The sequence below is a fragment of the Felis catus genome, chromosome A1, assembly GCF_018350175.1.
Source record: "Felis catus isolate Fca126 chromosome A1, F.catus_Fca126_mat1.0, whole genome shotgun sequence".
Classification (NCBI taxonomy): domain Eukaryota; kingdom Metazoa; phylum Chordata; class Mammalia; order Carnivora; family Felidae; genus Felis; species Felis catus.
The window spans coordinates 186,125,075-186,269,253 of record NC_058368.1 but is presented as its reverse complement, the minus strand read 5'-3'; the positions used below and the strand labels follow the sequence as shown (position 1 = coordinate 186,269,253).

The window sequence follows — 144,179 nt, the reverse complement described above, 5'->3', positions numbered from 1 at the left end:
CATGTTTATATATGCTGTGAGGTAAGGATCCAATTTCAGTGTTTTGCATATGGGTATCTTGTTTTCCCAAAACCATATTGAAGAGACTATCTTTTCTCCACTGTGTGTCCTTGGCGTCCTTGTCAAAGATCAGCTCACTATATATGAAAAGGTTTATTTCTGGGCTTTCAATTCTCTTCCATTGACCTATCTATATGCTTGTTTTTATGCTATAACCGTACTGTTTTAATTACTGTAGCTCTGTAATAGGTTTTGAAACCAGGGAGTGTGATGCCTCTGACTTTGTTCTTGCTCAAAATTGCTTTAGCTATTCAAGGTCTTTTGTGGCTCTATATGAAATTTAGGACTTTTTTTTTCTATTTCTGTAAAAGAATTTTATTGGAATTTTGATAAGGAATGCACTGAGTCTACAAGTCACTTTGGGAAATAAGGAAATATAAAAAATATTAACTATTCAGTCAATGAACAAGGGATGTCCTTTTATTTATTTGTGTTTTTTAAAAATTTCTTTCATTAGTGTTTTTTAGTTTTCAATGCTCAGGTCTTTTCACCTTGGTTAAGTTTAGTCCTACATGTTTTATTCTTTTTAATGCTAATTAATGTAAATGGAATTGTTTCCTTGGTTTTCTTTTCACATTGATTGTTGCTAGTGTATAGAAACACGACTGACTTTTGTGTTAATTTTGTATCTTGCAACTTTACTGGCTCACTTACTAGTTCTAACCATTTTTTCTTTAATTTGTTTAAATGTTTGTTTTTTTTGTGTGGAGTCTTTAAGGAAAGAGAGAAGTAAAATGAGCTTTGTAGATGACCTATATACATTTGGAAAATACAGAAGAATATAAAAAATAACTAAAAGAGTTACCTATAATATTACTACTAAAGATAATGTTTTGTTTCCTTTATGCACATATGTTTGCCTCTATATTTGTACATTCCTATATGTATTTGTATACAGATGCATGAATACAACTATTAACAAACACATGCCACACTATGTCATGCTTTCTTCACTTATTCTTATAACTTGAAAAATTTCCCTTGTCAACTTAGGTTTTCCGAAGTTCAATTTTAAATGTTTTTATGCCATTTAATCATATTGTGAACTCAAATAACTGTTTATATATAAATATGTTATCTATCTATGTCTTTCCTGGCAGATACTGACATCTTCTGTTTCCTTGTTTAAGGGTCTGTGGTATAAAGCATAAGAAAGAAAAGTGGGTTGGGTTAATGCTTTTGTTCCTTTTATCCAGGGACTTGGCTTCTTTTAGAGAATGCCCAGGTGACAGAAAATAACAGACAGGTGACAAAGTCAGCCTGCCTTAAGCTGACTAGAAAATAGACTCTACCCTGCAAACTTCTTCCTTTAGAAGAGATACTATTTGAAGTTCTTCTTCATCATTTCATTGTGAATGAATTTTCAGGGGATAGATTTAGATGTCTGCCTGAGAAAGCAGAGCTGAAAGGACAAAAGAAAAAGTGAGGGGGTGCAATCCAAAGGTAACATGCAATGGGGGGCCCATTGAGAGACTATAAGGGGGTTGCAACTTTGGTCTTAACAAAGCAGAGTGATCCGATAATCTCTTGAGATATGTTTGATAATCTGGATTCCACATAAATGATTTATTGTCTACAGGGTTGTCATAAAGAAAAGAGGAGGAGAGAAGAAACAAAGACCTAGCACTGCTTAGTTTTATAGCGAGCAGGGAAACTGCTGATGCAATCACCTGGCGAAGTTATCTTGGCAACTCAGACTAATGGGATTTCTGCTTACTTGTATTATACAGATAGCATCATAATGGTCTGCTTTATTTTTCAAACAGGGATACTATCTTTGGAGCAATGTCAAGAAAAGAATATAGAATCACATACATTTTCTGTGGCTGGGTGCTATATAAGTTAATACAGAGACACATTATTTTATGCTGTATAGAGAGAGGGAGAGGAAAGTTGAAGCAAAAAGTTGTCAGTCCTTGATCTCATTTATAAGCCTTTGTCTTGAGCATATGTTCTATGGGCATAATCCCAGCTCTGCTTCTTCATCAGTTATGATTAGAAAGTACCTATTCTCAGGACACCTAGGTTGCTCAGTCAATTGATCATCAGACTCCTGATTTTGTCTCAGGTCATGATGCCATGATTTGTGAGCTGGGCTAGGTGCTGACAGTGTGGAGCTTGCTTGGAATTCTCCGTCTCTCTCTCTCTTGCAAAAACAAAAAACAAACAAACAAAAAAACCCTTAAAAAAATACCTGTTCTCTATTCCTACAATATTCCAGTGTAAAAATTGGGGATAGACACATGACTTATTGATTTTATATTTGTACAATGTGTGAGAATTTTAAGGGAAATATTTTTTTATTTTTAAATTATCTTTGAAATTATTTTTAAAGTCATTCATTTTTCACAAGCCACCGTAGCATCTTTACCACATGGCATTGTGTGCTACAACTTTGCCCCCACTGTTCCTTCTGTCTGGAACACTTCCTCAAACCACCATAAGACTTTCTCTTTCACTTCCTGCAAGCTGGTGCTCCGATATCATCTGCTCAGTGAGATCTTCTATGGTCATTCTATTTAAAATGTCACCTTCATGGGGGTGCCTGGGTGGCTCAGTCGGTTGAGCATCCAACTTCGGCTCAGGTCAGTATCTCACAGCTCATGAGTTTGAACCCTGCATCAGGTTCTGTGCTGACAGCTCGGAGCCTGGAGCCTGCTGCAGATTCTGTGCCTCCCTCTCTCTCTGCTCCAACCCACTCTCATTCTGTCTCTGTCTCTCTCAAAAATAAATAAATATTAATTTTTTTTTAAATGTCATCTTCATGTCTCCACTTCCTGTTCCCCTTTTGGCTTTATTTTTCTCTTTAATACCTTTTAACCAAGTATAGAATTTTTATGTTATTTATGTGATCTCCTTCCATTAGGATGAAAGTGCTTTCATCTGCTTTTTTGCTGATACTAACCAGCACCTAGAACACTGTCTTACTCATAATAGGAATATATGAAAATATGTTAAGTGAATGCTATAAGAAATTTTTATTTTATTTTATTTTTTAATTTTTTTTAATTTTTTTTATTTTTTATATATGAAATTTATTGACAAATTGGTTTCCATACAACACCCAGTGCTCATCCCAAAAGGTGCCCTCCTCAATACCCATTACCCACCCTCTCCTCCCTCCCACCCCCCATCAACCCTCAGTTTGTTCTCAGGTTTTAACAGTCTCTTATGCTTTGGCTCTCTCCTACTCTAACCTCTTTTTTTTTTTTTCCTTCCCCTCCCCCATGGGTTCCTGTTAAGTTTCTCAGGATCCACATAAGAGTGAAACCATATGGTATCTGTCTTTCTCTGTATGGCTTATTTCACTTAGCATCACACTCTCCAGTTCCATCCATGTTGCTACAAAAGGCCATATTTCATTTTTTCTCATTGCCACGTAATATTCCATTGTGTATATAAACCACAATTTTTTTATCCATTCATCAGTTGATGGACATTTAGGCTCTTTCCATAATTTGGCTATTGTTGAGAGTGCTGCTATGAACATTGGGGTACAAGTGGCCCTATGCATCAGTACTCCTGTATCCCTTGGATAAATTCCTAGCAGTGCTATTGCTGGGTCATAGGGTAGGTCTATTTTTAATTTTCTGAGGAACCTCCACACTGCTTTCCAGAGCGGCTGCACCAATTTGCATTCCCACCAGCAGTGCAAGAGGGTTCCCGTTTCTCCACATCCTCTCCAGCATCTAGAGTCTCCTGATTTGTTCATTTTGGCCACTCTGACTGGCGTGAGGTGATACCTGAGTGTGGTTTTGATTTGTATTTCCCTGATAAGGAGCGACGCTGAACATCTTTTCATGTGCCTGTTGGCCATCCGGATGTCTTCTTTAGAGAAGTGTCTATTCATGTTTTCTGCCCATTTCTTCACTGGGTTATTTGTTTTTCGGGTGTGGAGTTTGGTGAGCTCTTTATAGATTTTGGATACTAGCCCTTTGTCCGATATGTCATTTGCGAATATCTTTTCCCATTCCGTTGGTTGCCTTTTAGTTTTGTTGGTTGTTTCCTTTGCTGTGCAGAAGCTTTTTATCTTCATAAGGTCCCAGTAATTCACTTTTGCTTTTAATTCCCTTGCCTTTGGGGATGTGTCGAGTAAGAGATTGCTACGGCTGAGGTCAGAGAGGTCTTTTCCCTGCTTTCTCCTCTAAGGTTTTGATGGTTTCTATAAGAAATTTTTAATGGATGAATATAACTGCATGCTTACATTTATTTTAGTAAACTACACAGAAACAGAGACTTTAGTGGAAGAAACAACCAAGGAGACCTGCCTAAATACTTAGAATATGATAATTCCATATTTAGACAATTATTTAAAAATTAAGCAGGCCAAATCAATTTTAAACTGAATAATTTATCACTGATTTCGGTATCAGTTCCTGAAATCTTTTGAAGTTTCTGTTTTGCAAGATATATTTTAGCTTAGAGAATATTATTGCTTTCAAAATACTTTCCCAATAACAAAAGAGGAATTTTTTAAGTTACATTTTAGAAAGATACAAAAGAAATTATGAGTTTTACCTAGTTTCAGTCCTTAGCTCAAAACATCTGAAACAGAAAAGACAAAGATGAAAAACAAACAAAAATCACATCCTGAAAAATATAACAGTATTGTAGTTTCAGATTTCATGGCTATTTTTTTTTTCCACCTCCTCTCTCCTACCTCTATTTATCTGCCTGCATTCACTGGCAGAGGACCTAACTTTAATAGATCTGTTTTCCAAGAGTCATTAGTCATCAAACCTGATATATGTGTTTGTTTTCCACCTAAAGCCTAACTAGGAATTAATTGCTCAATAGAGGATAACACATTTAATTCCTCATTCATTTATTCATTTAGTATGTATGGAACATTGAACGAAACTTTCTATTATCTTCAAGGAGAGTAAAACACAGAGTCTTGGTCCTCAAGCAACATACAGTCTATGGAAGATAACAACTTGAGCACTTGGGGTGGAGAGACGGTGCTTCACAGTATTACTCTCTAATGATTCCTACAACTGTGAAGTGCATAAGTGGTCATAAGTATCCATTAAGTATTAGCCATCATGGAAACAATTTGTCAAATAAGGCAAGAGACTGTAAGTGCTATTAGAGAGGTGTAATCAGTGTGCTCTGTGATAGTTAATTCTGACTCAAAGACTGCAGAATGAGAAAAGGGGTGGCAGAAATTGCAAGTGGTGTTGGGAGATTTTTTCTAAAGTCCAGTAGACTACTTGGTTTAAGTAGAGTGTTAGAGTAACTGGACATGGAGGTTAGAAAAGATTTTATAGATCACTTCTATTTCAATATCTTTATTTTATTCATCAGGAAACGGAGGTTCAGAGAGAGGAAGTGATGAGCTCAAACTTATATAGTTGGTTTAATGTAAGTACAGAATTCTAACTTCATTTATTAACTGTTACTGATAAATATTTTTATTTCAGTCTGGAATTTTTCTTTTTACTGTTTTTAAATGAAAATCATTCTATCATTCTCTTTTTTTTCAATATATGAAGTTTATTGTCAAACTGGTTTGCATACAACACCCAGTGCTCATCCCAAAAGGTGCCCTCCTCAATACCCATCACCCACCCTCTCCTCCCTCCCACCCCCCATCAACCCTCAGTTTGTTCTCAGTTTTTAAGAGTCTCTTACGCTTTGGCTCTCTCTCCCACTCTAACCTCTTTTTTTTTTCCTTCCCCTCCCCCATGGGTTTCTGTTAAGTTTCTCAGGATCCACATAAGAGTGAAACCATATGGTATCTGTCTTTCTCTGTATGGCTTATTTCACTTAGCATCACACTCTCCAGTTCCATCCATGTTGCTACAAAGGGCCATATTTCATTCTTTCTCATTGCCACGTAGTACTCCATTGTGTATATAAACCACAATTTTTTTTTTATCCATTCATCAGTGGATGGACATTTAGGCTCTTTCCATAATTTGGCTATTGTTGAGAGTGCTGCTATAAACATTGGGGTACAAGTGGCCCTATGCATCAGTACTCCTGTATCCCTTGGGTAAATTCCTAGCAGTGCTATTGCTGGGTCATAGGGTAGGTCTATTTTTAATTTTTTGAGGAACTTCCGCACTGTTTTCCAGAGTGGCTGCACCAGTTTGCATTCCCACCAACAGTGCAAGAGGGTTTCCGTTTCTCCACATCTCGCCAGCATCTATAGTCTCCTGATTTGTTCATTTTGGCACCTCTGGCGTGAGGTGATATCTGAGTGTGGTTTTGATTTGTATTTCCCTGATGAGGAGCGACGTTGAGCATCTTTTCATGTGCCTGTTGGCCATCCGGATGTCTTCTTTAGAGAAGTGTCTATTCATGTTTTCTGCCCATTTCTTCACTGGGTTATTTGTTTTTCGGGTGTGGAGTTTGGTGAGCTCTTTATAGATTTTGGATACTAGCCCTTTGTCCGATATGTCATTTGCAAATATCTTTTCCCATTCCGTTGGTTGCCTTTTAGTTTTGTTGGTTGTTTCCTTTGCTGTGCAGAGCTTTTTATCTTCATAAGGTCCCAGTAGTTCATTTTTGCTTTTAAATCCCTTGTCTTTGGGGATGTGTCAAGTAAGAAATTGCTATGGCTGAGGTCAGAGAGGTCTTTTCCTACTTTCTCCTGTAGGGTTTTGATGGTTTCCTGTCTCACATTCAGGTCCTTTATCCATTTTGAGTTTATTTTTGTGAATGGTGTGAGAAAGTGGTCTAGTTTCAATCTTCTGCAAGTTGCTGTCCAGTTCTCCCGGCACCATTTGTTAAAGAGACTGTCTTTTTTCCATTGGATGTTCTTTCTGCTTTGTCAAAGATTAGTTGGCCATACGTTTGTAGGTCTAGTTCTGGGGTTTCTCTTCTATTCCATTGGTCTATATGTCTGTTTTTGTGCCAATACCATGCTGTCTTGATGATGACAGCTTTGTAGTAGAGGCTAAAGTCTGGAATTGTGATGCCTCCTGCTTTGGTCTTCTTCAAAATTACTTTGGCTATTCGGGGCCTTTTGTGGTTCCATATGAATTTTAGGATTGCTTGTTCTAGTTTCGAGAAGATTGCTGGTGCAATTTTGATTGGGATTGCATTGAATGTGTAGATAGCTTTGGGAAGTATTGACATTTTGACAATATTTATTCTTCCAATCCATAAGCACGGATATCAGTCTCTTGATTATTAAAGTGGTCTTGGATCAAGCATAAGGGAATTGCAATGTGCTATAATATAGCAAACTTTTAGATAAAATTTCCTGTTAAAAATTTGCTTCAGGGAAGGAAACTTAAAAAAAAAATCTTCAGGCAGTTTTCTTTCACTAAATGAATTTAAACTAATGAGTCTGTTTTTTTTTTTTTTTTTAGTTTCTTCTACTGCTTAAAAAAAATGTAACCATAGCAGAAATAGCATGTCATAGCAATACTGAAGGGGATTAATTTATTTAGAGATTGTGAGAAACTATTTCCAACAAAACTAGAAATTTCTTTAAATCTTTTAAGACTTTTGTAATGAAACGAATTAGAGCCAGGAGAGTCTTCATCAGAAGAGCAGAAGTTGGAAAGTGTCTCTCCTTGAGTTGGGTTCCATTTCTGACCTTATCCCCACTTTCCTCCCACACAGTGGCTCTATTAGGAAAAAGCTATGACATTGAAGTATTATTTACTTAAAACTGGAAACATACTCAGAAAATTAAAGACATTCAAATCACCTTTTCAATTCAATAGTCCAAACTCTGCAGCCTGCAGGTAAATAGCCATTGAATCTTGAGTTTACATTTACCTTTGTTACTAGGAGTTGAGGGTGCTCGTTTTCTACAGGCACATGTATTTTAGAGAAAAATTTCATCAGGTCAATGTAAGTGATATCCATCAATAATGCCAGCTTTTCTTTCCAGTCACTGAGAACATTTCAAACCTGACTCATTACTTCATTCAACAAATATTGTTGACTACCTACACTAAAGAGTAGGTGCAGAGTGTACAATAGAGTACATATAGGGGGCTCTTTACCATATACACCTGACATCCTTCTTTCATTTTCATCCATTTGTCTCTAAATCCAACATTGGCTCACTCCTTAAGTAACCATTCTTCATACTGCAAAATTACTTTTTCTGTCCCTCATTATTCTACACAGGGATACAGTGTGAAGTATAGTGCCACAGGCCCAGAAACCATGTGAATAATGACTCTTTAGAGATTATCACGGACTCCAGACAAGAAACTTCCTGTTTCTGATCTCAGAAACACATAGCATGTACTGCTGTAGATGAAGGGAACAGCAAGGTTTCTGTTTGGCTTATTTATTTTCACCAAATGTAAGCAATCTCATATTATTTCACTGCTGTGTGTGTGTGTGTGTGTGTGTGTAACTTATTTACAATATAATAGGCATACAAAAAAGGGCAATGTTCTCTACTTGATAATGTGTATCTTCCTTGGCAAGTAGTTAGAACTTATGTATTAAACTTAATTGAAACTTCCATTTGAAAAATATTGAATGGTATAGTGTTTACTAAGCAAATCGATTTACACACTTGAAAAAAGTTATGAATCTGGACTATAAATGATAGTAACTCAGTTTTTGAAAGAACCTAGTTCTGGTAAAGTATCCTTAAAATCCAGAAGCATCATGAAAGATTAATTAAATAAAACATTTTGTTAAATTGCTACCAGCTTCAAATGTAAATCCATCCAGTTTATGGGATATTGAATTAACTTTAGTGCCATATTGACACAGTGTTTACTCACTTGAATATGGATTTCCAGAAGTGTTCATTATTTTATGACATTAATGAAGAGGAAAAAATGATTAATTTCTATATGTGGGTATTTATTTTTCTATTGACAACAAAAGTTAAAGAGAATGAGAAATTAAATATTAATGGCAGACATACTTGAACAGTGAGATTATCATTATATTTTTTCCGTGTTCAATTACTAAACTTTTCAGTATGTTAGGTTTAGTATGTGTTGCATCTATTTGGAAAAACAACCGTAACTTAAAAACAGGCAAAACAACAGAACCTAAACAAGTGATTTTTGAGATGATTCCTTGGTAGATCTTTTTTCCCTTGTATGTAATTTAGAGCCAGATAGAAAATCTCTGAGGATACCTTGTAAAAGAAAAATACCACAAAATAATTAAAAACTTAAATTTAATGAAACATTTATTAAAGACAACAAATTTAGTGGCTTAATTGTACTAAAAATTGCCAACAGTCCATCATGCCTTTGAGGCTTATGGGACACTTAAGCACCACATTAACTTATTCCAACATTTGATGTCTTCACACTTTAATCTGGGCAAGATAGGAAACGTGAGCAATAATTCAGCAGATGGCACTCCTGTCCTTAGGGCTGGACTAAAGCAAAATTTAGATGTTTGTTTCACACTTCACTATAAAAATAGCACTTAGAAACCTGTAAAATTGGAGTACCTGGGTGGCTCAGATAGTTAAGCATCCAACTTCAGCTCAGGTCATGATATCATCACTCATGGGGTTTGAGCCCCAAATTGGGCTCTGTGCTGACACTCAGACCCTGGAGCCTGCTTCCGATCCTGTGTCTCCCTCTCTTTCTGCCCCTCTCCCACTTGTTCTCTCTCTCTCTCTCTCTCAAAAATAAATAAACATAAAAAAACAAACAAAATCAATAGTTAATATTTACACAAACCTTGATGATAAACTCTTTCCATGGACACATTTCCATGGAAATGCCCTATGGGTACAGAAAAAACATTAAAAATCCCAACACCTGAATGGTATTGGCATCAGTGCTGGAGAAATAAGGATAAAGGAATAGGGTGTCATCTAAGAACCTAAAAAAAAAAAAAAAGGATAAACCCAAATAGTCATTTGATATTCATTACAAAGCAATGCTAACATGAGCACCAGTGTATTTAGGGAAAGTGGGGTGGCATGGGCTGAACAAGATCATGTGATCCTTAACAAGTAGATGATATGGTTGAAATATAAATAACCTTGAGTATTACCACTTTCAAGAACAGCCATCCACTGACCTTTCTGCAAAGACAGTAGTTATCATTATTGGACAGACTACAGTCCATTGCGGTTTAAAACTTTTTAAAAGATCTTAACAGGGGTGGTTGGGTGGCTCAGTTATAGATTATTAGCCTATATCCCTCATCATCAATGAAAACATCACAAATGCAGAAGTATTAACTGTCTTGGTCCCTGCTTAATCCCCATTGTCTATAACAGTGCCTGAATGAACAAATGAATGAATCTGTGAATGCAAAATTGAATGAATGAGGCTAAGAGATTTGTAAGGAATTTATCCAAACACTCACAGCTGGTAAGTTGTACAACTGGAATCTTAACTGTAGATTTGAGTCCAAACCCTGTGGGTATCCCATTGTGCCAACTGTTTCCATCTTGTTTCCAACTTTTAATGTCATCAGGGCCATGAAGAGCAACATTGTGTAATATTGGTTTGAAGCATATGGATTTGCCTTTCAGAGTTGAGTGGGGTTTATCTAAACATAAAGTATATAAAGCAGCCACTCTGCTAATAGAGAAGATATCTTGTGCAAAAAAATTCATAAGTTCAAAAGCCCATATGTTAGGAAATAACATGGATATTCTACAAGCTGAAAAAATACCAGCATGGTTGGAAATCAGTGAGTGATTTACAAGGAGAGTGTTTGAGAAGTAGGTAAGGTCTAGATCCTACATGATGCTCTAGGTTATGTAAAGGAATTCACATTTTATTCCAAATGTGGTAGAAAGCCACTGAAAGTTTTAAGCCAGAAGAGTAAGATGATCTGATTTGAATTTTTGAAGTCACTCTAGCTGTTATGTGGAGAATGAACTAGGAATGGGCAAATATATACATGCATATATACCTTTACACCCTACATACTGCCTTTGGATTTAGGAGATGGGAGAAAGGATGATTTTGCATAGGACTAGGCACATGGTGACACTGAAGTTAATGATAGCATCCCAAGTCTCTGAACACCAAATGATACATCTCCTTCTTTCTCTGTCTGGCTCTCTGCCCTGTTCCATGAGCAAATTTTAATGGAATGAGACCCTACTGTACAGATGGCAACTCTAATGTGAATGGAACACTCTACTACATATAATTCCATATGTAAAATATTCAGTGTATGACAGTGACTTAATATATTTTCTATTGTTAAGATGCATTTTATTTCTGTATACTATACAATTGTTAAATATGATTTTTTAATTTTTTTCTAGGAACATGTGATTCTTCCACCTAATGTTCCTTATTAGCTCCCAATTTTTTTTTTATTTTGCAGGATAAAATGAAGACATTTAAAGTTCTTCATGATCTGGTCCCTAAATCCCTCTCCAATCTCACATTTACAAGCGGTCCTGCTCATCCATCTCACACACGCCCGTACTCTGTGCCAAAGCCATTCTGAATATATTCATTACATTCTATTATTTTCCTATGCTTCCATATCTTTGGGTGCTTTTGTTTTTCTGGTCTGATATAGTTCTATTCAATCTTAAAATCTTGGTTATTGTCCTCTTCCCCAGAAAGCCATTCCTGGTACTTCCTTAATTGGAGACAGTCATACTTTTCTGTACATTTTCTCTACCCCTTATTTATGAATATGTTAATAAATTTCTGTATTGGATTCTTACTCACTTGTTACCAAAATGTGTTTCCTGTTGAGGCATTACTTTTCATTTGTTTTATGTTTCATGTGTATAGTAGCACTGGGCTTGAGACAGTTTAGTCATTAGACAAGTATGTTCTAGGTTGCAATCTACTTTTCATATATGCAGATATTCTGAATTACTACTATTCATGTACAAATAAAGTAAATTTGCTATATGCAATAAGAGGAAAACCAGGATAATTATTATTAGTCATTTGTCAAATTCCAGTGGCAAAAAGTATTGCAGCTTAACAAAACAAAGGGAAGTAAAACATAGATCCTTAGTGAGATTGCCAACATTCTTAAGAATTTTTAATATTTTTTATGGTTTTGGAAGCCCATATTTATGATAGATATAGTACAGAATAAAGAATAAATTAAAGTCAATGAAAGTTTTACTGTTTAATAGAACTTGGAAGAAACGTGTCAATACATCGTAGATACTACCTTCTTTATTGTTTAGATATAAGCACTTTAAAAATAAGATTTCCACGGAGGGCCTCCACCACAATTTATAAAGATTTTTGGTCTTTACTATTTTATTCAAAATACTTCTGACCTTTGAAATGTAAGGAACTGGGAGCTGGAAGGGAAGAAATATAGTATTTGTTATTTGAGGAGGCAGTTCACTACCAGACTGCTTTCAGCCTTGAAAACAATATCATATTTGCTAAAGTCCTTGACAAAATTACAAAACAAAAAACAAAAACAAAAACCTCTATTCATAATTCTGGTAACAATAATGGAAATGACATACTTTCTAGATTCAAGATCCCAGAAATTAGGAAATAGAGTACATTTGCTGTAAAGTACAGGCTTTGGTGGATATACTTATTATCCTGTTGAATATTATAATTTTCTGCTCAGATTTCCTCACCTCCTTTCACAAGGCCACTGAAATGTCTAAAAATAGCATAAATGAAAATAATGTTGTAATGAAGTAAATACTTCAAAAAAGACATCACAGACCTCCATGGTTATGTGAATTCCACTAGAGTCTATATAGTCATTGGCAGAATCTTTGTTCCCTCTGTAAATCTTGCACCCAAAATACTGGGGCGAACAATGCAGAATCCCAATATTTGTTGACTCATAAATGATGCATTGAATACCCACCTTAAATTCAAGTGGAAATAATTACATTTTTTCTAATAGTCATGTACACTTTAATATCAGTATATATATACCAGATAATCCATTTGTTAAATTTTGCCACATTTGTTTGTCTCCCAATCTATATCTCTGTATATAAATATATAGCCATTATCCTTTATCTATTCCTGAAGTTTCAAGAATAAGATGTGGACATAGTGTCTCATCACTCCAAACAATACAATATTTCTGTTCACCAAACAAGCATACTTTCTCGAATATCATATAACCCTCTAAATCAGGAATTTAAAATTAGTATAATATGACCATTCAAGCCCAAGTTCTCATTCAAATTTTGTCAGTTGCCCCAAAAGTTAAAACTTTTCCATTCTGGTTCTGGTTCCTATCCAAGGTACCATATGGCATTTGATTGTTACGTCTCCTGATTCTTCCATCCTGTTTCAGTCCCTCAGTGTTTTCCTGTCTTTTGTGTCTGTGACAAGTTTAAAAGGAGGAGGCCTTGCATTCTATATAGCATGACCTGCAACCTGGGCCTGTGTGATGATTCTTCTTGTCTTGATCCAGCTCATGCACTTTTGGCAGGCATTCCACAAAAATTTTGTTGCATGCTTCTTGGTGGGTCACCTCAGGAGACATTTGCGGAACAATCCTTCATTTGGTGACTTTAACTGAATTAGCTGGTAATACTGGCCTTTACCAAATTTTTCCACTCTACAGTCACCATTTTCTCAGATTAATTGACTAGAGTCATGTAGGGAGATATTTCAGACTGATTCTACAAACCCATTCTTCATCAAACCACCACCAAATGACTTTAGTGTCTATTGATAACATCTACTTAATTAACCATGATCTCTGATAGTTGCCAAATGGCAACTGGTTTCTTTTAGTGAGGTCAGCATTTAGAAAAGCAGTGTCTTGGCACTCACCATACTTATTGTTACAGGAGTAGCATTGCCCTATCAATGGACAGAGCTTGGAAGTGCATGTATATAATGCATATACAACTGCAACTATTACACATATAGCTGTGTATGTATATTACAAAATCATGAGTCTATACTAAAATCTATAATTTTAGTCCCACACCTCATGTTTCCTTCCATCATTTTACCTTTCTTTGTTAACATCTTCTCTTGTTTCCAGAGGTTTCATATTATTCTCAACACATTTCCTTATTTGCTTACTGTAACTGAACTCTAGCCAGCCAGCCATCTCTTCTGTTATCTCTAACCTTCCTGTCGTTAATCCCATGTTGGTCATCACATATTCTAGTCTGCCCTGAATCCCTGAGCACCATCAACCCTGCCATTCCATACCTCTGTCCAGTTCCCCGACCCTCCCTCTCTACCTACCATTCCAGAACATTGCCCAATGTTCTCTTCTACCCAGTGAAGGAAAAGGAAAGAAAAATGATAAAGAATTTTTAACAGAATTTCTGTTCACTGAAGGGTACTTTGCAAATGATTCTTTAATGAATCCACTTATGCGGTCCTGGGTGGCTCAGTCAGTTAAGCATCCAACTTTGGCTCAGGTCATGATCTCACAGTTCGTGAGTTCCAGCCCCACATCAGGCTCTGTGCTGGCAGCTGAGAGCCTGGAGCCTGCTTTGGATTCTGTGTCTCCCTCTCTCTGTCTCTCTGCCCCTCACCCACTTGCTCTCTTTCTCTCTATCTCTTTCTCTCCCAAAAATAAATAAACATTAAAAAAAAGATAGTCCATCTTCTACCAACAAGGAAAAAGAAAGGAAGAGAAGAGGGAACGTACATAGCTCTTCCTGGTTGCTTTTGGGTTACATATTTAAATGTGAGTTATCTAAAGAAATGACTTTACACTTGTACCTAAGATGATCTCTTTGCAGTTCTACCCCCCAAAAATTTAAATTAAAGGTATTTATTGTAGAATTTAAGATATCTGCCATTTATAAAACCTAGTTGTACTGCAATAACAACCTAGTTATAAAACATGTTGTACTGCAATACTAATTATATAAACAGTTCTGTTTATTTCTAGAGAATAGTCAGATGAAATTTTATGACTTTTTGATCTACTAAAGCAACTATATGTATATTCTGCAAAGCACAATGCTTACATAAGAGCATATGTAGGTAGAGCATATTTACTGTCACCATTTAATGAAAAAGAATACTTAATCCAAAGGATCAAATAGTTTCCTAAGATCTTAGAAGTATCCAGTTCTTCCAACTTCACTGTATCATGCCATGGACTTTGGGATAACATGAAACGTACACCTAGAGAATATTTTGCTCTCCTCTTCCAAAAATACACAGTATTGTGATGATACCTTGATGAATTATTTTACCCATAGAGTATCCCATTAAAAAGAGATTAATTATTGGGTATATATATAACCTCACACAACAGGAAGTTTAGTGTCAATAAATGTGAATGGTCTGAGATTTTACTCTACCTGTGGCTAAAATAATTATCTTGTAATAGTTTCAGGAGTACATATGAACACAAGACTCTGGGTCAGATACAAACGCTTTATTACTCAAAACAGTAACAACAGCCAGAGTACCAGTTTTTGCACTAGTTCCATGAGACTCATTTCCGTATGGAAGTGAAAAGGACCAGGTGACACCTGCACATAAAGTTGGTTGCATTGTACAAGAGAAGAACTCTAAACTCAGGAAACCAGAATCTTTTTTTCATTTAATTGGTTGTAAGCTTGCCTACACTTTGTCTTGGAGGCAAACATTAACTTTATCATGCTGAAAACTAAACAAACTGCCTCTGTGTTACACAGGGAGACACTATCTCTATCTTCCAAGCTTCTTCATTATACAAACATCCTTGAAAATGTAGTCAGAGACAAAGGCAATCAGAACCGTTCCTTACAGTACAGATATGCAGGAATGCAAGAGACCCAAGGAAAATTTTCTCTCCGTGCTCAGCCAAAGGTTGAGTCCAGAATTGGTTTTGCAAGTCAGCATATCATCATGGACCAAGATGCTTGGTATATTAGTAATCTGTTATCCTTTGCAAGTTGGAAATGTTTTTACTTACGGTTGAGAGATATTTATAGCAGTTTTGTGTTATCATCTTGACATTTGGCCATATCTAGTGAAAAAAATAAATATTTCTACTCTTGCATCATTTTATTTGTTTGTTTGCCTGGGAAGCCACATTGAGAGGTTTACCTGTCTATCCCTTTGGTCAGGATTGGGTCATGCATTCACACCTAATCAATCACTACTAAGGAGTTGGAGACCTATGATAATTCTCCTCTATTTTTTTTCTGAACCATGTGAGAGTGAATATCCAAACAAATGGAGGTTCTGCTGCAAAGAATCAGCCACATTGGGCAACCAGCTGAGACTACCAGGCTCCTAGATTCCAGGAACATTTCTACTTCTCTGCTCTGTAAATGCTAAGCATTTCTTTTTGCAGCGCAGAGGTGGAAAATGGTCTTTCTTTTTCACACACAATAATGAAATATGAGCAATTACAAAGTCTTTACATTTTGGGAAAACCATAAATGTGAAGCTAAGTGGGACATAGAGCTTTATCTTATTATCTGAGTTTGTCTTCTTACTCAATTTGTAAGCTTGTAATTCAGAGGTTTCCCTCCTTTTTACCCTGAGGATTAGAGATGATGAATATCAGCATTACTATCCCTTTCAGGAACCCTTCTCAAGCTTCCATTTTAAAGTGTTTTCTACTTATTTGTAACTTGAACAAACTATAAGTAGGACTACTCTTAAAAATCAAATTTCCTTACGTTCCCTTGAGAGCTCATCACTATTTTCTTCATCAAGAAGTTATCTCTTGAATTACCAGAGAGCCAATTAGCATGATTGTGAGAGCAATTTATATTTGAATGGTCTTTAAATGTGTATTTTGTGGAAGAAAAATGAAAAATATCTATTTGATTAATTTAATTACTAAAGGTAAAACTCCACAAAAGAGAATGCTTCTCTTCCACTAGATTGGCTCTTCTTTTTCCCTGGTCTAAACTTTTATATCGAAGAGCTCTCAAACATGTATCCTGCTGGGATGTGATGGGATCTTACGAAACTGGGTTACTAAGTATTTCCAGAAACCTAAGAAAGTTTCTTTAATCTTTTAACTGATGGAACCACAACTGAATAAAATAAAAGCCTTTTTTTTTTATTATTTGAAATAAGGTGTTGTCAAGTCTCTTTTCCTTAAAAGAAGTAATTACATAAAATGCTCTACCTAGTTTTATAAATCCGATCTGAATTATGTCACATTTAGCTTCTAAAGCAAGGTATCTTTTAGTGTTTGATCTCAGACATTGGTTCAAATGTTGTTACATTAAGAGGTTTTGTTCGATTCTTAAAAATCAAGATTGTGTCATCTAACAAAAATTCAGAAAATAGATGTTGTAGAGGCACCTGGGTGGCTCAACCCGTTAAGCGTCTGCCTTTAGCCCAGGTCATGATCTCATGGTTCATGAGTTTGAGCCTTGTATCTGGCTTTCCACTCCCTGTGCAGAGCCTGCTTCGGATCCTCTGTCCCACTCTCTGTCTGGCCCTCCCCTGCTTGCGAGATCTCTCTCTCTCTCTCTCTCTCTGTCTGTCTCAAAACAAACAAACAAACAAACAAACAAACAAACAAACAAACAGTTTAATAAATGTGTCCTAAATTACAGGCACACCTATCTACTTTGTGAAAGGGATAAAAGTAGAGTCCTAGCCCAGGGCTTTCCCCCCAGAATACATTGCCTGGGAGCACACCATACAGTAATAATTTTGAAGTAGGTTTCAAAAAGCTCCAGTTAGCCCCGATTACTATGTGACATTGGAAAAGTTGCTTTCATGCTCTGGAATTTTTGTTTTCTTACTGTGACATACAAGCACTGGATTAAATGCTCTCTAAGAATCATCTTTCAAGAAACTGATCTCAGGATCTGTGAGATTTTGTGATTCCTACTAATTTTATAGGGCTGTAGTCAGGATGTTTCCTAGGCGTGAGGACATGCCTATAATTCTTGAAAAGGTTTGCTTTGTAAATATTTTAAAGGTTCACTACCATGATTTTTATCTCAGTGCTTTCTTCTCCATTTGTGAAAAACAAAGACTGAGCCACACATGGCTCTTTCTCTTTCCAATTCCCAAACTGTCTATTACTGCCTTTTCATCTCATTGAATATATTACTTTTCCAGAAATAAAAAAAATTGAATTTAATTTGAGTAAAAGAGAAAGTACTATGTGTAATAATGTCCTTTCGTTTCATATAAGGACATCAACAAAACTTAGAATAATTAATAAAACAGAGTATATACCAGTAGCCACTCCTAATTCTCTTTGGGAACTAGGTGGAGACCAAATAAAAATGAACAAAATATACTTTTATACTTTTCCATAAGTAGACTTTCATGTAATATACTTTTAAGTCATCTAATCATTGCTTTCTAATTAAAATATTCATCAAATAGAGTGGATATCCAACAAAATCACATATCCCCCTTGCCCCCCATTGTATACGCAGCCTCTGCCATTATCTGATGGGTAGTGATACCTTCTGCCAAAAATCCTTTTGAGTAGAGGTTCTTGGATACCTTTTCTTGATGAGGTGATATATTTCATGTTTGAAAGGAAAAATTTTCCTAAAGGAATAAAGTCTGAGGCAGCAGTCTTTGTAAAGAAATACAGATGGTGGGCAAAAGCAGCGTGGATGAACTTGAGTTCTAATTCTTCACACATTGACTGATTCTTCCCAGAAATCTAGTTAGCAGGGTGGAGGTGATGGGAGTTGTGGGTGGGATAGAAATGATAACAACACCACTATTACAATAAAGAAGATAATCTACTTCCAACTACCTCAAGAGGAAGATACTGATAAAAAAAATGGTAATCTAGGAATCTCATGTAGAAATATTTTACAGATCTTCCACAAAAGTTGCAAAGTAAACACTTGATACTTCAGAGGAGGGGTTGTTCAAAAGTTCAGAATCTCCTCAGAAGTTGGTGTGGTAGAAGGTTGTTACAAAAACTCTTGAGGTTGGGTATGCACTGTTGTAGCTGTTTTCATTTTAGGGATGATAAGGAATCCTAAAGTTGTAATGACCTCCCACAGAAAGGACTCTGAAATCAGGACTGTGCAGGTTTTTATTGAAGTTGCAGCCATTGGCTCTTTAGTATCAATGGTAGTAAATCAGTGAAGATGATACTGGCTTCAGTCACAATGTTCCAAGCAAGCGTAATGCTAAACACCACAGTGGGCTGTTTCTCAGCATCTTCTCAATTCCAGGAAAAGTGGGCCTTGTGAGAATGGAAATCTTCTTGATCACAGATATGAAGAGATGAGTAGACTCTGTACTCTTATCTTGGTATAGTGAGATGTCTACAAAGTGGCAAAGAAATCAAAACCATCTTCAGTATGCAGCTGAGTGTTAGTAGAATCAGAATAGATCAAAGAAGTATGTTCACTTTTGTGCTTAAAAAAAAAAGTGGTCCTTTAACAAATTGGAGAATGGGAAGTTGTTTTTTTTTTAAATTTTAATTCATGGAATAAGTTTCCTCAAATGTGGGCTTTCTATTGATGTAAGAGTCAGAATCTACTAAGATCTTTGGTAGATTCATGGAACTGGCATTGTTCCGTGAGTAAATATTGGTGGCCTTTCGCTAGTCAGTCAGAGAAGTGATTACTGAAATGATATGTGTCCTCTAGAATAGAGTCCAATTTGGCTTTCTCATATCTGGTTTCATGCCCCATCTTGCCAGCTTTCCACAATCAACCTCCCTTACCCATTCTTCACATTAATGCCAGAGAGGTCACTCAAGAACACAAAAATGATTTTGTTTCTCCTGGTCTAAAATTGCTTAATAGTGCCACATTGTCTAGAGTATAATACCTAAATGTCTTAGATTGGCATAAAAGCCTTGCGTAGTTTGGCCTTTGTCTACCTCTCCAAATGTGTAATTCTGTCACAGGACCACATAGCCACCCCAAACAGCAGCTCACTTCTATTCCTCAGCTGTTATAAAGGATGCTGGTGTTCTTGGGAAAACCTAATAATGCTATCTCTTTTCATTTATTACATTCCCTACAGGTCTTGTGTTTCCATTTCTTCTCTATTTAGAAAATTCCTATTCACCCCTCAAACCTTAACTGAGCTTCTTTTGAAAAGGCATCCATGACATACTCAATCATTCTGTCTTTTAGTTTCCCACACCCTCAGCATTTTGCACAGTGACCGGCACATGGTAATTTCTTAATAGTTGTTTTATTTATGAATGTATTATTTCTGACATTAATTTTCAAGGTCTTTAATGAGTAAATATGCCTGTAAACCTTTAAGAGAAATGTGCAATACACGGGGTGTATCAAGAATTGCACCTAATTGCTGGTAAGTAATAGAGATCTATCTGGTCACAATCATTTAAACCCAGTAGAGTTTGTATTTTCACGAAAACAGAGTTAAGATATAGATACACCAGGGCTGATGTGGCAGTGCCACAGAGTATATTTAAATTTCCTCTGCAGCTTTTTGTAGTGTAAATCTTGACAGTTGGCTGTTTTGTATGTGTGTGTGTGATGCAAGTGCCTGACTTAAGCTTTGATTGCTGAGACATCCATTTCAAAGGGGCATCCTCTTCAAAGATGGCTATCTCCAATATACACGTTGCCAGCCACAGGACTAGAGAAAGAGCCAGGACACCCTCTCCATATTCCTTTGTTTTACAGAGCTTTGTTGATTTCAATAACAGGCCATCTGGCTGCTTGTTTTTCTCTTTCCTTGTTTTGAATTCCCACTCTTATGTTTTAAATTCACCAAACCATTGGCCTCCATCTTCAACCCCAAATAAAACTGAGAAAGAAGAGACTTGGATACATTTTGCTAGAGGTTTTCCAAACAACGGAATCTTAATTTCATAAAATGTTGGCATTTTCAGAAACATGCATTCTTTGCAACAGTTTTGGAAACCCCTGTCTAGACAATCTGTTTCAGAATTTTTTTCCCCAGTCACAAGTTAGTGGTCACTAATTACCTAAGAAGTAAACTTCAGATCCCCTTAGATTGGTATTTTATTACTCTATTAGATCAAGACCTGCCTTTTTAGTTCAGATAATTTTTTTCTGTTCCTGTACCTCTGAATTTGTACATTTTTAAAGCATTTTCTCTAGGATGATAATAACCCTTTCTCTTTAGAGATATTTTCCAGAAGCTCATCATTTTTCTTCCAAAGGACCAAAGTCTAGAAGCACCTGGAATAAAACATGGGTCAGCTATATTCTCATGCTTGATGATCAATTTAGGCATTTTTTCCCATTTTAATATGTAGACATTGTACATCTGCTGTCTGCTATGGCATCCACTGGAAAAGGAAATGTTATGTGCTGTATTTCAACCTCTGTATAGAGCCAGACTTTTCAAACAATGCAGATAAAAACAACCAATCATTTTGTTCCATGACTAAACCTAACAATCTCTGGGATACTAAAATTCTGTATCAACTGATGACAAAGCTGCCTGCTTTATAAGGAAGGAACATCTTCAGCATAGAGATGCTACATTAGAATATAGGCTGTATATTCTGCAAAGTTCCAGGCTTTGGAGCAAGAGAGTTCCAAGGTTCAAATCCTAGCACAGGCGTAGGATAGCTCAAAAATCTCAGGAAAGAACTCTTACTCTCTGAGCCTGAATTTCCATGTCTGAAAGAAGTGCCAAAGCATTTTGCAGCTTCATATTGAAGTTTTTAAAAAAGTCTGTAAAGCATTGAGCATAATTCCTGGCACATGGCTGTCTCCATAATTTTCTGTTTTTCTTCTTGCCTTCTTCATTCTTCCCATATTTATATTGTTATTTTTAGTAGTAATACAAGTACTGTACTAGTGTTTTAATAGTAATAATAGTAGTTAGCTCTGTTCTCCAGAAGTTTCTAGGCAAAAGCTTTCTTTCTATTTTTTCAAATAAATCCAAACACCTGCCTTACACAGCACAAATGTATTCCTTATTTTCTGAATACTCATAGTACCAGTAAACTTTGAATATTTTTAAAAATAATGAAGAAATTGAACCAATATAACTTAACAATGGAAAAGAGCATCTATCTCATCTGAGTGCCTACCATAGTCTATAATTTCCAATATGGTCTGGCTTCTGCACAAATTGCTAAAATCATCCAATATCACTTTTCCTCTCTTTCATTACCCATGTTCCAGCAACACTGCTTTTATTTCTCCTGTTCAAGCTTTCTGTGTCTCTACTCATGCTGTATCTCTCTCTTTCTCCTTTTTCCCTCCTTACTCTCTTTCTCCCTCTCTTTTCCCCTATCCCCCTGGAATGTTCTTCCCCCAAAATTCTACATGACAGACTTTACACCAAATGTTGCCACTTCAGAAAGGCCTTCCTTGACCACTCTAATGAAAGAAGTTGTCCCTAATTACGTTATCCTTTTTACTTAGCTTTATTTATTTAAGACCATCTGAAATTTTAAAATGTATTTGTTTACCTACTTATATTTGTCTCTACTTATTAGTAGGCATGCAGCAAGAGAGAAGAGGAATTGTCAGTCATAGTCAGTACTGTATTCCTGGTGCCTTGACTAATACCTGCCCCATTGGAAGGTCCTCAATATATGAATAAATGAATTAATGTTAAGTGAACCTTTATTAAACACAAAGGAAGGGAATTGCAGGCCAGTGTTTGCTCATTCACCTTTCTAGATTTTCTTTATATGCTGCATCCTTTTGTTTTGCTATATTCTGTCAAGAACTATGAGGTGTCTAATGCTGCACCCTACTTGCAAGCTAACATTTTGCTGCAATTTCTTGGATGCAGGCAGAGGACATAAGACACCTGGGTCAAAGACAAAGGATTTTGTTATTCAAAGCACAACCAGCAGCGTAACGTTTGCATCAGTACCCCATACCCCAGTTTCCATAGGGCAACCTGAAGAGGGCCAGATGGCACCTGCATATGGAGCGCAGTGCATTACAGGAGAGGAACCCGGAATATAGGGAAACCACATCTCTCTCTTCTATTTTTTAAGATTTTATTTTATTTTATTTATTTTGGGTAGACTCCATGCCCACCGTGGGGTTTTAACTGATGACCTTGAGATTAAGAGTCACATACCCTACTACCTGAGCCAGTCAGGAGCCCCAGGAACCCACATCTCTTGTTATGAGAAACATGTATGCTGTCTCTACCTTACTACAGAAACATGCTTGAAAAAATAATCTGAAACAAAGCAATCATTTTCTCTGCTCATAACATGTGCAGAAATGCTAGAAAACAACAGAGAATCGCCTCCTACTAAGTCCCTCTAACTCTTACTCACAATTCACCCCAATGTCTATTTTGTTCTTCTAAATTCTACCTTATATATGACTTATTCAATCTATCTGTTTCCTCTGAATGTTCCTGGATCTCAGGGAGCCTACAATCTAATGTTAGTGAATAAGGAAATCCAGATTTTCCAGCTCCAAAACCAGCATTCCTTACCTATCTCACTCCCATGACCACGGCCTCATAAATAGTTGGAGTGGTTGACACTGTGTTTTGGAGCTATCTCCCTAACTATAGTAGACAGGAGGTAGTCAACTAATACTTTCCGCTAAGAATGAAGGGTTGGGTGTCCTCTGAAGCACTTAGCAGTATTAAACCCAGCAGGAGAAGTTCAAGCATGAGAACTCCTTCATGTGAATCACTATTATTAGAATATGTAATAACCAGAATATCCCTAATCAGCATGACTCCAATACTTTGGGGTTGGCAATGTGTCTGTCATAGCTTGGGATATATAATCAGTGTATATTTATAGGGTTGGGATTAAGGGAGGGAAGTTTTTAGTCCAGTAGAATCCTAGGCACCAATACCTGAGCTGTCAAGTTTTTGCAAATGTTCAGTAAAGTCTTTGTCTTATGCATAAGAGATATATGGGCTGATATGCAGGGTAACAATTTTCTTGCTTAATTATTGTGATAAGAGACATAAGCTTTAGTATTCAAAAAGAAACAGGGAAGGAGTGCCTGGTTGGCTCAGTCGGTTGAGCATCCAATCTTGGTTTTGGCTCAGGTCATGATCTCACAGTTCATGGTTTTGAGCCCCTCATTGGACTCTGGGCTGACAGTGCAGAACCTCCTTGGGATTCTCATTCTCTCTCTCTCTCTCTCTCTCTCTCTCTCTCTCTCTCTCTCTCTTTCTGTCTTTCTCAAAATAAATAAACAAACTTTAAATTTAAACAAAAGCAACAAAAATAAAGAGAGAAGAGGATGGGAGCATACACAATTTGCAAAATGCAACATGAAATATTGTTGTCTATGCATAGATTCATGGAGCCAAGGAGAAGTAATTGTGCATTCTGACTAATCTAACATCAGTGTTCCTATAACCTGAATCCTTTTAAAGCTTAAAGTATTTAAGCTTAAAGCTTAAAGTATTTAAGACAAGATTGTCTAAAGATAATAGTGACTGCTTATGCTAATATACATTGGCATCACTTTTTCTAGGAATCTTGAATTCATCCATTAAATCCTAAATTGTACACTGCATTCAGAGAGACATGTTTTCCCTGATGTGTGGCATTTACATGGCTATTTTGTAAATTCTCAAGTGATGGTGACCAAAATATTTCCTAAATAAAAGCATTATAATGGGGGTGCCTGGGTGGCTCAGTTGGTTAAATGTCCAACTTTGGCTCAGGTCATGATCTTGCAGTTTGTGAGTTCAAGCCCCATGTCCAGCTCTGTGCTGACAGCTCACAGCCTGGAGCTTGCTTCGGATTCTGTGTCTCCCTCTCTCTCTTCTGCTCATGCTCTGTCTCTCTCTCTCTCAAAAATAAACATTAAAAAAAATTTTTTTAATGTTATAATAAAGGGCCTGCTGGGTGGCTCAGTTGGTTGAAAGTCCGACCTTGGCTCAGGTCATGATCTCGCGGTTCGTGAGTTTCAGCCCTGCGTTGGGCTTTGTGCTGGCAGCACAGAGCCTGGAGCCTGCATTGGATTCTGTGTCACCCTCTCTCTCTCCCCCTCCCCTGCTTACTTGCTTTCTCTCTCTCTCTCTCTCTCTCAAAAATAAATAAACATTAAACAAAATTAAAAAAAAGCCACTTTATAATGTCATTGTCTCCAGTAATAGTATCGATAGTACAATTTCCTTTGGACCTCACTGTGAGGAAGAAATATGAATCACAATCCATTAATTTAGAAACTGAGCATCAGAAAGATTTTATTATAATAGTGATGATATAATATTAATGAGTAGAAATAATATCAGTAACATTAAAAAATGTTCATTGAGTATTTATCATGTGCCAAATGCTGTGCTAAGCACTTTATTTAAGTTATCTAATTTAGGTTTCTTAAGAAAAAAGTGGCTCTTTTCAGAAATACAAAAAAGTTAAGTAACTTGTCTCAGCTCAGTAATTAGCTGAGCCAGGACATGACCCGTGTTTCCCTGAAACTTCTCTGCTGTACATCTGCTTGGACCTCTATTTCATTGAGTTTGTGTTGAACAAAATGTCTCTGCCATCTTTATGTGCATCCAAGATGGGACATTTAGCCCCTACTTCCAATATCTACCCTCCTCTGATCTCAGGAGAAGAAAGGAAATCTTTTTACAACCAGTCTGGAGACTAATGCATACGACACTTCACTGACCCCATACTACATGGCTAGGTTTATCTTTGCATACATACTCATCTGAAATGCAAACCTATTTAAGCTAGGTGAGAGGTAAGAAATGCTAACCTCCTCCACCACAGCTTAATAGTAAACTGTAATGAGCAGAGTTTTAAATTTAAAAGCGTTTTAATAAAATTTCGCAGATATATTCAATGATTAAGCCTGATCTTTTCATCCTTTAGATAGAAAGTTATTTTCAACCCATGGGAAAATAGATGCCCAAAGCCCAATATTAATCATATATGGAAAAATTGTTTTCCTTTTTTCATACAAAGATGCAAAGAAGAGGTATACTTCTCTCTTGACCATGAGGTTAACTGTTTCTTCAGTGTTTTAAAAAAACACTAACTTATGATGGTACATTTTTTAGGAGTGAAAACAAATAAGTTTGAGTCATTTAAACTTTCTCTCTGTTTAAAACTTGGTCTTCTTGCTGAGGCTATGTGTGTGGGGGGCAGGGGGAGGCAGGAGAGAACCTTTCAAATGAGAGAAAAGAGCATGCTTGATAGGGATTTGGAGATGTTTACTTACACAACTGTTGTGCAAAACCACACAGCCAAGCTTACATATCTTCCAACATAAGGGATAGAAAGTGATTCATTTAACAACAGGATGATGAGAATTAAGTGACTGGTGAACAGTTCCAAGGTCTATAGGCAGAGAGTTAGGTGAAGAGCTCTAGTTCCCGTCAATGTGATGCTAACATACTTAAACATATGCTCCCTAGGTTATTAAGCAGGCACAAAATGAATTCTGCCTGAAACCAAAATAAATAAATAAATAAATAAATAAATAAATAAATAAATAAATAAAATAAAAAAAGAAGTGGCTGTAAGTCTCTGCACTGGTAACATTAAAAAAAAAAAAAAAAAAGGATCTGGGATTTATAGTATGTACCAGAGCTTCTTTCATACTCAACCGTGTCTGTTCAGTTGATTGACAGCCTTTATTTTTTGGCCATTTATTGTTGAGTTCACAGTAAACCTATAATTTCATTTGAAGCAGTGCCTAAGACTCTGAACGAAGTACCTTATTTCTCCAGGGAAGTTTTGCTCCTGGATCACTATATAATTAGAAAGATGAAGAAAGTGAGTATGACTTTCTAGCACTATGTTGCCACTTCATCTTCAACCTCTAAGATAAGTGAATGAAATCTCAGCAATTCTGAGAATCCAACTCTTCTGGGGTGATAATTATAATAACAAACCTCACTCTGTAAACCTAGAGTCAGACTTCTGGCTTTTTTTTTTCAGACTTCTGGGGTTTTAAATGAACTCTAGTGTCACTGCCTCATTTCTTCTGTATCCAGGAAGCTAAATCATATACTTTTCTTTTTGTTATTGTCTTATACAAGTTTTACAAAAGGTATACATACCCACACACAAAAAAATCGTACTACAGGGGCGCCTGTGTGGCTCAGTCAGTTAAGTGTCCGACTTCCGTTCAGGTCATGATCTCACAGTTCAGGAGTTTGAACCCCACATCGGGCTCTGTGCTGACAGCTTGGAGCCTGGAGCCTGCTTTGGATTCTGTGTCTCTCTCTTTCTCTGCCCCTCCCCTGCTCATGTGCTGTCTCTCTCTCTCCCTCTCTGAAATAAATAAACATTTTTTAAAAATCATGCTATGGAAAGGATAAAATGACAGCTCTATGTATCTAAACTGTGTACCATTTCAGGTCTATATTTTATCTTGCTATTAAATGTATTTGCAAAACAGTAATCATACTTCTTCATGTTTGCTTTTTTCGATGTAGCAATACACTGCAAGCATCATTTTATGTCAGTGGGTAAAAATTTACTTCATTTTTTTAAAGTACCACCTATAATTTCATGATATGGATATACCAAAGTTTATTCAATTCCTCCCCTGTCTGTGGACATTTAAGATGCCTCAAACTTTAGGGGCATTTACATTAATTAAGCTTCCACCTGCATCTGGGCCAGAACTATTTAAAATTTATTTACTATGGTTTCCTTATGTACATTTTTATATCTGGTCAAACAATCCCTATGCCTACTTTTGTTTCCCCAAAGTTTTGGTGATGATTTTGTTCATATTCGCTCCTCAGAAGAACATTTGAATTGACTTTTTAAACAGTTCTAAGAATAATCTGATTAGAGTATTTGGTGCATTTGTAAAGATTTTGTATGCAACACATTCTGGAAACTCTAAGCCAGTAATAACTATAGATAGGGATTCTGCAAATAGGTATGAGACAGTGAAAGTAGTTGGCCCGAGCAAGTGAGTCCTTGAATACAGTACGTTGTTAAATGAGGAAATCTCACATTTGGCTTTGGATTTGGAAACTAGATAAAAATAAGGATCTATACAAAGGATGGTTAGTGAGGCCTCTTTAAATAAAAATGGCATGATTAAAAAATATTTAATAGTGTCCAGGAGTCTTTTTATTAAGATTTTTATGTAAAATTTTATTTTTGCATGATATTTAATGTGCTGAACTCTGAAGATCATATTTCACTTTATGTTTTAATGTGCTTAGAAAGAGAAGGGAGTTAAGCAAATGTAAAGTTAGCATGATACTTCAAAAGGAAAGAATGATAAAATGTGGGCCTACAATTTCAAATGTTACCAATACTTCCTCTACCTGTACCCATAAATTATAGTAGAGGAACTACTACACAGTTTAAACAAAACTAGTCCTAAAATATTTTGGTTTTGTCTTAAATTTTTCTGGTGACTCACAAGCTCTTCTTAAGGAAAATATTAGCCCATCTTCTATTTCTGTTTTTTTTTTTTTTTAATTTTCTTTGGTTCTTATATATTGCTTAGAGTGAAATCATACATTCATTTTAAAAAGTGTGAGGAGAGGCCACAATTTATAATGGATTTCTTTCATTTTATTTATTTATTTTTTGGTGATTTATAGGGTCTTCCACAGGAGTCTAAATGGGAGATAGATGCTGTTCTGTCTGAGAACAGGACTTGTGTTTGTGCCTTCCTTAAGCCTTTGACAAAGGCTTCTGAACCTTGACTGACCTTCCCCAACCATGTTCTTCCAAAGCCACAAGGCAATTCTCCTGAATTCACTGACTTGCTTGGGAGCCTAACAAAAATTTCTCCAGGCACTGAAATCATGATTTAAACATATGGCTGTCAGACTAACTTAGAACAGTTCAATCCCTGAAATAGCTAGATTTCCTAGAGGTATCAAATCTCTCAAGGTCACCCAAAGAGTAACTATAATCTTTTAACATGGTTCACAGAACTAATAATGAAGGCTAAGAACAGAACATCAGTCTAGTGAAGCTGCTTTTCAAACACCATTTCCAAGTTCTGCCTTTATTCTACTTTGGCAGTTTAAATTTTTTTTTTTTAATGATTTATTTATTTCTGAGAGAGAGAGAGAGATGGGGAGGGGCAGAAAGAGAGGGAGACAGAGAATTTGAAACAGGCTCTGCAAGGTCAGAGTAGAGCCTGATGCTGGTCTTGAATTCACGAACCTTGAGATCATGACCTAAGCTGAAATCAAGAGTCTGATGCTTACCCTACAGAGCCACCCAGGTACCCCTACTTTGGTAGTTTAGAAAAGTACACTTTTAACTGAAATTAGCTTATAGAAAGAATTGTAAATCAGACAAAGCATTTGATTTACAATTCAATTGTAAATTGATTGAAGTATTGATTTACAATTCAATACTAATTGATATCTGTGTTTTATTTGAATTCTAAAACATTGATATTCGGGGCGCCTGGGTGGCACAGTCGGTTAAGCGTCCGACTTCAGCCAGGTCACCATCTCGCGGTCCGTGAGTTCGAGCCCCGCGTCAGGCTCTGGGCTGATGGCTCAGAGCCTGGAGCCTGTTTCCGATTCTGTGTCTCCTTCTCTCTCTGCCCCTCCCCCGTTCATGCTCTGTCTCTCTCTGTCCCAAAAATAAATAAAAGTTGAAAAAAAAATTAAAAAAAAAATAAAAAAATAAAACATTGATATTCAAATGGTCCATTATGGGATTAACTTCCCTGATAAAATAAAATGTTTCTACACAAATAAATAAAATCAAAATCATGGTATAAAAAAATAAATCTCTGCAAGAGTTTTTTCTGATCCTTTCTTGGTCTAGTAAAAGTTACTTTTCAATTTCAGAATTTGCTGAATCTGTAATAAATGACCCATTTTTCAATGCTCCCTACTGTAATTTTCTGAACTGCTTCCTTCTTCAGAGGTATCTGCTACAATTGTCAAAAAAAAAAAAAAAAAAGAATAAGAGTAGGTAATTTTTCTTCTTATTTACTCATTAATTTTCATTCATTGTTTTATTTTATCTCATTTTTTGTTTTATCCCATTTATTCCATTTTATCTGATTTTAATATTAAGCCATCCCATACTTTGACTAAATATATATCATCTTATTTGCAAAATAGTTGAGGAGAAGTTGGATAGAGGATTTTTCACCTCCTGTCGCGGGGTTATGGTTGAGTCTTGCTTCCGCCTTAAGCATTTTGTGTCTTATGTTCTACCACCTGCTGAGTCGAATTTCTCTGAAATAATGAATTCACTTTCCTTGTAAAAGCCAATGCTTTCTTGCTTCAGGCTATAACTCCATGATGAAAAAAAAAATCAAATGGTCAATCTGATATTTAATAAATTTTGGCTGAGTGAGTTGTTCCAACTGCAGAGCCTTAACTTAATTGGTTACCATATATAAAAACATAATTTCAATATTTGAAAAGCTAAGCAATCTTCTAGGGTATGTTGTATGTTATCGCAGATTGTTGCAGTGTAAAGATTGTGTAATAATAACCATAACTACCAGTTGTTGCACATATTTTAATGTATTACCTATTTTATAGGTATTATCTTATGAAAATTCCATGTAAAACAAAATTATTAATCCTCCATTACAAAAAAGGCAACAGAAATTCGGAGAAGTGGCTAAGCAGTAAGTGATGAAAAAAGAAAATGTCTGACTCCAAGTTCCACTTTCTTAAACATGTTATTCTGCTTCCCTCTAGTAAACATTTAAAAAATTTTTAATTCACGTAATTACATTTCTTCACAAATCACAAATTTGCTATCAGAAATACTTTCATCAGTCTGTCATGACAGTTCTACAGCCAGCCTCTGAGGAAGGAAGTTACCTTCACTTACCTTGTTATCATGAATTTTTGGAAGCCACAAAATCAATGTTTTCAGGTTCAAATCTGGGCTCTAATTTATGAGCCATGTGTGTCTGGGAATGCCCCCTATTCTTTTGAATCTAGGTTTTCTGTCTGTAAACGGCATTGTTTTGAAAATGCAATTGCAAAGATTATGTGGAGGAAAAACACCCAGTAGAGTGTCTGGTATACTTTAGCTACTAAATAGGAGATAATCTCTTTTATGGGGGGAGGGAGTGTCAATTTGGAGTCCATTCCCGAATCTCCTTAAGTGAAATTTAAGAATGGTCTTGTTTATGTTGAAATTCTTACATTGAAAGTGAATAGTGACAGTGAGCCCACTCCATTGCTTTCAGAATCACACTTCACATCTTTTAAAGGCAATTATGTGCTGTCATCTTTATAAGCAGATGAAGTATGGAACAAGTAAATATATCTTCAGTTGTCATCTTGATCCTTTATGTTAAGTTGGTATTGGACTATATGGTTTCTGATATTGTATCTCTTTGCCCATCCAGAGCAATGCTTTCTGAGCTAAATCTCCAGTTCTCATGGGGGACAATCTACATTCCTGAGATTTGCATCGGCTGATTGTTTCACAAATGAAATTACTCAAGAGTAATTATCACTCACATTTAAAACCCTTTTGTTCCTCCCTACCCCTGCCCAAGATCATAGGTACATTTAAAATGGAAGTTGTGAAATTTCTTCCAAGAAAAACCATGGTGAATGTTATTGTAAGTGAAATTGGAAATGGGTTAGTTGACATTGTTTCATTGTAAATTATAGTAAAAAAAAAAAAAATTCTAATTGGTTCTATGTTCTACATTTAACGCAAGGCCAGTAGATAATTTGGGATATATTTGTGAACAATCATAATAAAAAATGCATCCATATCTACCAACTCATTTTTATTTCACTGCACAGAACACAATTATTGTAAACATCAAGAATTGGGAGTTACTGAACAGATGGGGCATTAGGGTCTTAATTCTTGATCTGTGTTCTAGTAAATCCTTCCATTTCATATCCTTTCCACAAATCCTGTGGCAATTCAGGGCATGATGAGTGATTTTTTTTAAGGCTGCTTTAATGTTTATGTCACTTTTTGAGTTTTATGATTTCAAACAAATATGTGAATGCAACTGCCCAGCAGGGTAATGAAACCATATTAAAATCCTCAAATATTCTAAATTGGGTGTGTCCTTACCATGTCAGAAGATTTTGCATCAACTAAATGCAGTTTCTTGGTACCAACAAGCTTATTTATTTATTTATTTTTATTATTTCTCACAAGTAATCTTTCTAAATTGATTCCCCAACTCAGATCTTTATTTTTCCTTTCTGCATGCTAAACCCTTAATAAATGATATTGATTATCTATTCATTATGTTCACCTGAAAAAAGAAAAATAAGGAAAAATAAGCATTCCGATGGGTTAAAGGAGTTTACATGGAGATTATGTGTACGTATACACACTTTAAGCTGATTATGTGTACATATACACACCCTGAATACCTTAATTTTACCATAAAAGTAGAGAATGCGTGTTTCCTCCATCAAGTCATCTATTTTAAAATATCTAATCTAGGGGGCCTGGGTGGTGCAGACACTTGGTTTCAGACACTTGGTTTCAGCTCAGGTCATGATCTCACGATTTGTGAGTTTGAGCCCCAGGTTGAACTGTCAGTGCGGAGCCTGTTTGGGATTCTCTCTCTCCCTCTCTTTCTACCCTTTCCCTGTGCGTGTGTTCCCACTCTCTCTCCTCTCAAAAATAAATAAACTTAAAGAAAATAACAATAAAATATCTAATCTAGAATTGTGACAACACTTTAATAGACTGTGCTCATGTTCTTCCCCCCCCTCCTGAATTACATTGCAATCTTCATGTGGCTAATGGAATCTGCAGTCTTCAAAGTTTTGAAAGTTATTGATATTTATTTCATATTTGAAAATAAATGATTTCTTTTAACTATCAGCTTATTATCATTCCTCTGAACCCTGAATAAATCTGCATTTTTCCCACTTGGGTTGATGGGTTTGACATCTGTGAAAAGATTTTGAAAGAAAATGGGGGGATGAACCTGGGTTACACATGAGTTGCTGATAAACTGAAAACTGCCGCAAAAGAAGATTGGATACTGTCCTGCTTATAAGACTCTCCAAAAGAGTCTGGTTTTTGTATCTATATTTTATTCCTAAAAGGTATTTGTTGGGTTTTTCTTAAATCTTATGGGACAGTGTTGTAAAATGTACCTTTGAAGGGGTCTATGGCTTAGTGTAGAAACTGTGATTGGCTCTATCTTGGAGCAGACTCTTCAAATCCTCCTGGTTTAGAGTATATGTAAAATATACAATGCCTAAGTCAGGTGTAGTGAGACGCATTCTTTTTCTCAGAACACCCTAGAAATAAGAATATGGGCCTAAGATTTAGCCTGGTGTGCAAGCTAGCTAGTCTATTAACTGGGAATTTTATGTTTCCATTAAGTCTAACGTGTAATGTAGGCAATATAATCATTATTGTGAGTTATGTGAATATGGTATACAGAATGTATAACAAGGGTTGAAAAGTAATGAATCTGTATTGGGGTGAAAGAGAAGGAAAGTGGCATTCATTGGATACCTACTAGGTGTTATGCAAGAGGACTATGTGAGTCACTTTTGTTTTCCTATATAATGCCTCAATCAACTAGTGAGGTAACATTACCTCATTTTAAAACTTCAGAAAATGAGGTTCAGAAAATTTCAGCAATATACCAATGGTCACGTAGCTTTTAGATACCAGTGGCTTCAGGTATCTATCCATGCGTGAGCAGTCACTGCCATGCTAACCTAAGTTCTACTTCTATAAAGATCACAGGAAGAATTACATAGTCTTTGTGACCTGTCAAACTGGTCGGGGCAAACAATCTTTAAGTCCTTTTAGAGTGTTAAACAGTTGTGACTCAAATATGAGAAAATTTTTGTTTTGTTTTTATTATACGTACATTGTCTCTCACTGTGCGGAGATGTCAAACTAGCCTTCCAGCATGGGAGAAAGAATTTGTCTAAGTAACCCAGATGGTAAATGTATCTAGGTTAAGGTTCAAAAAGTGGTCTATTACTTAAATCACAGTTCTTCTTCCCACTGAGCTATTATTTCAATACCAATTATAAAAGAAGGTATAGTCCTCTAGGGGCTCCTGGGAGGATCAGTCCGTTAAGCACTGACTCTTGATTGCAGTTCAGGTCATGATCTCAAGTTTCGTGAGTTTGAGCCCTGCATCGGGCTCCACACCAACAGTGCAGAGCCTCCTTGGGATTTTATCTCTCCCCCTTCCTCTGCCCCTCCCCTGCTTTCTCTCCCTCTCTAAAAAATAAGTAGACTTAAAAAAAAAAAAAGTCATCTCTCTCTGAATGTGCTAGTATAGTTCATTAGCAAGATGGTCTGTATTATATACAGGGAAATTAGAAAAGGAGGACTAGCTTAGTGAGTGTAAAAATTCCATATAAATATCCGAGATTATATGCATAAATGCAGGTGTCATCATGTTTAACTGCAACCTGTACATTTACTGATACAGATTTATAACCATGCTTCATATATGTTACAACATACGTTCAGTGTACATGTCTAAACCATGCAAAGACATTTAAAAAGACCACTTTATTCTAGATTGCAGTTGAAACTTATTTGATATTTCATTATTTTCACTTGTCTCTTCTTCTCCCTCACCCCAAATTATTTTGTAAATGATAAAAAGCCACACTGAATTAATGAGAACACTCTTGCTATTTTTTTTTTCTCATTTGGTTCACATTTAGTTGGAGAAAGTAAAAACATTTCTGTTGAAAAGAATCAGTACCACTTCTTCAATTAGGTCAGGGCTTCCTGCCATTTAAAATTGACAGAAAAAGCAAAATGTACCAGACTGCTACACTGGAAATAGAGCTATCAGGCCTCCCCAGGATCTGTGGTCCTAGGTTTGACCTCAAATCCCTTCGTCCCAGAACCAGTGACTGTTTGCGGGTCCCTTAAGGGAATGGCCTTGTAAGACAGAAGGGAAATAGTAGGAACCTCTGAAACAGTAAAGTAGGCTTGACGCTGTGTTGTAGTTTGATGCACTAGACCAGCAAAAGGAAGAATCTTGCCATGAATAAATATTTTTTAAAGATTTATTTTTGAGAGAGAGCGTGTGTGCACACACGCAGGAGAGGCAGAGAGAGAGGCAGATAGAGGATCTGAAGTGGGCTCCGGGCTGACAGCAAAGAGCTTGATGTGGGGCTTGAACTCACATACTGTGAGATCATGACTTGAGCCCAAGTGGGATGCTTAGCTGACTGGGCCACCCAGGCGCACTGTGAATACATGTTTTTAAAAAATGTTCAAAGGAAGGGGGCGCCTGGGTGGCGCAGTCGGTTAAGTGTCCGACTTCAGCCAGGTCACGATCTCGCGGTCCGTGAGTTCCAGCCCCGCGTCAGGCTCTGGGCTGATGGCTCAGAGCCTGGAGCCTGTTTCCGGTTCTGTGTCTCCCTCTCTCTCTGCCCCTCCCCCGTTCATGCTATGTCTCTCTCTGTCCCAAAAATAAATAAAAACGTTGAAAAAAAAATTAAAAAAAAAAATGTTCAAAGGAAGGTTTTATGTAACCGATAAGAAGATGGTTAAACATAGAGTAAGATGAATACAACAGATTTTAACATGAGCTTACAACCAGAGTAACAAAGGACATAAAGTACTGTGGAAGTGTGGTTAAGAAACTAAGCTTTGGAGTCAGAAGAACTGAAATGCATGAACATTCTCTATCCACATGACCTTTGGCAAATCTCTCACTCTCTCTAATCTATCATTTATTGAATGATTTGTAAAACAGGTATATTAAAACTATCTCTCACAGACATGTTTTGGGAATAAGTTGTTAGGTTTATGCAAATTTGTTAGCACATTACTTGGCACCAAGTAAACCCTTTAAGAATATTAAATATCATTGTTATTACTATTTCAAGAATTTACTTCAATCAGGTGCATACACACTTTGAAGGGATTTATTCCCCTGGGTGGAAGAAAAAAAAAACAAGAGTGTCAACAATTATTTAAAATGTTCAAGGGGCACCTGGGGTGGCTCAGTTAGTTGAGTGTCCTGCTCTTAATTTTGGCTCAGGACATGATTCTAGGGTCTTGGGATCAAGCCCCCACAGGGGTGCTTCATGCTGAGCATAGAGCCTGCTTAAGATTCTCACTTTCCCTCTAACCCTCTCCCCTGCTCACACACTCTCCCTCTAGAATAAAAAAATAATAAATAAATAAAAGATCCAATATAACAGGACAATATAAAGTAAATTAATTCCTTACTATTAATTTCTTATATTCCTATATTTATTCCTTAGTTTTATGTTCATATGTTAATGATATCTTGATGGGAAATAATAAACACTGATAATCTAGAGTTGCAATTGCTGTTTTTGGAGTAGTCAAATTTTCAACACTTAAACGGCTACAATTTATTTATTAAAAACATATATGCCCAAAAGCAAGTTATACAAATATCATCTAGTAAAAACTGCCCTGTGAGTGTTGTATTAAAAAAAAATTAACATTTATTTATTATGGAGAGACAGAGAAACAGAGCATGGGCAGAGAGAGGGAAAGACACAGAATCTGAAGCAGGCTCCAGGCTCTGAGCTGTCAGCACAGAACCTGATGCCGAGCTCGAACTCACAAACTGCGAGATCATGACCTAAGCTGAAGTCAGACACTTAACTGACTGAGCCACCCAGGTGCCCCCACGTGAGTGTTGTATTTTAAATAGAAACTCATAGTATGGACATTTCCATTTCCATATGTGCACTGTAGTTTTAAGATAAACCCAATAATTATTTATAAATATTTATTTGTTTTAAAATGTATGGAAATGCTGCACAATTGTCACATAATACTTTCAGTCTGAAGAAAGATATCATTGGCATTGTTCTCAATGTGATTATTGTGCAAATGATAATGTTTCAGTAACTGTGCTTGGGAAAAAAAACCATAAGCAGTAGAGTGATTGGTTGTGTGGCATTAGATATAGGATAGAAAGTCATTCCCATTTGCAAAACAGTGTAGAAGAGTAGAAAGAGCTGTGACAATTTTACCAGGAGGGGAAAAAAAAAGATGAAAAGATTACATTTCTGGGACTATCAGTCTTTGCTGAATCAAAACATAACCATGGAATTGCATTATATATTGTCAGGTAAGAAAATAGTGTTTTCTAATTGTTAACCCAGGATTTCAAAATCTTAGTAAAGTGAGTTTTATTCTCACAACTGCTCAATCAATACATGATTAATGGATAAGCACATAAATAAATTTTAAAAAATTGAGTAATATCACATAGGGAAGCTATGATGAGCCTCAAAGGATATCTTTAAGAGTACGTTGACCTTTGTTGTGTCTGAACAGAGGAGGCAACATAAAATGATCTTCAAATTTCTCTTCCTTAAAGATTTATTTCTAAAATCATTTCCCAGTAACATTTCCCGTTCAAAACTCAAGATAACAAAGCCGGTTGCGGAAGGTGGTCTTCAATTTTATATTCCTGATCATCTCAATCACCTGTCTTAAGTTGTAACTATGTAAGCTGATTGTATTGCAGCACAGGGTCAAGGAACGTTTGTAGCATCATAAAGCCGTGAGTGGTATAGACTGACCATTTAGGTTTTTTATTTCACTTGGCCAAGCTCCGCCCCTATCCAAAACGTCTCCCCTGCTAGAAGTCTTCTTGGACAAAATGATTAGGCAGCTCATCAAAGTTCGGACCTTACTCACCAGAAGCATTACATGGAGGCACCCCACCATTTCAGCACCTCCTACCTAGTCGTGTGCAAGTGCTGAAGGGACAGCTCCCAGAGTTTCAGATCATTTCAGAAAGCACTCCCAGGAAGACAGTACCCATCTCCTCTCTGCTACAAACACCCATTCACAAAATCCGAAGAGAGAACTACAGTCGCCCCTAGTTCCTTGGAGATTTAGTTAGACTGATGTTGGAACACACCCTCCTTCCCTAAGTGTATAATTACTCGTGGGTGGAGAGCCATCAGGGAGGGTAATAGAAGAGGGCAGAGGGAAAAAATTAATTAATTTAAAAAAAAAGTAGAAGACGGTTTTGTCCTGACTTCTGAAAATCTTGTTAATTTTCTCTCCTCCCCCTCTCCCATTTTCCCAATCCGGAGAATGATGGAGTTCGAGGCAAGGCAATGATTCCGGAAATGGAGATATGACTCTCAAACCTAGAAATGATCTGGGTGATTTATTTAAAGTTAAATACTCCTCGCCCCGGGAACCCAGCACAATTCTTATTTAAAGGAGCTTGTGTTTTCTCCTACATAACGTAAACAGGCAAACAGTTGCCTCTAGAGGTTGAAAACCCGGTTCCGGAGCGCGTTTCTTGCTGTCTTCTAAGCTACAGACGAAGGTGGGGTGGACAGCGCTCACAACCTGTGAAAGTGCGAAAGCCTCGAGAAGCCCGGTGGCCAATTCCCTACTGGCCAGAACTCTTCCCCGCCATCCCTCATCATTCGTGACTCTGCAAGACACAGGGACTCAGACATGTGTGTGGGAGTGCGTGCGAGGGAGGCAGGCGAGAGGACAGCGGCTCTCCACATGTGCAACCCTGCAGCTAGCTCCCTGCACTCATTCATGTGCATGCAGTGGTTGAATCTTTGATCAAAGCTGGACTAGTTATACTTATCAGCTGTCTTTTTTTTTTTTTTTTTTTGATGGGCACACCTTAAAACAGTGTTACTGAATTGGAAGTGTGAAAAGGTACTGAGTGGAGTCCCTATGTCTCTCACCCTTGCTACCCTTTCCTCCCTCATCTCTACTCCCCACAAAAAAAGGGAAAGCTTGCAGCAGATTGTGGAAGGATTTGAGTCTGCAGCCAGAGAGAAGGGGATTAGGGCCAGAGCGATGCAAGTTAAATTGTGCTGCATATAAAAAATGGGCGGATTGGTCTCCAGATCCAGAGGCTGGTACCACCTTCCTTTCTAAAATAAAATCTCTCTGGCATGAAGTCACCGCCTATTTCACATCCGGTTTGCCCTGGGACGTATTACTACTGTCTTGGTAAAGAGAAATCTTTTGTTGTATAGCTGCAGATCGGATACCGGGAAGCAAATTTGGGTGTGAAATCTTCAGCAAAGGAGCACGCAGAGTCCATGATGGCTCAGACCGAGTGAGTGAGAGGCAGAGCGAGGACGCCCCTCCGCTCCCGGCGCGCCGGGACTCGCGGACTCGCGCTGGCTCCAGGTTCTCCGCGATTTTCTCTCGCACACTTTTCCCGGGTCTTGAGCGATCCTGTGCCCAGAGGGGGCCCGAGGTAAGTGCGGCTTCGGACCGCTACACGCACAGCCTTGAACGTGGATTTTCCTAGCTGGAGAGACGGGAATGCTAGAGAAAAAAAAGAGAAAGAGGGAACAGGACAAGAGCCTGATCCCATAGCAGGTAGAAACAACGAATGTTTTTCTTTCAGGGTGAAAACCGCAGCGATATAGAAGCATTATCCGCCCCCCCTCCCCGTACCTCTTCTTGTCTTTTCTTCTTTTCTTAGGCAGATATGAATTTATTCCGCGGGGTGGGTGGTGACATGTTGTTTTGATTTTTTTTTTTTTTTCAAGAGGGAGCTGGGATGAGGTGGGGAGGGGCTTTGGGGGGCATCGTTTAAAGTTAAGATGCTGGGACAGAAAACCTGTGTTAATGTTCCATCCTTGGGAAGGCACTTTCTCATTCTGGCTGCAAAAATGCCTCTTTTCTCCTTTCCAGTGGACGCTGCTAAAATGCCCTCTGGTGTAGGGGTCTCTCTGGTTCTGAACATAAAAAACTCAACTTATCATTTGATATGGGTGGTGCGGGATATAGGTGTTTGGAGGGTGTGTGTTTGGCAGGGGGGAGGTTGAAGGTGGAAAAGGGTAAGGAGGCAGCTTGCATTTCTTTTAAACTATTATGTTTGTATTTGCAAGAAACTTTCTTACTCAACAACTCAAGTGCCATGATAGGTTTGTTTTTCTCTTTAAAATGCCAGAGGAGGACAAAAAGCTATGGTACCATGCCTTGGGATTTGTTTTGTTTCATTTACCCCTTCGGGAATCACCTTTTTTATTTTTTATTTTTTATTTTATTTTACAAAGGCTAACAATTATTAATGGATAAGAGAAATTGTTTTTCCTTCATAACAAATGTTGAAGATTAATGCAAGAATGAATTATAACTGCAATTTAGATGCAATATTTTAACATAATGATATTTATCCAATAATTCTTGTCATCTGTGCCAAAATCAGTGACTAAATTAAGTAGAAACTATGAAGCTCACAGCTCTTATCTCTAGATCTAGACCATTTCACTCTAAACACATTAATTATGTTTCATTGCTTACATGCCTGTTTGTAATGGTTTTTACTGATATAAATGATCCCCAAGAGTGTGGAAAGCATTTGTGTAGATGTACTTAAAGGCATACCACATTAAACTATACAGTGCTTAATAAAAAAACAAGCTTTAAAAGACATGCAATCCATGAATCACTCACTGGTACTAAGGAGTATAGATTCAGGGAAGGGCTAATAAATACCTCTAACATTTCTCATGTTATAGCTGCCATTAATTGTAGCAAATTAAATAAAGTGTTGCCACATCTGCTCTTACCCAGGTAGTGCACTGATTTTTAAAAATCGTCTCCACAAATAGGTCCTAGTTTTTCAAAATTCTCTAAGCTTTCCATACTCCTCCTTTCCTCCAGCATCCCACTATCAAGTCTAAAATTCGACAATCAGATGGTGATTGATTGCACTTTACCTAAGAGGGAAAAAAAGATTCCCTTATTCATGCAAAGCAAAGCACTCTAGCTCCCATCTGTCTGAGATGAAACATTTTCTAGCAGCAACCTGGCAGAATTCAAGAGGGCTTAAAAGATATGTGTGGGCATGTTTGTATGCATTTATGTGAGTGTGGTTTGTGTGTATGAGAGAGATTAGCACATGGCTTGACTGTAAAGTGTGTCCTTTAGCCTCACAGAAGCATTAGTGAGCATATTTAACAAGGCAATCATAGGCAGAGAATATAAGCACGACTTCAGCATTCAACAGTGTGTTTCTTATGTTGTTGTTTTTTTTAAAGATAAATACAGTTGCTTCTGAAACCAAGGTAAATCCAGAATTCAAAGATGAAGTCAGTCATTGAAGCATATTAACCAACCCCATTTCAGCTCCTAAGCATGTTCTCCCCATTATAGACACCAGCTTACAAATTTCAATGCACAGTTCAGGCGTGGAAACTCAAATCAGAAAGGTCAATATTCTCAAATGATAAACAACAAGAAGAGAGTAATTCAAACTATATTAGAAATATAAAACCTGGAGGAAAAAAAAAAACTCACAGTTTTCATGTTGAGCAGTATTGTCACCTGAAAGGATTTCAACTTGTATTCTTTTACAGGAGAAATTAAGGCACTGATATATTTCTGAATGGAGAAATGGAAGGGAAAGTGGAGAATGGATGGTCCAGGTTTCCATTGCTTCCAATGAGGTGTCATATCCCAGTGAGGTCATTTCCTGACTTCAAAGCATTCATCTGAACTGCCTCAGTCAGCCCTAGTGGTTATAACCTGATGTTTCTTGCAAGAGACATTGATCTCTACTTGTTCTACTTTTCAGCTGCACAAGCCCGCGATGAAGAAAAGTCCGGGTCTCTCTGACTATCTTTGGGCCTGGACCCTCCTTCTGAGCACATTGACTGGAAGAAGGTGGGGGCACTTTATTTTAAATCTGCATGAGAATTTCTGTAACTTTTTGTTTATTCTTTCAGGGGGAAGAAAATTGTCCTTGGATGAATTCATGACTAAGGGAATCCAAAAAAACTTAACTGCAATAAAATTCCAACTAAGAATAAAGAAGAGCAGTATGAAAAAAATAATCATCTTATTTGCATGATAGTTAGAATACACTTAACACGCTTTTGTTAAAGGAATGTATTCATTCAACATTTAAATCTTAAATTGAACTTTTTACTGTTCAGTTGTAACTGAACAAAATAAGTTGTTTCCTAATTCATAGAAAAAGTTACTCCAATTAATGTCTGTGTACTATGTGAATTGATTTTCCAACAAGAAAATTTCTAGCCAGTTGTAAAGATCATAGAGTAACTTGTGACTATATGAAAGTGGGAAGTTTAAAATAATATTTGTAATTTGAAAGTCATACGTCTCTATAAATGCATGTGCATATTGTTTTGAAACCATTATTTGTGTAATCGATTGAGGTAGAATATGCCAAACAACTATTTGAGAACATTAAGTAAAATTGAACTTTCCCATTTAAGCGTAACTGCTATGGAGAGGAGTTATGATAAAAATTTAATAATGTGCTTAACCATATTCAAAATATTTACTAGTGATCAAATCAAGCATATAAACACATTATAGAAGCAATGATATAAATGACCAAAGAACCAAGAAGAACTAAAGATTTTTCTTTATCTGCTTTTATATTTCTTGCATAGTCTACTCCTATGGCCCATAAGAACGTTTTAGACGTATTATAAACACCTAAGGTTCTTCAAAATGTAATGGAAAGTGAACTCTCATGAATTAAGGCGGAGAGAAGCACTAGGCTGGAAAGATATGAATTTAGGAGGATTTTTTGAGTTGGGAAGTTGTCTGTTTTTATTTTCTGCTATTGTGTATGGTAAATAATGACTTACCAGATAATGAGGAGATTCACTATAACCAGATACTCTTAATCTGAGGAGTTAAATGTTATTCATTGCTTTTGAAAAATTATAAGAAGTGTTACTATTGTAATGACCTGTAGATGGAGTTAGTGCACAGCGTTTTATTATATAGTGGTTCATATGGAATCAAAATCAGGTACTGTAACTGACATTTCTTTTTGAATTATATTTTCAGTTTAGGAAACCTTACATTGGCATAAGTGTTTAAGAGCAATACATAATCTTGTTCTTTATCCTGGGGTTATTTTCTGACAATTACAACTGGACATGGTAAATTAGAAGTAGAGATAAAAGAATAACCTGATTAGAAAAATCCCATGAAATAAAGATTACTATTCCAGTTGGGATAGCAGAACTAGTTTTCTGGGAGGGAAGGAAAGTCTCTTTTGGCTTTTGTATGACAATGAATACAATTGCTGGAAATGGCATTTGTAAGATAAAACCAGAAATAAAAACATTTCCTGAATTTGATATAAGCTTAAACACAAAGAAAATGCAGTAAAAGGTAATAGACAACCGCATATTCTAGGAATCCTATCAACAATCTAATTGTGCTCTGTCACGTCACCCCATCTCATCTTTCCCCCTTCTTATTTCATGCTTTCTTCCTTAGACCCCTTGATCAGGCCTTCCTCACAACTTAAAGTGTACTAGCATTTCTTTTCCACCTTTATCAAGATGACCTTCCAATATCCTTGAAAGATGCATACATGGCAGTTCGTTTTGTGACGAGTTTTTATAAATAATTGCATTCAGACAACTATTTTTGCTTTATTGGTGTTATCTACTAATGAGACACCCTGGAAGACACAGAGCTCAGTAAAAATTTGATTTAAAAAACTAGTAATTTGTTTAATTTTGCCAAAGGAGTGTAAACTCTCAATCTATATGGTATAATGTTGAATTTAGGAGAATGAAAAATTGTTTCATAGAGGTATATTTCATATATTTAATATCATGAAGAGCTTTTAGTTTTAATAGCTTTATTAAATTCAAATTTTATCAGAAAAATGTCCATTGAATTTTGCCAATATAAAATTAATTACCTTTTAAAAAATAGTCTTTGTTTTTGAAATGTTACTTTGATTATATTTCTTGTTCTGGTCAAATAAGTGTATCCTGGTTTCAATTACTAATTTTTTACATTGAGCAGTAATATAAACACACAAGAGTGAAGCCGAAAGCATATTAAGTTGAAAGCTTGAAAGTGATATTTTTGTGGTGTTTCTTAGTTTACATTCTGAACTCGTTTTTCTTGTACTCAAGGTCAGAGCTATTATTGAAATATATCAGTGAGTGTGATCCACCCTAAGATAGAAAACTCTTCTCTCAAAGGCTTTTGGAGGTGTCATCCTAATCATTACATAGAATATGATTCAATGAGCAAAAATGATAATGTGATTAATATAAGAAATACACAACATTTGAACTGTGGTCACTATGTGGTTGAAACTCAAAGATTAATGGTAAGGGGTAGGAACTATACTTGCAAATGAAAAGATTTAAATAGAAAAAATTACTCCAGGATAGAAGAATAGAATTAAAGTTTTAGACTAAAAGTTGAAGAAAACTGAGTTCGAGTTTAAGCTCTGCTCACAAATAGCTGTGTTTTCTTAAACAAAATCTAATCCCACACTACAGTTTACTAAACCATAAATTAAGAATATTGGAACATATCTTTTTCAAGGTATCTTTTACTTTTAAGACAGAAATGATACAAATTCAATTAGAGTTTTAAATAGACACGTCACAAAAATTGGTTCATAAACCTTAGGGGAATGGATATTACACACTGCCTTGAAACTATAATTATCCTAAGAAACAAGTTTTAACTATTTGTCTCATCTAAATACCCTGAGAGAACATCAGAAGGACAAATATATATATATATATGTATATGTGTATATATATATTATATATATATACACATATATATAAAGTGGATTGAAGGAAGGTTATGTTGGTAGGTGAAATCTTAGACTAATGCTGCATGTTAATTAAATGAAAACAAAACTATTAATTTGATAGCTCATAAATACATTTTTTTTTAATTTTGGAAGAGGTTTGCCAGATTTTTTTTCTCTCCCTAGCATGCATTAACATTCTTGCTTGCCCAGAGAAAACATGCATTATAGCATTGTATATGTGCTGAAATTTATACATGTAAAGAGACAAAACACATTTACTGTTATTTTGCTTACATAGAAGAAATAGTAGAATAAAGAACTTACCATCTGTGAGAACAAATATGAGAAAATGGTAAAAATTAAAGTCTTACTTTTTTTTTTTTTTTTTTTACTTTACCAAAAAGAATTTTCAAATTAAGATTCAATAGAAAAGAAGGTAGGAATATCCAGGGAAAGGTTTACTCGGAAAAAGGTTTTAATAGAAATGTATAATTTAGATTAATACCTGCATTTATGCTTTTTTTTCAGCTATGGACAACCCTCATTACAAGATGAACTTAAAGACAATACTACAGTCTTCACCAGGATTTTGGACCGACTCCTCGATGGTTATGACAATCGTCTGCGACCAGGATTGGGAGGTGGGTCACATTATTGTGTTTTTATTTTAGAGAACAATATTAAATATTTACTAATGAAGACTTGCTTTCCTTCTAAATGATAGAGTAATAAGAATGGCAGTATGTAGTTTAATGGACTAATCCTATTTTTAATAGATGGCTCAGTGTTAACTCAATTTACTAAGGTAGTTCTGTGTACATACCTATATGTAGTAAAAGGCAGATACAAACTTCTCATAATTACATTAAAAATGTTACATTTGCTTGTCAATCATAATGTTTTCTGTGCAATGACTTGATTATCCAGGGGAAACATGAAGATAATTTTCTCCCTTCCAGCCCAAAGGCTACATCTACTTCATTTGGCATTGCTATGTTTGCATTGAATTCAAGTAGATTATCTCTGAGCCTAATGCTCTAACATTTATTTTGGAATATTACATATGGATCCACTATTTTGCATTAGATTAGCACCAACTCTAGGATAAAAGGTAAATGTGATAGATGGTAATTTTTTTAACCATGCATTTGAACTTAAATCTCAATTTTCTGTAGTAAAAATATATTTTTCTTTCTTTACCAATTAATTGGTTACACTAATGAGTTTCTACTTAGGAAGAAAATAGCACTTAATAATTCAATATTTATAAAAATAAGAGTAAATAGTGCTAGCTATTACACACTTATTTGAATAACCTTTGAATAAGATAATTAACCAATCTTATTTAAACAAAGACTAATGAAACAAAACAAAATATTGATCTAAGAGTAAAACAAGGGAAGCAAGGAAATAAATTATTGTTTAAAGTCACATAGGAAACGAAGGTGAGGATCTATGATTTCCAGCTATAGCTAATGCTACACTTTCTCTGAAGCATTTGCTAGCAACTATTTAACAGGAATATTTAAATTACAATTAAGTGGCAATATTAAGAAAGTCAGCTCTTCTTTACTTAGATAGCAAACATATACGAATAATAAGCTTAAGAATCCAAATTTTGATTTTAAAACTGAATGGTAGACTGCACTTAGAGTCTATTTTTTTTTAACATTTTGAATAGTGTAATCACATAGATGGGGATCATGGGTCTGTTTTGAGGCTGCCAAATGCCTTAGTGTCTCAGAGGTTTAAGAGGAACTGCTGTGTCAAAGACACAACTCAAATATATCTCAGAGGTCTTACCAGGTGTTTTTTCTTGTCAATTTCAAACGTTCATTCTTGCACATGCTGTACAAATCTTTCAGGTGTGAATTCCACCTAGTTTTCCTTTTCTACATTCTTAGAAAAAAAATCTTAAGGAACAAATGTATTGTTAAGAAAATGGAGTGCATAACCGTGTATGTGATGTATTGCAGTAATGTTTGTGTATATCTAAACATCTCAATTGGCTTCAGGAAAATTGTCCTTAAATCATAAAATTTGAAATAAATTACAAAGACTGCAGGTAGGGGATGAATGTACAAAAAGAAAAACAGGATAGTGATATAACTTTTAGAAAGAAAGACTTTCTAAAGTACTAATGGGCATGCATCTGATTCGTTTACTTCCTGCTCCATGACACCAGTCCTTACTAAATCAGCAGAATTTTATAATGCATCTAGAAAACGTTGTTTTCATTCTGGCTTAGGAAATCCCGTGTAATACTTCAACATATGAATATGAGTATCCTCTGTCAGCTTGGTGTGCATAATTTTCAGTTTGTGAAAGGATTTTTAAATATATACACACACACCTTTAATGATCAGCTGTGTGGCTGTATAATACACACACACACACACACACACACACACACACACACACCTTTAATGATCAGCTGTGTGGTTGTATTGTCGTTTGGAGTGTAAGTAATAGACCCTGACTGCTCATTGACATTTAATTATATATCTTAACTATTATAGACATGTGTATGTTAACTCTTTAATCAAATATAGTGTAAGCAGGAAGCATTTATCTACTTCTTATGTGCACACCTGGGTCTTGGAGAGACACAGAACTCGAAGACATATAAGGTAGACTAAGAATAAGTTGAAAAGCTAATTTTCAAGAACTGAGATAATGGTAGATTTGTTAACAGAAACAACTACATTGATTCACACTGCAACATTACTACTTTGTTAGAATTTACTTTTAATACTGATTTAATGCCTCCTAATAACAAAAATAGACATGTATTTAAAGAACAGAAATAGTAGTTAGCCAAATGTAGTCGAGGTATATTCTTTTTAGTTGAAATTGATAAAATGTGCTATGATAATAGAGAATTCAAGGACTCAAGAAAATTTAAAAGAATGGATGTGCTTTAATATTTACTAAAGATGACTTTTCTGATATTTATGATTCCTGGAAACAGTGATTTTAAGGATATGATAGACCAAACAATTTGAAAAGTAGCTCAAATTTTTGCTTCTGTTTCTATTTTATGTATCCTGGAATGTACTGTAATTAAATCTGATAAACTTGAGAGTTATGAGGAAACTTTAATACTGACTCACTTAATTTTTGTTAATTTTCTTGGAGTGCAGTTTTTAGCCATAAGGGATATACTGGTATGTGTTTATTACATGTATCTCCTGAGTCATCAATATTTTTAAGTACATTTTGAAAATGTCTCTCTGTCTTTAGAAAACTACACTTTAAAATATTAAACATAGTTTTTAGATATTTTCGAAGACACAATCAGCTACAGAATTAGAAAAACATTACCCCCATGATTTCTGGATGCTATAAGCTGAAATTATTGAATGCATTTTCTCTGTAGTTATTTTAATTTCATTTCTTTACCATAGATTTGTGCTAAGTATGACATAAATTCCAGTAGATCTCCATTGCAAAAGTGTACTTTTGTTGTTGTTATTGTCACATGATCCATTTGCTTCTTTATCTACCCATTTTCACTGATGAAAAGTCCGTGTAGACGAAATACTTGAAAGATTATCATTAGCTTCTAAGAGAGTAAAAGTCCTCTTAATAGCTTTGTGATCACAATGAGATAATCTCTAGCAAGAGAAATGGGCCCACTCTCTTCTCTATTAGGACAAAAGTCTGGTTTTATAAGAAGAGGAACATATGCAGAAGGCAGGAATATTTTATTCTGAGTATCTTCCAAAGGTATAGAAATGTAATAAATTGAGACTCGAGACAAATGTAAGAAACTCTTGTATGTGCAAATTCATCATGACCTGTTTTTCAGAAAAACACACTGCCATCCGAAGGTATAGCAATACTCTTTGGAGACACACACAGTGGATCTAATAACTAAGCAACAAAATATGTAGCTTGGTTCATCTAGATGATAGAAACCAGTTTGCAGATATTGTTACACTATTTAAAAAGTCTACCTTTTCAGAGCCCAGAGAGCAATCCTGGGAAAATGATAGGATCACATAAAGAAATATACCCTGGAAGGGATATTCATTCCTTCTTTCTTACTCTTTCTTTCTTTCTTTCTTTCTTTCTTTCTTTCTTTCTTTCTTTCTTTCTTTCTTTCTATCTTTTTGTAATAGAAGAAATAAAAAGGAATACAATGATACAATGTGTGGAATTCTAATGATAGGATGTACTTTAGTCAGGAGCAAAAGAGAACAATAAGTTGGCCATGTTTATATTTTATTTTTTAAACAAATTTTTAACGTTTATTTATTTTTTGAGAGACAGAGAGAGACACAGCATGAGCAAGGGAGGGGCAGAGACAGAGGGAGACACAGAATCTGAAGCAGGCTCCAGGCTTCGAGCTGTCAGCACACAGCCCGACATGGAGCTCCAACCTAGGAACTGTGAGATCATGACCTTAGCCAGAAGTCTGATGCTCATCCTACTGAGCCACCCAGACACCATTGGCCATGTTCATATTTTAAATACAAAGTTAATGAAGAAACCTTTAAATAGACTCAATTTGAAATAATCAGTAGCCAGAAAATACAAAACAAAACTGTCAGAAATTGTGGGATTCATTCTTATTTAAAAATCTCTTTTTTTGAGGGCAAGGTATAGAGAGCTGTTTCTTCTTTGAACTAGGGACTAAAGCATGTTTTGGAAAGGCTCTTGCCCAAAGCCTGGTCATTACAGAATACAATCGTTGGGGGAGGGGAGAAGGTAAAAGACAGAAAAAATGGCAAGATGAGAAACAAAAGGTTAGATAAGAAAGGTGAGCAAATTGGGCATTGAAAATAAGGAGAGGAGGGGAGCCTGGGTGGCTCAGTCAGTTAAGCATCCCACACTTGACTTCAGCTCAGGTCATGATCTCATGGTTGTGGGATGGAGCCCCACATAGGAGCTGAGCGTGGAGCCTACTTAAGATTTTCTTTCTTTCTCTCTCTCTCCTCTGCCCCTCCCTGCCTCTCATAAATAAATAAATAAATAAATAAGTAAATAAGTAAATAAGTAAATAAGTAAATAAGTAAATAAAATGAAAATAAGAAGAGGGAAGTGAGAGGGATAGAGAAGGTAAAGGAGAAGAACACAGAGAAGATGGTAAAAGAGAGGAATCTGTGTTATGAAGATTGGTAGGCTCACATGTTCCTTGATTAATCAAGATTCCTCTTCTCTCTTTAAATCAGGACCAAACCAAACACATTCTGAGTTCACCTTCTGAAGGTTTCTCCTTATTGACTATGATTAAAATATATTAATGAAACCTGAATTTTCTCCAGCTTCCTAAAGCGTTAAATGATGCAGCCCCTGAATTGCAACCGTCTGAGTTAAAATTTGGCCACTCTATCACATTGGTTCCCCCTGCACTCTTGGTGGGGGACAAAAACAACCCATAAACATAGATCCCAAACTCAATTCTGAAGGGAGGTTTCAGTGTTTAAGGATAGGTAATGCCCTTCCAGTGACATCCTTTCCTTTTGCGCAGCCTTCTATATAGGCTACATTTTATCAATAATAGGACAAAATCCCAGGGTGAACAGGGCTGATGTTTACAGTTTATTGTCTGCAACATAACACCAGGCTGAGGGGCTGCCCTTCTTCCTGTTCACAGGCTTCTTAAGCATCTTGCTTACAAAAGAACTTTTCTTCTATAAACAATTTTATTTCACTCCTTGGAAAACTGATTAAGGTAAAACCGTTTCTTAAAGTTTATTTATTTATTTTGAGAGAAAGAAAGCATGAGCGCAAGCAGAGGAAGGTCAGAGTGAGAGGGGGAGAGAGAGAATCTCAAGCATGCTCTGTGCCGTCAGTGCAGAGCCAAAGCTCGGGGCTCCATCCCAAGAACCGTGAGATCATGACCTGAACTAAATAAACTCCAGAGCAGGCCAGCTCAACTGCTCAACCGACTGAGCCACCCGGGTGCCCCAGGGTAAAACCATTTTTAATGGAACTCAAAAAAGATAGTGCCAAAGGAATGATATCTTTCTTGGTTGAAGCACATTTTGAAAGGATTACAGAACATTTTTGACTCTCTCCCTCCCTGTAACAGTAGTTTCTAGAAATAATATAATTTCTTAATTTTGCCTTAGGTTTAACCTCAATGAATAACATCTAGGGTGATGGATGCCTCTCAAAGACTTCATCATTAAGCCAAAAAGATGAAGATGGTAAAGGAAAGAGAGTGAATGCATACTCATCACGTGACAAACCTAGGTGGATGGGAGAAGTAGATAGCTAGATGAGTAGATAATGTACTTTACTTATCCCTTCTACACCCTTAAGCAATATTTAGTTAAGATTTTCTCCTTTTTCCGTAAGTCTTATAGATTTGGGGTTTTTATTTATTTACTTCTCTCATATTTTACTTGAATATATCATTTAGATGAATATTTGGAACTGGAATATAACTGGGGTTTTTCTCTCAAGGTAATCTTTTTTAAAAGCACTAACATAATATTTAACAAACAATCTTATGCTTCAAAGCAAACTTTCTCCTTAACTTCCTAATTTTCCCAATTTTGGATTTGTTATGCTATATAAGACCTTTTAGACTTCTTTTAGCCCAATTATTGCAAGAGATCTCAGCTTTAAGATGCAAACGTCTCCGACTAAGGAAGGTGACTGGCTTGGATATGTGCACAGCTGGCAAAATGGTGTTAACTCCTTGGAGAATTAGTTTAGGTTCTTTGGTTACGGTTCTTTCTACATCAAAATAAGTAAAGGTGGAAAACTAAGTGCTCCGGAAAAAAAGCAAATTGACTTTTGTGAAATTTTGTGTAACTTTGTAAAGTTTAGGTGATTAGGGGGTAGAGAAAGCAGTATGGTTTACCTCTTTGTCAAAATTCAACTTTGTATTATTTGTATTATTATTTGTATCCTGTGTGATGATGATATCAGAAGCAACCATTTTATTCATGTTCAACAGAAGCTAACACATACATTTTATATTTATATTAAACAGCCAGAATTGCAAAAATTAAGAGGCTGAGATATTAAGAGGACAATGCAGTGGCTTTTGACAGAATAGAAAGATTCTAAGTTACTGACAATATCCAAAACACTTTAAAAGGTTAGATTCATCCAGTACTTTTTGTTGGTGGTAGTGGTGTTATATTTACGTTGCCAGATAATGGTCTTTAGTATTGTCTTTTGAAATTGGACTCTGGGTTCCTTCTCTCTGAATTTGCTGTAGTTTTATCGGGTGCTTTTAATGTGAGGTATGAAACCGATGCTCAGACTTTGGCATAATGTAATCCATTTCCCCAGAAATACTGTATCCAGACATTCCATAGTTCAGTTGAATTTTTGAGAAAAAGCAGTTACCAAAAACCCGAGAGGAATTGTTAAAATGAACAGAGAACACCTTTTAACCTTTCCTGGCTGAGATCTCCAGTCAGTTCCTGAAGCCAGCTTGTCTAATGAATCCAACCTAGATACCCAAAGGAATGTTGTAGCATGTTTAGAAACTTTCTACTCTCATCTTTTCCTGTTGTATATAAATCATCTTCTGATCAGTGCCAAGAAGTTCCTGAGATAAAATGTAGCTACTGAGATTATGCTCAAGTTATAAAGATCAAGTTATTAGTGAACAGCTGCAGTTTATTTTTTGTGCAGTTACTTTTGAAATTTTTATAGTTTTTATTTCTCATCTTGATTCTACAACCAATGTAGAATATTTTAAAAAATGTTTTCTGTAGATGATTGTGCTTTTCTTCAGGTAGAATCTGAACTCGTTCTTTGAAAAATAATGTTGTAGTGTTTCTGAGATGAGAAACTCTGCCATTTTGGAAAATTTAAGAGAAAACAAAATCCTAAGTGGATGTCATATTCCTCCAAGAGTGCTATAGTTTAGTCTCATGTAACTAAAATACTATCATGCGAACAGGAAGTATGATGCCTCAAAGCTATTACAGGTTATACAGTCTTGTTCAAGACTTAATATAGACCAAAAGAAACCCATTTCTCCAGCACAACCATCATATTCTTCTCTAAAGGTTACCCTCTCCCAGTAAAAACTGCCTATAATATAAGGAAGAAAGGAGGGAAATTCTCAATGGAAATGAGATTAATCCCTGCCACAATAAAATTTATTTCTTTCTTTATTTATTTTTGTCCTGGAAGATGCCTGTATCATTTGAGTACTTTGAATCTGAAAACACGAAAGGATTAGGGATTGATTAGATATCTTGAAATGTGAGTTTCTACCCCATATCCAGATATAGTGGCTGTAGGCAGCCACAATTAAGTAGCTCTACATATCAGCTAGGGAAAGTTGCCAACTATTCTAAAGAATTTAGGGAATGAAAATGAAGGATAGGGAGCAAAAATGTTGCCCCAGGCATATTGGCAAGGAGTTGAAACATTGTCCATTCCAAGAGTACACACTGATGGTTATGTAGGGTGCCCAGAATATTTTCAATTTCCAAACAGGACTATTTCCAAGTGGGGTTTTAAGGTATACTTTATTATGATGACTAATGTTAGTCCATTTAGTATCCATATAGTGACTGCCTCTCTGAATTAATAGACAAAAAGTAACTTAAAGGAGGCAATAAACCTCCGTCATAAGTTATAAGTCCACAGAACAGGGCCTAGTGAATATTACTCTGAGTTCTTCAGCAGACAGCATTTCCAGGAAAAATATGGCCAGTACCATATTAAATAAATTATTGGGATAGGCATTCCTAATAAACCACCACCTGTAATTCTTCACTGTTGATTCCCTCTTCCATTTTCTTTATTACACTCTTATAATGCATTATTCACACAGCATCAGCTTTCTTCTTAAACTGCAAGTAACATCATTTCACCTCATTACCCAAAGGCTTCTTATTGCATTAGAATAAAGGTCAACTGCTTGGTAAAATGCACAAATCTCTTTAGGTGTGGCCCCACTTGCATCCAGAGTGTCATCTTTTACCATGACCATCAGCATCACCAGACTCCAGATATATTATTGGATTTTCTGTTTCTTAAACATCACACATTTATTCTCACCTTAGATCTTGTTCTTTCTGAAATCTCCTCCTTTAATTGTCTTTCCCTTTCTGCTCATCCTTGAATATTTCTCATTATTGAGGTCTCAGTTCAAAGTTATCTCTTCAAAAGTCATTCTTTCAGAGCATGTATAATGATCTGAAATTAATCAGTATAATTTGTGTATGTGTTTGTATATAACTACGATCTACCAATCTACATTTCTAATCTATCATCTATTTATCCCATCTATGTTTCTAATCTATATAAAATGTTTTCCCCAAGACTAAAAGATAAACTACAGAATAGGAACACTTACACTTTTTTTCATTATTACTATAACTTGGAACAGTGCCTGCCTGACATTTAGAAAATGCTCAATAAACATTTGCTGGTTAAATTAATGTACCAAACAAACGCATCTCAAAGTGTTTTTGGCATCAAATATTATTCCACCCTTACTCCAGTGTGATGTAGTCAACTGCACAGGTATTATTTCTTCACTGAAAAGGCAAGAAAACAGGCTCAGAGAGATTAAAGTATTGTACCTGCAATCACACAGCTTGTTCTCCAGGAGAATCAGAGTAAAAATCTGAGTGTTTTGACTTTTAATCCAATGTGCTTATTTCTTACTATACCACACTGCTTTTCTCATTTCTGCCTCAAGCACTAATCATCTTTTTGAATTATCACTTAAAAACATCTGTTATTTCAATACTTATCAGCAGGATATCAACATTGTAAGAAATCCCTGGTAAAAACAAATTTACTGCTGTCTAGCAGCTATAGAGTATATAATATAGTGTGTGTGTGTGTGTGTGTGTGTGTGTGTGTGTATGTATATATATATTTCTGTGTGTGTATATATATATATATATATATATAAAGCATATAAATGTATATAAATCATATATATAAAGCACATAAAATACTTATATATATGTATGTAAAGTGTATCTTTGAAGGTTATGCTTCTTTAAAGACTGATTTTGATTGGTTTACTTATCATTATAAATTTTATTTATATTGATATACTATTTTAAGATATCCCCAGGGCACCTGGGTGGCTCAGTTGATGAAGCATCTGACTCTTTTTTTTATTTTTACTTTTTTTTTAGTGTTTATTTATTTTTGAAAGAAAGAGACAGAATGTGAGCAGGGGTTGGGGGGAGGGGCAAAGAGATGGGGAGACACAGAACTTGAAGTGGGCTCTAGGCTCCATGCTGTCAGCACAGAGCCCAACGCGGGGCTTGATCTCAGGAACTGTAAGATCATGACCTGAGCCAAAGTTGGACACTTAACCGACTGAGCCACCCTGGTGCCCCACCACCTGACTCTTGATTTCAGCTCTTGATTTCATGATTTCACATTCATGGTATCGAGCCCCGTGTCATGATTTCTCATTCATGAGATCGAGCCCCATGTCAGGTTCTGCACTGACAGGGCTGAGCCTGCTTGGGATTCTCTCTCTCCCCCTCTCTCTGCCCCTCTCCTGCTCACAAGCACATGTTCTCTCTTTCTCTATCTTTCAAAATAAATAAACATTTAAAAAAAGGTATCCCCAACCACTGTATTCATCATCATCATCATCATCATCATCATCATCATCTCATTTTACATGATTCCACATTTATCCCTTTGACACTTGAACATACATATAAATTTACACAAATTTTAAAGACTGTTGATCTTTTTTTTTTTTACAGTGGACAGAGATAGATTATTGTGAAGAATATACTTTAAAAAATTTATTTGCTAATTAATCTGCTCTTTGAACGTTTCCTCCAGCTGAGTTATTTTAATTGATTTCCATTTTCAGACAATTTCCTAGTTACATAAGGGGTCCATTCATGTTTAACTTTGGCTAGCTGTAAAATCATTCCAGCTGAACTTTATTAGAAGTTCCTGACTCATGTTGTGTGCTCTTAAGTAGAATATTGGAAACATAAAAATATCTTCACTTTTCCTCATGAGATCCATAGAAAGGCCTTGAGTATTTTCTAGATGTTTCTAATAATACTTTAAGAGTCCAGTGCAATGTCTATCTATCTATCTATCTATAAAACATATATATTTATATATATATATATAAAACAGGCAAGTTAACCATGTCACTTTTTACGGTTTGGCTAAAGTACATTCATAACAGTCCTCTATCTTGAACCCTTGCACTCTGAATTATAAATCTTCTGTCTTAAAGAACAATGACTTCACTTATCACTAAGGAAATTGCTGGTGAGCTGGAGTGAAAGACATACTTTTGGTCAAAGGAACCTATTTCTTGTCACTGAAATTGTACTCAACTGAACGAGAATGTGGTTTGAGGGTAATCATTAGGTATGTATTTGAAAAGGAAAAACGAAGGAAAGGAATACATAAGATGTTAGCAGTGGATTTATGTGAATGGTAGTATTCTAGGGAGTTTAATTTTTTTTATGTTTTTTTTTGAAATTTCCAAACATACTATGAAGATTTAAAAAATTAAATAAACAACATGATGCATTCTATTGGCTTCATGTTTACCCAAAAGCTTTTGTAACACTTTAGAGCAGCATTCCTAGATAAGTTTGGGAAATACGGGGCTGAACAAGGTTGATCGCATTTATTTAAAACATGACATCTTAGAGACATTGGTACTCTAATATTCATGATGAATCTTCCAGAGGCATGCATAATAAACAGTGGAAACTGGACAATCACAAACAGCCAGTGAGAAATCAAAGAAAACTCTTTGGGTATGCGGTAAGGAAAATATTTTAGAGGGGAAAATACAGAAGGTGTTGTTTCCTTTCTCTAGTTAATCTTATCCCAAGGTCCAGATGTTTTCCTGGATTTCACTGCATTGTGCTTGGTGCCATCACCCACCTCTTCCATTCAGTAGTTGAGTGGTCCCTGCAGGCCCCTCCCCCACCCCCCAGGCAACTTCAGTTTGGGGACTTGGAAATTTTGCTACCTTAACCTTAGGGTTTGTGACTATGTTTGGAAGAGAAACAGGATGAACAGACAGCAAAAATCAGAAACTCTTTAAAGATATCTGTATGGTTAGAGTGCAGGGTGAGGTCGTTTGAGGGATGCATGAGGTAAGGGCTCTTGGTCAGAGTACATACCGGCGAATATTACAGTGGTGACTTTTGGGAAATATCAGAGGGAGGTAGCTAGTGGAAAATAAGATGAAGCACTTGAAGATGATGAACTGGTATGGTAAGTATACTTAGGGGTAGGGATAGATAAAAAATTAAAGAAATATACTTTCAAAGTGTGATTATAGCCATTTGTGTGAACTGCTTTGCATTTATGCCTAACCTCTATATGGCACACTAACAATTATGTGTGGCAATAAATGTATGTAAACTTAACCATGTTTTACATTCTATTTTATTGTTACAGTAATCTTTATAAATAGGCTGTTTGGTCTTTATAATTTGTTAGTTATATAGCATCATCATTTACTAACAATCTAAAACTGCAAGGGGAAATGGCCCATATATTTAGAAAGTGGGTATCTCACTTCTTTGCACTGCTTTATCATGCTAGATTAAACAGATTGGTTGCTCCTAAAACATCTGCTAAGTCAATTTTTGTAAAGCTACTAGCTACCTTGGGGAGTTACCTTGAAGTGCAGAAATTATGCCCTGCCTGCACCCAAGAAATAGATAATGGTGATAAAGGAGTTCAAATAACTACCCCACACTGCCAAGCAGTTGCAAGTGTGCAGACAGGGGTTCATATATATTTCCTAAATGAACATGCATTTAATAGTGGATCTCTGCCACAAAAATAAAAATGAAAGAATGGGTATCATTTTAATTCTGGAGATGTCTCTCAGATCTATAAGGTATTCACTGTAAGTCTTACAGTTTATAATCTGCAGAGAATCAAAACTCAGCCTTAGAAACAAAATTGGGTTGAGCCATACAGTTAGAAAAATAAATAAAATAACAGGATGATCCAACTATTTCAAGACTTATGTAGAAAGAAAATACAGACATTAATTTTTCTCTTATCACACAATTTGGAGTGCTTTTAATTGCAAGAAATTAATCTGTAAATAATAAAGAAAATTATTTCCTATAAGGAGCATACCTGGTATTCAAAGAATTAGGATGCAAATATGCCCAATTCTATATTATCTGTTGTCTTTCTTTTTGTATTGTTTTCATGACAGTAAGTGCATATTTTGTCATATCAAAGAAAGTCCAAGTGATGGTTCCTTTGCTTGAACTAGAAAGGAAAATGCTGAAAGAGAAAGGCCAAAAATGAGCTCAATTAATAAAATAAATTCTAGTTTTTGTGAATAGATAGCATACATTTTTCTTTTTATTATTGTTTTAATTCGAAGTCAGGCCATGACATCCTAATAAAGTATGAGCTCTAGATGGAGTCTTAAGAAATAGCAGATGTTTAGGCTAAGGAAAAGAATTAGTCTAGTAAAAAATACTTTTGGAGGGGCGCCTGAGTGGCTCAGTCGGTTAAGCGTCCGACTTCGGCTCCAGGTCATCATCTCATGGTTCCCGAGTCCAAGCCCTGTGTGGGGCTCTGGGCTGACAGCTCAGAGCCTGGAACCCGCTTCAGATTCTGTGTCTCCTTCTGTCTGCCCCTCCACTGCTTGCAGTCTGTCTCTCGCATTGTCTCAAAATAAATAAACGTTTAAAAAAATTAAGAAAAAAATACTTATGGAAAGAGAGTGCAATAAAAAGAAAGAGATGTGTGCACTGGGAAAATAACTGCAGAAGGGGAGAGGATGGGGGCAGGTAGAAGAGGCAAATGATTATTGCAGCTTAGACGTTGCTGATGGCTGTGAAGGAACAGTGAAGGACAAGTGAAACACTTGCTGTAGAATGTTAACACTGATGTTGGAAATAAGTTCTAAATACATAGCTCTATTTTCTTTGTCTCAAACTATGTCCTCCATTTTGAAGTTTTTAAAGGGTAAATCCCAGATAATTCTTACATCAAGGGGTTCATTTAAGCATTTTGGAGCCAATGAAATTGTTAGCCAAAAAAAAAAAAAAAAGCATAGAAAGGAAAAAAAAAGAAATATTGGATTGGTTGTTGAAGGGATTATCTGTACCTCCAACTTAGATTATAATTTGTGGTACACATTATGTGTAGTATATAATAAGACCTTCTTGAGAGAAATTTATACTGAAAGTATTTACTGTTTGCAAGTGACTTGCTCAAAGATAAAATTCTTGATTTTCAAAAGAATTCATTATTGCATATATCAGATCACCTTCTTAATGTCCTACCTTTGAGATACAAATGTCTTGATAAATAAAATGAGTAGCTTAAGATACTGGGCCATTAGTTCTCAGAGCTACAGTTGAAAATGACAAAGCCACCTTTTTCATTCTCACCTCAAACAAATTGTGTCCTTATATGAAAGCAACATTTTTCAATTTTTGGGGGGAGGGGGTACTATTTCCTTCAAAATGTCTGTGTTGAGTTGTCACCTAACTACAATAAATATGTTTTGTTGGTTGATATATATGCCTCAGAGATTAGTAAATTAAAACCACATTGAACTTGAAATGGAATCTATTAAAGGAACTTTTTCTGTGCCAATATATGTCCTTCTTATCCTCAAAATTGAAAATATTTGTATAGGTTGTCAGAGTTTTCCCAGGGAGTAATTTGGATAGTTCAGTTATGATTTAGTGCCAGCAAGCAGTCATTTGTAAAACATACCCTTGAGTCCTTAAAGAGTTAATAAAGCTTGCTGCAGTATACTATATACTTCCCAAGAGTATCCTAAATACCTGGAGGATCTGGTGAGCTCTGTAAGAATGTTTAAGCTGAAATCATACCCATATGCTAATGTTGTTATGACAATGTGAAATGGCTTGGTATCATTTAGGAAAGTGTGTCCATTATTGAAGAATTCATTAAGCAGCCGCTGACTCCTCCATGGAGTCTGCCTCCCAAAGTGGCATATTTGGGCTGCATTCTCCATTGAAAAATATTAACTGTGAAATTTCATGTGTAAGCAGCAAATTATCAGGACTACACAGTGGACCAATTTTAGAAATAGCTAATCAAAGCCAATAAATTTCCCATTTGGGTGTGAGTATGTGGTGGTGAGATCTAATAAGGACTATTGATGGACATTCACTGTCCTAATTTCCTGCTTCATCAGAGCGTGTAACTGAAGTGAAGACTGACATCTTCGTCACCAGTTTCGGCCCTGTTTCAGACCATGATATGGTAAGTGACACTACATTTTTGGTTTTCTTGGTGTATTTTCTGAATTTAACTTTGGAAAGAAAAGTACAGACCAAGTATGTCGAAAATAACTTCAAATAGCTTGGCTGTATCTTTGTGTCTTTCCATAAGTGTAATATGTAATATATACTTACATATAATGTATAATATTAGCATAATAAGAATATATTAGACAGAGAAATAGTTAAAATAAAACACACTGGAGGGAAATGTTTAGCTTCACTGCAAAAGACATTCATTAAATTGTTACCAAGAAGGAAAATAAAACTAATACATACCTGTTCTTTCTTTCCCAACCCAATAAATTAACATGGATATCTCTTCTGTCTGATGGGAATTGGTAAATCAGTAGAGCTCTCAGGATGTTATGTAATATTTGTGAACTATAGAAGCCAAAAAAATCATAAAGAAGTCATGAAGACATATTGTTATGAATTTTTCAAAGATCTATTTGTTGAATATCATTTTTGAAATGCCTTTTTGTTGACACCATCTTTACATAAAAGTCCTCTCATTTCAGAGTAGTTCAGATGATTCAGAATAAAAATTACAGAAAGTATCAATTTAGACCAGCATTTCCCAAAGTGTGGAAGCTCACAGTTTGGCAGGGTAAAAGCTCTGATAAATCCTGAGGTAAGGAAACCTGTTTAACTACATTTAAGCTAGTGTTTTTCCAATCATATTTGCCTAAAACCTTTTATATGATACCTGTTGACATTCTGTGGACCCAGTACTCTGTGAGTCAAACACTGGGGAGTGCTGGCTCAGGATAATTACATATGTTAGATCTTAACACAGGTTAAGAAATGTACCAACTATGGCAATTAGAGTCAGCAGAACATAAGAGAGACAGCAGAGTAGTAGATAAGAATACAGATTTCTGAACCAGAACGCTGCCTGGGTTTATAATTCCAGCTTCTGCACTTATATTTTATATTGTTGTATTCTTGGAAGTTCCTTAATATCTCTTTGCCTCAGTTTCTTTACATGTAAGATGGGAGTAATGATAATACCTCATGGGGTTATCACAAATATTAAATGAATTCATACATCACAAGCACTTAAAAAAATCTTGCCTATAGGAAGCACTCAACAAATGTCAGCCATTATTACTATGCAAGAAATAGAGATATAAAAGTATCCACAATTGTGGATTTATTCCTTTGGCAACTTATTACAGTGGTTGGTTTGTAGACTACTTTATTGAAATGTTGTGTTCTACAATAGTTTTTGCTAAACTGATCACTCTCTGAGAACGTCTTGTGATTCTCCCATGTTGGAATTCTGTCTTACAACACTATTCTCTTATGCTACTACTCTAATTAAGAACATTTAAAAGATCACAGTCAGATTTAAGGTCAGATTTAAACTTCTCTGCCTGTATTTCATACAGTCCATAGATGATGCCACTACTCATCCTCTCTTGTTCCTAATGTTGACTATTTTAGTTATTTGCTTACATACTACTTTCTGTGAGGCAACACCACTGGGGGGTGAGTGAACTTGCCTAGGATTCAGGCTGGCTGAATTCAAATCTTACCACTACCAATATAACCTTGGTAAGTGAGTAAGCCTCAAAGTACTAAAATGGGTATACTATTGTAATTGCCCATCCTTATAAGATAGTTAGGAATTTTAAATGACCTATATAAAGTGTTCATAGACAGTGCTCAATAAATAATAGTTACTATTTTTGCCTCTGAACTCCTTATCATGCCATGTACCCTTCATGGAAATTCCCTCTATTTTGTACCCATCTAAATCCTATGTTTCTATAAAGGCCCAAATCAAAACCTAAAAGATTAATGAAAACTTTTTTTTACCAATCCAATAATGGATTAAGTTTCCCTTTCTGCATTCTAGTCACATTTACTGATGGTAAAATAACAACTTAGCTCTTGGTCTCATTTATAACAATGCTTTGTAAAGTTATTTCTCTTATATAAATGTCTTATTTTCTTCAAGTGATGCCAAGAAATATAAAGACACATTTGTTTCATATCCCTCACAGTATCAGTGCATCGCTGGGCTGCAGTATGTGTTGACTTACTACTTATTTAGTGATAGGTTTAGGAGTCTATATTGTCTTTAAAAAAATACAGTCTTATGGGACTCAATAAATAATTCCCTCTTTCCTATGTGAGTTCTGAGCCTTTTTAGAAATAAGGTAATAGAGTAAGGGGTTTGGAAAACGAGAATATCATCTTTATTACTAATGATGGTGGTACTGCAGGAGTGGCTTATAACTGCAGAAAAGTAGGTTTGCAGAGAGTAAACATCAGAATCAGCCAGATTACCACCTAGTTAACAGGCAACACTTTGGCCTCCCTCTGTTAAGGCATAGACTGTCTATGTAAAACTTCTAGCATAGAGAAACAGCCGAATTTATGAGTCTTATGGACAGCGCAGAGCAGGAAGAGGCTGAGATAGACAAGATTGATTTCTCCTTCGAAATTTACCCATCAAATTAAATTATTCTTCCTCCTCCCCTCCCTAAATAGAAGGGTATGAGGGAATGGGGAGCATTCAGAAGATTTTGCACTGCTGAAGCTCTCTTCTCATCAGAAACATTGAGAGGGGATGAAGCATTACAAACATCACACACTAATAATGATATTATTCCTCCTCCTCCTCATTATTATCATTATCATCATCATAATGAAAAATGAATATTCTCTATCTCTGGCATCTTTCATAATGCCTCACATAGAGTAGATGCCCAAAAGGAGTTGTTAAGGGACAGTGTTCAAGTAAAGGTATATGCAATCAAAAACTTCTCTTGAAAATATTTGATATACATTTGAGTCATCGGTTTAGATTGTGATTTAAGGAACCACAGTTGTTTGTTTGTTTGTTTGTTTGTCTGTTTTTGTCTTGGACTAAAGGTGCATGCATTAACCCTATGATTATCATGAGTTACTTTTCATACATGGCCTTTGTCATATATCAGATAGGAAGAAGGAACAGAGTGTCTAAGCCAGTTATACTTCTTATTGCCTAAAATTCCAGAACCAGACGATGTTTGAATTGTTCTGTCAAAGGACCAAATTAGTCAGGTCTACATCTGATATGCTAAGTGGCTAGTGGAAATTATACCTGGCCAATTCATTTGGGAAGATTACTTATTTAAACCACATTATGGGAGGGGCGCCTTGGTGGCTCAGTCAGTTAAGCGTGACTCTTGACTCCGGCTCAGGTCATGATAAGACAGTTCGGTTCGTGGGATCGAGCCCTGAACTGGGCTCTGCACTGATAGTGCTGAGCCTACTTCGGATTCTCTCTCTCTCTCTTCTCTCTCTGCCCCTCTTTTGCTCTCTCTCTTTCTCTTTCAAAATAAGTAAACAAACAAACAAACAAACAAAACTTTAAACCACATTATGGGAGAATTATGCATAAAGAGCAGTAAAGTATGATTTAGAGGCTATTAAAGTTAGAAGGCCAAATGAAAAAGCTATTTTTCAAGACCAGAAAAACTTCATAGTTTTTAAAATAAGAATTACTAAAATGTGTAATTAATAATAAACACTATTGAATGTTTATAATATGTGAGGCACCATGCTAACAGTTTTATAGATCATATTTCATCTAGTAACTCATACTGTGTATTTTACCTACGTATTATTATTATTATCCACATTTTCCAGAGGAGGAAAGTGACCTATCTAGGTAGCAACTTGAACTCAGGCTCTGTGTCCCTAGAGACTCTGCTGCTCCCAAGGCATCTGACTTCATCTGGAATAGAAAACAAAATTAGGACAACTCCTTAGCTTTATTTTAAAAACCATTAATTGGCAATCAAACAGCACATTCCCAGGGCACTAGGTTCTGACAGAAATATCTAGGCAGCACAATCACAGAGCCCTGTTTTCCATGGTGCTTAAAATGTACGAAGTCAGAGCACACACAGATGGTAATAGCTGGTGCGAGTGGGAACACTTCCACACAATATTTATTTAGAAACATATCGGATGTTTTATCCCAGTCTTCAGAATAAGACTCAAATTCTACAGGGACCACTGTATTGAACAGGGTCACTTGGAGAGACTTCACTTGGATGGTGGGGGCTGGAACACCGGACCTTGAACAGATTCTTCACCAGAGCTTCCTCTTTGTTCAGACGGCCTTTCTAGAGTCTTTTCTTGTGCCTTCTGATTTTTCTTTGCTTAGTTATGACCACCTCACTTTCCTCAGGTTTCCTATCCTGCCACCTGTCCAAACAAATAGCACTTTTTCATTCCCAGTGACATTGAACTCTAGTCTAAATCTGTGTTGATTAGAAATAAACAAAAAAAAAAAAAATTGGGAGACAAATAACTTCTAATGCTTACTGAGAACTTCCTATGTTTCAGACATTCTTGCAAGCTATTCACTTGCATTAACTCGCTTCTCACAATAGGCCAGTGAAATCAGTACTGCCATGATCCCCACTTTCTAGGTCAAAAACTGGAGTTTAGAAAGCCAAGAAAATGACCTAAAGTCATATATCTGGAAGACAGACAATTCAGTTCTAATTAGCAAGTTTGGAACTTATATCCAAAACCATCATGCTATGTATGGGTCTATTTCCTCTCTCTTGTTCCAGCTTCCTGAAGAAAGCTCTGGCCCATCCTGGCCTAATGAACTCTGACCCTGAGGGTTAGGTCATGCCAAGAGCCACCTGCCGCTCCCATGGCAACATTGCAGGGCCTTTCATAGAAAATGAGAAACCAAATATTTACACTCTTGATTAGATGGGTTTTGATCATTATCAAGTACTTTTATTTCAGTTTTCATTTCTACTTCGAACTGAAGGGAACATGGGAATCAAAGCTTATCCAGTTAATTTTCTGTGTGTGTGTGCCTGTTTGTGCCACCAGTACGGTATTTGAAGGGAGAATTTCATAAATGAATTTGGGCATTTCAATGTCTGCCATTAGCACAGGTAAGTAAAGCTGGTTGTAAACATGATAACTACGTAAAAAAAGCAATTTGGCAAGTTTTGACATAATTTTTTGGAATCATTGACTTTGGGATAGAGCTTGTTAAAGATTTGATAATAAATACATTTTAAGGTTTTTAAAATATTTAACATTTCATTTTCAAAGATCTCCTTGGAGTGAGTAAACAAGCAAAGTTGTTGGATTCATGGGAATATGGTCAGTTTAGGCATCCTTGAAATCTTGATTTACAAGTGACTATTCCCTCTACTGTTTGACAGGGTAAAGTAGTTCAGTTGGACAGAAAATAGAGCTTATGTGGCTGATTCCTGAGTAATAGAAATATCATCATTATCATGTCCCTATCTCATAAGCCTGTCTGTTGTCCAGAGATGAGAACAAACACAGCTCAGGGTAAATCCTTCCATTTGCTTTCAGGGTAAGCACTGCTACTCTGTATCACTTCCCCACATAGCCCATAGACTCCCTCCCCATTTCTCTCCTCATGGAAAATGCCTTTCCAAGCCCATCGCACTACATGAGTTTCCCTTACAGCATCCAAATCTAAACAGCTTCTCCCTCTGCTAAATTAAAAGATGCTTAACAAATGTTTCTTGGTGAGTAAATTCCTATGTCATGTATCTCAGTGCTTTTTCACCTCACACTTCCGGACACAGGAAAACCTAAGCAAAAATCAAGGTATTTTCTCTTGCCCACAAAAATAAACTGGCATTATGTCACACTTCCTTGTTGCTGTCTCAATCAGCATTTAACACTATGCCTGACACACTGTAAACTATGCAGTAATAATTGTTAGCTACTTGATCAGTAAGAGCTCAGCAATGCCAAACATGTGGCTGAAGCATAAACCTTTATTCAGTCTTTACCCAATCTTACTTAAACCTTGAGAAAGAGACAGGTGGTTAAATTCATGCACAAAATGTCTATACACAGACATTATATATTCTGCATGCTTTAAGATTATATGTATAAGATTAAAAACAACAACAACAACAACAACAACAACAACAACAACAACAGCTTTCTGATGCATTGAGGTTTAGGGGATTAAGAAAATGTACCATGATGTTTTCAAGTTAGTCTTTCTTCCAGTTTGGAGCAAGCTAAGATTAATGGAGAATGTGGTAATCTTTATTTCAAACCATTAAGTTCGAAATTTAGTGTCAGTGTAGCAAGTGCTGCAAGGAAGATGGATATTACCCTTTTCAATTTTAGGAGCTGGTAAGTCACATTGCTTGTTTTCAGATTAGCAGATGTTTGTCTCTGGGTATTGCCATAAGGAATGCTGTGTTTATTCAAATAAATAGATTCCCTGGCTGTGAATGATGATGAGCTTCACACATTTCTCATGTGTCTTATACACACATAATCTCACAAACACACACTCACACTCACCCGCGTATTCTGTATTTTTTTTTTTTTTTTTTTGGCAAAGATCCCAATTAACAGTGAAACAGATTCTTTATCCTCATAATGTTCTTTGTTGTGGAGAATTGAAAGCCATAGAAGCCACAGTGGATGATTTGAGATTGACTGAGATTTTCAGAAACTATGGAAGCACTGTCCCCACCCCCCCACCCCCACCCCCGCTCCAAATACTATGCTGGGTCTTCATAACTGGAATTAACCTAATTTAAATATTTTCCTGTATGTAGTAAACTCTAACATGAATTTTATTTTTTATGTGTACTGTATTCTGGTTTTTTTGAGTGCTGGTGTGGTGGAGCTGTAGGGAGTAGGACATGATTTTCCTTTCACATATCTCAGGAAATAATCAGTGGAAATTTTCTGACCAAGAAATATTTCAGGCATTTTAGGTGTTTTAAAAAATGGTTATGCCAGCCAATGATTCACCTGCCACCAATATGTACAGGCTACCACAAGTTTACTTCTGGAAACATCACCTAGCTCATATTTTGCTTCTAAAGTTACAGAAATTATGCATGGTCTGTGTAAGCTATTTGCATTGCAAAATATAGCTCAGTGTACTCTTTGCCATTTTCCAAAATTACCTAGGAATATACAATAGATGTATTTTTCCGTCAAAGCTGGAAGGATGAAAGATTAAAATTTAAAGGACCCATGACAGTTCTCCGGTTAAATAACCTAATGGCAAGTAAGATCTGGACTCCAGATACCTTTTTTCACAATGGAAAGAAGTCAGTGGCACACAACATGACCATGCCCAACAAACTCCTGAGGATCACAGAGGATGGTACCTTGTTGTATACCATGAGGTAAGGATGACTGTGTTCTGTTTGGGTCTCTTTCTGAACTTCTTTCTCTTCCATATATATGTGATCATGAAGCCAGTGGGCCATGGTAGAGTGTCTCGTTTCCTGTCTGCCCTATTCTACAACTTTAATAATTACTCTGTTGTGAGAAATAAATTGACTGAAATATTATGCAAGTATTGAGGTGTTAAATAAAATGATTAGATAAAATGGGAAAAAAATTATAATGTATACTAAGTGATATATCTCTCCAACATACTCTAATTCAGTATAAGGAAATTCTTCCCCTGCTATTAATCCCATATATTCCTGCATCCCAGTAAAGTCTAGATTAAATTTCTAGAAGCTATCTCAAAGTATATATCTGAAAGTTTTTCTACTTAAAAAAAGAGGGGGGAAAGGGAATAAAAGGAAGGGGAAAAATTAGGACAGCAGAAGGGTCTTAAAAACTATAGATTCATGTGAAGGTATACATTTAGAAGAATTTACAATGATACTATTATATATATATATATATATATATATATATATATATATATATATATATGTATGTATTTCTGCTTTATAAACATTTCCCTCATTTTGAGATTACTGAAAATCCAGCAGCTGGATACCATTCATTCATTCATGATTGAATGAAGGAAACATGAATCAAAAAAGTTGTGAATATTTTTAAAGAAAAAATGTTTAGAATACTGCTAATTCATGAGAAATTAAAAATTGTCCAGAACTCATTCTTAAGGGAAGCAGTGATTTCATACCCAAGTGACTTGTTAGAATGTTGTTTTTATAGATCTGAACAGTACTTGGTAATTCAGACTGTCCAATTATTCCTTTGTCATGAAAAGGTAACGGAGGCAAAATCCTGGACTTGACGGAGTTTGTTTAGCATGGGAATAGAGTGATATTTTGCTTTTGAAGAAAGCTGCCAGAATTCCTACCTTTTTATACAAAAATATCCAAATGGAAAAGAAAGAAAAATAAAATGCTTCAAGAGCCATTTTAGATGTTGGATTCAACTAGTAAACGTATAATAGGACTTAAAGAATGAAAAAAAAAATCTCACAAAAAAAAAAGAAAAGAAAAGAAAGAAAGAAAATAGAAGATCAGTGGACAGATGTGTTGAGACCTTTCCAGATCATCCAATAGGATCTATTTATAATTGAAACTTGAAATATTCTCCCCTTGTAAAATATCTTGTTTTTGAGCCTAAGTTTAGTATTTATTCCTCCAAGTTGGCACTCTTTTAGGGCAGGACTTGCATATCTGATAAGTTTACCAATTAATGATTTCTGATATATTCAGTTTTCTTCATCAATAACTAGACTGTATCTCCCATCTCATAAATTTCTCACCACCTTTGCTAATATGTTATCACTTTCCTTAATAGTTTAATTTTAAAATGTGAGTTTAATCATTAATTTACCCATTTCATATTTGCTTCAGTCAGTATTATAATCACTTAATGAGTTTACTGGCTTTAAAGCCATTGTGACCACATTTCTTGAGCTACTTAATAATATGGGTAAATATATTTTATAAAAACCATAAATCCCTTCATAATTCCCACCAAACAAGATCAAACATATTTCAGTGAAATTTTTTCTTTACCCTTTTTCAAACATAAATAGAATTCATATTCTCTGAAGATAGGAACTAAAGAGAAGCACAGCAGAGTCCTGGCTTCCATTAGTCAGTAGATTTGTAAAGAAAATGAAATGGTTGGAATATAGTGAGATCACATGCAAAATCTCAAGGAGACTCTATGTTATTGTCAATCTCACAAAGCCTGCAGACATTTCCTCCTTTACCTACTCCTTTGTTGGTTTATGCATTTGGTGCTTTTTTGGGAAGGAGATGGAAGGAGATAGGGAGAGCTGCACTGAGGAGAGAAAGCATTCTCTTCTCTTCCTCACCACCCATGTCTTCTCCACCAAGTCTTATACCAGCATTTATTTGCTTACATTTAATTTTAGTCTCCAAATATTTGCTGGGTTTAATGGATGAGGTGATGATCCTTGTCTTGGGAAACAGTAACAATTCTTGCTCATCATACAAAATCTGGTGTCATCCAGTCATTGTTGTAAATAATTCCTTTTAGATCTTTTCATTAATAGCTCAGAATAGTGCTGCAGTTTGTGTGGGCCTCTCTTGCTTTGTTAATATATTTGCTATAGTTAGTAACACACCATTTGTACTTATCAGAAAGTATCTAATCTATAGGGCTCTTGTTTATTTCTGCTGTTTTCTTTAATTGATAAGGCTGACAGTGAGAGCTGAGTGTCCAATGCATTTAGAGGACTTCCCTATGGATGCCCATGCCTGCCCACTAAAATTTGGAAGCTGTGAGTAAATTTCTTTTAATTTTTATTTATTCTTATGAGAGACCTACATCTTTAGTAAAGAAAGCTGCAGTTAATAATGTCTGTTAGAAATGTAAAGAGCATGAAGAAAGTTTAAGTAGCTATTTGCTGCAAGTACTTTCTATAAGTAATAATCTTTTATTTCATTTTTAATGTTATTTCAGGAAGACATTATTCCCTATCTCCTCAATGAGAAAGAATGGATTTAATTAATTAGAAAAATTCTACTTTTGTTAAAGTTGTATTAATAGAAAAACAAGAGGAGTATGGATGTTTTTACCCCATATATAATATCTTCCTTCCAATAAATGGAGATCATTATGTTTATTTTGCATCATTGATGACATTTGTTTAACCTTAAGAATATTGCAAGTTGTGGGGCACCTGGGTGACTCAGTTCGTTAAGCATTCGACTTCAGCTTGGGTCATGATCTCACAGTTTGTGAGTTTGAGCCCTGCGTTGGGTTCTGTGCTGACAGTTCAGAGCCTGGAGACTGCTTTGGATTCTGTGTCTCTATGTCTCTGCCCCTCCCCTGCTCTCTCTCTCTCTCTCTCTCTCTCTCAAAAATAAACATTAAAAAATTTTTAAAAATAATATTGCACATTGTTTATCAGATAGAAATATTGGTAGGTGGCAGCAACAGATGGTACTTTTTTCTTAATAATGAAGCCTACACCAAAAAAAAAAAAATATATTGCCAGAAAAGAACTTACCCTAATCATAGTCTTTAGAAGACTTCTAGGTCTGTTTGGATATACCATGAAATCCATGTGTCTATTAATGCTTTTGGAGGTATCCTAGATACCTTTATGATAATTGTCTGGGCTTCTGCTATTTGAAAATATGCAGGCACACATCAGAGGAGCCAAGAGAACCTTGGCCAATGGAGTCAGGTTCTCTGGTCCTCCTTTATCCTTCTGCTTTGAATAGCACACACGCAGAAAGTGAGTGAGACCAGTGTATTCCTGGTTTCCTGCAGGAGAGTTACTTACAAATACTGAGTCAACTGCTGGACTACCTAACCAGCTTTCTGTTCCCACTAGACAGACAGTCTAAGCAACTATTTTGGTGAAGATATGATTCATAGAAAAAAAAATAGGGGTAGTGTAGGAAGACAGCAAGCAAAGAAAATAGCAAAGGGCCTTCAGGCTCCTAGCAGCACTCCTCATGGAGAGACAAGTGTCTCTATTTATAAATCTAATTCCCTACTGAAACCCAAGGACAAACTACTTAAAAAATTGTCAGCCAAATAGGCCTTTGGTGGTAACCCTCCCCTTCCCACTCTTTCCCCAATTTAATGTATATTCTATGTTATGGACTACTATGTTTTCTCTTGGTTACCACTTTCATTTTTAACAATAATATGATGTTTTATGTGTTACTTGTATGTCAGATAGTATATTAAACATTTGAATATGTATCAGTTCATCTAATCCACAAAATAATCTTATAGTTAGGAAAATCATTCATTATAGTTTTCCTGGGACTATACTTATTTTATGCCTAATATCATGGCATAACTACTAATAGTGCCCCCTTTTACCTTCAGAAATACCTTGTCTTGGACAATAAATTACTTGTTTAGTATATTAGTCAGGAATGTTTTCAAGCAGTTTGTATAGCTGAAAAAATAGTTTATATTTTTATATGAGATGAATTAAGGTAAGTGATTGTTGGTTGATTATTGGTTAGTCAGCATCTCAACAAGGATGATGTTTTTTTTTGTTTGTTTGTTTGTTTTTTTATTTTTTTTTTTTCAACGTTTATTTATTTTTGGGACAGAGAGAGACAGAGCATGAATGGGGGAGGGGCAGAGAGAGGGAGACACAGAATCGGAAACAGGCTCCAGGCTCCGAGCCATCAGCCCAGAGCCCGATGCGGGGCTCGAACTCACAGACTGCGAGATCGTGACCTGGCTGAAGTCGGACGCTTAACCGACTGTGCCACCCAGGCACCCCAAGGATGATGTTTTAAGATGCCCTTAGATGTTCTTCCTGATCACAAAATGGCTGCCGCAACTCTAGTCATTGCATCTGCTTTAAAAACAAAGAACAGTGGACAAAGAAGAAAGAACTAGCACCTGTATCAAAAAGATAAAAGCTTTCCCTAAAATCTTAGCAGGCATTTGCTTACATCTCATTAATCAAAGATGTGTCCCATTGCCCATGCTAACTGCAAATTAGGCTGGGAAGAAATATTCTTAAGTAGGCACATTGTCAGCCTACTTAAGAAGAAAATAGGAGGCATTTTAGGAAGGGAGAAATGGATAGTGAGTAGAAAACAAATAGTGTCTTGTGTAAGAAAAATAAAAATCTGTTTTCCACCTCAGAGCCTTTTTACATACTCTTTTCTCTATTTGGGTTACTCTTCCCTTGGTTCTTAATGGGACTGGCTTCTTTTATTTTTCCACTTCTCAGTATAAATGACATTTCCTAGGGCCTTCCCTAATGACCTTATCTAAATTTACATACAGTCCTGCCAGTCTTCTTGATTACAATACATATTTAATTTAGATGTATTACAGCAATAATTATTAGTTTTATTTATTGGTTGACATTTTTATTGTCTGGGGACTGTAAACTCCATTAGAGCACAGTCTATTTTTTTTTCAGCATTTCCTAGCACAGAGCCTGATATAATGGAGACATTCAGTAAATATTTATTGAATGGATAAAAATTATAACAATCAGGTTTAAAATGCCCCTTCAATGTTTAAGTCTCAGAAAAGATAGCCAATTTAAGGCCTGTGGGGAATTAAAGAAACAGAAAAGACTTGACACTGAAAGGTAAGCATTGGAGCTCAGTGGGAGAGCACCATGACTAATTACTGTTGCCTGCCATTGGCTTGAGAAGCCGCGGTGGTTGATTTATTGTATGGTTAGTTCTCTGACCTGGCCTAGTCAGCACACTTCTGAAATGAAGAAACTGAGGCAAAAGTGTGCTAAAATTGCTTTGACCCAGTTTTTGAAGCAAATGTCTTGCCAAAATGTCAGAGAAGAGAATAAGCAAGAGATAGGATAGAGGATTTGGTAATAATTTAGTAGAACACTAAGTAATCTATGTCTATGAAGCATCCAGGGCAACCTCATCCATATGTTGATAAGAACTAAGCTCAGAAAAGCAGATGTTTTTCCTTACCACTCTCCATTAGACCCTGATTGTCAGTGTTACGTCCCCTTTTTTGCTTATTGGGGATAGAGCCCTCTTCATAAGGCCAGATGACCAGAAGACAACATGCATGCTCCAGCTGACATCTTTTAACTGCATTTTGAGGAAAATATAAATGGGGCTTTGATACTAAAAGAAGAGACTCAGGGCTGGCTGGGTGGCTTAGTTGGTTGAGCTTCTGACTTCAGCTCAGATCATGATCTCATGGTTGATGAGCTCGAGCCCCACGTCAGGCTTTGCATTGTCAGCTCAGAGCCCAGTTTGGATCCTCTGCCCCCGCCCCCCCCCCCCCCGCCCTTCCACTGCTTGCACTCTCTCTGTCTCTCTCAAATATAAATAAACCTTTAAAAAATTAAAATAAGAGATTCAGGTTATATTCTGAAAAGAATATCTAAGCAAGTGCTAGATCTAGAAAGGACTTGATAAGTGATGGTTCCCTGACTATCAAGCACAGTGCTTTGTAAATAAGGACAGCGGGATAAGTAGGAATGTAAGTGAATTCTGAACAACAAATAACTTTAGAAATTATTCAGTGCACCTGCTTCATACAAATGGAGAGGTGAAGGCTCCTAAATGTAAAGTGATAGTGTCTATAAGTAGCTGCTCTTCTGATACCAAGTCTATGCTTCCAGTGCTGTAGCCCCAGAAAGTTCTTTCATAACCCCAACCAAAACTTTTTGTCTTATATTTTAAATTTTTCTTAGGTAATCTGCTCATTTATTTGAAATCTGAGCTTAACATTTTGACTAAATAGCTGAAGGTTCTCTTTAAGCTTCTTTTCTCTTTGCTGAATAGTCTCAAAGGAAGGAAGTTTTCATAGACCTACTTTCTACTAGATACTGAAATGAAGAAATAAGGTATATTACCTATTATGATGCCTTATGTATATCTGTCTTTTACATCTTAAAATGCCATTTTTAAAATTTTTATTAAATTCCAGTTAGTTAGCATACAGTGTAATGTATTCAGGTGTACAATATAGTCATTCCACACTTCCATAAAACACTCGGTGCTCCTCACAGTGGCCTCCTTAATCCCCATCATCCATTTCACCATGTGGATCTACTCTGCATTTTGGGAGATTTCCACTGAGAGACATGAACAATAAGTAATCTCCACTTTCACAACAATGTCATGTTTATTGTAGATTTTGTGCACAATGGAGTTTCTAAGAAGTTGCAAGAATCAGACATGGAATTATATGACATGAGAAGTCAATGGTAACAGATCTTTTCCTCTAAAATTATATTAGTAGCCCATTGGCAACACATGATGAGGTACAAAAAAATAGGGAGTCCAGGCACTGTTGCTAATGCTAGTGTAATACAGTAGCAATAGTTTTTTTTATTAGTTATGAAATGACAGAAAGTGTATAATTGGTTTCATCCCTAATTACTTGACCAACAAGTATCCTTACTTGGATTTTAAGCATCTAATATACAGTTTTTGCCTAGAATATCTTTATCAATAGCACTGGAGTAGAATGGATGTCATCCTATGCTCTTACTTCGGTTTTCCCACTATACAGCTATGCACCCTTAAACAAGTCATTCACAGTTTCTGTGCTTCGGTCTATCATCTATAAAATGAGATAAGCTATATCACCTCTAAAGTCCTTCCATATTAACAATCAATGATTCTTTGTTATCATAAACTTGATATGTCTTCTTAGATAAGGCCCATTAAAAAATTTTATCACGATCAGAAAAATATTTTACTGAATATAGGTACCTACAAATTGTAAGCAATATGGTTCTCAAACTAATGTGCTCTGCACTCTTTGAGGGATTTTATAAAAATAAATCATGTTTCAGATGCTATTAACAAATGCAATCCTCCTCTCTAACAAATGCAATGCTAAAATGATTCAAAACATTTTTAAGTCAATGAGATGTGTTAACTCAATGGTAGGAATTATTTCACAATGCATATGTATATCAAATCCTCATATTGTACACTTTAAATGTCTTACATTTTTGTCAATTATACCTTAATAAAGCTGTGAATAAATACACACACACATATATACGTACATATATACGTACATACATACAAGACTAGTGCCATGAAAAAAGTCAATGAGGACAGCCACAATTAAAAAAGAAAAATCAGTGAGAACAGATTCCAAAACTATTCATTTATCAGTCTTACATATTTATGAAAGAAGCAATAAACACTAAATTAATTTCTAGTATATTCTCTCAAACTCCTGGAAAATTTGATAAAAAATATACTTGAACTTGACTATCAATCTGTCCAGAAGTAATGCTGGAGCAGATGGGGTACCCATGTAAAATTAGGAGAATACTAATACTAATATTGACTGCACCTTCTGCAAAACTCATCCCAGAGACAGAACAAAGCTTTTGTTCAGAGAATGAGGGCACGGCTCGCATCTTTTTTATGGCAGCTTCACGTGTGTGTAAAAATGCAGTGATCACTTCATATCTCATAATATTTGAGTTTGGACAAATAAAGATTTGAAAAAAAACACACCCAAGTTTGGTTACCTTGGGATGGGAGGGGATGGGTAAGGCAGGGATGCATTATGACTTTTATGGGCTCTGGGCATGTTTGCCTTTTTTGAACAATTCCTCAAAAAATGTATATTAAAACTATACTTTGATTTATAATTTTATATTTTTAACTTTTATATTTGAAGGCTATATTTGTATAAAGATTAATAAAACCCAAATGGGATCACTTTTTTTCTGATTTTAAAAGAAATTAAAACATTATTTGTCCACCTGAAGGTATTGTGGACTCCGGGCATTTTGTCTACCGTGCCTAATGCAGAAATTGGGTAAGGGATAAAGCTTTTACAGTAAAGCCAACTTTTGCCAACATATCTGCCTCTCAATCACCCTGGAACCTTTGCTTTTGCTAATCTAATAGTCTTTTAATGTTTAATATCACTCTACATCTCAAGAGAGGAAAGTGTGTACTATCTTTCCACCCTATGTATAGTGGGTGTCTGTGACCACCAGAAAAACTATGGAATCTCTTCTTCTTCTCACTTATTCTGTACAATTCTTCCCCCCAACTTTCCTGAGTAATGAATCAGGATTTTGACCTAGCTTCTCATATAGAAGGATGACTAGGTTAAAACTGATATGGTAAATGAAAACAATTGAGAAGTGTAATGACCTAAATGGTGTCACTCATCAACATCATCATTGTCATAGTAAATATCTATTAAAAGGAGAATTAATGTAAAAAGAAGTAAAATCAGACTTCCTTTAGAAACAGATGTTCAGTAAAATTTCCAGTGTTACTTTTTACATTTATCATGACCTTCTGCTGGCCAGACATAATCTGGACCCAGGCTACTACCTCTAGCCTTATGTCATCTCATATGGACTTCAGCTCTGCCCATATTGGTATTCCTGTTCTTACTCAAATATATCATGCTTTTACCTGCACCAGAGGAAAAAAAAATGTTCATTTATCTATCAAACTCTTCCCCAAGACTTATATAGCCTACTCTCATTTCTGTCATGCATATAATTGTCATTTCCACAATGACCCTCTCTGAGTCTTTCACCTAAAATAAGTGCATTCTCTACCCTCTTACCTATTGTGAATGGTTTTATTGCATTTAACACTACTTGAAGTTATATGTTTACTAGCTTATCTGTTTTTGTCCCCATTACTGTCACAGCGGTAGGGAACCTTGTTAGTTATGTTCAGTAGCATATTTTCAGTAAGGCACTTTGTCTTTTGTAGATGCTTAATAACCATTTGTTGTAAGAGTGAACAGATGACTGAACAAATCAGGAAAATGTGTTTTAGTGTTCTAAACTAAGGGATATGGGCTCTCCTTTCCTGGCCTGCCCTCTGCAACCATGCAATAGAAAATATGAAACTGATAGGACTCACCAAATAATTAGGAGAATGAAAGTAGCATAACACATGGGCCATGTACCCTTCTTTCCTTTCAGATGCCTATACCAGAGCAGAAGTTGTTTATGAGTGGACCAGAGAGCCAGCACGCTCAGTGGTTGTAGCAGAAGATGGATCACGCCTAAATCAGTATGACCTTCTTGGGCAAACAGTAGATTCTGGAATTGTTCAATCTAGTACAGGTAAGTGCCATTTGATTATTCCAGATATTTCAGAAGAAATATAAGCAGTTTTTGTGAGAATGTGAGAATTCAGTAAGGTCTTCAATAACACATATAGAAACAAGAAATTCTGCTAAACCAGGACCAATTAAGCGAGTTTATAGTATACACTCTACAGAGTTTTGCCCTTGGATTCAGCATTTAACGTCTTTTGGCCTCTGTTTCTTTGTTGGCAAAATAAGGTACTGGTTCTATGTGATCAGGGTAGCAGAGTATTTAGGAATGTGAACTTCTGGGGAAGAATGTATGGATTAAATTCTTACTCCTACCTTACCTGATGATTGTGGAAGAAATAAATTAAATCCATAAAGAGTGCTTATGATATTTTCTGGCACATAAAAAATCTTTTTTTAAAATTTTTTTAATGTTTACTTATTTTTTGAGAGACAGAGAGAGACAGAGCATGAGTGGGGGAGGGGCAGAAAGAGAGGGAGACCCAGAATCTGAAGCAGGCTCCAGACCCTGAGCTGTCAGCACATAGCCCGATACGGGGCTCAAACTCACAAACCACAAGATCATGACCTGAGCTGACGTCAGACTCTTAACCAACTGAGCCACCCAGGTGCCCCATGAAAAAATTCTTAATAGGTGTTAGCTATTAATATCATCTACGCCCAATTTATTGCCATGATTCGATGAATCTTCGTGCATTTGTAGCAGTGACCTCTACACATATGATACCAAAAGTCAATTTCTTCAACATAAACCTATCCATTCATGTCTCCAGCGATGGATCTTCCACAGCTAAATTCCACAGAAACATAATTACATTACTGACCACTTCACTTTGGAATTAAAAGTAGGTGAGGTACCATTCTTCTTAGTATTGTAACTGCTTTACCAACAGAATACTGAGAACTAGATCAGATAACTATTAAGCAGCTGGACCCAAAACTTTAAACTTTTAAAGTTGCTTCAAGAAATTAAGAGTTTAGTTATATAAATATCCATTTTATGACTAAATGTAATGTGATCATCAGGCTGGAAAATTATAAAGTTTGGATTTTAACCCTCCCTCAATCCTAATACTTTTAGTTATGCTCAACTATTGAAGACTTAACAAGTTTATAGTTGTCTTTAAAATTTTAAATTAGTTCATTCACTTTGATTTGTAATTTCTAAAAAATGCAATTTGGTAATATGTAAGGGTAGAAGTGCTGATTTTCTAAGAAAAATTTCTTCCTTATGTTTCAGGCTTTATATTAGGACCCTGATAATTCTAACATGTTCATGTAATAGGTCAATATATCTTATTCTGGTTATTGGAAAATTCCTGCTTAATGGTATCTGCCTTTTGCTTACTTTATAGAAACCATGGCTAATCTGTAAATTCAAATGTTTATGTTTCTTGTTTTGAAAAATGGAGAAAATTGCTCCTCAGTTTTGCCAACATTAAAAATACATGTGGCATAGTATAAAGTTTTCAACTTTGCAGTGAGAAATAGGTAGACTCAAATCTTGGTCCTGCCACATAGAAGCCTGGTGACTTTGGGAAAGTCCTGTATCCAATTAGAAACTCTGGTGTCTTCTAAGAAGTGGTGATTCTATAATTTTGCATTAAAGATGAGATAATATAAAACATTAAACAGAGTGCTACATATAGTAAATACTCAAAATGGTATGTAGTAGTTATTGCTATAGTCTTGAAGATATTCCATAACATGGAAAATAGTGAAAATGTTTTTTTCTTCACAAGTGAGAAAACATACTAAAATGAGCAGTGTTTACTTTTAAAAATCGAATGCTATTTGGATATTGTGGCAGGCACTGGAGAGTCGATGACAGACAAGGCAGAGATCTTGCTGTCATGGAATGTGAAATCTAAAGGAAGACAAACATATAAACTATAATTATCAAAATGGGTGGTAAGTGCCGTGATTAACATTTTGTGAGGGCAGGGACCATATCTGTCTTCTGTATCCCTATTATTTACTATAGTAGCTAAAACAGAGGAGACACTAAATATTTTGAATTAATGAATAAAAAAAGAAATGTATCCAGCCTAGAATAATCAAGGAAGAGTAACTGCAGGGGTTGACTTTCATGTTGTTAATTTGTATTTATTGGAAACCAAATAATCAGTATTTTAAGCCCAGAACATTGAAAATAATAATCATAGGACTTTCCCTCTAGAAATTCTCCATCTAATATCAGTAGAATGGAGGCTGAGGGATGTGAATAAAACAATAATCCAAATTCAGTGGCATGCAGGTATTCAATAGTAAAAGTATACACAAGCCATGAGGATTACTCACGGGAAGGTGTATCTCCACTCTACTTCTAGTGCTAGTGACCTTGACATGTCTCTGCATCCCTCTTTATGACCAGTTTCCATGTCTTCAAAGTGAAAGGCTTAGTCTGATGAACTCGGAGACTTCTCTGGCCTCATCAGGCTTTAGCCTATATACGTTCTAGTTATTCAGAAATAATACACAGGCACAAATTGGGGCTAGGAGATGAGAGGAAGTGGCCTAATCTACCACCACCACGCTGGCTGGACCTCATAAGTTGAGTACATTAAAAGTACTCATCTGTGCTAGAACAGCAAGTTTATCTGTACAAATAAAAGTTTTTTCTTATCATTCCCGTAATGGATATTGTTTGGGGGATGGGAGAAAGGGAGGCGAGGAAAATAGTGAGCAAATTCTCCAATGTAGGAGCTCAGTTTGGTGTACATTTTCATCTCCACGATAAGTCACTGAACTATACTTCTTCTGGGTCCCCTTTAGCTCATCAAAAACCCACCCTGATAGATTTCTGTGGGGGAAGAAACAAAGATCTTTTCTAAGGTCTTCCATCCCGCATTTCAAATATCCTTGTGGAACCCTAAAAACAGTAAGTTAAAATGGCACTGAGTGCTGTTACCTCCCTGTTTCTGACAGAAGACTAGGAATGATAGCAAGAAAGAGCACACACATTGAGAATGATTAGATAAAAACCATCTTCTACCTTAAATTTCTCTGTGGGGAGAGAAGCAATATAGATCACCTCTTAGAAGGGGTTGCCCTACTTGCCTGAGCCAACTCACATGTGAACACCAGTGGTCTTTTTCAGTGGTCTTTTTCTGTGACCTAGGAGGGGGGAAATAAGAGGTTCAGTTCAATCCCTGGATTTTTAAATTCAGTACAAATCCACTAAAGCACAATCTTTTTCTGGAGTCTGCCATAAAATTTTGGAGAAGAAAGTAAGTTGGAGATTTAGTTTGAAGTACAGCTAGTCACCTGGCAGAGAAAAACCTTAAAGGCACACTAAATGATGAGACCAGTCAGCTCTCAAATCCAATACAATCCTATGTTATTAATTTATTTATTAACTAATTCCTTCAGCCATTTGCTCACTTACTGTGTTTGACATTGTAATTGGGCCTGGAAAAGATAGATGAAGGACACATAATTCCTGCCTTCAAGAAGCTCATAGTTGATTGATATAAGTAGCTAACCTGCACTTGCCATTGTTCAAATCATCACAACAATCCCAGGATATAGGTATTATTCTTACTATAACCATTATACAGATGGGACATAATTGAATCCAGGGAGATTTAACTATTCTTCTTAGGTCATACAGCAAGGCATTGGCAGAGCTGGGATTTGAACCTGGGTAGTCTAGCTGCAGAGTGCTCTCAACCACATGACTAGAAACAGGAAATGTAGACATGTGTGAAATCCTATAATGTGGTGCATCATGGATTTAAGAGTGTGGGCTCTGGAATTATGCTGTGAAGTTTTGAATGCTGGTTTTACCACTTATTAACTTCCTGACCTTTGGCAAGACATTTCTCTGTTCGTTTTTCTCTTGTGCTATTTGGAGATAATAAGAGGATCTACTTCATGAGCTACTGTGAGATTGAAATGAGAAAATGCACGTGACCTCCTTAGCAGAGCACCTGACATGTAAAAACTATGTAATAAATATTAGATATTACTATCAATAATAGTGATAGGGTTAGTGCAAGAGAGCCACATGGCAAGAAGAGGTCATTTCTGCTTGACATATCAGAGAAAGCAGTTTGGAACTAGACCACAGACATGGCCCCCATCTCATTCTACTATACCACATTATGTTTCCTAAATAATTCTTTAAGGAGAGCCCATGCAAAAGTCATAGTAGTCATTAAGAGGCATGGAAATATGACTTATACAGAAAGTATAATAATTAAATAAGTATAATAATTAGTCATTAGGTGTAATGAAAATATGGCCAGAAAACAATAACAAAATAATATGTAATGCATTTTTTAAGTACACAGTGATGACTAAAACCTTCATATTTACCTAAGTTACTAGATGGATTTGATCAGAGGAAATTTAGGTGAGCTTTGCTGAGTATGAATATTTCTTCTTTGTGAATGACTATCTTTTATCCTTAGAACATCAGACCAAAAGAAATTGTGACATCCTCAAAATCTTCTCTGGATGACTTTATTTAAGGACGACCCTGCAGGGTCAAAATGAATGAGGAAACAACCATTTTCCCAGACCGGAGGCAGCAGTTTTGTTAAACATTCATCCAAGGAGCCTCAAGTCTCCCATTTATGAAACATAGTACATGATCTCCAAGAAATCATTGTAGCCATAAAATGTAAAGCCTGGCAGTTGGGGATGGGGAGAAAAGACTCTATAGTCATCTGATCAACCTATCCTTATTTCAGATGAAGAGATGGGTCTAGAGAGGCTAAGTGGCCTAGAACTCTAACCATTTTTTTTTCTTATTTCTATTTCATAACCCTTTGAGCAGATATTAAAATACGAATTCTTCCCTCGATATTTTTCATTCCTCGTTCCCATTAAAAAGGTATCATAGAAACTTAGGAAACACATAACTTAGAAAACACAAATTTTAGAGTACTTGGAAGGAAAGGATCAACTTTATATGGACCTAATGTTCACTACAACTTTGTTGAAGTGAATGGTTGCTTTCTAGATATGGAAAGAATACCTTTCTATCCTTTTGTCTACACGCTATAAATATGCATGTGACTCAATTTTTTTAAATAACTTCCATATCTACCATTTCATTTTATCCTAACAGCATCCAAGGAAATAATTAAGTAAAGCACTATCATTTTAATTGAACAAATGAGGAAACTGAAGTCAAATAAACTTAAGCAAGGAATTTGCTCTTCAAGTAAATGGAAGCCAGTTCTAAACAAACCCTCAAAGCTGCTTTCTGACTTAGATCCCTGTTTCTTTTCCATCCTTCTCCTTAATTTTGTATGGTAATGTATCAGAAGTATTGTCACATCTAATTTACAAGCTTCCCTGAGGGTTACATGATATGCAAGGATATTTGAATTACAATTCTTCTAGATTATTGAATTAGAGGAAAAGAATTTGACATGCTTAGTGCATAAGCACTTGATGTCTAGAGATATTCTTTAGGAATATCTCTATTCAATTTAGGAGACTGATTTTTTTTTGTTGTGTTTTTCTTTTATTTTTAAACTATTACAACATGATTCTGATTTTGCTGCCTTTTCATTACTTAAATGTTTTGTGTCAAAGCTTCTTAGATTTTGTTTAATTTAAGAAAATGATTTCAGAAGATTTGAAATCCTCCTTTCTCTATTTTGTTAGTGGCAAATGGTTTATATAACAAATATGTTGAATAATAGTTCCTCCAAAATAATATTATTTTCAGAATCTTCCTAAAATGTTCATTGTGAACAACAAAAGATGATAATGGAATATGTATAGATATTCATCTTTCTGACATTCTGGAATTTTTTCTTTGGGCTGGTAAAATTTTGTAAACCTCAGTTGAATGAATGGTTAGAATAATAATGCGTACTCCTGAGAGGATAAAATGTAACATGGCCATGTCCATAAGATGACATTTTAGTAGCCCAGGGAAAATTGTTTTTTTGCATCTTTCTCAAATTTGAATCATTTAATTCTTTTGGGTGACCTTGGAGGTCACCTAATGTATCTATAGAAAATTAAAAGAAATTAGTAAGCATATTTCCCTCCCAAAGAGAGATTCTGATGGATGTTGATTTGAGTGAGTGCCCTTAAATCTCAGTGTGTCCCTTTTCACCATACACAGATATTTGAATACTTAAAATATGTAAAACCATGCTATATTCAAAGAACTATCCTTTTCCAATTAATTTTAAGTTTGATGAGAGGAATATAAGCATATAAATTAGATAAACTAAAAAGTATAAGATATTATTATAAATGTAAACAAGCTATAAATAAATTTGAAATTACTTACAAGGGATCAGTAAGTCATTACTGATAACAATTAAAATTACTGATAGCAATTAAAACAACTAACATTACTGATAACAATTAAAATTGTTATCATTCTTAACAATTATCAGTGAAAGCTTATTTGCACTTGTGAATTATTTCCTACTGTGAAGAATAAATGCATTTATTTTACTAATACTTTTACCAATTCTGATTGGAGGGAACAGATAAGAAAATGGGAAAAGGAACTAAAATTTATTTTAAAACACTTACACAACATGATCTTCAATAGACTCCCTATTCTTCATTCTCCCCACAGTATACTTCTCACTATTTTACAGATTAGGAAACAGAGGATCAGAGACTGAGTTGCCCAAGGCTAACAGTAAGAATATAAGATGTCTAAGTTTTGAGCTCAAATCCATTTGCTTCCAAAGCTAATAAGCTTTCCTTTACGGTACATTTCTTCCTATTCTGCTATGGATTCATCCCAACCCATAGGTGAACAAAATATTCGGCAGTAATAGATGTCATGTAGAGAATTTTGTATCAGTATCTCAATATACCGAGTTGTGAGAATGAGTGCTGAGCTATGAGACATAATGCTAAAATGCATCTTTAGAGCTGTGACAGAGTCTTAAATACAGCTTAGGGAGTTTGCTTGTCAGTATGTAACACTGGAGACAATGTTGATTGTGACACTGGGGAAGAGTGGAGTATTTGCTAGTGACATCTAGTGGGTACATGTCAGGCTGAATATACAGCAACATATAGGACAGCCCTCACAATAAATAATTATCTGGTCAGAAATGTCAATAGTGCTGAGGTTGAGAAACCTTAATGTAGACAATGGGAATCCATTAAGGTATTTTAAGATTTTACATACCCTTTTTTTATTATTATTTTAGAGAGAGAGAGAGAGAACAAGGAAGAGAGGAGGCAGAGGGAAAGAGAGAATCTTAAGCAGGCTCCATGTTCAGCGCAGAGCCTGACGCGGGGCTTGATGCCACAACTATGAGATTGTGACCTGAGCTGGAATCAAGAGTAGGATGCTCAAGTAACTGAGCCACCCAGGTGCACCTACATATGCTTTAAAAAGATCACTCTGCATCAAAGTTTAGGAAAAACTGGAGTGAGGGAGTGGCTAGAGATGAGCAAGACAATTAACGGATCTACAAAGGCAATAAGAGCAGTGACCACCAGATAAACTATAGATTGGGAGATACTGCACAGGAGAAATTAAAATTGTTATGCTCAACTTATTCCTTTCTTTCTCCCTCTGAAGCCCTACTTCACATCCATGGATCAATTCCAGGGTTTTAGCCTGAGTGAGTAGAAAGATGAAAGTACCATGAATTTAAAGATGGACTCTAAGTGGAAATTCAACACAGCTGTATGCTGGTCATTATTTTTTATGGGAAAGGTTAACTAATGTCTGTTTTTGAATGTATTTAGTTGGTGATGTCAATAGAAAATCAGAGTGTCTGAGATGTCTTGTAGACATTTGGGAATACAGGTTGATTTTAAAAACGATGTTACTTAGAGCTCTAGATTTGGCAGCCCTCTAGGTACAAATGACACTAGGGTCAGGGGTGAGAAAGGAAACCCTGGCTAGAGTCAAGAAAAAAAGGGGAAGAAAGCTGAAAGCCAAACTATACTCAGAACCTCTATAATTATTTTCCAGAAAGATGAAGTTTAGGATATTAAGAGATCATGAACAGTTTTAGCCTCATTAAGGGCTGAAGCTGGATGGCCACAGATTGAAACATATATAACAGGTTGCATAGGAGGAAGTTTGGAGTTGAAGGGAAGGAGAAAGATGGAGAAATGTGAATACCAAAGGAAGTGATAGTGTAAGAATACACCTGGTTCTCTTCTACCCACTGACAGATAGCTAAGTATATATATATTCAGAATGGATTCTAAAGGTTTATAATTGAGAAAATATAACATCAATTAAAAAAATAAACTCCTACAATTTGGTTTGTATGTCTATCACTTTTGACCTGTAAATGAAATCAGATTTTGATACATACCAAAACCATGAATTGTGCCTACCTAGTCTACTGTTTTCTAGCTTAGGCTAGGAATTGGGACAAGTTCAAAAGTTGTATTGGAATGGATTTTCCTGGGCCTGCCTGAAGAATGGTTTGTGGGGGCACCTGGGTGGCTCAGTCGGTAAGTGTCCGACTTTGGCTCAGGTTGTAATCTCACAGTTCATGGGTTTGAGCCCCACTTCGGGCTCTGTACTGACAGCTCAGAGCCCGGAGCCTACTTTGGATTCTGTGTTCCTCTCTCTCTGCTCCTTCCTGACTTGTGCTCTGTCTCTCTCTCTCTCTTTAAAAAATAAAAATTAAAAAAAAATTTTTTTTTAAAGAATGGTTTGTTTATCTAGGTAGGACCTGAAGAACTGAATGTCAAAACCTTTCCAGGTGATTCTGATGAATGTATTCCTCAAAATAAATTTTGAGAAACCCTGGGTATAGAACCCAGGGGATAGCTCACTCTCCTATTTCAAAGATCAGGCTTAAGCTAAATAACTTACTGAAGGTGACAGAGCTGCTGAAAGGAATTGTTGGTGTTGTGAGGAACTCCCCCAAGTTGGACATCAAAGCTTCTTCATTAGACAGCCTGAATGTCTTCCATAGTGGTAAACTGGGGATCTGATCTGTTCTAACCCATTAGTATGTGTCATCGGGGACTCACACATTGCCTTCATGGTCATTAAAGCCAATCTGTAAACAGATGCTCAGATATGTCTGAAATGGGTGATGTACCATGATAAGGTTCTGACAATATCTATGACATTTCTGGCACCTCAGTCTCATCCTCAGACCCGTCTTGGTGTGTTTTTGTAATATCTCTTTCCTTTCCTGGATAAAAGCTTTTCTCTTTGGGAACCAAATGTCACCTGGAGACAGGATAGGTCTAAAGAACAGGCTTTTGCTGCTGCTGGAAAAAATTTAAAGATAACTTCTTTTCAAGGTCAAATTGTTTCACCTTACTGTCTGTTTTACCCTCTAGGAGAATATGTTGTAATGACCACTCATTTCCACCTGAAGAGAAAGATTGGCTATTTCGTTATTCAAACATACCTGCCATGCATAATGACAGTTATTCTCTCCCAAGTCTCTTTCTGGCTCAACAGAGAGTCTGTACCAGCAAGGACTGTCTTTGGTGAGTGCCAATTAACATTTGCATGCCGATTAACATGGAGGGCAAGTTATATCATATTGGTGACGTTGCTGATGGAATGAAAAAGTAATTATACATTAAAATCTGAAGTTAGCACAATAGAAAGATTCAAAGAGTTACCATTCTCATTATGGTATGATTTTTAAAAACTTTTTCTCTAAATAGCAAAAGCTGTTTCTAGTGCATGTAGTTAGATGGAACTAACGAACATTTGATGTGATGTTTTGGGAGAGTTGAGGAATGAAGCAAACATAAAATACATGGTGATAGATGAAAAACAAAAATATTAATATTGAAATCATATATTTAGAGTGTATAATCATGTATCAGTGTATTTTTGGAGAATCTGAGAAAATATCAGCAGAATTACTTCCTTACGTATATGAAGGCAGGGATTCTTTAGGTAGGGAGAGCTCATGAATGACCATCATCAGTATAGAAATACCTCATTTTACCTCATGTGTATGCTTCTGAAGAGTTTCAAATACACTTTTGTTTTTTCCTATCAAGATGTTTTAAATGTTCTATATGTTATGAGTTAAGGAAATCTAATTGCAATATTGTTTAAATTGTAACAAACTTTTTACTTATTGGAAAAATCACCCCCTAACTTATAATTTTAGAAGCTTGTATTTCATATAAAGAGGGATTTCCTGCCTGTATTGTAGTACACTATATTAATTTTACTTTAAAGACTGATGAAAACAAAATATTCCATTACAAAAAATGAATTCATTGATTGATTCATACATTGATTCAGCGAACATTTCTTTGAAACCTACTGTGAGCTCCTACTATGTTGTAGGCATAGAATGCTACAGTGAATGAAACATAAACCGCTCCCCTTATGAAGATTATATTCTGGAGCTTAAAATTTGAGTCACATTGAAAATCATAGATAATATTTATTGAATGCTCTTATATCAGGTTATATTATATAAACCTATATTCTCTTATTTAATGCTAAAAAATTCTATGTACTGTTATTATCCCTGTGTTATAGAAGAGAAAGCTAAAGAATAAGAAATTGGGTAACCTGCCCAAGAATAGCACCTTCAGAAGCTATTAGGTGAAGGTGTCTGTAGTAAGACCCAGACTCTCCCTTCGCCGTGGAGTTGGTGCCTTAATGACCTTTCCAAACCAAAATCAATATGCTATATAGATGCAATGATGAGACATGAAATCAAGTGGTTGTGGGATTCATTTGGAAATAACAATCACATATTTATTGGTGAAATGTGAAATTATCAAAGTTTATTCTAAAACATCAACTAGGCACATGCTATATTTAAGCCTCTTCACCAGAGAATAAAAAGCCTTAAGAAGCTTATAATCTAAATTGAGGATTATTCATGTGCCTAGATCCCTATGGCATCAATCTTCAATAACAGGCAAGGCATGAAAAATCTGTTATCTCATGAAAAAAACAAGACTTTGCTATGAGTGCCCAGGAAAGAGTCTTTTCTTTTGAACCTAGCAAAGTGCTTCCAGGTTGGAAATGACCAAATCTTTGCTCTGAGTGTAGTCTAGGAACATAGCTATATTAAGGTCTGGGATGGGGGTGCCTGGGTGGTTCAGTTGGTTGAGCATCTGAGTCTTCGTTTCAGCTCAAGTCATAATCTTGAAGTTTGTGGGCTCGAGCCCGGAGCCCTCACGTCGGGCTCTGTGTTGACAGTGCAGAGCCTGCTTAGGGTTCTCTCTCTCCCCCTTTTGCCACCCACCCCCACATCTCTAAAAATAAATAAATAAACATTAAAAAAGATCCCAGATGATTCAAGCTGCAGAGCACAAGAGTAGCTCATTTCAAATTCTTTCTTTAATTACCATTTGTTAATATTAACTAGTGTTGAAGCCACTTACTAGAACTGAAGATTGAACTCTTGTCAAGGTGCTTACTTCTATATGTATATTTAATTTGAGCCCTTTATTCACTGGAAATTGAAAAAGAAAGGGAATAGAGAAAATATTTTAATATTTGTGTTTATTTTTGTAGAATGAACCCAGAAGTGCAGTGAAAAGTTATTTTTATTTATTTATTTATTTTAATGCTCACTCTCCCTCCTTCTCACCCTAATAAATTCTATCCTTCCTTTTTGGAAATTCTCTAAAGCATTTTGGAATCTTTTATAAGTCAAAACCCTTGCTCTTCACATTTCCAACAATGTGATATCTCAGCCAACTCATGCCCTTCTGGTGAACCTAACTACGTATTTGTAAACTCAGCTGTGGCAAGTATTTCTGTGTATCAAGTCATATATTTGTAACATTTTAAGTTCAATACAATCACTAGTACAATTTCTCTAGACCTTTAGCCTTTTAACATTTACTTAGTACACATGTTTCCATTGTTTTTAGTCTCAGTTCAGCACATTCCTCTGTGCTGTGTCAGATGCCTGACAGGGTCACGGATATTTAAAGAAAAAATATACAAAGGAAAAAGAAAAAAAAAAGTTGTTCTTTCTAACAGGTTAGTATAAGGTTGAAGAATGCAGCAAAGCCAAAGCCTGTTTTATGTCTTAAAACATCATTTTGATGGTCCATGCTGTCATTCAGAGGCAGTGTGGTCCTGTAATTTTGTTGCCACATAGGTCCAAGTTTTAGATCCAATCTTCATTTTTCAAAGATTCGGTTGCCTGTTAAATGAGAGAGCAATTAAAGTAAAATAGTGCTTTTTAAAATATTGAGAGAAATAAAATATATGCATTGTCAGATTGAGTTCTTGGAACTTTTAATAGGTGCTCAACACAGTTTTTTTTTCCTTTCTCTGCCCCTGTAGCAAGTGTTGGAAGACCACACACACACACGCACACATACACACACACCTCTGTTTATGCTACTCTTCACTCTTAATTTACCGATACATTTAAAGAACACCCATTCCCAAATTACTTCTGACAGTTGTCTACATGAACCAAAATTTAAAAAAAAATGAAATTCACTGCAGCAGAGATTTACTAACAAGGACCAAAGTTGTCAATAATAATAGCCATTGGGGCACCTGAGTGGCTCAGTCGGTTAAGGATCCGGCTTCAGCTCAAGTCATGATCTTGCGGCTCATGAGTTCAAGTCCCATGTCGGGCTCTGTGCTGACAGCTCAGAGCCTGGAGCCTGCCTCAGATTCTGTCTCCCTCTCTCTCTTTGCCCCTACCCCACTCATGCCCTGTCTCTGTCTCAAAAGTAAATAAAAACATAAAAAAACATTAAAAAAATAATAGTAGCCATTAGCTTTGTTCTTGGTATCAGGCTTAATACTAAACACTTTTTTTTACAGTATTTTATTTAATATTCATAATATCCCTCTGAGTTAGACTTATTAAAATTATTTTTAAAAGATATAATTTTCTTAATGTTTATTTATTATTTGTGAGAGAAAGAGAGAGCACGAGTGGGAGAGGGACCGAGGATCCCAAGCAGGCTTCATGATGACAGCAGCAAGCCCGATGTGGAGCTCAAATTCATAAGCTGTGAGATCACAACCTGAGCCGAAGTTGGATGCCCAACAGACTGAGCCACCCAGTGCCCCAAAAAGAGATAATTTTTAAAAAAGACAACAGGGATGCCTCAGTGGCTCAGTTGGTTAAATGTCTGACTTCAGCTCAGGTCATGATCCTGTGGTTCATTAGTTAGAGCCCTGTGTCAGACTCTGCTGACAGCTCAGAGCCTGGAACCTGCTTTGGATTCTGTGTCTCCCTCTCTTGGCCCTCCCTCTACTCATGCTCTCTGTCTCCCAAAAATAAATAAGCATTAAAATTAAAAAAAAAAAAAGTTCAGGATTGTGAGGCAGTTTTCCCAAGGTCATTCAGCAATTACAGAGTTGGGATTTGAACTGGGTTGTTCAGTTCCTCAAATACTGACATTTAATTACTTTGCTCTTAGCTCAAGTTAATACTGATATGTAAATTTAAGAACTGTTTACCGGCCAATATTTCTTAAACCATTTGTTGGTTATATAATACAGATAATTCCCCAGAACTTTCTGTAACACCTCCAAAATTTAGAGTAAGTCTGCTCCCTATATCTGTGACCATGTATCAAAAAAATATGATTTAATAAAAGTCTCAATGTTTCTTTTTAATCTTATCACTCCCTAACATAGTTACAAAGATCATCTACCTTAAAATTCATGGAAAACTAGGAAATATTGGATGGCTTAAAGCAGCTTAGAAAAATTAGTCACCTACCAGCTGTGTGACATTGCTGATTCTCTAAATATTAATCCAAAAGGGTAATCATAGGTATGAGTTTTAGACATGAGATGACAGTATCTTCCATGGAAATAATTTACCATCTTTAAAATTCTTTTACCTTTATTACATTTAATCCTCAAGTAATCTTGTGAAAAATTGTACAGAAGTTTCTCTGATAATTTTAACAATTATAGATAGTTGAGAGAATGAAATCTAAATCACCCCTTTTACAGATGTGGAGACTGAGGTCCCTACAAGTAAATTTGCCTACTTGAGGCCATAGAGCTAATAAGTGGTAAGGTTGGGACTAGTCACTGGAAGAGGTTGGAAGTCTTTCCATATCATGCAGCCTGAGCCACCCCTATGGGACTACTGTGAGTTTTTTAATACATTTTCAAATGGCTTAAGAGGTATGTTACAATGCTTCTGTTATAGGGTTTTGCATATAGTAGGTTGATTGTATCAATTTATTAAATGAACATTAATGGATATCATTCACATACCAACTCATAATTGTCTAAATAAGCTAAAAACAACTGGCTTGAAAACTGCTTTGAATATAGGTAACATTAATCACTAGGAATGGATTCACAGAATCGGGCAAATGAGGCAGCATTACCAAAAAAAGGGGAAAGATTGTGGACATTTGAATCAGACAAACTTGTGTTCGTATTTTTGTCTTGCCACTTCTGAGCTGTATAACCTCAAGCAAATGACATGCAACTTATTTCAGGAATTTCTTCAAAAGAGGAGCTGTTTTATTTTATTATATTAATGTTTATTTATTTATTTTTGAGAGAGTGAGTGGGGAAGGGGCAGAGAGAAAGGGAGACAGAGAATCCCAAGTAGACTCCACACTGTAAGCACAGAGCCCAATGCAGAGCTTGAAATCACGAACTGTTTGATCATGACCTGAACCAAAACCAAGAGTAGGAGGCTCAACCAACTGAGCTACCCAGGTGCCCCAAAGAGGAGCTATTTTAGAATTAGAGGGAAAATAGTATAAAAGCAGAAAAGTTAACAATGTAGCAAAATATTATCCTAAAATAATTCAATTATCTATCAATTATTGATTAACAAGAAGCTACTAGCTTCTTGGTTTATACATTTAGGATATGCAGATAGAATATTAAACAGAGATAAGGATAAACAATTTCTTGTGGATCAGAGACAATGAAGATCTATGCTTTCTGTTTGAAAGCGTTGGGGACAGTGAGACAGTATTGTTTCCTTCCCTGCCCAGGACACCTTGTTCAAGGTGCCCGTTTAAGGGAATTCATGATTTTATTAACAGCTTCTCAGTAGCAGAGCAGTTTATCTCTCCAAGAGATCCCCCTCAATACTGCCATACCATGAACTATACACTACACTGGGGTTGTATTTAAACTCATTCATCCCAAACCAACATGGGATGATTAAAAAACAACAACGACAACAACCCACTGTATCTATGGCACTGCTGGTTACCAAAAGTGCCACAAGTAGGTTGGCCTCCAGTGATCAAATTTTGCAGTATGAACCTACAAATTTACTTAATTTCTCTCTTTACAGGGGTAACAACTGTGCTCACCATGACAACTTTGAGTATCAGTGCCAGAAATTCCCTTCCGAAGGTGGCTTATGCAACTGCTATGGATTGGTTCATTGCAGTGTGCTATGCCTTTGTGTTCTCGGCTCTGATCGAGTTTGCCACAGTAAATTATTTCACCAAGAGAGGTTATGCATGGGATGGCAAAAGTGTGGTTCCAGAAAAGGTAAATGCTTTAAGATCCCCTGTAATGCATCACTGGTATGTCTTATTAGCCCTGTGAGATGGCATGTTCAGACTTTGGGAAATGGCTGAAGAATGCAGAGATGGGGTGATAAGGATTCTTTGTTTCTTATATCATCAATGACTATGTGCTATGGTAATTTTGGTAGTGCTAAAGAGAGGGGTTGTTTGAGTGGGCAAATGGGCAGAGTAGAGTAAGGAGATCATAGAGAGATGAAGGAGAACATTTCTACTCAAGTATGCTTTCCTGTGCCCTCCATCGATTTGAGAACAGCTTTAATCAACCTGACATTAGGAGCAAATAAAGCTATGCCATTATAATTTTTAGAATTTGAAAATCATAGCCTTTTGGTCGTTTTCTGAGCCTAATCACCTTGGTCATAAATATTATGACTATAATGCCTCAGTGGAATTGAGTTTGTGAGATGCATTATCTCCAATTTTCAGTAAAGCAAGGGGCAATAAATATATTTCTTTCCCCAAATTAGAGTTTTGCTTTAAGGATCATACACAGAAATCACAGAAAAATTCTTCTTTGTAGAAAATTATCAAGTACAGCTCATTACTGTTTTTCTAAATTAGAACCTATTCTAGAGTGTATTTTAAAGCACATGAAAGGAGGATATTTATACTTCTGTGGCTTGAAAGTAAAGTATGTCAAAATGCAGGTGAACCTTCAGATGGTAGAAAGAAGGTCAAAGTCAGAGACACAGAGATTGTAAGACATCTAGAAGTAATTTAGAAGAATTCACTCTATAGTAGTTTTCCCAAAATTCTTTTCCTCAGAGTACCAATCTCATGAGATAGTCCCTAAAAATAAAGTTGTGTGGTTGAATACACTTATATAATGGTGTATACTATATCACAGAGTCACAATATATTCGAGAATCTGAAAGGGTCTATAGTAAAGAAATTAGTTTAATGGTGTTTTCCTCATAGCTCTACAGATGTACTAGAAAAAGGAATGCTTTGTGGTGGAAACATCTACCGTATTTAAATGAATTTATAGTGTTACTGATTATAAGATGAGTCATTAATATATGCATATGAAAGAAAATATACTGCCAAGTAAAAGCCCTTTTAGATCTACCCCAGATGAATCAGCTGAACACCCCCATGCTCTCCTACACAGGTAAAAGCGAAGGAAGGCTCTGTGTAGAATGCACTGTGGCAGCCAACAGTACCCGAACCACACCCTCAAAATTTGCCTTCCCTTGAAACGTGCTTGGCAAGTATTAAAAACAAAATCTGAATTTTCAAACCAAGAACCTTGGCTCAGGGTCAGTAGAGAGAGGAGATAAGACAAAGGGATTGTGTTTACTAGTTGGAGAGAGGAATGAAAAGAGTGAAGACAGAGTAATTGTCAAATACTTACTTTAGCCACTGATGGCCTCCATTTGTCCTAGAAAAGAAGAGCAGCCCAAAGGAGAGAGAGCCAAACATAGAGATGGGTAGTCATAAGACACTACCAGTCGTAAGACATAGCCCAGAGTCATAGATGTGAACAATTTTTAAATGCACATCTTAGAATCACTGGAATAGTCTACTAAAGTTCTTCAGAATTAATGATATGCAAACGTGGGTGATATGCAACTGAAGTGATGTGCAAACATTGGAAAAAATTGCTTTTCTGTCTTAATACTTTGCTGCATGAGACCAGTGTCTTTCTGATTCTGGCTCATCAGTATTGGTTGTTAGTGATTTGTTACATGAATTTGGTCTGGAAAACATAGAATTTAGGTTGCAGCATTGGTTGAGCTCACAGGTAAGTTTATATTTATCTCTGTCTGATGCTGTATTAGGTTTCCAAGTCCTGTGTCTTAATGAAAATATTCTAATCTCTATCAGTCTATAGTCTATGTTATTCAGTATACAAATGTAGATATAGGTATAGTCATATCCTACCTATATATACACACACACATATATATTTATCAGCGAATCATCTATATCTATCATCCTAAGAAGAAAGGCAATATTTTCTGTAAATTATCTATGCCTCTGTAAAAATCTTCCCCAGGGATTTGACAGTTTGATTTGCTTATTACAGGGAGTGTGATCACAATGTGACCCAGGTCTCATTTTGACATTCAGAGAGGATGAATAAAATATTTTTTGTATGACCAGATGAGTGTATTCTATGATCAGGAGAGTTAAATTTCAGTCTCTAACATGATATAACTTGAAAATGAAAAGAAAATTTCCATAAGTCATCACATTATCAAGTCAACATTCAGTAGCCGGCTTAAGATCCATTCTCATATACTAAATTGCTGAAAGAAACACCAGCTTCTTACAGAATATGGGGAGCTTAACGTTCTTAAAAATTAAAAAAAAATGTTAAGTGCTCTTTCCTGATAAGCCAACCAGATATTTCTCAATATGTTATTCAACTTGATGTTGCAAATAAAAGCACTTAACTTGATAGATTTTAGTATTCTAGTGCTGGAGTACTATAATAATTTGGCACTGGGAGAAATGAAATCTATTAATAATATAAACTCTCCTCCAAGAATTATTCTTGTTGCTGATTACCCATTTCAGCTTATCTAATAAGGTGTCTGTCATTCAACAAGTTTTGGTTAGATTGGAACCCATTGCCTCTCTTCAACATCAGAGTACATATACATTTTATCTAAAGGACATGCATGCTTGTATTCTGTAATATTAGAATTCTTATTTTTTAAGAAATGGACTATTACAAGTTCAGTTTGGCTGTTTAACTGTGTTGAAACAAACCATATCTTTTTTTTATTCTAGTACGGTGACAAAAAATGTTACGTTACTTCAGGCCTACAACATAGTGATTCAGCAACTCTACACCTTAATGCTATGCTCACCACATGTGTAGCTACCATGTCACCATACAATGCCATTATCATACCATTCAGTATATTCCCTATGCTGTGCCTTTATTCTCATGACTCATTCCATAACTGGAAGCCTATATCTCCCACTCCCCTTTCCCCATTTTGCCTTCCCCCCTCTGTATTTGCCTACCCTACTCTGTATTTGTGGGTCTGTTTCTGCTTTGTGTTTATTTATTCATTTGTTTTGGTTTTTTGGATTCCACATATAAGTGAAATCATGTGGTGTTTGTCTTTCTCTGTGTAACTTACTAAACCATATCTATTTTTGACCTGTAGTCATTTTGACAGTGAAAGAGAGAATTACTTTTACTTGCCTCCGTTTTGTACAAATAATTATGGAACTTTCTGTCATTCTTCATAAAGCTTAACCAAATCTGTCTTCACTATAAAATAGGAGTACAGTTAGAGTGAGTGGCCTTACTTTTTATGATGTAATACTAGAAAAAAACAATTTCTGGGCTTTCTGTTGTTGTCCTAATGTAATGTTTACAGATTTGAAGGAGGGGAAAAGGTAACAGAGACATCACAGGGCTGGATAATAAAGAAATTAACCTGTTAAAATTAACTAGTATTTCTTGTGAAGAGCATCAGGTCTTTTGGTAGTAAAATTTTATTCTGATTCAATAATAAAAATGCGGATTATTCAGAGAACATTGAGTCTGGCTGACTAAGTTTAGCTGTTCATCAGGATTCTCTATACCTTTTTGGAACATCAGTAACCAGACTCCACTTCTGGTTTTCTGATTCAAAATATGAGATTGTGCCCAAGATATTTGCCCTTTAAAAATGTTTAACTAGTGATTTAGTGTGCACAAAAGAATGAGAACTACTCTTCTAAACTACTGCTATCCAACAGAAACATGTGAGCCACAAATGTGAATGATGTATATAATTTAAAATTTTCTATTAGCTTTTTTCAAAAGTACAAATCAGGGAAATTAATTTTTTTTGTTTTCTTTTTCAAGTTTTGATTTAATTTCCAGTTAGTTAACATATAGTGTAATATTAGTTTTAGGTGTAGAATTTAGTGATTTAGTAATATGCTTTTACCAATATATCCAAAATAGCATCTTTATAATGTGTAAACAATAAAAATCACTATTAAAGAGATATATTGCATTCTTTTCCTTTTTTTATACTAGGCCTTCAAAATCCTGTGCGCATTTTTATACTTACACACATCTCAGAGTAGCGATGTTTCAAGTGCTCAATAGTCACAAGTGGCTAATGACAGTATATCAGACCACATAGCTGTGAACAATGATCCACTTCATTTTTTGGAAATGTCTATATGATAGAAACCCCAAGAAATGCTGCAGTTGTGCAGATAACATTGACAAGCCGCTGACACTGAACAAGAAATTGGCTTCAAGATACCCTGAATAACTGTTTTATCATTTGCCCACTTGCAACCTGGGGAGAAGGAGCAAATAATTGTTGTCTCAGCAACTCATCGCTGCAAAACAAACCACTTCAAAACTTAGTGACCTACAGCAACCTCCAGGCATGTGGGGCTGGGAGCAACCTGGTGGTACTTCTATTAGGAGGATATGGGCTCACCAACATGGTTGCAGTAAACTGGAGACTCTATCAGGAGCAGAGGATCCACAATGGCCTCTCACTCGTCTGGGGCCTGACACTGGGACTGGGCTTCTCACTGTACATGGTCTCTGGTCACTCAGTTTTCTAGTCCAAGCTAATTCATGAGGCAGTAATGTTTTCAGAGGGTAAATGCTGAGGCTGCAAAGCTTCTTGAGGATAGGCTCCTAACATGGCATCACATCACTCTACCTCTTGATAGGGAAGCCTGGAAAATACTGTGTCTGCATTTTTCCCCCAGCTTTACTGAGATATGTGACACATGATATTGTGTAAGTTTGAGGTATACCATGTAGTTGATATGATTGATGATACATTCATATGTTATGAAGTCATTACTACCCTACCCTACCCTACTACTGTCTCCATCCCATCACAAAGTTACCATTTCTTTTTTGTGTGTGTGTGGTGAGAACATTTAAGACTTAGCCTTAGCAACATTCAAGTATATGATATGTATTTAGTATATCATAATATATGATATGTATAAGTATATGTATGTCTCTAGGTGTAATCACCATCCTGTATAGTAGATGCCCAAACTTGTCAATCTTATAACTGGGCATTTGTGTCTGCATTTTTAATTTGTCTCAATAAAGCAGGTATACATTCCATTTCTTACATGTTAATCAAAGTATAGATTTTGCTCAGCAACTTATAAACTTCCTTCCCACAGTTTACTGAACAAAATGCTTTTACTCTTTCCTTCGACAGCCAAAGAAAGTGAAGGATCCTCTCATTAAGAAAAACAACACTTATGCTCCAACAGCAACCAGCTATACCCCGAATTTGGCCAGGGGTGACCCCGGCTTAGCCACGATTGCTAAAAGTGCAACCATAGAACCCAAAGAAGTCAAGCCGGAAACAAAACCACCAGAACCCAAGAAAACCTTTAACAGTGTCAGCAAAATTGACCGACTGTCAAGAATAGCCTTCCCGCTGCTATTCGGAATCTTTAACTTGGTCTACTGGGCTACATATTTAAACAGAGAGCCTCAGCTGAAAGCCCCTACCCCACATCAATAAGTCCTTCTATTCACATTCCGTTGTTCAGTCTTCTGCACTGGGAATTGCTTTCTGTTCTCAACGCGGTGATTCCCATCTGCTTTCTTGCCTCTGTCTTAAAGAATTTGAAGGTTTCCTTATTTCCATAATTCATACGAGAACAACAGACCCCTGTCCAGCAGTCCAGAGCAAAGCAGAACATACAGCTGAGAGACAGGATTCTGAGAGAGGAAGCGAGAGAGAAAAATCACGACAGAAGGAGACAGAATGAAACAGAGAGGAAAGGTGGGGAAGGAGGTCCAAGCTATGAGGGAAAGTAGAAGGAAAATAAAACTTAAGTCTGTAACTCCAGGTCATTTGTAGATATTTATTTCCAAATATTCTAAAAAAAAAAGATACTGTATATGTCAAAAATATTTTTATGTGGAGGTGTTTCAAAGAATACATTATAAATGTTTAATGACAACAATTTTAAAAATCTATGTCTTTATTGCACAAACTACAGTGTGCTTACATTTAGTTTTGTTTTTTGAACGGATGTATAGCTTTAACACTTTGTTTCCAAAGCTAAAGATCCCAATTTTTTTCCTCCTTTTAAAAATGGCTAGTGCATTATATTGCTGTTAAATGCTATTTTAGAATCCATGGAGATTGCATAAGCAAACGTACAGTTCCTTAAGCATTTAATCCAAAAAAGAGAAATGCTTTAAATAGGCTACTTCATCATCATCTGAGCTTTTACCACTTGCTTCGATGAGAAGTCATTTTAACAGAGACATACACTCAATAAAAACTAAAAACTAAAAAAAAAATATTAATAAAAATGAAATAAAACAATTAAAAATATTCCCTTTGCCACCTTATCTATATCCAGATAGCACATGGGTCCAATAATCACTTGATACTCATTATGAAGATGTTTTTAGAGAGGCAAACCTATTTTGCAAGCTCTAGAATTGTTGAATGTATTATTTTATATAACAGTACATTAAAAGCTTTAGATTGAAATTTATGATTAGTAAACAAATATAGACTATATAAACAAATTATATATGTAAATATACAGCATGAGATTGTACATTTTTTACTTTTTTAAAGTTGTGTTCTTAAAATATTGTGTAGGACTCACCGCTCTTAGCTGTTAGAATGTTGTTAAGTGCTATATGGAAATACCTTTAGAGCCTGCATTAAAAACAGAACAGCCTGTGGGAATCAGATGGAATTTAAAATATAAAGTCTACTTATGTAGAGAAAGCTTGTAATTTCGAACTATTATCTGGGGTACAGTAGTAAATCAGCTGCTATCTGCTCAAGTCATGCCACATTTCCCTATTTTAGGCTCTTGTAAAATAGAAAGAAAATGGAAAAGCATTAGTTGGAGCTAGAAGATCAACTGTATATTATCGCTATATTTGCTGATACCAATTATTTCAATAAGTGTTGTACCATATGTAGCATTAAATATAAAAATACATGAAAGAATGTACAGGAAATAGCTTTTATTGAGTAACATAATTACATTTCATTTATACTGTAGCAATATATTTGTAGGTATACTATGTAAGGGCTTTAACTATAGGAGGTCCATTAATACTCCCTATAAAAATTCTGGTCTGTTTCATTACTTCCCAGAAGTTTTAGAGATGAATATTTATGCAGAAGGTATTTTTGAAGTCTCCTTTTGTCTAACAGAATTTCAGAGATGTTTAAAATTAGCATCCAGAATCCACAGGTCATAGTCTAACCACACTTAAAATGCTACGACATATAAACCTATCAGCATAATTGCCAAATAAGTCCATTGGGATCCATATCCAACTTTTGAGCAATGTTTCTTTCAAAAAGCTGCTATCCAATGATGTAGGAAAAAGCACAGTTTGTGTTTTCCTAAGCAAACTCTGGTTTTCTTTTTAAATGTGCTTTATTGTTTGATTTGGTCCTGCCTAAATTCAATGAGCTAGGCCAATAAAGACTGAACCAAGGACGTTTCATCCTCTGGTATCATGTGTAGATATCATGTATAGAAAATAAAAAAATATATATATATGGCTCTAACATCCGTGTTGCTGTTTATATCTGTTATTTTTCGGCGTTAACTTAATGTGTTGATTAAGAGCATTTTATCTTCCAGACTCCTCACGCCTAACATTTGGTCTGTATTTTACTCATTAGATGTGAATATTTCTTATTAGTCTGCTTTCTGCTATGCAATGATTGCATTTCTATCATTTCTTAGTTTGTTAGTGTGTGTGGATAGTATTCTATTGTATAAATTGACTGCACAATTTATCAAAGATAAATTATTCTATGTAGCTTTTCTACAGTGCTTTGCTAAACCATGTAATACTAGTTAAGTCTTCCTTGAAAATAAAGATACACTCTTATAGAGGACAGTTCCTGTTTATTCCCAGGAACATTTTTTAAAAGATGACGCTGAATGTTTATTGCACCTCAGTGCAGTGAAGTGGCAATAAAACCTAACATGAATCGAGGTTGTTTATGGCAGATGCATGTATTGCTTTACAGAGTTTAGCAAAAGCTCTTAATTTTATGTCATACTGTATTCTATTATAACAATAAAACTAACATTATTCAATAACAAAATGGAATGCTTGAGTCTCTTTTCATATTATCAATAGGACCTACCAACGACTCGTTTTAAACATTTTCACATAGGAGCACCTAAAAGTGCCAAGTGCTAGCAAGAATCTCGGGTACAGAGAAGAATTTTGAACATGTATAAATAGTATGACTCTAAACTGTGGTTTTAATTGAATCACTTTTACAAAGAGGAGTTATGAAACACCCGGTATCTGATGCTGCCAGTAGCACGTCAACTTAAAATTTATAAAACATAAATAGAACAGAATCAAAACGCTGAACTGATAATAGAGTATCGACTGTCAATACAGCACATTTGTTTTCTGATCTACTTCGTAGATACTGGTTTCATTTTTGGAGGGAGGAATCTGAGCACTGTATTTTTAAGTCTCCCCTGGAGCTATAACATTCCTCAATGTTTCTATAACCACAAAGTCAGATTAAAGTACAAAATACTTATAACTACTTGAAAGACAACAGAAAAATTATTTCAGTGTAAGGCATAAAACTGTACTTGGTTTCCACAGATAAGACTATGTGAGGCACAGTCTTTCTGTGTCAGATGGTGGCCAGGCAAAAACAAAATAAATTGTATTTTTACAAATAATCTTCCTAAAAAATGATTCAGGGTTTAGCAAAATTAATCATTTAAAAATCCTCCAAATTACTTATTCAATCCAAATATACTAGGAAAATTATTACATTCATTGATTTATTGGCTCTCACAAAAATGAATGTAGTGAATGATGATAATTTTGGCTATCAAAATATATGCATGTCAGGGCTCACCATAATAATTATCTAAGGTATCAAAATAAGAATGAACTTGGCATGGTAGTTGGCCCTCTGTTTGAATTTCATTATATCTGTTTGTTAATACCTTCTGTTGGAGTTTTCTAAAATCTATCCAACTCTGATGACCAACAAGAACAATCATCTGACTCATTACATTATAACAACATTTCAGTCAAATGAACTCCAGATGTTAATTTAATTACACTAAATTCTCTAACATTTGCTGCGTCTCTAACCTGTGTTAAGTATTGTGCTACATGATAGGATGGAGACATGAATATTTCATGGCCTTTTTCCTTTAGGAAATTGAAATTAGGGGAGGAAGAGAATCAGGTGAAAATAATATAAATACTGTAAGAAAAGTAGAGGAAGCTAAGAGACAAATGGCAGGGCTAATTTGGCACTCTTCATAAGGTACATAATTTTATCTAGAGGAACTAATAATATCCAAGATAAAACTTAAAATGTCAGAGGAATTGAAGTGGTCCTGGACAGTTTGTCAGTGGACTCGGGATATAATGCCAGCACTATGCGTTGTTAGCCATTTAACCACCATCTAACATTTGAGACCTCTTACAAACCTTCAGATACTGTGGTAGGTACTGAGATTACAGAAATGAAGATGACTGTGTGATCTTGGAAAGTTCATAATTCATAGAGAATCCAAGGGAACCCAAAGTTACAACACTTTAAACAAGATGTACATCTACCAATAAATGTACAAGGTATGGGGCATTTATACTCGGGAAATGGTATGAGGGAAGGCTTCAAATCAATGTGTTAGCTGAGCTAGTTTTTAAAAGATGATTCAGTATTTATCAGGTGCTCTGTTGCTGAGGATGGCCGATGGTGATGAGGGGCAGGCCTTTCATTCAAAGATGGTAGTAACACATTAAAACTTAACTCAGAGAGTTACAAAGTCTATTGCCAGGGAACTAACACATGTGAGTGAAGACCAAATATGACACTAAAGGAAGCACCAGGTACCGTGAGAAACAGACCCCATTCCCAGTGTATTTAGCCTCAGCCCCAGTTATTTTGTGCCATGTGGAGAAAGAGTCCATGTATTGTAACATTACTCCAATGTTACAAAAAAACATTCAGTACTGAAATTCTTTTTAACTCTAATTTTGAAACTACTACATTTATCAAATATATGAGCCAGTTGAATTTGACTAATTCAACTGATCAGTGATCTCTGTTTTTCAGAAAATCTATGCAGATCCATGCATTCATTTGGTGGTCATTAATTGAACAGCTTATACTATGTTTGGTGTGAGAATTATTTCACAGAGAAAGGGCAGGTGATCCTCCTCATTATTAGTGAGCAAGCTTTAAAACTGTATTTGAAAGAATACTAACTACCTACATCTTCTGAAGTCATATTATTTTTCAGCAAAATATTTGTGGTGTAAAGAGAAATCAATATCTGCATGGGGCTGAAAAACAGTAAGGTTCTTTTTGGTTTTCGTTGGTAATTTACCTTTCTCTATAACGTAGCAAATTTTATTATGGAAGGTATGATTTCTTCATTAATAGTCCATCAAAGTATAATCCTGGATATTATTTTCTTTGATTCTTACCATAAACAGTTTAGTTATAAAAAAAGAAATTCATACAGGTCTGTTGATTTGCCTAAAACACTGTGTAAGTAATATTGCCTTCATTATAAAGCTGATACTTTCAAAACTCATCTTTTAAAAACACATTTACACTGGATCTCCTTGACTACAGGTCTGTTTGAAAAATTAATATCTTAAAAAAAAAGAAAAATTAATATCTTATAATATATTACAAACACCATGAATAGTCATTTCATATCAAAAGGAAAGGTCATTTTAGGTAAGCTAGATATGATTAGGGTGGCTTATATTGGACACTTTGGAATCCATCATGGCATAAAGAGCCATTGAAATTAGAGACCTCACGTTAAAGATTGACATGGCCCATTGGGCAGTTCCTGCTGAGCCTTATTTATGCAAGAAACAAGAATAATAATAATTAATGTGAACATTGCTAGAATAGCTGAGGAAGGACCCAAGCAAATCAACTTTCCCAAGACAAATGAAACTTGCCAGGTTTTCTAAAACAATGATTTCAGAATTCTAGAAATCAACCAAAGTCATGCAACAAAGTAAGGAATATTTACTCAAGACATAAACAAAAGCATAATAGGGCTGCAACTTTTTTAAGAGCGTGTATAATGCCATGTTTTAACCCGGAATTATACTCATGATCTCTTTGTCTACATTTCTGCAATAATGCTACCAGAGAAGGACAAGCTGGGTTAATAAACACCTTCCCACCTGCAGAGGTTCTCACTTAATATAGGGCAAAGCATGCAAAAGTTCTAAACCCATGGATACTGTTAGAAACAGTAGCAATATTATAAGCAAATGGATAAGAAGACTAATACTGAAGGTAGCCAGAAGTTACAATCCTGGTTAGAGAAAACAAAAGACTGGCAGAAGAACCAGAAATGGAAATTTAATGGGAAGATGAGGATAATAAGGCATCCACATTGAGCTGACTTCAAAGCAATATAATCAGTGTATTTGAAGAATAAAAAGCTATGTTCATGTAATAAAATTGTTACGAAAATGATACATTACATAGAGAATCTCAATGAAGAGATAGAAATCATTAAAAAGGTAAATCTAAAAGGAAAATCTAGACTTGGAAATAGGAATAGCGAGAGTGGTACAGTTACCAAAGGAGCTCAAAAACAAATCTGAGCTATTATTTTATTATTTGCATGCGGTACCCATATTACAGCCTGTGTTTATGGGTTCATTGGTTTTAGTCCAGAAACTAAAGTACTAGACTAGTTTCTGTTACTCCAGAAACTAAAGTAACAATACCTGGGGGTAAGGATAGAGGAAACACTGAGCATTTAAACGATAAAGCATAGGTTTACCAGGGAAAGAATATACATTTTACCGTAAATGAGAAGGACTTCAAAATTTTATTGAAATAAATCTTAGAGATTTTTGTCTCATTAGGTGTAAAACTGCTAACTATAATAAATTCCACCTATGTATGGAAAAGTCAGTACAAGTAAAATGAAGAAATGAAATTCAATGAACCTGTTAAAATAAAGGGTTTTTTTTCTCAATAATAAAATTCAAGTATTTTTGAAAATTAAATTACTTTGTCCTTTAAAGAGAAAACTCAGTTTCAGACATTATAAATGAGACGATATTATCCTCTCTTCGTTGTAGTACAGCTGTTTGTAGATCATTCAGTAACATTTGCTTCTGCTGTTTGTAGCTGTCTCCACTTGCCCATTAGCTATAGTTTTCAACTGATGTAAGAGCAGAGAAATGTCTGTGGTTATTATAATTACTATAAATTTTTATAATCTTGAAAGATAAAGTATAATTTACCCTCAGAATGATCTAGTTTTAGAGGGTGGCAAATGTGCACACAATGACACACTGCCTAGATATTCCCAACACTCAAGTTTGTGAAACCACATTGTTGAATATAATTAGAATTTCTGGCATCACAATAATCTCAGGGTGAGGGGTTGAATGAGGATCTCTTCAAAATATTGTTGAGCACTTCTCTTTAAAAAAATTTATTCAAGTACTTGGGGCATGTGGGTGGCTCAGTTGGTTAAGCATCAAACTCTTGACTTCAGCTCAAGTCATGATCTCCCTGTTGGTGACATTGGGCCCTGAATCAGGCTCTGTGCTGACAGTGTGGAACCTGCTTAGGATTCTCTCCTTCTCTCCCTCTCTCTCTCTCTCTCTCTCTTTCTCTCTCTGTCCCTCCCCTGTTCTTTCTCTATCAAAATAGATAAATAAACATTAAAAAAAGTTACTCAAGTACTAAAAGGTTAAACATTTGAATTTGGTTTTATTAAAATTGGTCACTCTCTGTTCTTCAGCAGTCCTATTTCTGCACAGATTACCACTGGGAGTTGATGAGTTGACATGTGGAAACTGAATCCACATATTTGGAGGTCAGCTGTCCAAGTAAGTTCTGCTTCTTCCCTTCATAGCCACTGCAAAAATAGAAGAAACAGAAATAATATACCAAAACTGTTTTTAAATTCAAGCCTTAGGTAGTAGCCAGTAAAGCAGTACTCTCAGGAGCATGCTTTATTCAAAAACAATTTCCTTGAGTAAGGGGGATTATTTAAAGGTAAGATTAAAGTGCTATGTGGCCCAAAGAAGAGATACTTTCTTTTCAACAAGTTTTGGCCAGTGCCCCAAGAAAAAGTTAAATCTTGATGTTCGATCATATCTGTATATTCATCTTTGAGAGACAGAGAGAGAGAGAGAGAGTTTGAATGGGTAAAGGTCAGAGAGAGAGGGAGACACAGAATCTGAAGTAGGCTCCAGATTCTGAGCTGTCAGCACAGAGCCCAATGTGGGGCTCGAACCCATGAACTGTGAGATCATGACCTGAGCCGAAGTTGGATGCTCAACCAACTGAACCACCAAAGTGCCCCTACATTTCTTGAATTCTAATAAGAAAACAAAAATATAAACTTGTTCTTCTGTGTTGGACTTTCCACTGCACTACTGTCTTAATCTTTACCTATTATACTTTAAGAGAAGAGAGATATTTAACCGAAATCATACCAAAAGAATGTTTAGTCCAGTCAAGATTTTGAATGCTATGGGTATTCAGAGAAACTCATCATTAAGCAGATACGTGTCAGGAGTTGTTATGTGACAGGAACTGCTCTCTCTACACACTGGGTCACAAGTGTTCCCCCAGAACACTTCTGCTTTAACAGAAGTGCATGGCATGCACAGTAATAGAATAAAGAGGATTTTATATAAACATATATGAGGGGAACTGTAATGAGTTGAATGATGACCTCAAAAAAGATATAGCTACGTCCTAATCCCTGGAACCTGTGAGTATGACCTTATTTGGGAAAAGGATCTTTGCAAATGTAATTAAGTTAAGGATCTCAAGATGAGGTCATTCTGGATTATCTGGTCCTAGATTCAATTATTTATAGTCTTAATTTTTTTACTGTTTATTTTTGAGAGAGATAGAGAACGAGCAGGGAGGGACAGAGAGAGAGAGGGAGATACAGAATCTGAAGCAGGATCCAGGCTTGAGCTGTCAGTACAGAGCCTGATGTCGGTCTCAAACTCACAAACTGGGAGATCATGACCTGAGTCAGTCAGATGCTTAACCTATTGAGCCACCCAGGAGACCCAAAGCAACATCTTTTTAAATATTTAATTTTTTTTTTATTTTACATTCAAGTTAGTTAGCATATAGTGCAAAAATGATTTCAGGAGTAGATTCCTTAATGCCCCTTACCCATTTAGCCCATCCCCCCTTCCACAACTCCTCCTGTGACCCTCTGTTTGTTCTCCATATTTAAGAGTCCCTTATGTTTTTGTACCCCTCCCTGTTTTTATATTATTTTTGCTTCCCTTCCCTTATGTTCAACTGTTTTGTATCTTAAAGTCCTCATATGAGTGAAGTCATGATATTTATCTTTCTTTGACTGACTAAATTTGCTTAGCATAATTAACCCTCTAGTTCCATCCACATAGTTGCAAATGGCAAGATTTCATCCTTTTTGGATTGCCAGGTAATACTCCATTGTATATATATATATATATATCACATCTTCTTTATCTATTCATCCATTGATGGACATTTGGGCTCTTTCCATTCTTTGGCTATTGTTGATAGTGCTGCTATAAACATTGGGGTGCATGTGCCCCTTTGAAACAGCATACCTGTATCCCTTGGATAAATACCTAGTAGTGCAATTGCTGGATTGTAGGATAGATCTATTTTTAATTTTTTGAGGAACTTCCATACTGTTTCCCAGAGTGTCTGCAGCAGCTTGCATTTTTACTAGCAGTGCAAAAGAGATCCTCTTTCTTCCTTCTTGCTGATTTGGATGCATTTTATTTCTTTGTGTTGTCTGATTGCTGAGGCTAGGACTTCTAATACTGTGTTGAATAACAGTGGCAGGAATGGACATCTCTGTCATGTTTGTGACTTTAGGGGGAAAGCTCTCAGTTTTTCTCTCTTAAGGAAGATAATATCATTGGTTCTTTCATATATGGCTTTTATGATATCGAGGTATGATCCTTCTATTCCTACTTTCTTTTTTTAAAAATTTTAAAACATTTATTTATTTTTAAGAAGAGAGAGACAGAGCAGGGGGTGGGGGAGGAGAGAGAAAGAGGGAGACACAGAATCTGAAACAGACTCCAGGTTCTGAGCTGTCAGCACAGAGCCCGACGTGGGGCTCAAACTCATGGACCGTGAGATCAAGACCTGAGCCGAAGTCGGATGCTTAACCAACTGAGCCACCCAGGCGCCCCTATTCCTACTTTCTTGATTGAGGGTTTTTACCAAGAGAGGATGCTATATTTTGTCAAATGCTTTCTCTGCATCTGTTGAGAGGATCATCTGGTTCTTGTCTTTTCTTTTATTGATGTGATGAATCACATTAATTATTTGTGGGTATTGAACCAGGCCTGCATACCAGATATAAATCCCACTTGGTCGTGGTGAATAATTGTTTTAATGTATTATTGCATCTGTTTGGCTAACATCTTGTTGAGGATTTTTGCTTCCATGTTCATCAGGGAATTTGGTCTATAGTTCTTTTCAGTGGGGTCTTTGTCTGGTTTGGAATCAAGGTAATGCTGGCTTCATAGAGTTTGGAAGTTTTCCTTCCATTTCTATTTTTTGGAACAGCTTCAAGAGAATAGGTGTTAATTCTTCCTTAAATGTTTGGTAGAATTCCCCTGGAAAGCCATCTGGCCCTGGACTCTTGTTTTTTGAGAGATTTTCAATTCCTTTGATTTCTTTACTGGTTATGGGTGTGTTCAAATTTTCTGTTTCTTCCTGTTTCAGTTTTGGTAGTTTATATGTTTCTAGGAATTTGTCCATTTCTTCCAGATTGCAATTGGCATATAATTGCTCATAATATTCTCTTATTATTGTTTGTATTTCTGCTGTGTTGTTTGTGATCTCTCCTCTTTCTTGATTTTATTTATTTGTGTCCTTTCCTTTTTCTTTTTGATCAGACTTGCTAAAGGTTTATCAATTTTGTTAATTCTTTCAAAGAACTTTCATTGATCTGTTCTGTTTTGTTTTGTTTTGTTTTGGTTTTGATAGCATTGCTTTCTGCTCTAATCTTTATTATTTCCTGTCTTCTGCTGGTTTTAGGTTTTATTTGCTGCTCTTTTCCCAGATCTTAAAGGTGTAAGGTTAGGTTGTATATCTGAGACCTTTCTTCCTTCTATAGAAAGGCCTTGATTGCTATATACTTCCCTCTTATGACCACCTTTGCTCTGTCCCAGAGGTTATGGGCCATGGTGTTATCATTTTCGTTGGCTTCCATGTAGTTTTTAATTTCCTCTTTAACTTCTTGGTTAGACCATTCATTCTTTAGTAGGATGTTCTTTGGTCTCCAAGTATTTGTTACCTTTCCAAAATTTTTCTTGTGGTTGATTTTGAGTTTCATAGCATTCTGTTCTGAAAATATGCACGGTATGATCTCAATCTTTTTATACTTGTTGAGGGCTGATTTGTGTCCCACTGGAGAAGAATGTATATTCTGCTGCTTTAGGATGAAATGTTCTGAATATATCTGTTAAGTCCATCTGGTCCAGTGTCATTCAAAGCCATTGTTTCCCTATCGATTTTCTGTTTAGATGATCTGTCCATTGTTGTAAGTGGGGTGTTGAAGTCCCCTACTATATGGTATTATTATCAATGTGTCTCTTTATGTTTGTGATTAATTGATTTATATATTTGGGTGCTTTCACATTTACAGCATAAATGTTTACAATTGTTAGGTCTTCTTGGTGGATAGACCCCTTGATTATAATATAATGCCCTACTTCATCTCTTGGTTACAGTCTTTATTTTAAAGTCTAGATTGTCTGATGTAAGTATGGCTTCTCTGGCTTTCTTTTGTCGACCATTAGCATCATAGATGGTACTCCATCCTCTTACTTTCAATCCGAAGGTGTCTTTAGGTCTAAAGTGGGCTCCAGCATGTAGATGAATCTCGCTTTCTTATCCGTTCTGTTATCCTATGTTGTTTGATTGGAGCATTTAGTCCATTGAAGTTTAGAGTGAGTACTGAAAGATATGAGTTTATTACCATTATGTTTCTTGTAGAGTTGGGAGTTTCTGGTGGTATTCTCTGGTTCTTTCTAGTCTTTGTTGCCTTTGGTCTTTTTTTTTTTTTCTTTCATCTTTTCTTCCCTCAGAGAGTCCCCCTTAAAATTTCTTGCAGGGCTGGTTTAGTGGTCATGAACTCCTTTAATTTTTGTTTGTCTGGGAAACTTTCAATCTCTCCTTCTATTTTGAATGACAGCCTTGCTGGATAAAGAATTCTTGGCTGCATATTTTTTTGATTCAGCACATTGAATATATCCTGCCACTCCTTTCTGCCCTGCCAAGTTTCTGTGGATAGGTCTGCTGCAAACATGATCTGTCTTCCCTTGTAGGTTAAGGACTTTTTTTCCCTTGCTGGTTTCATGATTCTTTCCTTGCCTGAGTGTTTTGTGCATTTAACTATGATATGCCTTGTTGATGGTTGGTTTTTATTGAACCTTATGGGAATCCTCTGTCCTTCCTGGATTTTGATGTCTGTGTCTTTCCCCAGGTTAAGAAAGTTTTCTGCTATGATTTGCTCACATAACACTTTTACCCCTTTTTCTCTCTCTTCATCTTCTGGGACCCCTATGATACTGATGTTGTTCTTTTTTAATGAGTCACTGATTTCTCTAATTCTGAAGTTGTACTCTTTTGCCTTAGTCTCCCTCTTTTTTTCTCGCTTCATTATTCTCCATAAGTTTGTCCTCTCCATTGATTTGCTGCTCTGCCTCATCCATCCTTGTCACCATGGCATCCTTTTGAGATTGCTGCTCAGTTATAGCATTTTTAATTTCATCCTGACTAGCTTTTACTTCTTTTATCTCTGCAGAGAGGGATTCTAATCTATTTTTGACCCCAACTAGTGTTCTTATTATTGTGATTCTAAATTCTGGTTCAGACATCTTGCTTGTATCTGTGTTGATTAAGTCCCTGGCTGTCATTTTTTCCTGCTCTTTCTTTTGGGGTGAATTCCTTTGTTTCATCATTTCAAAAGAAGAAAAGGAATTAATGAGGTAAAAAAGTTAAAATTAAAAAATTAAAAACAACACACACACATACACACACACACACACACACACACACAAATCAAGCAAATGATGCTAGATCCTAGGTGTGTTTTGGTCTGGTTATTGAAATGAGCTTGATAGATTAGATTAAAAAAGAGGGGAAAAAAGGAAAAACAAGAAAAACAAGAGGGAAACATTTGAAAATTTGAGAAATTAAATACAATGAAATAGAAAAAATAAATGATGGAAGTAAAATAGTATTGGAAAAATGTACAAAAAAGTAAAAAATATAGTAGAAAAATAAAGAAAAATATTTTTAATAAAAATGGAAAATAAAAATAAATTTTTTTCACTTTCTGTATTCAAGAAAAAGACAAGAAATGAAAGAGAAAAAAAAGAAAATTGAATAGATGGACTAGTGAACAGACTGAAATATGACTGCAATTGCATTGTTTTCCCCTAGAAGTCAAACTATGAACCACTTTATAGTCCATAAACTAAGCAGGCAGGGAGATTTGCGGTGTTCCTGAAGAACAAAGTTGGCCCAGTTGGGTGGGGCATAGTGTAACAGCTCCGTTCTCCACTAGATGGCACTGCTTGGCCTACTGGGGTGGATTTTTGTGGCACTTGTAGATGTGTATGTGCATGTGTGGGAGAGGTGAAAATGGCATCACCCAGCTGCCCAGTCTCTAGTATTGGAACTCTGTGCTCTCTGTGACCAAGAACGGTGCACCCAACCTTTGTCTCTGGGGATTTGACACCGTCTGTGACCAAGGCATCAGGTTTCCAGGAAACACCTCCTTCCTGAGTTTTTTCTTAGATGTGGCTGTGTTTCCAGATCCCTCACTTCTGAGGGACTGTGGCTTTGACCTGCTCAAATCATCTGGGGGAGGATCTCACCAAGCAATTGCCGGCCACACCCAGGAACATTTGCCAGACAATGCTGCTGCTGCCAATGCCTAGAGGCTGCGGCTGGGTGCCAGCCCAACCCAGAAAAGGTTCATGTGATTGTGTAGCAGCAGTGTTTCAGGGATTATGGAAAATCACAACACACATCTGGCACTAGGCTTCACCCTTAACAACCTTGTTCCAGCACCAGCGAATATGGTTGTTTTCTGGGGTCTGCTGGGACCTGGTGGCTGCACAGCCTCTACCAAATGTCCTTCCCGCAGTGAAACCACTTCTGCCCATGTGGCCAAGGACCTTCTGGTCCCCACTCTGCTCCTGGGGATTCTCCCTTCCCACCAGAGCACCGCCAGGTATTGAGCTGCGGAGTTTCAGACTCTGTGCTCCCCCTGTTTATAGAGTCTTAATGGAATTTAAACCCTCTCCTTTCTCCTTTCTTCCTTTTTAGTTCAGCCCCTGTGGCTGTTTCCACTTTCCCACTTTCTCTCCAGCTGCTTTTGGTGGGGGTGCTTTCCCCATACTCTCCTCCTATCTTCATCCTCTTTCCACAAGGAAAAACAGCTCCCTGCCCTCCACAGCTTTTCTTTCCCTCAGTTCACCTCTCCACACCAGATAACTGCTGAGTTCTGTGGTTCAGGTTGTGTAGAATGTTGTGTTAATCCTAAAATCAGTTTTCTAGGTGTGCAGGATGGTTTAGTGTTGAGCTGGCTGTATCTAACAGACACGAGACACTAAGAACACTTCCATGCTGTTCCGCCATCTTGGCTCCTCCCACTAAGCAACATTTTTAAAAACAGATTTGTCATTAAGCTCCTTTTCATGTGTTGGTGACCTAAATAGTGAACAGACAGAGACCTTCCTTATATCAAGCAAGAGTCAATGCTTCCAATATAAGAAATTTTCCCAGTTATCTATGATACAAAGGAATGAATCTTTTTTTTTTAAGTTCATTTATTTTGAGAGAGAGCATGGTGGGAGGTGGGGAGAAGACAGAGAGAGAAAGGGAGAATCTTAAGGAAACATCTTGCAGACAGGGTAGAGCCTGACATGGGGCTTGAACTCACAAAACCATGAGACCATGACCTGAGTCTAAATTAAGAGTCAGATGCTCAGCCAACTGAGCTACCTATGAGCTGCAGGATGGAGTCTTGACATTTGACTACTGTTGACTATGACTCATAGCATATTTCTAAGATTTTATCACAGTAATATACAAGGGTTTAATGATCTATTTAATGGTGTATAGTAGCTCTTCCATATGCCACCATTTGAAGTCAAATAATTATTTCTCATATATCCAAAAGCACACAAGCAAGTATTATTTACCCCCACATCAGGCTTGCTGCTGTCAGCCTGTCAGTGCAGAGCCCACGTAGGATCCTCTGTCCCCTCTCTCTACCCCTCCCCTGCTTGTTCTCTCTCAAAAATAAATAAACATTTTAAAATTTCCAATATACAGAAGTACCATTAAGTTGTAAGAAAAAAATGAAGAAAAAAGCCCCAAAAGATCATAAATAAACTTGAATGGGTTATTTGTAAACACTGAAATACCAGAAATTAGATCCACTTACTTTAAGAATGAAAATTTAGTATGTGAAACTTGAAAGCTACATCCTGGCCAATAGCCTTATTTCATAGACAAAGTCACTAAAACATAGAGACATGAACTACCCAATTTGCACAGTTTATAGCAGGCATGGTATCAGAAATGTTAGTTCAACTCCCTAGCCAATACTATTTCCAAGATGCCCTATTTTCATGTTCCTATCTAAACAATTGCAGTATCAATGTTACTTAGACAACTGAAAGTTTATTGCAGGCATTGGTTTAGGGAGAATAAGTTAGAGAAGTGTCAACAAATTTCATTTAATTACAACAAAATTCACATGTGAATAGTGGCCCAAATTATATTTAGTAATCATGGATATCTGGAAATTATTTTGATGGGTTAGAAAATAATATGATGTCTTAATAAGCAGTATTTTCTAATAGATGGCATTAGGGTATTGCTAATTCGCTTACTGACCCATTGAAAGCACATAGAAGGGTTTCTAGTCAACACAGGTCTTATCTCCTAATGCCTACCAGGCTATTATGGGAGTATTTATTTGAACTACACATCCTTGTCAAGTCATATAGAGGTTTATGATTCTTTTATACATTCTGTCAAAAGTAAGTTACAATGCTAGCAATATCCTTAACATGAAAATAATTACTCAGACTATACTTGTAAGAACATAAATACTACATTCATTAGTAAAAACTACTATGCCATTTTACTTGTGAAAAGTCAGTCTACTAGAGCAGACGGCAGGATGGATCAAAAAAATAATTTATTTTCTTTTAGAAAAGGGGATGGTCTAGGTAAGCTTCTGAAACAGCCTTGCAAATAGTTAAGTTTTATGTAACCAAAACCAAACTTCCTCTTTTACAAACAAAACAAAACAAAACAAAACAAGCAAACAAAAAACCCTAACTGGAGATTTACACACAAAATAATGAAATCATTTATGGCATTGAGTGTGGAGATGATTTAACAGGTATATACTTAACTCCAAACTCATCAAGTTGTATACATTAAACATGCACAGCATTTTGTATGTCAATCATACCTTGATAAAGTGAAATCATTAAGATAATAAATACAATGAAGAACATAAACCTACAGAGATAACACCTTGGTTGATCTCTGTGAGAGGTCAACATATGTTCTGAGACATAAGTGACAAGAAGCCAGAAACTAATCATCTACCCAAGCCAAACAGAAAGCTGTATGGCTGGGACACACTGGTAAAAATTCTAGAGGATAAATAAAGTATACATGCTGAAGTGTTATGGGTAAGAGTTGTAGGAGATGTTGGACAGGTATGCAGGGACCATACCTTGGAGGGTATTGTAGACCATTAATAAGAGGCTGGAATTAATTTTAAGTTTATGAGAAGCTATTGTAGTTATTCAAATGATAGTGGTCAGTCTGCTTTGTCTGAATTAAAAATTCATGTGCTTTCAACTCTAACAATATTATACCTCCACATCTTTTTCTTAAGACTGCCAGAGAAAAAGCACACAGAGTTGATTAGATAGAGATAGCATATAGAGTTGATGTAGAGATCAGGTCAAAATCTCGTGGTTCCATGAGCTGGAGCCGTGCATCGGACTCTGCATTAACAGTGTGGAGCCCACTTTGGATCCTCTGTCTCCCTTTGTCTGCCCTTCCCCTGCTTGCATATGCATTCCCTTTCTTTGAAAAACAAATGCACATTAAAAAATTTAAAAAAAAAGAAAATAGATAAGAATTGCTTCAGGAAAAAAAAATGATTATCACACACCACATAGATTTTAGGGGAAAAAAGATAAAAAAGGAAAGAAAGAAAAGAAACCATGTTTCCCCAGATGAGAAGTTTAGAAAACCGAGCAATGAAATTATTAGGCCTTTATATTGTTTACAGATTTAAAGAGTATGTCTTCTGCTTGGGTATGTATTAATATGTGCATTTTATTTATGTTTTTATTGATCAGGTAAGAAAGGAAATATGAAAAATAGTAGGTACAGGTTGGAATTTGTTGTAAAGTTAGACATGTAAAGAAAGCCTGCTACTAGTAAATGAGAAAGGGCCAGTTGAATAATGAGCAGATGAAGCTGAGGTTTGGATGGGAGAATTAGACATCTACAATTATTTTTAAGAATTTAAAAAATTAGAGGGTGCCTGGGTGGCTCAGTTTGTTAAGTATCCAACTTTGGCTCAGGTCATGATCTCATGGTTTGTGAGTTCGAGCCTCACGTTGGACTCACTGCTGTCAGTGCAGAGCCTGCTTTGGATACTCTGCCCCCCTCTCTTTCCCCTTCTCCCACTTGTGCTCTCTCTCTCAAAAATAAACAAATATAAAATATAAAATAATTTAAAAATTTTTTTGTATATACATTTTTCCAGTTTTAAGGAGATATTAAAATCTGCCAATAGTAGACCTGCATCCTAAAAGGAAGCAATGAACTAAAGGTGTCTGTGCCCCTTCCAGATTGGGCATGGACCTTCCAGTTCTTTATAATCTCACCACCCTCTACTATACTGTGTCTAACCAGCATGCACACCTGACTTCGCTCATTGATATTATTCTCAATGTTGTAGGCATTTGGAGACTCCTAGTCTATAATATTGTGAAATCTCAGTGGAAAGTGAGCTGTCAGACTCTCTGATGCAGTACTTTCTTCATACACCTGGGTATTTCACTCTCTCCCTCTCTTTCTTATATTTGGGAAAAAAATAGTGTGTGTGTGTGTGTGTGTGTGTGTGTGTGTGTAATGTGTGTATCTGTTTGTACCTCTCTCTCAATAGATAGATAAATAAAGGAAAGGATCTAAAGATATACACACATATATACATACATAGTTGTTATCTCTTCACATATTTCCTCCTATTTGCAGAATCTGATATAAAGAATGTGTAATGAATAACACAGATGATGACCACATGTTTTTTTTTTTTTTTTTGGCCTAGAATTATAACAAGGTTTAAAACAACCTTCTCAAGAGCTAATGACTTCTTACAGTGCCAATGACACCTACATTTTTTAAAATAAAGAAAGGGCAAATTCTCTATATTGGCATCTCTGGCTTTCAGGTACCTGTTTGCTTTTGTTGTTGCCAAAGGTTATTGGGACAAAGCAGAAATGACAGATTGTCTGGAGACCATAAGGCTGGTAGCAGCCCACGGCAGTCCAGACAGCACCAGGGAGCAAACCTTCAACAGACTGCCAGGCCCTGTGCTCATTCTTTCATCAGGACTGCTGAAGGATGCAGGTGGCCTGGAGATCAGTACACCCTCATATAATGCAGGAGAAATAGTGGATATTTCCTTCCACCTGTTCCATTTGGCTCTTCTTCATTTGATACAAATATCCTCAGGAGCAAAGAGGACCTGCTTTTAAGGAGAGGTCAAATATCCTCCCTTTTTATCCATAAGAATAAAAAATAAATGCAAACCTATGGAAAAAAAAACTGTAACAATGAAAATAGCTTATTTGTCAGAAAAGGGCAGGGATAACCACAAGGTCAAAGATTTCTACTGATAGAATGTGTCATTTTAACCTTTCTCTGCCCTCAAGAGGAATATCTCCTGCATGGGCTTGGTCAATTTCCTGGACCAAAAATATAACCTCCCTGGGAATATTTGCCTTACAGTATATATCTCAACCCCTCCAAAGTCTTCTCCAACCTCTGTGGTGGAACTTTTGTTTTAGATCGATTTCTAAGTCTTATTTACTCCCATTGAATGGCAGGTTTTCCCTTCCTTATTCTCCTTATTCTCTTCACTGGCAACCCAGCCTCCATTTGACTTGCCCAGCACTCGCAGCCTCAGGCTCTGCTGACCCTGGGACTTACTGGCCAAGTGACCCTCAATGGAAGCATCCAACGTGTAAAGTCAGCATTTATCCAAAGGTGAAACTACCGTGCTGTTGAATCACCCACAAACTTAGCCCCGATTGACTCCAAAGCCTGTGCTCTTCGCTTCAGCAGAATTTCACTAAAACCACATGAAAAATAATGAATGAATGGGAGCAACAAAATGCACTGTGAGTTCGGAGGTGAGTGTATCAGTTTGAGTTCAGAAAATTAGGGAAGAATGTAACTTCAACCACCCCAAATGGATAGTGTCTGAATAAACAGACTGGAGGTAGGGGACATCACAAGAGGGGTAATACAAGACAAAGGTGTCAATCCAGCAACATCTGAGGCATAAGAGCAATGAGAAAACGAGCTGTTTAAGCCTTTTTCTTTTTCGTTTTTAAAATTTTATTTATTTATTTATTTTAGTTTTGAGAGAGAGAGAGTGAGACAGAGCGTGATGGGGGGAGGGCCAGTGAGAGGGAGACACAGAATCGGAAGCAGGTTCCAGGCTCTGAACTGTCAGCACAGAGCCCAATGCGGAGCTTGAACCATGAACCCTGACAACATGACCTGAGCTGAAGTCGGATGCCCAACCGACTAAGCCACCCAGGAGCCCCTAAGCTATTTTCTTTTTAAATGGGAGAACAATAATGGAAGCTTGTATTGTAAGACCATGTTCTCAAATCACGTGTCTTGATGTTTGATTTATTTTCATTCATGAAGGGATCTAATAAAGTGCAGTGCTTATGAGTATAGATTCTACTTTAGAAAGATCAAAATTCAAATTTCCTCTGGCACTATTTGTGTGAACAAGGGTAAATTCCATATCCTCTCCAGGCCTTATTTTTGTGATTTATAGTGAGAATAATATTATTTAGCTACCAGTTGTCTAGAAAAGTCAAATGAGATGATGCAAAGAAAAACTAAGTACAATGCCTAGCACATAGATTTTTTCAGGAATTATATTAATATATATTATATTAATAATACATATTATATTAATTATTCAATCATCCAATACCCTTTTTGAAGCATCTATTAGGCTCCATTTGCTGTACTGGGCACTAAGTGTAGAAGGATGAGTGAAATCGATTTTCTGTTCTCACTTTATTATCTATGGAAGAAGGTGGGAATTTAACCAATAGTTTCAATACCATAGCATACATAATGTGATTAAGTTAAGTACAAAACCCTGGGTCTCCTGCCGAGGAGTAAGCAGCCACTTGGTCTGATTCTTACCTGATTCACACTTGGGAGGTCAGGTAAGATTTCCAAGATTTAGAAGTGATGAGCTAATAAGATCCAGGAAGGATCTTCCAAGCTGAGGCAACAGCAGGTGCAGAGGCCTCACAGAGTTCAGAGAAGCCCCACCAAACAGTTCACCTGGAGCATACCCAGCCAGGACAGACGGGGTTGGAGGGTTTCCCAAGGATATGACTTTTTTTTTAATTAGAGAGAGAGAGAGATAGAGAGAGAGAGAGAGCACAAGCAGGGGAGAGGGGCAAAGGGAGAGAGAGAATTTTAAGCAGGCTCCATGCTCAGTGTGGATCCCAATGCGGGCTGGATCCCACAACCCTGAGGTCATGACCCGAGCTGAAATCGAGTTGGTCCCTCAATAGACTGAGCTACCCAGATGTCCCGCAAGGCTCTGCCTTTTATTCACACTAACGCAAGTGCAGATGGTGGAGGATGTTACCTCCTGCGTGAAAATCACAAAGAGAAAGAGGAGGGAGGTGAGTATTTCATTTAGTTTGCTATAACAGCTAAAGGCATGGACTTTAGAAATACTGAGGTTTTGGGGAGCCTGGGTGGCTCAGTCAGCTAAATGTCCAACTTCAGCTCAGGTCATGATCTCAGGTCTCCTGGATTCAAGCCCCTTGTCAGGCTCTGTGCTGACAGCTCAGAGCCTGGAGCCTGCTTCAAATTCTGTGTCTCCCTGTCTATCTCTATCCCTCCCCTACTTGTGTTCTGTCTCTCTCTCTGAAAAGTAAATAAACATTAAAAACAATAGAAATACTGAGGTTTTGTATTTTTGTACTTAGCTCTTACCGTTGTTAACTCTGGACACCTACTGCTGTAAACCTCATTTTCCTTATCCATAAGATGGGGACAATTCTCATAGAGTTACTATTGGTGATTAACTGAGGTATTGTGTGTAAGCAATTAGCTTAGGGGCTAGCATACAACAAAGACTCTGTGTTTGCTAGCTCTGCTGATCACTGATTATTTTATTAATGGTAATAACTTTGAGTTAAGAGTGTTGGGCACAGTTCCACAGCCGTGCCTGATGCTGTCACCACCTCTGCTTGTGTAAATAAAATATAATAATTCATAAAATTTATTTTGAAAAAAGAAGAACTTAACCTTGAAACTATAACACCAGATTGCAAAAGAGATGGAATTATAGACAACCTTGCTTAAAAGATCATGCATGAGTCTTTGGTTTCTCTTCCATGTTTCCTTCTTCTCTAGACCTCTATCACCCAGTTCTCCTCTCCACTTTCTTCCATGATCCATGTCCTGCCCACAATTCTCTAGACTGTCTTCATCCCTATACTGTATGAAGTAGAGGAAAAGGTCATATAAAGAAGTCACAATGATGGTGGGGAGCACTAGGTGGCTCAGTCTGTTAAACGTCTGACTCTTAATTTCAGCTCAGGTCATGATCTCACGGTTCCTGAGATTGAGCCCTGCATCAGTATCCATGCTGACAGCCTGGAGTCTGATTGAGATTCTCCCTCTCCCTCTCTCTCTCTCTCTCCCCCATTAGCTCACTCCTTCTGTCTCAAAATAAGTAAATAAACTTAAAAAAAGAAGTCACAATGGAATGGGTAGACCTTTATGGCAAGGCACCCTACTCCCTTAAACAGCTAATTTTATCAAAGCTTGAAAACTGACACAAAGTTTCTTTAAGAAATTTGGAAGTTGAGTCATTTAAATGTTATGTTTGAACTAAAATATCACAATAGAAATATCAGATCACACTTAATTTCTTACTATGGGACAAGTATTGGCTAACAACTTTGCATACAGCATGATGTGATTCAACCATTAACTCCATTTTACTTAAAAATGGAGGCACTAAAGTAAATTGGGGAACTCATCACAACTAATAAATTACTTTTATTAATCCGGAGTCTTTGATAACAAACAACTCTTAAATTCAATTATGTAAACTGAAAGCTCCAAACCAGAAAATAGAAAAAAATAAGTTTTTTGCTAATCAGTGGGTAGGCATTCTTGGGCAAGCCCTCTTCTCTCTACCCATTAACTTCCAAATCTGTAATGTGAATATATACATTTGAGACATCTTAACAATTTTATGTTTCTATAATTTTATATGAGCCCTCAATAGATTCCTCAAACTGACATTTTCTACATCTCCCTGAGAAATTCCTGGAACCATTTAATTCTAAAGGGCAAGTAGAGAATAATGGATTATACCAGCCTATGAAGGGAAAATACCTATCACTCCTGTTCAAACTTTCTCATTCCTCTTCCCAAGGCAGATATTGCTAATCAATCACCGTACTCATTCATGACAAGCAAGACTAGATGAGGCCTCATTATCCCACTAAAAACCAGACTGATATGTGAGATAAAACTTATCTGTCAACATATCTACATTGCGCTGAAATGCTACCTTACAGAAAGCTGTAGATTTCACAAGCATCATTTTCAATGCAGGGTCACAAAGCTAGGGCCACAATGTTCTCCCCATGTCCTTCTCACATCCTTCCCCAGGAACCTGACCTAGTACAGAAATTCTCTCTCTCTCTCTCTCTCTCTCTCTCTCTCTCTCTCTCCAGTCAGAAAACTTGCTGCCTGGACCTTGATTATATTCAGTTAGAAGCATGATAAGTTTTTCTTATGTTCATCCATTCACTCATTATTCAACAAATATTTACTAATTTGTTTTTATGTACTACACACTCATCTAGGCACTATGAATAAAATATGAAGAAGATAGACACAGATTCTCCACTTATTGGAAACTTCTTCTTTCACAGCAGATGATCAACAACTGAAAAGCATAATAAATGGGTTCCAGAAGCATAGAGTAGAAACATCTAGGATATAAAAGAAGTCTTGCCAGACAAAATGCAAGTTGAGTTCCAGAGGATATGTAGGAATTAGATAAGTACAGATAAGAGGAATTGAGTTTCCACAAAAAAAAAAGGCCTGGGGAGCAACTATCTAGAGTCCGATGAAAAACAACTGGAGCACTTTGTAAAAACAATGGGAAAATGGGAATAAGTTTCAGATGCAAGGTGGAACATTGTAAGAGATGGGGTTGAAGGTCTATGAAGGGTCTATTAATAAATGCTCTTGAAAGCAATCAAAACCAACAGTGGATAACTTTTTAGAAAGTAAGGGAACTCATTGAACTGGTTAAATCACATAATTGTTGGAGGAGCTGTTTAGCTAGATCTCAAGAAGTACAGGAATTAAGAGATTCCCAGGGAACTCAGTGGCAGGAACTCATGGAATTTTCTTTAAGGCACAGCCACTGCATTAACTCAGCTCCAACCGCCTCAGGTCCTTTCATGCACTCAACTGTGAATTCAGTTCTTGGGAGATTTTGATTGGTCTAGCCTGGGTCATGTACTTACTCCTTAAAGAGACACTTTAGTTGGCAGTTCTAACAGAATACTGTGCAGTGGGAGGTGGTGTCTTCCAAAACAAGTATGCATGGTTGGGTGGCACCATGCTGGCAAAAGGAGCTGTAATGGATAAAAGGCAACAAACTCAAGAGATGCCTTCTATACTAGGATGCACACTGTATCAAGTATGAATGCTAAACTGAGGACAAGGGGGTGACACTGAAGAGTTAATACAGGAGAATAATATGAGCAGGACTGTATTCAAGGACAAGCATAAAGAAGAATGGAGTAGGGGTTGACCATCCTGGGGGCTGCAGGCACCTGGGTATGAGATGATGTATGGATATTTGTACAAAGAAACAGGTGGGAAGGACAGAGAGAAGAAATTTAGTTTAAGAGACATTAATCCTGTAGAACGAAAAGGGCGAGAGGATATAATATATATCAGCAGCTAGCATATTTCCAAGAACAAAGCAGGAGCTTAGAAAATATCTACTGATGCAACTTCAACGCAGAACTCTGTGGCTTAGGAGGTCCTTAGTAAATTAGTGCATTTGTACACATTCTATGCATCACAATATCTACATTTTTCCAACATATTCTTTATTTCTCACATCACTTACAATAATTATTTTTAATCCCACTATTTTATAGTTTTGCTGCCTAATGATAAGTAAATACACACTTGTTCATGGGGAGAATGCAATCATCTCATTTGAATGAGAATCTTATCTGGGAAGAAAAAGGAACATATAGGAAAAAATAGTGTTCCTAACCTGCAGGCATTGCTTATAATGCAAGAAAGTAGAAAGCCGTAGTAAGAGGACATGTAAGACTAATTGTGATAAATATCCTAGAAATTTAGATTCGTTAATGGTGATGGCTTTTAAAAAGCTCTAATTTCAGCTTTTCTCTCTTCCACAACTATAACAAACACAGCAACATTCTTTACCCATTTCTAAGAAAACAGAAATAACAGACTCTGCACATGGAATTTAACAGCAATTAATTGGGAGATATGGATGTTAATGTTTTGATATAATCTTATATGAATTCATTAAATAATTTTACTTGTTAAATTGGTATAATGGCATCCCAAATTGCAGATAATTTTGTTTCTCGAACAGAGAGAGATGAGCAAGGGAAAAAGAAAATCACCAAAGTTCCAAAACAAAACAATAGGAAGCCGTTCTAGACAGAAGTTGCTGTAGCAAACTGACTCCGGTAGGGATTTGGGAGTTACTGATGAAAATCTATAGTCATCACTCTATGCACCACTGTCACAAAAAGAGGAAAATGAGAAAGCAGAACCAAGGCTCAAGAGAGTTAGAATTGAAATATAAATTAAATGTAATCATTCCATGTATTACCACCTCTGCTCTTGCACAGCTCAAAAACCCATTTCAGTATAAACACAGTGCCATGCGGTTCCATCTGTAACAAGTTGACCTCAAAGGGGAAAAAATGATCTGTTCTCACAACTGAGGCTTACTCTTGATTAAGGGAATATGATTGTAAGGGCAGTTTGGGCACACTGTTGCAATTCAAATGAACACTTCAAATTTAAAAGAATCTCATTGATCAGTCTGCCAGTAAACCTCTCCTTTTCTTCCTCTCTTAGTCTCTCCTCTTCTCTTTTTTTTATTATTGAGCTATATGTTATAATATATTATAAAAAGCTACCATTCTGTGCTCTGCTCTCAATCTACTGAGTATTGGGGCTAACAAAATGATTAAAACCTAAGAAAAAGATAAGACAGGTATCAGCAGAAATAAATACAAGAAGTCAGGAAACTATTATTCCCTGCAAAAGGCTGAAAAAAATACTGACAGACTAGAATTTAGTGTGTACCTAAATTATCATTTTGAAGTGAGAGAAAAATTAAAGACATTCAGACTTATAAAGAATGTGGGAGTTTACCACCAAATTAACTTTACTAAAGTAGTGATTAATCATTGTAATCCAGAATCCAGAAGGAAAGTATACAATACAAGGAATGAACAAACATAAACTCCTAAACTCCATATATTTAATTCAACTTACTTTCATTAGCAAAACTAAGTTCAATGAACTCCTAATTGTTTACAAATAATATTTTTTAATTTATTTTGTAAAAGAACCATAGTCAGCTTCTGGCTATAATGGAGTAACTGAGATGAAAGTTACCTTCTCATTGCAAACAATTGGAAAACTGGGATAGCACAAAACCCCACAGTATTCAGACATTGTAGCCCAGACAAAAAGGACTATGATCACAGAGAAAAGAGAAGCAAATGATCATCCCAGATTTTGGTCTAGGTGCAATATCCTAATGTCTCAGCATGGGTGATGCAGGTGGAGTTAGCATGGTGGTCTCACTGAGTTGAAATGATGCTTAACATCATTAATCATCAGGGAAATGCATATTAAGACCACAACAAACACCAACCATTACACACCCACCAAAGTGGCTAAATTTAAAAATGTTGGATAGGGAGCCTGAGTGGCTCAGTCAGTTAAGCGCCGACTCTGTTTCAGCTCAGGTCATGCTCTCAAAGCTCGTGAGATCAAGTCCAACATCAAGCTCTCCACTGACAGTGTGAGACCTGCTTGGGATTCTCTTTCTCCCTGTCTCTCTGCCCCTCCTTCACTCACATTCTCTCTATATATCTGTCCCTCTCTCTCAAAATAAATAAATAAATTTTAAAATGTTTTTTAAAAAATAATAAAAATATTGAAGAATGTGGACTCACCATATGACCTAGCAATTGCCCTCCTAGGTATTTGCCCAAGAGAAATGAAAACATGTCCACGTAAAGACTTGTACATGATATTTATAGAAGCTTTATTTGTAAGCATAAAAAAGAGAAAAAAATCAAGTGTCTTTCAACGAGAGGACGAATAGTTGTAATATATTTATTCAATACAGCGTTATTTATAAGTAAATGGAACAAAGTACTAATGTACATAACATCATGAATTAAAGTCAAAAATATGCTGAGTGAAAAAAGCCAGACAGAAGAGACTGAGTACCATGTGATTTCATTTACATACAATTCTAGAAAATAAAATCTAATTAAGAGTGACAGAAAGCAGGTTAGTATTTGCCTGGGTCCAAGCCAATGAGAGATTGATAAAAAATAAGCTTCATTGAGATTAAATAGGCAAATTATTTCACAATTTGTTGAGACCACATACTGCTGTTGTTTTTAAGCTATACCTTAATATAGTTAATTAAAATGTAAAAATGAAAAATCTAGCGAAACATTATATAGCGAATATGCATATGAAAAGATATTCAACTTTACTGGGATTTAGGGGAAATGCAATAATATGCCATAATCAAATTTGCAAAAATTAAAGCGTCTAAAAATACCAACTGTGGACAAGGATGTGGAGAATCATGAAATCTCATACATAGGATGTGGGAGTGTCAACTGATACAACAGGCTGTTGACAGTATCTGGCAGATTTAGGCTATGTTGACCCCAGTGAGGTGTGTGCACAATGACACTTGCAGTCAGATAGCCCGGGTTCAAACCCTTCTTACCTAATTATTATAAACTTTTGATTCCTTATTTGTAAAGTGAGGATAATGAATAAATCTACTTCATAAAAACATTAGCATTAGATCAGTTAATATATGTAATATACTAAAGCCTTAGAACAATGCCTGGTTTGATCTGGGAAAGTTATGCAGGGAATTTTAATTCTTTCAACATTTATTTTTGCTTTTTTCTTTGAAATATCTTTGAAGCCAATTGGATAATGTCACATTTTGTAAGCCATGTGTTGAGTCACAGATGTTTATGTTATTTTATTTCAATGGTTCAATATACTGGAGTTTTATCTTAAAATCGTAATTCTTCATGTCTTTATAAAAAGTAAGAATACAAAGGATAAGCATATAAACTTTACAGTTTTTCTTACAGTGGAGCTAATTCATTTGCTTGTGTCGGCCAGCCCCAGCAACACTCATGTTTATAGTTCCACCTGTAAAGTAACAAGACTTGTTAGCATAGTTCACATTTACAGACTCACTTTCCATCCATGTACACATATGCTTGTAGTTTTACCAGATATAAATTTACATTCTAAATATTCTACATATTTCTGAACATTTTCCAGAAATCAGTAGATAAATTATGAAATGACAACACTTTTCTTAGAGGAAGATTGAGTTGTCAGACTGAATGATCTGGGAATTAATAAAATAAGATTAAAAGTTGTTCTTTGGGAAAGAGACAGAGAGAGACAGTGAGCGAAAAGAAGGTAGGAAAGAGAAAGAATAGAACGAAACTAATAAAATATTAGTTCATAATAAAAGGCTTTTCTCATACAGACTCTCATGAAGCTGAGGTTCAGAGTACTTAGATCCATCACTGAAATAAGCAATGGATGCAGCAAGAAACAAGGACAAATATTTACCAAATAGATTTAAAATAAAAAATATGTTTGTTGATATTTCCTAAAATAAAACAGATTAAATGCTTTTTAGTTACTAAGATATCATTTTCTTTATTTTTTAACACACAATTAAGTACAGTGATTTTTTTTCCCTAAATGATGGTATTAGAGGGCGATATTTATAATTTTTGAGCTCTGTGTTCTCATATAACAAATATTGCTTTTGGAAAAGTTTATTGCTAAAAATTTATATGAGTATCTCAGAAAAGCCACAAAGCCTAGGATCTTAGATTAGATTTTATTGTCATGACATACTCCATCTAGGAACAGTCCAGTGCCTGAAATTAACCTATTGCTAAATTGAATAAAAGGGTACAACCCTAATGTGAATATACAGATTTAACTTGTTTTTCTGAGTAGCTACAACATATAATCAATCACAATTGTAAAACACGGTGGTTAAGAATGTGAGTTTTATGGGGCGCCTGGGTGGCGCAGTCGGTTAAGCGTCCGACTTCAGCCAGGTCACGATCTCGCGGTCCGTGAGTTTGAGCCCGGCGTCAGGCTCTGGGCTGATGGCTCAGAGCCTGGAGCCTGTTTCCGATTCTGTGTCTCCCTCTCTCTCTGCCCCTCCCCCGTTCATGCTCTGTCTCTCTCTGTCCCAAAAATAAATAAACGTTGAAAAAAAAAATTAAAAAAAAAAAGAATGTGAGTTTTATAATTTGTATTTTTGAATACCTATTTTCCTAACTGGGTGACCTATGGGGAATTACTACTTAGTTTCCTCATTTTCTCGGGTGGCTGAGTGGCTCTGTCGGTTGAGCGTCTGACTCTTGATTTCAGCTCAGGTCATGATCCCAGGGTCGTGGGATGGAGCCTGGTGTTAGGCTTTGTGCTGAGTGTGGAGCCAGCTTGGGATTCTCTCTCTCTCTCTCTCTCTCTCTCTCTCTCTCTCTCTCTCTCTTTCTCTATCTCTCTCTGTCCCTCTCTCCCACTCCCACTCTCCTTCTCTCTCTCAAGAAAAAATTTCCTAATCTTTTAAAGGAAGATATTAAAAGTTCTTAGTCTTGGGGCAGCTGGGTGGCTCAATTGGTTGAGCATCAGACTCTTGATTTTGGCTCAGGTCAATATCCCAGGGTCGTGGGATGGAACCCCACATCAGGCTCCACACTGAGTGTGGAGGACTCTCTCTCTTTCTACCTCACTCCTTACCCCCCGATATTATTGTATTTGGAGGTGAGGCCTTTGAGAGATAGTTAGGTTTAGATGACATCATGAAAGCAGGGTCCTCTGAATAAGATTAGGAAGAGACCAGAGCCTGATGTCTCTCTCTCTCTACTACCTGAAGACACAGAGAAAAGATAACTGTCTACAGTCCAGGAACAGGGCCTTCATCCAGATTCCTACAGTGCTGGCACCCTGATCTTGGACTTCCCAGCATTCAGAACTATGAGAAATAAACATCTGTTGGTTAAACCATCCTGTCCATAGTATTTTGTTATAGCACCCTACACAGACTAAGACGCATAGAAAACCAGTATATAATGAGTAGTTACTAAATAAATGTTAGTTTAAATTATGTAGCCTTTTGTTTATTGATGGGTATGTAATTTGCATTCAAGTTTTTCATTTAGGCACATTACTATATGTTAAAGAGGAAGGAAACACAGACATTTAAAACTAAAAGTCAGTCTGAGGGGTGCCTGGGTGGCTCAGTCAGTTAAGTGGCTGACTTCCGCTCAGGTCATGATCTCGTGGTTCATGAGTTCGAGCCCCGTGTCAGGCTCTGTGCAAACAGCTCAGAGCCTGGAGCCTGCTTCGGATTCTGTGTCTCCTTCTCTCTCTGCCCCTCCCCCCCCCTCAAAAATAATAAATAAATATTAAGAAAATACTTAAAGTCAGCCTGAAACCAATCTGTTATAATCATTTCCCCTCCTTCTTTTTCGCAACTTTCAGCACAATTATGGCCTCACATTTCCCAGCTACACAAGTAGTGAATAGGATCAGGATGGAATTCAGGGCTTCTTGTTCAAAGTCAGCACTTTTTCCACAACACTTCTCTTACGTATCATTACATACCTTTTAAAATAAATCATAGACCCTAACACCTTCCTAAGAATGTGGTTCAGAGTGATAAATAAGAAATTAAAATTCAACCTCTACCTCCAGCCTACCCCAGGTAGCATACTGGAAAATTTTTCTCTAGAGAAATTCAGTTGTTCCAATACAAAGGCAAATATCTAGAGACACTATGAATTGTTTTCTGCAGAATTTTTGACAGAGGACCATTTATTTCTTTTTATTTTTTGTTTGTTTTATTTGTTTATTTTTTGACATTGAAAGACAGTTGAGAACATCAGGGTGAAACCTGTTCCATTTGGACATTTCTTATTCCTTATTTCTGCTGGGCTAAGTCTTTCAACTGTTCCACCTGTTGGTCTGCTAACTTTCCACCATCCCTATGCCTGTTCAGTTCAAGAAGTCATCATTCCTCATCCACAATATCCTGATAGCCTCCCTACCTGAGCTTCCAGCCTCTGAGATGGTCCATCTCTAGGGACTTTGCATACTGTAGCTACTGATTCCTTCAAAACTTGAATTTGCCTTTGCAATTATGATGTATTGATTCTAAAACACCCAAAAGACTTATTCTAAGTCCAATATCATTTGTCTCTGCTTGATTGCTTTCTTTTGCTTTATTTCCTTTTCTTATTTGAAAAATGTAATGCATGTTTATTGCAGAAAATGTAGAAAGCAGACTATCAAAAGGAAGAATATAAAATTTTATACTCTCACCATTCAGACCAAGATCATTTTGAACACTTATGCATGCATTTTTCTGGTAAAGCCAGGTTTTGACTTTGCCTTTCTATCTACACTAATTCAGTCATAAAGACATTGTTTACTGGGAAGGCATTTTCATCTCATCATTCGTTTGCTTTTTGTTCTGAAAATAGCATGGACATGTCAAGTATGGAATTCAAAGTGGTCAGAAATGTATTTTAAAAACTATCACAGTTATAATACCTGTCCATCTTAAATCAAAGCTCAGTACTGAAATAGTGCGATAATTTGCTCAAAAATTTATAAATTGGCTAAGAAATAAAATCCAAATCATAAATCTTTTACTCAGTTCAAAAGCCATATAACTACATAAGACTACCAACCTAAAATAAAATAAAGAGCAGCTAGCACTGCAGGCAGTTCAAATTTGATACAAATGAGCAAATTTCAATACCATTTAGAAGTTACACTAACAGCAAAAATTAACTTTGTAGAAACAATCAATAGGGACTAAAACTTGGTGTGCAAAATTATTTGGTAAAATTTTTATTGTCTAAAATTGGTACAAGAATTGATTCTTACTGACAAAACTTACATCTGAAAACATGGCTTTTCTGTGGCTTGCTTCCTTATCAGATGATTGTCCTATCAATTTAATTTTTTAGAATATATGACACAAAGAACTGAAAAGAAACAAAACCAAAGGAATCATAGTTAGCAAGATTCAAAATAAATAAAAATTCAGTAAATTAGGTAAATCTTCACTGTAAAATGTATCAGAAAATAACTATTCCTCTTAACAATTATGCCTAAATTGTCCTGTAGAATTACATTTGCTCAATTGTGTTAATATCAGAAAACACCTTTTGTTAAAAATTCATCAATATTGGTATAACTTGGTTAACTTGTTCTCTAATAAACTGAGTCTTAAACGGTTCTGGGTCAAAAGAACAGGAATAAAATGATGGGGTCACATTTCATATACCTCTTATTCCCCACTCGTGCTAGATTGAAAGCACTATACTATACATTTTACTTGGTCTCTAATTTTATTTAATTAAGAATTGGAAATAGTTAAAAATCATTAAATACAATTACACATATAATTTATTTTGTATCTAATCTTACTTATTCTAGACTGAGGCATTTTTACATCAAATAATGTCAGATTTTGAATCTTAAAAAAGAAGAACCCCTAATAGCTTAAGACAGAAACACTTACTAACACTGTTGAAACTTTATGTGTCCTTCTGTGCTCACATTCTCTTAATTTGTTATAAACGAAAGCTCCATCATACTCATGATACATTTCTGCTATTTATAGCTATTCAAGTCTCCAAACAGACCTGAGCTTAAGCCTGTCTCTGCCATTTATTAATAGCAGGATCTTTTTAAGTTAATGAATCCTTATAGCTCAAAGCACAATTTTTCACTGAAGGAATAATCTTACCATATCTTTTGTGTTGTTGTGTGGACGGAGGATCATTCATAAAAACACTTAGCACCATTCTTGGTGCATGGTGCATATGCAATGAATAAAGAGTTATTATTATGGTCATTATCTTTAGTAAGATTAAGATTAATTCCTAAATTCATACAGTGTCCTCCCTTTGTGGTGGCTTTCTCCTAGAGACTTAAGAAGAAAGCAGTTGAAGGGTTGGGATTAAATATTAAACTTAAAGTAAAAGTCACACTTTACCAAAGACGCATAAAACTGCCATGTAACTATTGAATTATTTGTATAATAGTACAATAGTATTTGTAATATATTTCATATTTTTTCAAAATGTGTAAGTAACTAACTGCATTTAAGGCAGTACATAAAAATGTCTTCTAAAAGACAATGGTAAAAATGAAATAAAATACAACCTTCAATATCAGCATGGTCTCTATACCACTTTAAGACAGTTGATGAAATTCTTTTTGCATGTTGGTACTATAACCTGTACTCATGAAGAATGAATGACATACTACCAACATTGGCAGGATATCCATCCTATATTTGAAGTGCTAAATGTATTTCTGTTCATTTGTTTGTTTGCTTTTACACACCCTTCTTGGTAATAAATCTAATTACATTTAACCATGCCTGCATTTATGCAGATTCACACTAAAGGGTCACCTTAATAAAAAAAAATCACTCATATTTTTAAGCCTGGATTATGAACAGTGAAAAATAACACTTTAAAGATTTCCAAATGCACAATATGTAAACAATTCAGGAATTATTATCACATAATCTAAAATAAACTATGTTTAGTATCAAGTGAAAAAAGAGGGATGGCAGAATACAGTATTAAATCAGTATGGCAAGAAAAATATTATCTTCTGTGGTAACGGCACTTCCCATGCAAAGACATAATGTTAAAATATACTCTATCGGCAATTTATGTTAAAACACATATATTATTTATACATATGTAATGAAGTAGAAATTGCTGTTTAACTTCCAATTTGCTTATCTTTGATTGTTCAAAGAAAAATATCATCAGTCTTCAGCATTATCTTCTAATACCTGAAAATTGGGTACCTGTAAAAGATATCAATGATATGTACATATCTCATCAAATACACCTTTCATATAAAGGTGTAGATATAATCAGTGCTACTGATCACTGCTTATCTCTAACTTGGTGCAAGATCACAGAACCGGGAAAATAAAAATAACAAGAAGCAGAACACTTTTTTTCACCCAGCTGTCTTTATAAATAACTAGTAGACATGGTACATTTAGGCCTAATATATTTAGTATTGCAATATTTTATTCTTAATTTAATTTTCAAGGAATGACAACATGGATATTGGTGAAAATGTTTATACAGTTGCATTCTCAACCTCTTCATTTTGCAGGTTTATTGATTCTAAGAGTTTCAGTATAAAAATCACTTAATGTAAAGTATACTTTGCAACATTAAGTGATTTGTACCTCACTTAATATATACATTAAGTATATATATAAACACACACACAAGAATTTTTTGCAGCATAGTTTATAATCACAAAATATTATAAAACTCTGAATGTCCACCAATATGCAACTGAGTAAATAAATTATGATACAATATTATAATTAAAGAATACGTAGTCATTAAAAGAGTAAAACATATCTATATGACATTGATGTGAGACAATCTCAAAGATATATTTTTAAGTGATATTAACTAAGTTGTGTAAAAATAAGTGGAGTTGAATACCACTTAAATTAATAAGTAAATGTACACACACACACACTTGTAGATTAATTGATGGCAAAAAAATCTCTAGAAAGCAGAATTATTGGCAGTGGGGTGGGAAACTTAGTTTTACTTTATATGCTTCTGTACATTTTTATCTATATGAAAAGTACATATTATTTTTAGGAAAAGAATATCTCGCTAAAATATTAAGTCTTTTGAGGAACTATAATACCTGAACAAGTTACTGGTTCAATCATGTTTGTAACTAAATTCTAAGCTGAACATCCCAAATAACTTCTACCAAAGACAAAGAAGATATATAACATATATAACACTATACTGTGTAATTGAAACTTGCTAAGAGAGTAGAACTAAAAGTTTTCACTAAAAAGTGAAAAATATAAATATGTGAGATAATGGACTGTTGATTAACTTAGTAGGGGGAAACCCCTCACAATGTGTGTGTGTGTGTGTGTGTGTGTGTGTGTGTGTGTGTGTGTGTGATATCATCACATTGTGTTCTACAATCCTACGATTTTATTTGTCAGTTATACCTCAATAAAGAAAAATACATTTTAAAAAATATTTAAAGGAATATCTATAACATTACATATAGAAAGAGAAGCATTCCTATAATCTTGATAAAGAAGCTAGTAATTGAGATGAAGTTAGGAAATTAGCAATGCTAGTTATACAATAGTGAAATATTGTTGATGTTTTAGTGATAACTTTGATTATTCATACTGAAAGGCTACCATATGCAATACCTTCATTATATATGAGGCAGCAAGGATGCAGCCAAAAAGCTCCAATATGCTGACATGACCCGATTTACTGAAGGTCACTCAACCAATCTGTGTTAAAATCAGAAATGAACTACAGCTTGTAATGGAGCCCTCATTTCACTAGCCAGCACTGTCTGATAGAAGTGGGTGGCATTCATCATGGTGACACATTACCTGTAGCTGAGCCAATGAAGTGGGACAACCATAATAAAAGAAAATTAGTGAAAAAAATAGAGAAAGAAAGTCTATTCAAGTTAAAGATTATTCCCCTTCTACAGTAATTTCAGATTTCCCGGTATACTTATTTCATCACATTGACCTATTACAATAAATAGGAACAAGATGGAAATGCAGAATTTGGGATTAAAAAAAAGCATCTGGAGTGACATACGAGTTTAGACTCATCACTTCCCATTTAATTCTCTGACTGAATTTGTGGTCAACGCTAACCAAATGCAAACATATTTTATAAAGCCACTTTCTCAGCTCCCTGTTGTTTGCTCTCCTTAGTTATTATGACTAAAATGCATTTCAGAAGCAGAAATGTATAAAATGTATTCAAATGTGACTTATTGTCCTCTAAATATGCCTCATCCCTTCACCTATGACATTATTTATCTGCAAAAATCAAATTCAAGTTTATTAAATAGATGTATGTTTCACAGTTCACAATATTTAAATAAGTTCAGACAGTAATTGCATTTCTCAACAGTCTCCTGGGATGAAATAAAATACTATTTTTTTTCTGACCTTCAACTGTAGGAAAATGACTTCATTATTACTTTCCTATGTTTGCAATAGACTGTCTCTATAATCATTTATTTTGATGTTACATAATCTGAAATGTTTTTACAAATAAATGAAAAACATTTTCTTTTGATAGATACCTTTCTATAATCTCTCACTTGAGACAAAATATAAATACACACACACACACACACACACACACACACACTCCCCAGAATGAAAAAGTTAAATTAAAATAAATATTTGAAGATAAAAAATTCTTAATTTTCTCTTTTTACAGGTTAATTCTCTTCAACATTTGGTAGCTCATCTACAGATATATTACCTTTATCAAATCATCTTGGAATGCAATATCCATTATCCAAAGCAAAGAATTGTTTTTTCCCTCGTGCTGACCTTATCCTTTCATTTATTATTACAAGGGAGATCACAACTATTTTTTAGGTACTTTTTACTACTGGGTAGTATTGAATTAAAATTGCAACATCTGGGCACTTGGGTGGCTCAGTTGGTTAAGCGTTCAACTTCAGCTTAGGTCATGATCTCACAGCTCATGAGTTAGAGCCCTGCATTGGGCTCTGTGCTACAGCTCAGAGCCTGGAGCCTGCTTTGGATTCTGTGTCTCCCTCTCTTTCTCTGCCCCTCCCCCACTCATGCTCTGTCCCTGTCTCTCTCTCAAAAATACATAAACATTAAAAAAATTGCTGCATCTTTCTACATTTATTTCAATTGGTAACTAACTTATTCTTATGAATTTCCTTTTGGGAAGCAAGCGTACATTTCTATTGTCACTTAATATTTTTCTTCTTCAAATGGACAATTATTTTAACCTCTCAAGGACTTCTTTGTATCTGATACTGTAATTGATCTTTTTTGTTTCTTTACAATATCTGTCACCTCCAAGTTAGGCAAGCTATCAGTGTTCTTATCAAAGTCATTAATAAAATTTTGAATGTGGTAGAGTCAAAGAAAATGTCATAACGTTCCAACTTGACATTGACATATATCATCACTTTTAGGTTGTGATTCCACCCCTCTCCATTATTAACCATGATATATTTTTGTGCCTGGTCCAATAACATTTCTTAAAACTCTGTCAAATGCTCTACTGAAATGCAGAAACATTCTAACTTTCAGTCTGTAAAACTTCGATTTTGGGAGAGGTACAACAAATAGAATATTCACTTAGATTACAATAAATAGCTTAACATGCATGGCTATCCCAATAAAATTATCACTAATTCTAAACAATATTATAAAAAATGATACTATATATCATTATCCTCTTTAGAACCTCTTCACTCTTACTTTTCTGCATCATTTACTTGTGTCCTTATTTCTATGCCTCATTTCCTTCCCACCAGAATTTTGGATCTCATGGCTTAGTTAAATTTTAAAAAATAGCAATTCCAGTAGTAATAGTTGCTAGCTTTTTAATTTTCTAAGTAAAGAGAATACAAATAAACTAATTCATTTGTTGTTTTCATTTAAGGAATAATTTTTATCATTAAAATAAGAGCATAATCTCAAAAATTAAAAAAAATAATTACACGTATCTTTCTGAAAATTGACCACATTTCACTGGCTGAGAAAATATTTCTATACACCATCTTTTTTTTTTTATAATTTTTTTCAACGTTTTTTTATTTATTTTTGGGACAGAGAGAGACAGAGCATGAACGGGGGAGGGGCAGAGAGAGACAGAGACACAGAATCGGAAACAGGCTCCAGGCTTTGAGCCATCAGCCCAGAGCCCGACGCGGGGCTCGAACTCACAGACCGCGAGATCGTGACCTGGCTGAAGTCGGACGCTTTAACCGACTGCGCCACCCAGGCGCCCCACTATACACCATCTTTTAAAGACCACTGATCTAGGGACTTCTGGGTGGCTCAGTTGGTTGAGCATCTGACTTCAGCTCAGGTCATGATCTCTCTGTTCTTGAGTTCGAGCCCCACATTGGGCTCACTGCTGTCATTGCTGAGCCTGCTTTGGATCCTCTCTCTGCCCCTCCTCTGCTTGCACTCTCTCAAAAAGAAATAAACATCTAAAAAAATAATAATAAAAACCATTGGTCTAGAGTTTGTTCTCAGTAGACCAAAAAAGAAACATTCCATTTACTCAATAAACATACAGAAAAAAGTGTTATGTGTCAGAAACTGTGATAAGTGCCTCAGGGATGGAACAGTTTGTAAGATACGTTTAATTGAGGAGAAACAACAGGCCAGCAAACAGGTAATCAGCTACAATACAGACTGGTGGTAAGTGTTATGACAGGGTCAGCTTAGGGTGCAAAGAAAACATGGAGTGAGGGCTACCATATTGATCTAAAATGAGCTAAAGAAGGCTTCCCAGAAAAAGTGAGGGTTAAGTTAAAAGGTAAGTAATTGACAATGATAATAACTGTGATTATGATGATATTAAAGAGCAGTAAGGAAAAAGACACAGAGAGAAGGTTGTTCAGATATCAGAAACAAGTAATGAGGCCAGGCTTTGAGAACAAAATTGAAATTTCAAAGTAACTAAAAGTAGTTTAGCATAAAGCACAAGAAGACAAGGATAAGATTGAGGAGATGTGATAACAGAGACATTTAGATTAGTGAAGATAACAGTGTCTACTTTCTATTGAGTTTCTACTTGGTGCTTTACTGCCATGTATTTAAATTAATTTTGTTCTTACATTTATTATATTTGACCAGCACCTGTAAAGCACTTATATTTACCAGATTTTCTTCTAAGCGAGAGAAAGGAGACTAATTTAACCCTCAAAATATCTATTTATGTGTATTATTTTCTCCATAATATTAATGGGAAAACCAAAGTATAGAGATGCTACATAACTTGTTAAGTGATACAACTGATAAGTAGCAGAACTTGGCTTCAAATCCAGTCTAGCTCCAGAATCTATGCTCTCAAATACTACATTATGCATAAGAAATGCATAGTATCTCCATTTTGAAGTTGAGGAACTCATTTAAAAGATTGGTCCACGATTTCTGGGACCAGAATTTATGTGTATTCTACTTCAACTTCATGTTCTGCAACAATAAGAGCATAGCTCTGAACATTCTGGAGCCAGACTGCCAGTGTTCATATCTTTACTATTTATTAACAACTGCTTATTAACTGTATTATTTTAGAAAACTTTTCTTGCTTTCCTATGCATCAATTTCTTCATCTGTAAAAAAATCAATTGTAAAATATATGCCACACAAGGTTGTAGGTAAGAATTAAAGAACTATTATTTCTAAAATACTTTAGAAGTGAGCATAATTGACAATGCCCTATAAGAATCATTTAGAAAGTTTTGCATGGCCTCCTGGTAAGTAAAAGCAGGCTCTAAAAACATTTGTCATGATCATGGAGCACCTGGGTGGCTCAGTCGGTTAAGTGTCTGACTTTGGCTCAGGTCATGATCTCATAGTTTGTGAATTTGAGCCCTGCATTGGGCTCTGTGCTGTCAGCTCAGAGCCTGGAGCCAGCTTCGGATTCTGTGTCTCTTTCTCTGTCTGCCCCTCCCCCATTTGTGCTCTGTCTCTCTCTGTCTCTCAAAAATAAATAAATGTAGAAAAAAAAACCTTTTAAAAACATTTGTCATGATCAAATAGAATTTCACAGATGTGTGTTCAAAGAAAATATTTTGTTTGTTTTATAAAAACACACCTAACCTGATTAAATGAGCAAACTGATCATGTAACTTTCTAGGGCACAATTGGCCCATTAATAGTTTTAACATTAAATTCATCATTCATTTTAAATGTTTTGTTTTTCTTGTTATTGAAAGTTTAGATTTACGACTTCCAGGCATCAGTTTTAGCTAATGGGAAAATTAAAGATATTCTTTGGTTCTGTTGCTGAGCCTTTTCAAGAATCAGCTTTCCTTTCAAGAAGAAGCCAGTAAGACCAATCAGGATGGTATGATCTGTCAGCTGAATGTACCATTTGTTGATTTCAACAGTAAGATGCCTACAATTGACATTTTAGTCTTCCTTTTAAGGCTCTTTAAAAAATTAAATACAACAGAAAAATTGGATGAAGTTTAGTGGGAAATAAAGAGATGAATTACTTATAATGAAAACGAAATTTTCAAGTATAATTTATTCTCTATGCCAACCTGTAACATCATAAACTTGTCTTCGCACATTTTGCAATTTATTTAAAAAATTCTTGAGTGTCCACTGTATTCAGGCATTTGGAAAAATCTGCTGAATAAGGTATGTCATATTGTGTCACATTATGTATCACATTGTGGTTCAGGTACATGTTAGAAACCAACCATACACAGAATAACAAGAAATGATCTCTGCCCTGAAGAAAGTTTGTTTCTGTTATCTTATAATTCTAAAATTCAAATGACTACCAAATCTAATATTCAGCATTTATATTTACTCAATCAACAATAGTCAGAACATTTCTTGGTTGCTACCCAGTTAGTTTCTAATTAATATTTGTCTTCTCCTAAAAGGGAGCATAGTAAGATATATTCATTGACATTTTGTTCTTGGAGAAGATTTCTCTTTCAAATCAACAAGTAGATATTTAGAAACTCAGTATCAGTACTTTGGCCTTTCGTAAATCCAGAATCAAGAATTATTACCCACTATCAATACAATTCTTGGTTAAAGAGGAATTATTGCCTCTCCACTTTTGTATGGGTAAGTGTTTTGTACTTAAGAAGAAAACCTTGTTCTGAATTAGAACCAATCAGATAAGTCCTTTTCAAGGTGAAGTGTAGCTAAATGTGAGCATATTCTTTCCCCAGTGTTCAATAGAATTTCCCAGATAAAGTCCTTGTTCCTAAATGATAGTGGTCCTTTTGATTTCTGCACTTTTTTTTCCTGTACATAAAAAATTAAACAGTTAGTAGAATATTTGACTAAAATGCTTATTTTTCCATCAGGTATAACATAAATGATTGTTATTTATTTATTTATTTATTTATTTATTTATTTATTTAGAGAGGGAGGGGCAGAGAGAGAATCCTACAGGGCTCAATCTCACAAACCACAAGATCATGCCCTGAGTGGAAATCAAGACTTTGAGCCATCCAGGTGCCCCATCTTTTTTTATGTCTTTTTGCTCTCATTTGACAGGAACTGCCATTTAAGAATATTTCATAGTATTGTAGTTAACCCTACTTTTTATTTCCCCCCAAAAATTTGCTTAGAAATTATGTCAAGATGACATTCTCTTTCAAAAGGAGAAACACAAAAGCATCTGAATGAATTATGGGATAAATAATCATTACCTATAAAGATGGGAGACTAGATATGCCATTTAACTAATTATAAATAACATCCCTGATGCTAATCTAGAAGCGAAATGGTTCATCAACTTAAATTAAGACTGGGTTTGCCCCTCTACAGAGTTAGTAAGTGGAAACATGCATGCTGCATTTGACTTGCAGTAAGACAGGAGATCCTGAAATTTTATTATGATCCCTACATCAAATTTAACAAGGCAGTCTTTTAGATATATCAAATGTATGTACCCTGAATACAGATTTTTTTTAACTTTGAAAAGAAATATTTTATGCATGAATTGCTATGAGATGACTTAGCTGAGAAAAATACTATGATTACTTTAAGATGACATTCAATTGATTCCCTTTCTGTTAAAAGCAATTGTGTTTCTATATCCAGAGAAATAACTGGATAGTTTTCCTCATAATTAGAACTGGAACATTTTTCTCTAATATTATGAAGAAATGTTGATCTTGCGCTGAACCATTCCACTATCTGCAAATAGGAAGAGTGGTGAGTTTTTACTAGTTACTCACTTTGACCTTCATCCAGTTACCTCCATTAGGAGGAGCTCCAGCTGGGCATTATTTGGCCCAGCTGGGTTTAACTTGGCAAGCCTCAGAAGGTAGTCATTTTAACAGTGCTACAAAACAGTGAATTTTAAAAACCAGAACACATGCATTTTCTGTGCTTTCCCTCTCCATGTAAAAGCAAAGCATTGTGGGTTTTTTCCTACTAATCTAATCTTAGAGTCTACACACTAACTTTGGTTTTGTTGATACATGTAAAAGGCTACTTCAAGAACATTGGCTCAACAACTGAGTCCATTTTTCTGAAGCACTTAGAGATGGTGTTAGAATAATCACAGACAAAAGAAATGGTAGAAATCTGAGAAGCCAATTAAGTGGGGAACAACTTACTCAAATTCTTACTCAAGTATAATTTAATAATTGATTTCTGATTTTCATAGTATACAATAATAACTACTATATTTTGAACTCTTACCATCGACTGGAACTGTTGTAAGAATTTTCTCTAACTTATCTAATTTATTTCTAAATAACTTGTGATACAACTAAAACAGAAAGTTTGATAACTTGCCCAGGTTACACAGCTAGTAAAGGGAGAAACCCAGCTTTCATCAAATGGCATTATTTATTATTCAAAAATGTTTAGAAAGATTTTTTTTGCCCAGATTTCTCCTACCATGTCATTTTTTTCCCCATTCTAATAATCAAATAAGGAAACACAAAATGAAATTGGAAAAATTAGCTTGTTACTATTGCTTTTATTTTTGACACTAAGAGGTATCTGATTTCAGCTTTTTTTCCCAGTGAAATGATCTCATCCTTTAATATCCCATGCTGGCCAGGAGCAAATTTTTAGGGTCCCTAAGTTAAGTTTCAAAATTCCTAAAAGTGGGTTTTCAAGTCCATAGGATAATGGCAGCTAATTAAATTAAATCTGTTTTTCAGGTACAGACAGACCCATGAGAAGAGATTACAATAAAAACAAACAAAAAAAACCCCATAAACCCATTCTTACTGTATAATTAAATCATACAGGATACTATTCCTGTAAATTTCCATGTAAGTTGGAAGACAAATTCCCAAGCTTGGCACAGATTGCCCTAAAACCCACGCTGAGACAGGCCCAGTGATGATAGAAGATAGGTGAAGGCCCTTCCTAAAAGAGAAAGAAACACCTGGGTGAGGAAATAGATTCAAGATCACACAAGATCAGAACACAGTCTGCAGAATAATCAACAGAAAGGTCCTCAAAACTGGTCAGAACGATAAATGACATTCTTGAAAGAGTAATGTTTCTGACATATCATAGATGCTTGGAGTAAAGGGAATGAACAAAACAAGTAGTGGAAAACAAAGTTCCTACAGAACAAGAAAAAGTACAAGCCTCAGCAAAGAGTTCAGCTCTTGTGTATATGAAGATAAATTATAGGCCCCTGAAACATAGAACTCACATAGTTCTACTAATCCCATAATGGGCATACATGCCATTATAATCTTTAAAATGGAAAGAAAAAATAAGAAACAAATGCCTCCTTTCCCTTCAGATGGTCGAAATGTTTTCCTCTTTGCCTTTGGTCTGTGCCAGACATTTGCTGTAATTAAAGTATACAATGGTAAGTGTCTTAATTATCTTATAGGTCAGTCTTAAGTCTTTATCTGTCATTTTAGCTTATGCTCTTTACATTGCGTACCACAAATACACCCTTTACTTCATTGGTGTTCTTTCAATTTATGAGCAAACACATGAAGACACTCAAAAAATATATGCTATATGCTGTGTTAAAAACTTAGAAACAAAAAGCTCCTATAAAACAAAACCGAATCACAAAATCAACATCAAATATTTTCTACCAAAAGAAATATTGCCTATCAAAGATACTGAGCTTTACTACACAGCAGATCAGGGCACTTCTGGAATAAGAAACCTAGTTAATTGCCCTTTGACTTCCTATCTACATGTACTTGTTTGTTTAGAACAATGTACTTGCATTAGAAATGCAAGAAACTCCAAATGAACCAGATGTCATCCCTCTCTTTATAACACTCCAAAAGGTAACCGTTGATGGGCAGGCTTTTTTGTTGTTGTTTTGTTGTTGTTTTTGCTTATTGTTTTTTCCTATGGAAAAACACACATGCTCTTCTCTTAGCCTGAACCACTTTCTCTAATTTCTCCATATGGAAAACTTTACTTACTTTCAATATCAGTCCAGTTATCACTTCCACTCCTCTACTATTGCCAACCTTTGTCAAATGACCTTCCATGTACTTCTGTGGTACCCTGTAATTCTCCACATAGTTCTTATTACATTGCACTGCAATAGCCTTTTCTCCATCTTTCCCCACTAGACTATGAGCCCCTTATTGGTTGAGGCCAGTCTTTCTATTTACAATTTTGATCCTGATGTTTTGTAGGAACATTAAATTTTGTTTGGAGTAACTAATGATGTCCTGAATGAGTAAATGGCTATACATTTAAAGATTGAGTGATTATTGAATATCAGGTATTGGGAAGCCCAAGTTTCAAATGTCTAGGGGACGTTTGGTTAAAAGTGAGTGTATAATAAATTTAAGTGAAGATGGAAGAGTTACTGAACTGAAAAAATAGTGTATTAAAAGATTTGCTCCATATCACTGGAAATTTACTTGAAGCTAAAAAACACTGTAGATAAGTTAGTATTAATTAAACTACTTTCTGGTACACTAGACTTTAATTACATTTTTTCTTGTCTGATAATTTATCCTCTTCTATCATCTTTTTCTCACCCCAATTTTTTGCTGACCTAGTAACCATAACATAGTCCTCAATAACTTACAGAGTGTCTTGTGATGTTAACTTTGAATTTAACAAGGTTGTGCTACTGAACATCTTTAATTAAATATTACTCACTTTAGTGGTTGAATGGATATGTATAGAAAAATAAAACATCTGGGAGGAAAATATAGGCCTTTTGAATGAATTAAAATGAAATGCACATGAGAAGATAACTGTATCCAAACCCCAACACTTCCACTCCTCCATGCAAATATACCACCACAATCCACAATTTTGGAAAAAGCAATCCTTTGTTGCTTTTGCGAGAAAGTTTTTTCCAGAAAACCTTACAGGATGTCTTCATTATGGGGATTACACAAGTTATAAAGTATGCCCTGTACCCCAAATATTGTCAATTTGCACCGTAAATATCCCAGCATTTTTCATCTACCACCTATACCTTAATTCTCTTTTGAATTTTATTTTGAAATAAGTATAGATGCATGGAAAATTGATAATACAGCGAGGTCCTGCGTGCCTATCACCCATTTTCCCTAATAGGTAGTACAATATTAAAACCAGGAGTTTGACATAACTATAATGTGTGTATACAGCTGTATGTCATTTGTGATTTATGTAACCACCAGCACAATCAAGACACAGGAATTTTTCAGCCCCACAAAGATCTCCCTGCTACTAAGCTTCTACAGTTAAACCCACCCCTACCACTCCATATCCCCAAACTACGGTTATATAATTTTGGAATTTGCGGAATATTATATAAATGAAATCATAGGGTATTTGACCTTTCGAGGTTGTCTTTTTTTTTTTTCACACAGCACAATGAAATAATTTGTTCTTTTGTCTTGTTGAGTTATATTCCGAGTAATGGGTGTACCACAATTTGTTTAAATATTCACCAATAGAAGGCATTTTTGTTACTTTCAGGTTTTTACTACTATACAAAACTGCTAAGACCATCTTACACAAGTTTTTGAGTAGATACAAGTTTTAATTTTCCTGGTATAAATGCCTAGGAGTGTTGTGTTGAAGGAAACGATCCAGAGATTGTGATTTTCATTTGACCTCAGAGCTCCACCCAGGCAACTGGAGGCTCCTGGTCTCCTCTGTGTCCTTGGAGGGAACTTACATCCACCATTCCCACAGCTGAAGCCATTTCAAGGATGCAGCTTTGAAAGAGTAAGGCATGTTGAGATCACCTGGAATGAATATGTAATTAAACCTCATTAGGGCCTCTATATATACTTCAAGATTCTGACAAGGAAGTGTGGAGGTTTAGTTGCCTTGTGGCTCCCTGGGACAAATCTCACTTGTAAGTTCCCTTGCTTATTAAATCTGTCACCTACCCATTCAGAGTGATCTACCTCTTTCTCTGGTCTCTCCCTGCCCTCTGTTCTGAAGTTAATTTTAGATTTCATTCAGGAAATTCCCAAGGTTGTTGACCAATGACTGCAACCAGGAGACCATGGAAATGGGGCTTGGGAAAAAGCCAAACTTGAGAGAAATTTTAAGTTGGCCACTGGCCACTGAGCTCTGGGAAACGGGGGTAGGGGGTATGGCTGTTAGATGCTTATATACCCGCTGCCTGGTGAGTACAGGGATGCCTCCAAATGCCAGCTAGTTTAATGTATTTGTTTAAGGAACTGCTCATAGAGCTGTGATAGGGAAAAACAATAAAGGCATTTTTGAAGAGATCGTATCCAAGTTTAGATCCAAAAGATTAAAAAGAGATAGTCATTTGTAGATTTGAACATGACTGTGAATTGTAGGAATAGATCAGTTTGAATGTAATCATGTTTTAAGTAGAAAGAAAAGCAGGTCAGTTGGGTGGCTCAGTCAGTTAAGTGTTTGATTCCTGATTTCGGCTCAGGTCGTGATCTCATGGTTCATGGGATTGAGTCCCACTTTAGCCTCTGTGCCAACAGCATGGCGCCTGATTGGGATTCTTTCTCTCTCTGCTCCTCCCCTGCTCACTCTTTTTCCCAATAAATAAATAAACTTGAAGAAAAAAAACAACAACCAGAGTTAAGTTGGAAGATGGGGGCAAGGTGGAAATCTTGGAACTTTTGAGGAAAAGAGAGGAGGCCAGTGCTCCAGGACAATACTGCATGAGTGTTAATGTGGTATGGGATGGTGCTGGAAAAGGAAATGGAGTCAGATCTTACACAAGAAGCAGTGGAAAGCCATTGACAATTTTGAAGTTAGGGTGATAAAATATAGTTTGCATTATAAAAGATCCATTCTTGCTTCTCTATGGATAATAGACTGAGAAAAAGATTGAAATAAAGTATCAGGGTGATTGCAAGAGGTTCTCAAGGTGAGAAAAGATGCTTTGGTCATAAAGGATTACAGATTTAAAGACTCAGAGGGTAAATATGTAGAAAACTTGGAGATACTTTGGGTAGATGGATATGGTAGGAGGAAGAATCAGTATTACAATATATACTTTTTCATGTTTTGATATATCTTCTATGTTACAGTATTTATAAATCTACTTTTGTATAACCTACAGTTGAGTAGATGGCAGGCATTGTGGACAGGAGCATCAGTTTAGGACTCAGTTCATCTGATTTAAAATCCTATCTGTAGTACTTACTGATCACTGGAAATTAGAAGATGGGCTTAATTTCCTCTCTGGGAAAATGGCAGTGCTAAAACCACAATACTGTCATGTGGGTTGTTGGGAGGCTTAACTAAGAATACAATTGCAGTGTCTGCAACAGAGACTGGCGTTGTGTATCCAGTGAAGGGCAGTAGAATGTAGTGGAAGCATTTATTGAACACATGGGGAATAACCATCAATTGTATCTGTGCAAAGTTAGGAATGGGTTTGTAAAAAAGTAGTACTTTTGTTGAGGCTTGGAATATCACAAAACCTTGGCCAGGTGAACACAGCAGATAAGGGAGAAGTGAAATCTGATTTAATTGGAGAGAAGAAAACTAATCTTGAAAATAAACATTCATCTCAGGGAGAAAGGTCTGTAGTCTCTAGGACACTGTTGTTATTTTGCAATAATATAAATCAAACTAACAGTAGTTTCTTTTCTAAAAACATTTTGAATCCACTTACTGGATTATTAAATCATTGAGATGGTGCATTTTGTGAGGATTTTATGTTGATAGTGATGATAGGATCTTATAAATCAGTCTGTGAGGCCACCCATGTGTAAGGCTTATTCTGCACAACATAGATCTACCCCATGAAGTGGGAAAGTGTCTGTCAAAGATCCCTGTAAGGCAAACCTCTTTTGGCTGGTATTGAATAGCCCTGACCCCTTTCTGCCAGGATGTTTGTAAGTCAGGTAGCCACTCTTTTCATTCAGGCTCTTCCAATT

At 36.0% G+C, this 144,179-nt stretch overlaps 1 protein-coding gene across 4 annotated transcripts; it reads left to right on the top strand.

Moving 5' to 3' along the window:
- The first annotated feature begins 38,727 nt into the window (after positions 1–38,727).
- Positions 38,728–99,614, top strand: GABRA1 (gamma-aminobutyric acid type A receptor subunit alpha1). Of its 4 annotated transcripts, none has more exons than XM_006927959.5 (10): positions 38,728–38,860; positions 41,192–41,280; positions 44,702–44,814; positions 59,277–59,344; positions 66,316–66,536; positions 68,796–68,878; positions 76,007–76,150; positions 85,408–85,560; positions 91,317–91,519; positions 96,720–99,614. In XM_006927959.5, the coding sequence occupies exons 2-10, from the start codon at positions 41,207–41,209 to the stop codon at positions 97,029–97,031; spliced, it is 1,371 nt and encodes a 456-aa protein (XP_006928021.1). In that variant the 5' UTR covers positions 38,728–38,860; positions 41,192–41,206; the 3' UTR covers positions 97,032–99,614. The 4 variants fall into 4 exon arrangements, with proteins under 4 accessions (XP_006928021.1, XP_019694906.1, XP_019694902.1 ...); XM_019839343.3 differs by lacking the exon at positions 38,728–38,860 and adding an exon at positions 38,950–38,985; XM_019839347.3 differs by lacking the exon at positions 59,277–59,344 and having other exon boundaries at positions 38,808–38,860.
- The last annotated feature ends 44,565 nt before the right edge of the window (positions 99,615–144,179 follow it).

Excerpts from the sequence above, each read along its gene's own strand:
- GABRA1 (XM_006927959.5), top strand. The coding sequence starts at position 41,207 with ATGAAGAAAAGTCCGGGTCTCTCTGACTATCTTTGGGCCTGGACCCTC. Across the intron at positions 44,815-59,276 it reads TCTGCGACCAGGATTGGGAG|AGCGTGTAACTGAAGTGAAG; the intron begins GTGGGTCACATT and ends CTGCTTCATCAG. Across the intron at positions 66,537-68,795 it reads ACCTTGTTGTATACCATGAG|GCTGACAGTGAGAGCTGAGT; the intron begins GTAAGGATGACT and ends TTAATTGATAAG.